The 144,179-nt window shown below is 39.8% G+C and overlaps 2 protein-coding genes and 1 long non-coding RNA gene across 4 annotated transcripts in view; 2 read left to right on the top strand and 1 right to left on the bottom strand.

The window, feature by feature from the left end:
• Positions 1-10,766, bottom strand: part of LOC136699241 (cell division control protein 42 homolog) — a 13,262-nt gene extending 2,496 nt beyond the window's left edge. The window contains exons 1-5 of one of the 2 annotated variants that reach the window (XM_066673792.1): positions 10,702-10,766; positions 9,318-9,422; positions 3,983-4,055; positions 1,069-1,178; positions 364-561 (exon numbers count right to left, since the gene is read on the bottom strand). In XM_066673792.1, coding sequence (XP_066529889.1) covers positions 364-561; positions 1,069-1,178; positions 3,983-4,055; positions 9,318-9,422 — 486 coding nt within the window. In that variant the 5' untranslated portion in view covers positions 10,702-10,766. Of the gene's footprint in view, positions 1-363; positions 562-1,068; positions 1,179-3,982; positions 4,056-9,317; positions 9,423-10,266; positions 10,559-10,701 lie in introns of those variants that run through there. The other variant, XM_066673793.1, reaches the window with a different exon arrangement.
• Positions 10,767-43,629: 32,863 nt separating this feature from the next.
• eno2 (enolase 2) lies at positions 43,630-125,174 on the top strand. Its single transcript, XM_066673668.1, has 12 exons — positions 43,630-43,706; positions 67,800-67,885; positions 68,356-68,451; positions 68,565-68,623; positions 97,566-97,635; positions 98,832-98,965; positions 100,877-101,099; positions 105,303-105,500; positions 107,075-107,276; positions 107,905-108,013; positions 108,467-108,525; positions 122,199-125,174. The coding sequence occupies exons 2-12, from the start codon at positions 67,801-67,803 to the stop codon at positions 122,266-122,268; spliced, it is 1,305 nt and encodes a 434-aa protein (XP_066529765.1). The 5' UTR covers positions 43,630-43,706; position 67,800; the 3' UTR covers positions 122,269-125,174.
• A 962-nt stretch (positions 125,175-126,136) lies between these two features.
• LOC136699141 (uncharacterized) lies at positions 126,137-127,442 on the top strand. The gene is made up of 4 exons (XR_010803617.1): positions 126,137-126,257; positions 126,370-126,541; positions 126,634-126,743; positions 127,207-127,442. It is a non-coding gene; the product is annotated as an uncharacterized lncRNA (long non-coding RNA).
• Positions 127,443-144,179: the final 16,737 nt, after the last annotated feature.

Genomic DNA, 144,179 nt, shown 5'->3' with positions numbered 1-144,179 from the left:
AACATCAGGAGTAAGTCAGTAAGAGAAAATGCCTCTTCTAGGCCAGCCCAGTAGGCAGTCTGGCAGAAATAAATAGCATTAACTTGTCTACGTTAAGTGCATATAAAAGAACACAGTCAAATGGAAAAGAGCTTAGAGAACGTGAAAATAAAAACCAGTGACTTCATTAAGGCAAGACACTTAATTCCTCCAATATTTGAGGACTGCACTGCTATTTTAAACCTGCCATGTAAAAATTTGAACTTTTTCCAGAAAATAATAATCACACAAAGTAAAACCACATAACTGCATAAGAATGCAATATCATAGGTAAAAGTACAAATGTCAAATAAAGGAGCATGTGGTTCTACTGAATGGCAGTACCTGTGTAAGGGCTGAGCATTCAACGTATTTGACAGCTCTGAGGTCTCTTGCCAGCTTTTCTCCACTCTCAGGTGAAAGTGGACGCTGTTTGTTCTTGGCGAGTTTCTCTACTGTGTTACTGTCATCTCTCAAGTCAACCTGAGTACCCACCAGCAGAAATGGAGTCCTGGGACAGTGGTGAGTGATCTCTGGTACCCACTGTAGAGGGGAAAGAGGAAGAAGAGAGAAAATAAAAAAATTAAAAGTGAGCTCAAGAATTTGAGTCAGTCAGGGAAAGAAACAATGTCATGTGATAATAGCCATATAAGATTTTTCCCCATTAATAATTAGTCATTAATAGACTTATTTCATGTGCCTCTTTCACCATGGTCACCCATCATTTGTTATTTTTCACAAGACTTTTGGCTACCCAAATATGAAATCAATTGAGACGTAAAAGATTTCAGAAGTGTGATACTGTCATTAAATTGGCCATGGTATTTTTTTTATTATTTTTTTAAATGTACAGCCTTCAAATCAGTTTAAGAATCATGTTTCTCAATGTAAAATTGTAAAGAACCTAGGGATTTCTTCATATAAAATAGGTTCAGATTTAGAGAATTTGAGGAAAGCACTATACGCAAGGGATAAGGCCCAAAAATCATACAGACTGGTTGTGATCTTCAGGCCCTCAGGTGGCACTGTATTAATAACAGACTGACTAACCTTTTCCCTGACATTCTCAAAGGACGAAGGCGAGACAACAGAGAAGCACACAAGGAAAACGTCAGTCTGAGGGTAACTGAGAGGTCGCAACCTATCGTAGTCTTCCTGGCCTAAAATGGAAAATTTCAAAACATAAAGCAAAAAATTAAACATCTACAATAATCTTCAAGCAACTTACTTTAACATATGACATAATTAATTAATCAATCAATCATTAACAAACATAAGAAATACAGGTGTGAATCCCATGGAGTCCTACATGAATGCACAAAATATTCCGGCGCAGGATTAAATTTCATATGTTATGCGTGGTGGCCAATGATTCCATAGAGTGTGGTGGAGGACAAAATACACATGTAGAAAATTGCACAAATTAATAAATAGTCTGTATAAAATTATAATTATCACACAATAATTACCCTGGGAAATAATTAACCTAAGGGAATGGTCAATGAAACTGAAACACCTGGTTTTAGACCACAATAATTTATTAGTAAGTTGTAGGGCCTTCTTTTGCAGCCAATACAGTGCCAATTCATCTTGAGAATGACATATACAAGTCCTGTACAGCGGTCAGGAGATTTTAAGCCATTCTTCTTGCAGGATTGTGGCCAGGTCACTACGTGATGCCGGTGGAGGAAAATGTTTCCTGAGTCGCTCCTCCAAAACACCCCAAAGTGGCTCAATAATATTTAGATCTGGTGACTGTGCAGGCCATGGGAGATGTTCAACTTCACTTTCATGTTCATCAAACCAATCTTTCACCTTTCTTGCTGTGTGTATTGGTGCATTGTCATCCTGATACACGGCACCGCCTTCAGGATACAATGTTTGAACCACTGGATGCACATGGTCCTCGAGAATGGTTCGGTAGTCCTTGGCAGTGACGTGCCCATTTAGCACAAGTATTGGGCTTCACTCTGGGCATGCAACAGTCTGGGTGGTATGCTTCTTTGGGGCTTCTCCACACCGTAACTCTCCCGGATGTGGGGAAAACAGTAAAGATGGACTCATCAGAGAACAAAACATGTTTCACATTATCCACAGCCCAAGATTTGCGCTCCTTGCACCATTGAAACCGACGTCTGGCATTGGCATGAGTGACCAAAGTTTTGGCTATAGCAGCCCGGCCATGTATATTGAACCTGTGGAGCTCCCGACAAACAGTTCTGGTGGAAACAGGAGAGTTCAGGTGCACATTTAATTCTGCCGTGATTTGGGCAACCGTGGTTTTATGTTTTTTGGATACAATCCGGGTTAGCACTCGAACATCCCTTTCAGACAGCTTCCTCTTGCGTCCACAGTTAATCCTGTTAGATTCGTTTTGTCCTTCTTGGTGGTATACTGACATTACCCTGGATACCGTAGCTCTTGATCCATCACAAAAACTGTGCTCTTACCCTGCTAATTGAATTTTCACACACTGCTCCTACTGGTGCAATGTGCAATTAATGAAGATTGGCCACCAGGCTGGTCCAATTTAGCCTCCCACACTAAAATGACAGGTGTTTCAGTTTCATTGTCCAACCCATATATATATATATATATACATATATATGTGTGTGTGTGTGTGTGTGTTTGGGGCACATTAGTACACGAGGGGGACTTTTCAAAATGGGTGATGACCATGGTGACCATTTTGGATCCAACTTTTGTCAATGCAACCCTCTTCTCCCACTCTTCACACACTGATAGCAACACAGCACGCTTCCAGTATCCGTAGTTTCAGGTTCTGCACATCTTGGTGGTATGGTGTGGTATATGGGGCACAAAGATAGTGGGTCCATTCTTCATCAATGGAAACCTCAAGGCCACAGGATATGCAAAATTGCTACATGATGATGCGTTTCCCTCTTTATGCACTGAAGCTGGCATGTACCCTGAGTTTTTCCAGCAAGATGTTGCACCACCACATTATGGGTGTCAGGTCAGAGCATTCCTAGATGAACAGTTTCCTGGAAAGTGGATTGGATGATGTGGGCCAGTTGAATGGCCCCCAAGGTCTCCCGATCTGACCCCCTTAGACTTTTATCTTTGGGGTCATCTGAAGGCAATTGTCTATCCTGTGAAGATACGAGATGTGCAGCACCTGAAACTATGGATACTGGAAGCCTGTGCTAGCATTCCTCCTGTGGTGTTGCTGTCAGTGTCTGAAGAGTGAGAGAAGAGGGTTGCATTGACAATACAACACAATGGCCAGCACTTTGAACACATTTTATAAGTGGTCAGAAACTTGTAACTAACCCTTGAAAAAATAAAGTTACGTTAAAACCAAGCACACCATTGTTTTTCTTGTGAAATTCCCAATATGCTTGATGTGTCACATGACCCTCTTCCCATTGAAAAAATACAAAAGTTGAATACAAAATTGCAAACTTCAAAATGGCTGCCATGGTCACTACCCATCTTGAAAAGTTCCCCCCTCCCATATACTAATGTGCCACAAACAGGAAGTTAATATCACCAACCATTCCCATTTTATTAAGGTGTATCCATAAAAATGGCCCACCAAAACAAGTATACTCTTTTAGTCAAAAGCATAATTCAACAATTAGACCATCATTTATGGCCTTCTTTAAAAAAAATATTTGTAGATGTAAAAATCAGAGACTCATCTGTTGCTGTTTGTGTTAGACATCCTCTAATACAATGTCCATTGCTGTGATGAGAATAATCCACCACACAACTAATAACGTCAATGGTTGTCCTTTTGGGGTCCTCACCATTGAAGAACAGGGTGAATTGTGGCAAAAAAAATAAATAAATAATAATTCAGTCTGTAATTGTAGACCTACAAAATCCTACTGCATGGTCAGTGGGCTGAGAGAAGGGCGAGTGAGTGTAGTAACAAGGCTGTAGGCCATATATCACCCCTTTAAGACAATGAATGAGCATTTAAGCTGATTTATTGTACCTGCTGTGTCAAAAAGCCCAAGGGTGTATGGCTCGCCTCCAATCATCACAGTGACAGCATAGTTATCAAACACCTGAGAGAAAGAGGTATGTGTGTGTAGTTCAATATCAATATATAATTGCAATATAAATTATTCCAATATGATATAATATTTATACACATTCAGTATTTCAACATATATTTTAATTACAGCATCCGTCCCTGACTGATGGTCATTACAGGGTGCTGCCGTCAGTTTATTGCATGCAATTTTAAAGTTAGTTTAAAAATATTAATATTGACAAGGCCAATGAAAAAGAAATGCTTTTTAATATGTTTTTACATTAAATGTACAGCTTCAAAATCATTTCGATGTGCCACTGATCTATAGCAGGGAGAATAGAGCCTATAACATTGCTACACTGGGCTCAGCAATAAAGAAACTGCACTCTAACTGTTGGAGGAGAGTAGGATGTGTATTTCCTAGGTAATGCGAGTCATGTGTTTGGGCTCATGTTCTATTTGTTTGGCTTAAATTACTTAAATGACAAGGCTTAAATGACACAGAGTTCTGAAAAGTATGTTCACTTGTTAACTTATGTTCCATGGTCATGACATGGAATAGTGGCAAGCCATTTAATTTTCATAATGTATAAATGCACATTAATTACATTATTTTAAAAACGGCTTAACATGTGAAAGCATCATGAATCAAGTTTAACGGTCACCTGGCTGTCTGCGGTCAAACAGTTCTCAATTAAAGGCGACATTCACAAGTGTAATCAAAATAGATATGATTTAAGTTGTTTGCATTCTCAAAACCGGTTGTGTGTTTACAAGCCCCAGTGTCTGTAATTGAGTTAAAAAACAAAACAAAAAAAAAAAACCCAAACTGTCTTGGTCTGGTTTGCTAGGAATTCTCTCTCTGTCTCTGCTCATAGCAGAGGCGTCAGTTTTTTAGACAATAGTGAGACCTCCAAACTTTAAAAAGCACAAACTGAAAAGAGGATATTGTTCTATTCCTGCTCCATAGGTGGGTAATATTGACTTATTTTTGCTGTTTCTGATCACTTAAGTGGAAATATCTCCAAACTCAGAAGATGGCTAACTTCATCGCTGAAAGTGTTACAATACTATACAACTTGAAATACACGAGTTACTGTGGTAATTCAAACAGTGGGGGGAAGAAAAATAAATAAATAAATAAAAACATATCCAGACAAGTTACACTTCAGCTACGTAAACACCCCCCCCCACACACACACACCCAAACACAACGTTCCACCTTAAAAGCTTCTGAATGTAAACAACCAGAGAGATTTGCATTTCCTCACAATTACAAACATTCCCTTGAAGTACTGGGAGAGATGTTTTGTGTGCCACGTACATATGGACAGTGTGCGTGTTCACTGCCTTTAGTATGTTTGAAGAAATGCTCAATAGTGTGTGTGCTTCTTTGTTCACTACCACAGATGGGTTAAATACAGAGAAACAATTTCTCTAAGGTTAATAATAAAGGTGTTTCTTCTTCTACTTCTTCAAATTTCTCCCTTGTCTCTACAGTCTCTTTGTGGTGCATCAATCATGGTTCCTCAAATGTATAGTTACATTTTATGTCAACATGACTTGTTCTCTTGTTTTCCACAGGGCTACTTTCTCTACACTTGGAGAGCAGTACTGACAACAAAAGTAATAACCTATATTTTTGTTGTAATAAAAGTATTTTAACCGATTTCCTGTGTCAACAAAAGCAACACTAAAACAACACTATAGCCCCTATCACACATGCGCAGCAAACCAGAAATTTTCCGGGTTTTGCCTGGAGGAGCAGTATAGGTGAACAAAAATGGCCAAATCACCTGACACTACCCAGATTTTATCCTACCATTGGCCTAGTACAAAGTCTGGGTAATGTCCGAGTGAGCCCCTGTGTGAATACAGATAGTAATGTTCCAGAGATTTCATGCTATGCCTCCTGCACATGTTGCACATTTGCCACCCCATGCATAAACCACAGTTCATAAAAGGTTTCTACAAACAGGTAGTACATTGTATGTCAGATTAAACAGCTATAAGCTTAAAATCTGCCCTGTTAAACTTGTTTACTGACTGAGTGTAGTAGGTTTACCTATAACATTTATGAAATGCACTATATAGGGCACTTATGTGGGACACAGCACTTTTTTTTCTTCCTTGTTTCCTCAGTAGTTCGTGTGTGCTGTAATGTGGTATGCAGTTCTTGCAAGAGACATTCTGCCAGCCTCCAACCGTTACATAGCACAGCTTTTATCATGACAAGCTTTCAGTAGCAACAACAAGTTCAGTTCTCCCGATTACAGGTCTGTGCTGCATGAAAATGACTATGAAATGGTCATTATAAGTCAAAATGTATTTAAATGGCGCTTTAACAGAGAAGTACAAAAAGATTAAAATTTTATAACTGTCCAATAAACATAGCAGCACTAACTGTTTCATAATGAATGGACCAATAGAAATGCAACAAAATTACTCTGAACAAAAGCATTTTAAACTGACTTCCATTGAAAGACTAGGTTTTTCCCACCCTACTCCTGTAAAGTTACTATTTTTTGATACATGTTTTTCATTGGACAACAAATGATATGAGAATCATATGTATAAAACAATAATCATGTCAGTTTTGCTCAGCACTGCTCATCATTATCAAAGCACCAGCCTTGATTATACTTTGCATTCCATGTCAGTACCATGTCTAGGTTGAATTTTATATTCTTTAAAACCTTACAATAATAAACCATTCATTATGGTGATTTCAAATATATTTAGCTATGTAAAAGGTAACAGGTTTCACAATTAAATAAAAAAATTTATTTATTAGGTGGGTTGATGTAAAATGTGCTGTTCTAGAGATAATTGCGAAGTCCTTATGGTTCAAAATATTTGGTGATGGAAATTAACACTTTAAAAAGCTATTTAATATTGAGTTAGTACATTAAATGGTTAAATAAATATTGCCATTTTTTTCACTGCATGATACCTACACTCTTTAGCATTTCCATTAGGCAAATTTGGTACCTGGTACTTTTTTAGTACCTGTTTGCTTGTGGTTCCCAGCAAGCAGAGTAAAGAATAAACAATCACATGTAAGCCTAAAACACTATAGCAACCTACTTACAACGCAGCATGGCAAAGCTACAGTTCATTTTGTCAGTTTTACTGGCTGGCCCCAAATATTCATGTATTCAGTTTCTAATTTGGAGATTCTGATATTTTTGGATAAATGTGTCTGTTGATAAAGGCAACACTCCACCACATTCAGGCTTCAGCAGTAAACACAGTGCTCTCCCCCTTCACTTGTATTCAGGCATTAGTGCAAATGAAAGAAAAAAAAAGAAGCCACGCTTTGAGCCATGGCGCAGCCTGGACAGAGGGATTTTAAAGCAGGGGTCGGAAGCAGATTTTGTTAATGACAACAATATACACCATCTCACTCTCCAAGTATTTGAATATTTGCTGAATATACTGGCTGAAGGTCTGAAGCCCAAAAAAAAAAAAAAAAAAAAAAAAGGTATATGGGACATCCCTACAGATATCCTGCACAAAAAGTTCACATTTGTTTTTTCCCCCACTTGCAACAGCAGCTTAAATAATTACATCACAGTCTTTTGAAGAAGCACAGATGTTCATTGGATTGAAGTGTTAAAGCAAGAAACCACTGAAATATGCAAGGCAGGGTGCCTCCAGGACAAGGGTTTAGAAACAGCAACAAGAAACGAAAAAAGAAAACACTGATCTGCCCAAACTCATGCTAAGCTGTGTTCAGAAAATTAATAGGTCATTTTGAAGAGCCAGCTAAATTCATGTTATGACTATTAATGTCAATCACTAACACTATCAGCAAACTTTCAAATCAAACCATTGTTTACATCCGGATGATTAAAATTTAACAGAGAATTTGCTTCTTGAAATTAAAATTTGTAGAAACTAGAATAAAAACATAAACCAGTGCTTGTGTGTTGCTACATTGATTCTGAATAACTGTTAAATTCTCAGTCTAAATAAGTGTAAAAACTTTTAATAACTAATATTAAAATGTTCCAAAAGCTAATCCAGTGTAACACAGACATTCATCTAATGAAAAAATATGTTAATCCCAATTCCACTAGTTTAATATTGTGATAACAAATGAACTAGGCCATGTTCTTTTACATAGTCATGTCAGAATATTATGACCACCTTGTTTCTACACTCACTGTCATTCTACTCACTTAAAGCTTTTTGCTTTTCCAACTAGTAAAACCCACCCAACAGCAGTAAATTAGATGCCGTTTACACATCATGTATTTGCATGTTGTTTTTGCTTTTTGGACTGAACACTGCTCTGCATCTCAGTTCTCACAGATAGGTTTTCCTTGTTGCACATTAGGCTTTAACTGGAAACATTCGTCAGCCATCGGTAAGGAACATGTAAAACCGTTCAAAACCCCTCAAGGTAAAGTTACGAGCTGCTGTTGTGAATCCAATAAAAATAAATGTGAAAGCTGCTATAACGTCAGAGATTATACAAGCGGCAAGTTTGTGCTAGATTTGATATGAGCTCTGCATTTTTTGTGGTGACTGACATGTCTCTCTGGCCAATCAGCACTCTGTAGGGTTTACACTTCACGACTGTCTCCAATGGCTTTGGAAAACACAACGGCAGCGATAACAGTAAGCATTATTTACTCATTATGCATTCACATGATATTGTTGTGAACACAACTCAGTGCAACAGTTCAGCCAGATCAATAGAGTTTTACTGTTCCTTGTTGCTCTGTCTGGCTCTTACTGGTTTCTTTTGTTGGCGAGTCGGACAGAAGCAAATTCAACCTCTCCACAACCCAAGTTATGGTTTCAAACACATTAAGGCAGCGAGCAGTTCTACAATTTAATCTCGAGGCCACATCTGTTCACTGAAACACCATTCCAGGTGATGAACTCATGAAGCTGATTAAGAGAAGGCCAAGAGTATGCAAAGCTGTCATAAAAGCAACATATGGATAAATTGTCCAAAATAGAGGAAACCCTCCCAGAGTGGAATGTCCAAACTTTTGACTAGTACAGTATAAGCAGAATAATGCATCTAAACATGATGCGCACACAGACCAAGGACCAAAAACAAGTAATTCTGTCATAATATTTAAAACAACACCATGGATTTACTTTTTGCAACAAACAACTAGATCATGCGAACAGTTAGCCCTGTCTAATTTTATAGTTCAGTTCCTGTTTGTTTGCCGCTGTATACAGTTCAGCTCCTTTTTTAGCCATACTTTCTTTTTCCATCATCTCTTCTGTTCCTTTTTTGGCTTCTCAACCCTGTATGTCACACACTTACCGTAGGTACATACTCTGAAGGGAACTTGTTGGTTGTGTAAGAGATCAATAAGCAGGTCTTCCCCACTGCTCCATCTCCCACTACCACACACTTTATGGTCTGCATCTGGAGAAAGAGAAAATGCCAGTAATATATAAAAAGAAAGCATTGTAAGAGAAATGGAACAGCAACACTGTGTGAACAAAGCTCCTGAAACAGAAATGACCAGAATGCTAAGCATGACAATCCCTGACAAGTGGACAATGGATATTGAGATCCACTTAACGTGTGCTGTGTAGTGTTTGCCCTGCCCTGTGACCAGTGAGTATATTAGACCAGCACATACCTAAGATTTCCATTGTACAATAGGGCTTTGGGTTGACTATACTGCTTGTTCAGAATTGAACGAAATAAATAAGTTTTCAGTGCTCATAATAAACTGGAGGCAATGTCCTTTCAGTTGCATTCTTCATGACTAGACATCCATATATTTCACTTCTACTTAAAAAGGCGCAATAACTTGCAATGGGGGTTGGAGAACGCTATTAGTGAAATACTGAATATATATATATATAAATTTACAGTCAACCTTATCTTTCTACGTTGTACATGAAATGGTCATTCAAACTTGCATTTCCGCATAGCTAACTGCGATTTTCATTGACTCAATCTTAAACAGATGCCCGTTGCCTATGTAGTGCACTTCGACGTTTATGAAAAACCTACACACATATTATTATACCTCATGCAGAGAACAATTTGTAATTTAGCCAAAGTATGTATGGCGCTTTATTTTATTTTCAGAATTAAAACCATACAAACCAGTTCCTGACTTACAAAGCCTTAACGTTTGTTACCCGAGTTTACTCAGTTTGTGAAATGCTAGAGGCAATAACGAAACAGTTTAATGTTCGAAGCAGAAATATATGACGGATATCTGATATCCTGAGTCTCGGTTTAGTTAGCTTACCTGAAACAGGGCATGGCAAATATCAAGTCCTCCGTTAAACACTGAACAAAAACGGCTTTCTGTGTTCAGTGTGAAGCTTTACAGGCGCCCGTCCAGAAAAGCGCGTACTTCTTAACTCATAGTTTCGTTTTTTAACTTGTTTTGAACATTACCTTCGCTAGCTTAGGGGCCCTCCATAGGTTAGCCCAGCTTTCTCTCACTGTAGTGTTTCTAAGATTCAGTTTTCGAGATTCAGCACTAGCTTTTAGCCGGTTAGCTTCAGAAAACGAGAAAATATATCAACTCTTCCAAATTAATCCCTTTCAATGTAATGACCAAGACCCTACACTGAGTAAAAACTAACTTTAAAGTATAAATTCTTTTACTTTATTCTCGGTAGAAAGGTATAAGGCCGTATGGTTGTCCAACTAAGACGATTCAATCTCAGTTACTTACCTCTCACTCTTTTAGTCTCTCTCAAGTCCGGATGCGGTCGAGGAGAGATTTTACTGAGTGGGCGTGATTCTTGAAATCTAGTGTTTTTAGACGTACCGAGTACCAAATGAAACCAGTCCACACCCCACATTTAAATCTATATTTAAACGTAAATTTTGACAATCAATAACACATTTGTGAAGTAAGAATATCTAAGTTGAGTTGAGGCTGTGTGCCACAAAGCCATCATTTGATTATAAAGTATTACAAATGAAATTATATAAAAAGTAAAATATTATATGGAATAAACAAATAAAGAAAATCGATAATGCATTTCCTGAAGGAAACACTAGTGTTTGCAGGTAAATAAAAACGTGAAATAAAGCTGAAAGCAGTGGAGCTAAAAGCAGTGGAGAGAAATAGGTACAAAGTGGTCACAGTGCATCAGTTTTTGTTTCAGTGGATGTTGGTGCGACTCAACCTTGGAGAGGTCATGCCTCATCAGAAACAAATTGCTCCAGAAAAGCCAGCAGAATAATCTAGCATGACCATAATGCCCTTAACTGTACAGGGGTTGGACAATGAAACTGAAACACCTGGTTTTAGACCACAATAATTTATTAGTATGGTCTAGTATGTATTAGTATGTATAGTATTAGTATATTAGTATAGTATTAGTATGGCCTCCTTTTGCGGCCAATACAGCATCAATTTGTCTTGGGAATGACATATACAAGTCCTGCACAGTGATCAGAGGAATCTTAAGCCATTCTTCTTGCAGGATAGTGACCAGGTCACTACGTGATGCTGGTGGAGGAAAACGTTTCCTGAGTCGCTCCTCCAAAACACCCCAAAGTGGCTCAATAATATTTAGATCTGGTGACTGTGCAGGCCATGGGAGATGTTCAACTTCACTTTCATGTTCATCAAACCAATCTTTCACCAGTCTTGTGTGTATTGGTGCATCGTCATCCTGATACATGTTACCGCCTTCAGGATACAATGTTTGAACCATTGGATGCACATGTCTTACTGGTGCAATGTGCAATTAATGAAGATTGGCCACCAGACTGGTCCAATTTTGCCATGAAACCTCCCACACTAAAATGACAGGTGTTTGTTTCATTGTCTAACAATGGACTGATGATCACGTACTTCCTGTGCAGTTTCAGTGACAGACGTTAGTAAATATGAAATTAAGAGACCAAGATAAATATTTTTAATTGTTATGTTTATCAGGCTTATGTCTAGTTGTAGATGCCTGCAAAACTTATCAGTAGTGAATAATAGGTTTAGATAATATTTTACAATTTTTATATGCCTTGGAGGTTGATAACTAGTTCAATATGCCTTTAAGACAGACAAGTAGTGAATGTTCTTGTCAGATATATATGTTTCAATGGCTGTATGCCTTAGTGGCTAATAACTAGTTTTAGATGCCTGTAAGACAAATAAGTAGTGAATGCTTTTATCAGATAAATATGCTGCCATGGCTATACAGGTGTTGGTCATACAATTAGAATATCATGAAAAAGTTGATTTATTTCAGTAGTTCCATTCAAAAAGTGGAAATTAATTATTAATGTGCTATTAATTTGCTTAGACACAGAGCTCCGTGAACAGCCAGCATCTTTACAATGACATTTTTTGTTTCGTGCCCTGCTTGTGTAAGGCGTCAATGGTCGTCTTTTGAACAACTGTCAAGTCAGCAGTCTTGCTCATGATTGTGTAGCCTACAAAACTAGACTGAGAGACCATTTAAAGGCATTTGCAGGTGTTTTGTGTTAGTTAGTTGATTAGAGTATGGCACCAGGTGTCTTCAATATGGAACCTTTTCACAATATTCTAATTTTCTGAGATACTGAATTTGGAGTTTTCATTAGTTGTCAGTTATAATCATCAAATTAAAAGAAATACGCACTTGAAATATATCAGTCTGTGTGTAATGAATGAGTATAATATATAAGTTTCACTTTTGAATGGAATTACTGATAATAAATCAACTTTTTCATGATATTCGAATTTTATGGCAAGCACCTGTATGTTTCAGAGGCTAAGATTAAGTTTAAAAAGTCACTAGAATGGCAGCTGATGAGAAAAATGCTCGATGCCTCAGCAGCTGAACAAATTTAGGTTTTTCTCCATTATTACCACGTAAACAACTGAAATTTCTTGTTCTATTGGTGTGACAAATAATGATATTAACACTATAAAGATATTTACAAATTAGAAATTGTGAGCAACACTTCATGTCCAGCCTCCTGAACAATTGGACTGAGCATAATTAAATGTTGATGTGTTTATATGTGTGTTTTGTACATTTCAAAATGGTCAATATTACTCATTATAATTTGATTATGACTTATTATTTAGGATTGTTTTTTTAAGTCACAGTCTGGGCACTCAATTAATGAGTTTTTCAAGTGTACTGTATACAAGCCTCTTCCATGTTCTAGTATATCCATATGTGGATTTTAAAATTATCTAATTGTCCTGCAAACAGTCTATACATGCTGACATAAATATACAGATGCCCCAAGCCAATTAATGGACGTGTTTGATTTAACAGCATTAAGAACTGATTTACAAAACCAGGTGTTGTATGATAGCTATAAAATATACTCAGATGTGCAAAACTTTGGAGGTGTTTTGGATATTTACATACATAATTTACAAATGTTTATGGACACCCCGTCTTATAAATGCATTGAACTAAGTTGCTAACATTGCTAACACAGATGCTCAAATGCATACAAACCATGTGTCTGGTCCCTGTGTAGAGAATTGCTGCCAAAAGAGTAGAACTTGAACATGAACTTGGCTTATGCTAAGTGTGTGATAGAGGGTTATATAGCAATGAATCTAATTTATTACAAAAATTAAATAGTTTTTAATGTGTTCTAATGAATTTTATTTATTATTACATTTGTTAGAGTCAAGTGAACATTGTGGGTTTCCTTAACAGAAGTCTACCAACAATTTTGTCCATGTCTGTTTTTCCCACCCCTTTTCATGTGCCATGGTAAACCAATTTTAATCACTTTACCTGCCAGTGGTCATGTTATGCCTGGTATGTGTAAGTTTAAGTTGATAAACTTACACATCCTCTTCAAACAGTAACATTTGGTGCAATATCTGCATTTTCTTGTTTTATTAAGCAGACTCTTAATATTTTAGGCAGTACACAGGTGGATGGTAAAAAAGATGTGAACTTAGAAACAAAGTTATGCAAGCAGGGAAAGCAGGAACACACTGTACAGGGCAATTCATTACAGTGTACATAATAATAATAATAATGTATCTAATGAGTCATCAAATGTAAAACTAATGTCAGAAAAATAATATCTAAATGTTTGGAATCACTTGTAATGTTGTTTTATATTAGAGCTTGGCTATATGACGATGCTTTATCGTATTGTGATATATTCATTATCAATATAAATGATATACATTTCTAAACATATCATGGATATCATCAGTGCTTAAAAAAGCCAACTGTCATTTCATTACAGCTCATTTTTAATATTTAAACCACTTCACTGAGTATGTGTGTAGCACTGAATAGCATTTAAGAATCTGCTGCGACAGATGCATTTTATCTTTAAATATTGTGTAAATATTTTCACCATAATGCCCAGCCCTATTATATATAGTAAACAATTTACAAATAACATCACAATATATCAAAGGGTATTTTTTAGATGTTTAGTACAAAATGAAATTATTAAATTTTGCAAAAGTTATATTGGAATTAGTTCCGTCATTCCTTGAAATTATTAGCTTTTGAAATATAATCACCACTTGAAGTCAAGGCAAGGCAAGTTTATTTAAAGAGCACCTTTCATACAAAAGCAATTCAAAGTGCTTTACAGAAGAAACAGTTAAATTAAAAGCAAGAATAAAAATCATAAATGTCCAATAAAACAATTAAATTGTTTATTTTATTCTGTAACAGACTGGTATCCAGTGTAAGGATTTTAGAATGGGGGTGAACATATACACTATAGAAAAGTATACATTAGAGATATAGAGTATACAGAGTATACAGTATACAGTGGTGTGAAAAAGTGTTTGCCCCATCATGATTTCTTATTTTTTTGCATGTTTGTCAATCTTTCAGATAATCAAACCAATTTAAATATTAGTCAAAGACAACACAAGTAAACACAAAAAGCAGTTTTTAAATTAAAGGTTTTTACTATTGAGGGAGAAAAAAATTCAAACCGATATAACCCTGTGTGAAAAAGTGTTTGCCCCTAAACCTAATAACTGGTTGGGCCACCTTTAGCAACAACTGCAAACAAGCATTTGCAGTAACTTGCAATGAGTCTTTCACAGCGTCATGGAGGAATTTTGGCCCACTCATCTTTGCAGAATTGTTGTAATTCAGCCACATTGGAGGGTTTTCAAGCATGAACCAGCTTTTTAAGGTCATGCCACAGCATCTCAATAGGATTCAGGTCAGGACTTTGACTAGGCCACTCCAAACTCTTCACTTCTTCAGCCATTCAAAGGTGGACTTGCTGGTGTGTTTTGTGTAGTGGAGTCAGTGATAATTAATTATTATTTGATTAATCCCAGCAAAGCGTTCAACACCAACCTCCTGAGCTATGAAAACAATGTGACCTTATGTATCCCTGGAGAGGAGTGAAGATGGCTTGCATTTGGCTTTTGGTCAAAGACACCGCTTCGGACATGGTGACCTCTCTGTCAGAGCTGGTGGCATTTTGAGGGGCATGTGTGATTCTCCTTTGCTGTTGATCTTACTCCTTGTGAGAGACACAACCCTGCATATCTCTCTTGGGCTTTTGCTCAGAGATACCACCTCCAAGTGTTAATTCTGAGGGAGCATGTGGCCTTCTTCTTCATCTCTAATCCTGAAGCTCTTGTCACCACTTTGAGGGTTAGAGATCTGAGGTCTCTTTCATGTTCTGGGAGTGCCATTGAGCTTTGCTGGATTTAAACTATAGCTTTTCTTAATTATAGTTTTTCTACTAGAAATAAGAATAAAACTTCTTGTTTCTGGGCTAAAACTAAACTTTCTGGGCTCTCTTAGCTGAGCTTCCGGGCTGGGAGCAGATTCACCCTTGGGTGAATCAAAATTTCTCCTTCATTTTACCCCTTCTCTTTATCTCTCTACATTTACTTTCTATATACTGGCCTAGACCCTGCTTGAAGAGCCTAAGCTCTGCAATGCTGGATGCACGTCCCCCCCAATTTTTCCAATCTCCATAGAAAACAGTCGTGTAGTGTGAAATACCCAGTCTGTTTATAATCTGCTTCATGGTGTGTGTCCCAAAAAGTGCCAAGTGTACTACTTGTAGGCAATAGTGAGTAGGGGGCCATTTCCAACACACCTATCAGTCTTTCCCCTAAGTCTGGCCGTCCCCTAATTCTGGCCACTGCCGTATATGGTGCAATTCTGCTCTCTCTCTCTCTCTTCGCCAATCACATTGGGAAAAAAATAAAACGTAAGTTCAAGCCTTAGTAGGGCATTTAAACATCAGTCTTGCAAGAAATCAAATATCTAAACAATATTTAAGTATCTCTAACAGTGTTGTAATTCTTTGCAAAACTGCACGTAGAACACAACACATTTCCATTTCGTGACAGATATTTCTCTCAGTGTAAAAGTTATCTAACCGATTAGCTTCTTTTTCTCTGAGGGGAAAATCTACCGCCACTGTAATCCTTACATGTTGTAGTGGAGGATGGATCTAGATCAAGAAATGAAAAAAACGGTAAGATTCAAACTTTATGATGACCATTAAACCAAAGATCAATCACCAGAGCCTTGGGAACTGGATTATAAAAACTCACCCAGGAGGAGGGAGGCCCCAGAAACCCCGAGCATTTTATCACACTCCATGTCGGACTGTCGGACTCTTATCTTAACGGGAAGATCACCAGATGGCCTGACCGCCACTAAGGTGTCCCCAGAACATCGGAGTTCAACCTAGCCGGAACAGCATGGACCAACAGTGGACATTAGTGAAATCATATGCCACCAGAGGCATTCTCTCTCTCTCTCTCTCTCACTCCCCAAAAGAGAATTACCTTGGACGTATGTTTTTGTTTCTTTAATCCAGTTATGCATTGTCGAATGTACTAATATCGTTATTATTGTGTAATATTGTGACAATATACTATTCTCGGGTGAATATATACTAACCATGAATCGAGTAAACATGAATCAGGGTACTATCACGAAAACCGATTTCTTTCTCAATTTAAAAGAATGGTAATTAATCTCTAATAGCTTGAATATTTGGTGTAATTGCATTAGTATACTTAGTATATTAGCATTCAAAGTATATACAAGGTATTAATTTTCAAATATATAAGGTATTAGCTTCAATATTCCATCCGGGGCCAGGAAACTTTTTCTGGGGAACTTGAGACGGTCACGTGTACTCCCCAAAGCCAGTAGCCAATCAGAGAACGGCAACCTCCCAAGTGGGCATAACGACGTCTCATAGAAAAACAGGAATCGCTCTGGAACTCTCTTCCGCTCTGCTTTTCACTCTTTTTGCTTCGCGCTTCGCACTTGTCTATTTTATTCTCTGAAGCTGACGGAGCCGACTCTCAAGAAGACTCTTAAAAGAGAGCGATCTTCATGCGAACACACAAGGGATGCCTTGGGTCAGTTAGCATTGCTTAAAACATTGGTTGAGCCAGCGAGAAGTCGAGTAGCTCCGTCAGCGGATCTCAACTTACCTTATGTTTGTTTTTCTTATTATTGCCCAGTCAAAGCCTCGTTCTGAGGCTGATCAAAGCAGGTGAGAACTTATTTTTGGCCAGAATAAGAGCCACCACTGAGATTAGTTGAAAATTAGAAATTAGCGGTAGTTATTGACTTCTGAGGACATCGCTTCTGAAAGTCTGAGGAGCAAGCCAGCTTTCCCTTCGACGTTCCCTCATCGCGGGGACTTTCCAGCCAGGCCAGCAGTTCTCCATGAAGGGAATCCCCTACTGAAGTCACACCATCCAAGGACGCCGGAAGCGGCCTACTCCCCTGGAGGGAAGCTCCTCCATAGTAAGCCTATCTTCAGCCATGACATGGGGAGGACAGAAAGCCCAGAACCGGAGAATGGAGATTAAATCTGCTGGACCCATCAGCTTGGTTATAACAGCGTCACGTAAGTGCATAAAAATCTAATTTTCAGAAGCTGATGTCTTATTAAGTCTCTTGATAAAGTTACATATTAATTAACCCCATATAGCAACACATATTAGTCATAAGTCATATAGCCTAACTGATTATTAAGCCAGAAGATGGGTTTCACCTCCGTTGATCCCGTGGTTAAGATTGAATAATTATGCTATGTGTCAAATAATTATTATTCCTTATATAATCTTATAAAGCTTAATAAAGCTTTCTTTGATTTGAAATAATACTGTGTGTGGAGTCTATTCATAAGAGTCTGAAAATCCTGAAACTCACTCCCTAGCATGAACAGTACCCCAATTTATGATAAATTCTTAATATTGTTGTTATCTAAATTCAGTAATAATAATAATAATAATAATAATAACTATTGTTATTAATATTATAAGTGATAATCACCATTTAAGCATAACTAATTCAAATACTGTTACCACACTAAAATGTGGAGTACGGATACCAATACAGGACAAACATAATCTCATTGTGAACCTCTCAGTTTTAATGTAAAAAAATTTTCTTTCAAAGTCAAGCAAGTCTTGAGACATTAATCTACACATATTTGACTCCTGAAAAATGTTGATTTGAGTGAATAAAGCACTTCTTTTTATTTACAGTTAGCTAAGATTTCCAATATTGTAATTAAAGTGGCAAGAACTTGGGGTAATTACGCTATGTTATCTTTGCTCTCTGTAGCTGATACAGATACTGTGTTTATGTGCCAATATCGGTATCGGTGCAACACAAGTTGACATCATAGATACCCAAGGCTCATATATATTATTAGAATAGGAAGAGTGGACATTGGCTTATCAAGAAAAAAATATGCCCTGTTCACCTTTTAGAAGAACATTTTGTGAGAAATAGTCTACATTATTAGGCTTTCAAAGGTCTACTTTTCATATTAGTGGTGTTAGATATACATGGTACAAAATATATCAAGCAACTAAAAAGACTCAAATCACATGCAAACATGCAAAACCGGGATGCAATTGCAAAACAGGCCTTGCATTACCTGCAACCTGCCCTAAACCATTGCCTGTCGTGCCCAGCTCATTTTATTCGCTTTGAGGATTTCCGTCATAGGCCCATCTACTTTGAATTTACCCAACTATAAACATTGTGCAGCTAAAACATGAAAATTGTCAAAAATATATCACAGGTGTAACGTGTTAATTAGCATGTTTAATTATTCATTCATTGTCTGTAACCGCTTATCTAGTTCAGGGTCGTGGTGGGTCCGGAGCCTACCTGGAATCACTGGGCACAAGGCAGGTACACACACTGGAGGGGGTGCCAGTCCTTAACAGGGCAACACACACTCACGCATTCACTCACACCTATGGACACTATTGAGTCATCAATCCACCTACCAACATGTGTCTTTGGACTGTGGGCAAAAATCGGAGCACCCAGAGGAAACCCAAATGGACACGGGGAGAATACACCTCACAGTCACCTGGAGTGGGACTTGAACACACAACTTCCAGGCCCCTGGAGCTGTGAGACTGTGACACAACCTGCTGTGCAAAAATAAATTTTCGTGCCTAGCGTTATTCGTTGGTTATAGATAAGGTGACATATGGCTTAGATTAGATGATTTAGATTAGATTCAACTTTACTGTCATTGTGCAGAGTACAAGTACAGGGCCAATGAAATGTAGTTAACATCTAACCAGAAGTGCAATATATAACATTATTTAAATAAAGTGCATTTGAGTATGACATATATACATAGTATAAACACGTTGAAGTGAAATATGAAATTTACAGGATTACATATATGTATGTATAAAGATTATATAGATATGTAGATATAAGATTATATATAGAATGTACATACAAACCGGATTCCAAAAAAGTTGGGATAATAAACAAATTGTGAATAAAAACTGAATGCAATGATTTACATTTATGCATTTGGCAGACGCTTTTATCCAAAGCGACTTACAAAAGAGGATCTAACATTCAAACTACAGCACGATTTATACAAAATAGCTTACATTGAGTGCATTATGCCAGGAAGTGCATTAAAGAAAGACTTTCAGTGCAAGAGATACTGTGGAGGTGCCAATATAATAATATACACAAATCACAGATTAAAAGTTTAAACTGAGAGAATGCATCATTTTAAGGGAAAAATGTTGTTTCAAAATTTCATGGCATCAACAAATCCCAAAAAAGTTGGGACAAGGCCATTTTTTACCACTGTGTGGCATCGCCCCTTCTTACAACACTCAACAGACGTCTGGGGACAGAGGAGACCAGTTTCTCAAGTTTAGAAATAGGAATGCTCTCTCATTCATGTCTAATACAGGCCTCTAACTGTTCAATCGTCTTGAGCTTTCTTTGTCGCACCTTTCTCTTTATGATGCGCCAAATGTTCCCTATAGGTGAAAGATCTGGACTGCAGGCTGGCCATTTCAGTACCCAGGTCCTTCTCCTACGTCGCCATGATGTTGTGATTGCTGCAGAATGTGGTCTGGCATTATCTTGTTGAAAAATGCAGGGTCTTCCCTGAAAGAGATGACGTCTAGATGGCAGCATATGTTGTTCTAGAACCTGAACATAGTTCTCTGCATTAATGATGCCTTTCCAGACATGCAAGCTGCCCATGCCACAAGCACTCATGCAACCCCATACCATCAGTGAGGCAGGCTTCTGAACAGAGCGTTGATAACAACTTGGGTTATCCTTGTCCTCTCTGGTCCGGATGACAGCCATCATAAATGATGACAGTGTTCCATAAAGAACTTCAAATCGTGACTCATCTGACCACAGAACAGTCTTCCATTTTGCCACACTCCATTTTAAAAGACCCCTGGCCCAGTGCAAATATCTGAGCTTGTGGAGCTTGCTTACAAATGGCTTCCTCTTTGCACTGTAGAGTTTCAGCTGGCAACAGTGGATGGCACGGTGGATTGTGTTCACTGACAATGCTTTTTGGAAGTATTCCTGAGCCCATTCTGTTATTTCCTTGACAATGATATTCCTGTTTGAGGTGCAGTGACGTTTAAGGGCCCGGAGATCATGAGCATCCAGTAGAGTTTTACAGCCTTGAACCTTACACACAGCAATTGTTCCAGATTCTCTGAATCTTTTGATGATGTTATGCATGGTTGAATTGGTGATCCTCTTACCATCTTGGCTTCAGCGAGACACTGACACTCTGAGAAGCTCTTTTTATACCCAATCATGTTGTCAACATGTTGTCAATTGACCTAATTAATGTTAATTGGTCTTCCAGCTGTTCGTTATATGCTCAATTTCCTTTTTCCAGCCACTTATTGCTACTTGTCCCAACTTTTTTGGGATTTGTTAACACTGTGAAATTTTGAATCAACATATTTTTCCTTTAAAATGTTACATTTACCCAGATTAAACTGAGATTGATCTGTCATCTATGTTCTATTACAAATAAAATATTGACATTTGCTATCTCCACATCATTGCATTCAGTTTATATTCACAATTTGTTTAGTGTCCCAACTTTTTGGGAATCCGGTTTGTATATTGAATATGTTATATAAGCATTAGAATCTACATATATACTTATAAGTGAGATATATAATATTGTGATTATGGAAGTATATATATATATATATATATATATATATATATATATATATATATATATATATATATATTGAAATATAAAACATTTAAACAAAGTAATATTGTGCAGATGATGCATTATGTACTGAAGGATGAATGAAATACATCATTACAGAAGGTGCAGTGAAATGATTGTGAAATTATTTATATATGTCTGATAGTGTTCATCAGGATAACAGCCTCAGGAAAAAAACTTTTACGAAGCCTGCTAGTGTGGGAATGGAGGCTCCTGTAACGTCTGCCAGATGATAAAAGGCCATGATTTGGGTGGGTGACGTCCTTGACGATATTTCTTGCCCTGCCCAGGCAGCGTTTGTGGTAGATGTCCTCGATGGTAGGTAATTCGGTGCCTATGATGCACTGTGCTGCTTTTACCACCCGCTGCAGAGCTTTGTGGTCTGCAACACAGCAACTGCCGTACCATACAGAGATGCAGTTGGTAAGTATGCTCTCGATGGTACAGCGGTAAAAGTTCAAGGACCAGGTGAAATCACTGGAAATGTGGAGACCAAGGAAACTAGACACCTGATCCACTGCAGTTCCGTTGATGTAAATGGGGGTGTGAGCTTGGTTCCTAGTCCATCTGAAGTCCATGACGAACTCCTTTGTCTTGATGCTGAAGGAAGGAGTCAGTCCCATCCATCCAGATCTTTACAGTTCTGGTTGAAGACTTGATCCTCTGCATGACTGGAGTGTATTTGGGAAGCAGGAACATAGCAGAGTTAGCGTTAGCATCAGGAGGCACATAGACTACAGCAGCAACAATACAGCTGAACTCACGGAGCAGATAGAAGGGTCTACATTTAATGATCAGGAACTCCAGATCTGCAGAGCAGTGGGTTTCCTCAACATGCACCACGCTTTGTTTATATAGATACAGTTTCCTCCACCGCAGGTCTTGCCCGTAGTCATGCTTGACCGGTCAGCTCTGAACAGCGCACATCCCTCCATTTCCACCACGCTATCCGCCATATCGTCCCTTAGCCACGTTTCCGTGAAAAACATTAAATCCAGATTTTTAATTCATCCAGCTTCCCTGGCAGCGAGCAAACATTTGCGAGAAAAATGCTAGGTAATGCCGGGCGGTGTGGGTTAACCTTAGCTTAGCACGTAAGCCACCACGCTTACCCCATCTTTGTTTACGTTGGCGTCGCGTCCTTCTAGTCGGCAAGAGTGACTCACTTGGTCCCGGTGTTCGAATCAACTCTGGTGGAAGCTGGTTGATGTCAAACTGATGCGTGAATCCGGTGTTTGTGCAGTGAATGTTAATTTCCAAAAGTGTGTCGTAGCTGTAGTTCACAAGAGATATTTGCGCAAGAAAATTGGAGATAGCTAAGTGAATGAGAACATTTACATTTAAATATATGCAGGTTTAAAATAAATGTATTTTTATCTGGTTGTTAGAAAGCTAAGTAACAAGAGGCACATCTCTCTCTGAGACACAGACCACGACACTTGATGTCCCATCCATTCATATAATAGTATGATAATCCGGCTGATCTTAATGGAGGATTACAATGTGTACAATGTTTTTGCACTGAGCGTGTAGCTCCAAAATGGCACTGTCAGGCATTTCTGCTGCCTGAGGAGTAATGACTTCATTTTGAAATGTGTAAGTTAAATACATTTGATTCGTTTTTCTGAATCCTTTTTGGAGATGGTTTATGAGAGGGCATTTAGTCCAAAATTCATACTTACCTCTCACACACACTATCAAACCCTCTCACATGCACCATTATTTGTCTAATACACATCATCAATCCTTTCATACACCATCACTTCTCTCATACACACTATCAAACCCTCTCACATGCACGATCAAACCCTCTCACATTCACCATCAAACCCCTCACACACACCCCATTGGTATGGGTTTGATAGTGAATTTGTGAAACTTATGTATGTGAGCTTGATACTCAATGTAAGAAACTTTGACCGTAAGTGTATGAGAGTTTGATACTTAATGTAAGAGACTTTGATGGCAAGTGTATGAGAGTTTGATGGTTGCATTTTCTGATTAGTCTAGAGATTTGTAATTTAAATGTTCTGTTTCTGATTCGCTTGTAGTAAAATATGCCACTCACCCACGTGCAATTAATTTCCTAACAAGTGGAAATCCCAGTTGGCCAAACTGGGCCAAGCTCATACACTTACTGTCAAAGTTTCACATATTCACTATCAAACTCATACCAATGTGAAAGGTTTGATGGTGTGTATGAGAGAATTGATGGTGTTTATGAAAGGATTGATAGTAAGTGTGAGAGAATTGTTGGTGTGTATGAAAGGACTGATGGCGTGTATGAGAGAATTGATGGTGTATATGAAAGGATTGATGGTGTGTATGAGAGAATTGATCATGTGTGTGAGGTAAGCTTGAATTTTGGCCTAAACAGTGTCTCATACTGGTTAGCTTTGACACTACACTAGTTCAGTACAATATTCTAGCAATTGAATTTGTGAGGCTAACAGTAAATATTTTGCAAATGTGCAGAGGAACAGAGCTCAGCTGACAGAGGGAAAATATAAGTTGTAGTAAAGTTTGGGTGCTCTCTGCTGCTGTCAAGCCGTGTCTGAAACTCATTCATTATCTGTAACCGCTTATCCAATTCAGGGTCGCGATGGGTCCAGAGCCTACCTGGAATCATTGGGCGCAAGGCGGGGAATACACCCTGGAGGGGGCGCCAGTCCTTCACAGGGAAACACAGACATTCACTCACACACTCACACTTTGGAGTCACCAATCGTACCAACGTGTTTTTGGACCATGGGAGGAAACTGGAGCACCCAGAGGAAACCCATGCGGACATGGGGAGAACACACCAACTCCTCAAAGACAGTTGGAGCGGGAATCGAACCCACAACCTCCAGGTCCCTGGAGCTGTATGACTGCGACACTACCTGCTGCGCCACCATGCCGCCCAACTCATTAACAGTATATAAAAAAAAAAATAAATAAAAAAAATAAACAATTGTGACTTATTAGTTGCTTAAAAAAATTATGGCAACAAAGTGACACAAAATATTAATGAGTACATTTTAATTTTCTAAATTTGAATTAAAATTTATTGAATAATTAACTAAATTTAAGCAAGAAAATTGTGTTAATAAAATTTACAGTTAAAATGTTTTGGATTTAGTAATAGCAGGAATATTCATGAATTAATATAGCTCAAAAATATTTAAATACAAATTCATTTCACAAGGAAAATTCATTAAAATTGACTAATCATCAGAGTAAACTTAATATTTGCTAAATATCTTGCATGTATTTATTTACATTTACTAAATATCTTGCAAAAACTGATTAGTATGTACTAAATATCTGGAGAAAGTAACTTACATTTACTAAATATCTGGAGAAAACCTTCGTTTTCATTTCTATTTACTAATTATGTGTCAGAACTTTATATCTATTCAATAATATTATGTGTCACTTTGTTGCCATCGTTTTTTATTTTAAATCTACCAAATATCATGTTATTGTTGTGCCATGTTTGAGTCAACAGACCAATATGCATAAAAATAATTCCAGGTAAACATTTATGCAACTCTTGCAAAATTTATTCAAAATTTAAGTATACAACTACAACAGGGATCACAGGCAGAATATTTTTTGGGGATGTGATGCAAGGTCAAAACTTGTTGGTACACTTATATCACAATGTTTTGAGGCTGCACTTTTTCTTTTTTAAAGTATTTCCATTAGTTTTTTTTTATTATTATTGTACTACAGGCACCAAATGAAATCTCAGGGTCAATTAAATCTTATCTGTTGATATTTATTGCTTCTGTATAAAAGGCCCTTGAAATTAGAAAAGCCCTCTCTGCATTGGTCAGCATATATGCCAACGGCAGCCTATCAGGAGCCCCGGCTGCAAGCAGCAGCGCCATTTTGCAACAGTATGCAGGGAACAAAGGGGCTGTGTAGACGTTTTTGATTTGGTTCCTAAAAGTTTGAACTTTCAAAAGGATTGCTCTTGCTGGTTCAGTGTGGGTTTATTTTCTTCATTTGAGTCTGTGACACAAAGTAAGCTATTATGTTCATTCTTTGAGAATAGCTTAATTCTAATTGTAGGCTAGGTCTGTAGAAATGTAGTTTCAGTATCGATTTGTATTTCCTTTAATATTCATAGGTTTGGTAATATTTTCTGATACATTTTACAACATTGAGCTGTTCCACGTTAGTATTGATGGTGTAACTTGGTGGAAATGCGCTAAATCTGTGTTCTTAATCGATTTCTTTCGTGCATAATTAGTTACTGCTCAGAGACTGTTGCTATTTTTCTGTCCACATGGGAGCGCTATAATCCCATTGTTTAAGCTGTGTAACCGTTAATGTGATGATATAGCTTGTGCTCTGTTATGATATTAATGTGTTGCGTGTATTAGCCTTGTTTATCCCACCATTTATGTGTCTATGTATGTGTATATATACTTCTACTACTAATTAATACTGTACCTGTCTGTTGTTCATTTCAGACTCAATTACTTTTCATCATTCTTCTGTACCTTTATCCACCAAGTCTACTGCTTAATATTCTCTGACTCAACTACAATGTCAAATCAGTCCATTTAATACCACAACATCCAGAATATCATCTTATGTCTCCGTGTCTTTGATGTCTTGACCGACACACAGGAGTGTTTGCTGCTAAAATCTTAGTCTCAGCGCATTCAATACTAAAGCTTCATTACAGCTTCCATTTCCCTTACTTTCTTACCATTTGCTAAAACTGGACTCAGAACTAGACTTTAGAAAACTGGATCTCATATTCATTATTCATTTGTTCAAGATAAATTTTCCAAATAAATTACATGACAAATGGCACCTCTGGTTCACACATTGAAATCACAAGCTATCTGAGTAGTCTGTGCCAGTATGAAATAAAAACAAATTAAATAAAAATTATATTCTTTGAGCAGAGAGACAGATTAACAGTTATTCAATTTGACCACATTCATATTAAACAAAACAACATTTTAGATAACAGTTAAGCAATACCCTTTCACTATACAAGGGTCAATAGCTTGTTATTGAGGCTGTTCACTTTTGAAGACAGGCCTTGAACAGTCAACCTCCAAGATGAGTTTTGCTAAAAAATGATGGTGCACCTTGAATCAAAGTTTCTAGATGACTTAAAACGTGTACCTGAGCTCCTTGGGACAGGCAAGATCCACTGCTTATGCCAACCCAGCAAGCAAAGAGCAAACTCTCGGAGACTTACTCAAATCAGAAAGAGGCTTCAAATACTCTACCACGATACTGGTTCTGTCTTGAGTTGGCAGATTTTCATTGTTTGTACAGGAAGGTCTGTTGACAGTTTCCTGAAAGCGCAAGAACATACACACACACATATATATATATATATATATATATATTCACATCACTGCCGAGACAATGCAGACTCCGTGTGCCAGCATGGGGCAGAGTGGTTTTGTTCTGGCGTGCATGATTCGGCCAAAGTGTGGGCCGATTTTGCTAGCTGTGATGGAGCCGCCCAGAAAGAGGAGGACTTCTCCTGTCTGGGAACATTTCAAATTGTTAGCGAAGAACAAGGTAAATCATAATATTACATTTGAGTTTCAGAAAGTCATCATTATGATCTCCTCCATAGCCTATATAGTCTTTCCTGTGTTTTATTGTCGTAAAGAAGGTAAAGTGCTTGCTGTGTCATAAGAAGCTCTCTTACAGCAACAACATATCTTCCATGATGAGGCATTACAGAGCAATACATGAGCATGCCCAGTCGGCTGCCAGTGGTCCAGACACCAGTCAAAGTAATAGATAATCTTTCTTTATTTATATCATATGGTGTCACATTTAATTATTTATATCATATGATTGGCCTCTTTAAAAGGTCCCCATTACATTTTATTACAAATTTCAGGAAGAAAATGGTGGATGATGCCATAATTAATATGGTCATCAAAGACTCCCAACCCTTTTCCATTGTGGAAGATGTGGGCATTAAGGAGCTCATTCGCATACTGGATCCGACATGCATCCCACCAACCAGACATATGAGAGTATGGGAGGCATATGGATTAAGTGTTTCATTGCTACTTGAACATGAAATTAATAGTAGGCTAACTATTAATATTTGTGTTTACAGACTCAATGGTGACAAGCAGTATGAGAAGGCCAAGGAAAAACTGCAACAAGATGTGTCTCTCAGCCTCACATCAGACATGTGGACTTCCCTCAACATGGAAATAACTTGCCATGACCTGTCATTTCACTGATGGAGAGGACCAGCTTGGGACAATTTTGCTTGGGGTAGAGCATTTTCCTAGCACCCATAATGCTAAGAACTTGGCACTGGCTCATACACGGTTCATGGAGGAGTAGGGCATACAGGACAAAACAAAATGTCTAGTGACAGATGCAGCCACCATGATTTTGTGTATAAACAAATTCAATGTTAGACATGCTCAATGTATTGCTCATTCTTTAAATTTAATAGTCAAAAAGTGCTTTGTTGTTTTGTTTTTAAATAAGAATCAATAAGATATTTTGTCCTTTTCCCCATACTGCTCTGTTGCAGTTTACTGTCCTTCACGCCCAGTTCCATAAGCACTTTTGAACTCCCAGTTCCATAAACACTTTTGCATTCAGTATCAGTATATATAATTTATTTATTTATTTATTATTATTTCAACATCACAACACAACTAATAATATATCCATGTAAACACAACTTTAATTTTTATTGAAAAAGAGTGGTAAAAGTTTATTTTATACACAGTCATACCAGAATGCTCAGGATTAAGTTAGTCATATATCCCTTTGCACAAAAGGTGTCACTATTGAGAACGGTTCAGTGAGGCTTTGGGTAATGAACATTTTGGTAAACCTTTGGGCTGGAAAACCCCATTGGTTCATGAAGCCTCATTTTGCCATCACTAAACAAGACACAGGTAGGCATAAACAGAACAGAGAAGAACTAAATTACAAACAGGAATTGACAGACTTGAGAAAAGGGAAGGAAGCTGACAAACCAAACAAACACACGGAGGAAAAATGTCCAACAAGGGAACTTAAATACACACCACACACAAGGAACACCTGGGACAGATAACAAAGGGGCAGGACCACAGAGGAGGCACAACGAGAGGGTGGAGCTAAGGCTGAGATAAGGTGGGAGACAGGAACAAAAAAATAACAGAGCCATGTGCTACATGAGCACATGGTGGGGAAAAAACAGTCATAGTACATTACAGGACAGGGCCAGGGCGTGACAATTATATATAAATATTAAATATATAAACAATATAATATTACATTTTTAAAATCAAGAAAAATTCCAATCATTTCTATACAATTTTATGACCTGTGTTTTCTCACTCTCTACAGTCTGGCTTAAAATATTTGTACAGTATTTGTCTAGTACATCAAGTTGTTTATATTTTATGTACATAATGTATTTGAAATGTGGCATCAAGACATCATATTTTGTTTACAGTTATACCTGATCAATTTAATTAGGATTCAGCTTGCACCTGCAAATTGTCCTGTCATGTCTGTTTTCCCGACCATGTGCTCTTGCACATGGCTCTGTTTGTTACTGTTCATGTCTCTGCCCTAGTCCCACCTTTGTTCCTCCTCATCATCAGTGTCTCATTTGTAATCCTGCCCTCTCATTATCTGTCCCAGGTGTTCCTTGTCTGTGGTGTGCATTTAAGCTCCCTCTGTGTGTGCGTTGGATATTTCTCATTCCCTCTTCTGCTGCTGGTCTGTTTGTCTTGTTGGTTCTTCAGTCTCATCCCTATCAAGTTGGTTTGCATCTGTTTCCCTTTTCCTTGGTATGTCTGCCTGTTTCCTTCTTTTCCTTTGCTGCATGTGCTCAGTTTGTCTATTTTTCTCTCTGGTCTGTTAGTGTTTTCTTTCCTGTGCTTTGTGTACTTGTGGATTCTGTCTCTAGTCTAGCTCTCTAGTCTGTTTGTCCTGTTTGCCTTCTTTAGCTCTTTGTCTAAGTATCCTGTTGTGTGATCCAAGTCTGTCTGTCCTTGTTTTGTTATCTTTAGTATAAATAAAAGTGTTTTGTATTATAACGAGTGCGTCTGCCTCCATCAGTCTGCTCTGCAATCCTGACACCTACAGAACTGCATTTCCCTACATTTAAGGGCGCCTCAAACAAACCACAATTTTAGATAAATATTCTTTCTCTAATAATAATTAAAAAGATCTTACCTTTGGGAAGTCTGAGAACATTCAGAACCCAATAATGCTGGTTTCCATGAGTTGCAAAATGCGTTGGGCAGAGGTGAATAAGGGTTAAAATGAAGGACCTCCCAATGAGTAAAATCTACTACATTTGCTGTATCTTTGGCGTTACTGATAAAATATGAATAAATTATATTCATCATATCACCATATTCATTCATCATATCTAGCAGCTAATTTTATTCAGCAAAATGTGTAAATTGCAATTAATACTTTATTCTAATGTGTTTTTAGCTCAAATTTAGCTCAACTTGATTTCAAGCTAGTCTAAAAAACAAGTTGTTTTTTTATTATGTTTAAGGTACTAATAGATTTTACTAAATATTAATTGACCCCAGTCCCACTTTTTACAGTAGACAGTGTCTTTGCTAAATAAATAACTAAACATCATTTACAAATAAACGGTTCATTTGGTCTCACTGATGGGGTGGTATGGGAGCAAAAGGACCATTATCTTTGACAGTGTGTAGGGGATGTTTCACCTGTGATTCATCTCATGAATCAGAAGAAAAACAGTGTCACGTTAGATTAATAGCAAAATAGAAGAAAAGCTAATTAAAATATCAGAAAGCTGTAAAAAAACAGTGTGTAGTCAACACCTATATCTACAAGGGTCAGAGATCTAAAGAAAACTTCAAAAATTTTCATAATGTGTTTTTTCACTATACTTCAGCACCTCTGAAGTTCAAGTTTAAGAAGTTTATTGTCATTTCAGCAGTATACAGTGTTTACAGTACACAGTGAAATGAAATAGCGTTCCTCCAGGACCAAGGTGCTACATAAGACAATACACAACATTAAAGTGCAACTAGTGCAAAGCTAGTGCAAACATAAAACAGTTAAGGTAAACAAGATCCAGCGTGTTCGCTCCTCTCGTAGCAAAGTTCACATACTGGTGGAATTTAGGGAACACTTTCTTGAGATTAGCATGATTAAAATCTCCAGCAACAATACAGAAACAGTCCAAACATCCGGGTGTGTGTTTTGGAAGTCACTTATGGCCTCATATAATTCCCACAGCGCTTGTTTTGTGTTTGCATCGGGAGGGATATAGATTGCGATTAAGTAAACAACGGAGAATTCTCGAGGTAAATAAAAAGGTCTACATCTCACAGCCACAAACTCGACTAACGGTGAACAATAAGCAGAGACCAGCACAGAGTTCTTACATCATTCAGCGTTGATATAGACACATAATCCACCACCGCGAGTCTTACCGCATAGCGCTGGGTCTCTGTCGGCTCGAAATGCGGCTAGCCCATCTAGCTGAATGGCGGCGTCGGGAATACTGTCGCTGAGACATGTCTCCGTAAAAACAAAAACACAGCAGTCTCTGTATTCTTGCCATGAAGTTCGCTGAAGTTTGATATAATCCAGTTTATTATCCAGCGAGTAGACATTGGAGAGAAAGAGAGAAGGGATAGCCTGCCGGCTCGGGTTAGCTCTTAGCCTAGCATGGATCCCCCCTTGCTTGCCGCGCTTCTGTCTCCTCTCACACCGCTTGCGTCGTCTCCTTCCCCGGCAACCGGCATCAGGAAACGTCGAGGCTTCAGGGCTAGGCCTCCGAAGCAGTGTCTGGCGGTGATATATACGTACTGCAGGTGTTCGTGCATCCATATATTATAAGTAAAATGAAAAAAACGTTTTTTAAACAAACAAAAGCCCGCTTGGTTCCGGAGCGGCCGCTGCACGCTTGTTGATGCGCGCGCCGCCAGCTCACAATAGGTCATGTAGGTGTAATACAAACCAGATTCCAAAAAAGTTGGGACACTAAACAAATTGTGAGTAAAAACTGAATGCAATGATGTGGAGATGGCAAATGTCAATATTTTATTCGTAATAGAACATAGATGACAGATCAAAGGTTTAATCTGAGTAAATGTAACATTATAAAGGAAAAATATGTTGTTTCAAAATTTCACAGTGTCAACAAATCCCAAAAAAGTTGGGACAAGTAGCAATAAGTGGCTGGAAAAGCCTGCATTACTGATGGTATGGGGTTGCATGAGTGCTTGTGGCATGGGCAGCTTGCATGTCTGGAAAGGCACCATTAATGCAGAGAACTATGTTCAGGTTCTAGAACAACATATGCTCCCATCTAGACGTCATCTCTTTCAGGGAAGACCCTGCATTTTTCAACAAGATAATGCCAGACCATATTCTGCAGCAATCACAACATCATGGCTACGTAGGAGAAGGATCCGGGTACTGAAATGGCCAGCCTGCAGTCCAGATCTTTCACCTATAGGGAACATTTGGTGCATCATAAAGAGGAAGGTTCGACAAAGAAGGCCCAAGACGATTGAAGAGTTAGAGGCCTGTATTAGACATGAATGGGAGAGCATACCCTATTTCTAAACTTGAGAAACTCTGTCCCCAGACGTCTGTTGAGTGTTGTAAGAAGGGGGGATGCCACACAGTGGTAAAAAATGGCCTTGTCCCAACTTTTTTGGGATTTGTTGATGCCATGAAATTTTGAAACAACATATTTTTGTCTTAAAATGATACATTCTCTCAGTTTAAACTTTTGATCTGTGATTTGTCTTCTGAATATGATATTAGATGTTGGCACCTCCACATCATTGCATTCAGGTTTTATTCACAATTTGTTTAGTGTCCCAATTTTTTTGGAATCCGGTTTGTATTTATAGGAGTTCAAGTGCAGTTCTTGTACTTATACTACTTAGTTAATATATATTTTATGCTAAGCATATTTTATTTACAGAGAGTGCTAAATTAAATTCTGATTCCTGGGCCTTCAGTTTACAGCCCACAAAGCTTATTTTACATTATACAAGGTACTAAGCTATACTTACATCATACTTGGTGGGTAATTACAGGAAAATACTGGGTACCTAGCTACCCTTTAATTTACAGCCTGCACTGCCTGTATTAGAGGGTACTTAAGGGTTAGATACAGGAAAGTACCGGGTGCTAAACTGTACAAACATAACATTTAAGGGTATGTCTAGAGAGTGCACATTTACTTTACTTTCTGGGTTTGTTACATGTAACAATTTTGTGCATGTATTTGTTATCTTGTTTTGTTTCCTGGTTCTTTCTTTTTCTCTCTCTCTTCTTCTCATGGGTAGATTGGACTGTCACTTCATGGACCTTGCAACCCTTCCAGCTCCAGCCAATCCCAACCAGCCACATCTGCTTACTGCTCCTAAAAGGGTGGGGCTTAAGGGTTTTAAGCTGCACCAGGAAATCAGAAAGGCAGCCATCTTTGGGCTCACTTGTTTTGTTTGGAAATTGTTTGACTCTGTCTGGTTGTATGGTCTTGTGTGCTGGTGTGTGTCTTAGAAAACTAGTTTAATAATGTCTACCTTATGTTAGTGTTGTTTTGCCTTTGAAGTATTTATATTTTTGTGTTTGAAACTGTGTCCTAGTCCTGTCAGGTTGTCTGTTTGTTTCTGTCTCCCTAGGAGGGTGAGAACAAGTTAGATGTGCGCGCACTTACATGGTGCACACGTAGGCTCTGTATTGTATAGACACACCAGAGTAGAGGGCAGGTACCACCCCTTGTATTTTCTTTATAGAATATAGTTAGAGTATCTTGACATAGCTTAGGTGTTAGTCATGTTTTGTTATTTTCTTTTCTTTGGTACTGTCCATCTTCCTCCCTCCTAAGGTTTGTCCACCTGTCGTGTGTTATTGTGGTATGGTCATTTATATTAAAGTAAGGTTTATAGTCCTGAACCACTTGGTCTCTAGCTTTTTGGCTGGCTTTTCTTTTCACCTACACATATTGTTACGTTTCCCTTACTATTACCACCCTAGACCCTGGAGCCCAATAGTAGGGGCGTAACAATTGGGGTTTGCTGGCTTTTGTTGTTGGACATGGCATCGTTTGATGTGGCTGCTTTTGTTGCTTCACCTAGCTTGGAAGTGCTTGAGAAATGCCGTAAGGATGAATTACTAGAAATAGCTGCACATTACAACATTTCTGTATCTAAACAGATGTTAGTAAAGGACATAAGGGGTAAACTCATTGTGGCATTAAGGGAGTTAGAGGTGTTTGAAAGCTTTCAAGCACAGGTTCCCACAAGTACTGGGGTGGGGGAAGTTGAGAGGGTGGTAACTCCTGTTATTGAGTCTGAGGAGCAAGAACAACTAGAGGAAGAAGTAAGGGCGACATTACCTCGTTTTGACCCTTATTCTCCATCTACTGCCGGGTCTTATGCTGAAGCACGAGCTAAAGTGCGAATCGCTCGTCTCCAATTAGAGGCTCAGGAAAAGGCCGAGGCACGTCAAGCTGAACGGGATTTACGTTTGGCTATCCGGAAGATGGAGTTAGAAGTTGACCGGGAGGTCCGTCTAAGGGAGTTGGAGATAGGAGCAATAAAGATTGCTCCTCCTTCCACTATCCAGCCGGACATTGCACCGTGTCCTCCTCCCACTCTGGTGTCTTCTCCAGCTGTTGTTTCAGTGGATTCTGCTTCTGCTCCTCCCGTTTCTTCTGTCAACCCTCCAACATTTGATGTGAGTAAACACATTGCCTTAGTACCGCCTTTTAGGGAAACAGGGGTGGATACATATTTTGGGGTTTTTGAGCGTATAGCTACAGCTTTAAATTGGCCAAAAGATGTGTGGTCCCTTTTGTTACAGTGCAAGTTATTAGGCAAGGCTCAGGAGGTATGTTCATCTCTGCCATTACAGGACAGCTTGAAGTATGATGTTGTTAAAGCATCCATTTTACGTGCATATGAACTTGTGCCTGAAGCATACAGACAGAAATTTCGCCTACACAAAAAGAGCTCATTACAAACTTTTGTGGAGTTTGCTAGGGAAAAAGAGACTCTGCTGGATAAGTGGTGCTCGGCTAGCAAAGTCACAGATTTTGCATCCTTGCGTGAGCTGATTCTGTTGGAGGAGTTTAAGAACTGCTTACATGAACGTGTGGTTATTTATCTTAATGAACGTAAAGTTACATCATTGTCAGAAGCAGCAGTATTAGCAGATGAGTATGTTTTGACCCACAAAACAATCTATAAGACCGCTAAGACCGACTTTCCAGTAGTAACTGACCGACGGCCTAAGCAGGTCCAATCTGGTCGAACCTCAGATGAGTGTTTTTACTGTCATAAGCCTGGTCATTTAATAGCCATATGCCCTAACCTAAAACGTAAGCAAGAAAAGCAAACATCCTACATTAATCAGAATCACAGTGTGGCATTGGTACATAAACATTCTTCGGTTAATCCTGAAATTGCCACTACCATTCCAGATCCTAGTTATCAGCCTTTTATAACTCAGGGGTATATTTCGTTTGCTGGGTCTGAGGAAAGTCAGTCACCCATAACTATTCTTCGTGATACGGGTGCCTCACAGTCATTTGTATTAGCAGGAGTGTTGCCTTTCAATGAACAGTCATTTTGTGGTTCATATGTGTTCTGTCGGGGCATTGCTATGCAGTGTATTAAGGTTCCTTTGCACCATGTTTATTTGACTTCCGGTCTCGCCACTGGCAAATACAGAGTGGGTGTCTGTCCTTCTTTACCCGTGGAAGGGGTTACATTTATCATGGGTAACGACATAGCGGGAGGTAGTATTCTTCCAGTATTAGAGGTCATAGATAAGCCGTCTGACAGTAATGTGTTGGCACTTTCTGGGGTATTAGAAGATCATCCTATGGTTTTCCCTGCTTGTGCTGTGACACGTGCTAGAGCAAAATTGTTAGAGGACGTGGTTGACCTAGCTGATTCATTTTTAGCCCAGGATGACTCGTCTTGCTATACGGCTTCCCATTGTTCAATGGAACCATCTACAGCCTTTGTGCATAATGAAAAGACTGGGGATCAGGGGATGGGTAATTTGAACATTAGTCGTGACCAGCTTGTAACATCCCAAAAGGCTGACCCTAGTTTGAGGAAATGTTTTGCTGCCTTGTCTACAGAAACACGAGATAAACAAGTGTTATTTTTTTAGATCATAATGTATTAATGAGGAAATGGTTACCTCGTACAAATTCTGAGGCCGCTTGTGTTTATCAAGTTGTGATACCCAATGTTTTCCGACAGCATGTGCTTCAATTGGCACATGATCACCCTTGGTCCGGTCATTTAGGCATTACCAAAACGTATGCTCGTATACTTAAACATTTTTTCTGGCCCAGACTGAGAAAGGATGTAGCAGACTTTTGCCATTCTTGCCATGTTTGTCAGTGCTCAGGGAAACCTAATCAGGTTATTCCTCCTGCTCCTCTTTGTCCCATTCCAGTGATTGGGGAACCATTTGAAAGAATATTACTTGATTGTGTAGGTCCCTTACCAAAAACCAGGTCTGGAAATCAATACTTGTTGACAATAATGTGCGCTGCAACACGTTTTCCTGAAGCTATCCCTTTACGGAGAATAACTGCCCCAATTATCATTAAAGCTTTGATAAAGTATTTTACTACTTTCGGTCTGCCGAGGAGTGTACAGACTGACCAAGGTACTAATTTTCTCTCCAAACTGTTTTCACAAGTTATGGCCACTCTGAATATTGCTCACCAGGTTTCAAGTCCATATCATCCTGAGTCACAAGGTGCTTTAGAAAGGTTTCACCAGTCCTTAAAGTCAATGCTTTGTAAATATTGCTTGGATACAGGGAAAGACTGGGATGAAGGGCTACCCCTTGTGCTCTTTGCTGTGCGTGAGGCTGTTCAGGACTCATTAGGATTTAGCCCTGCTCAACTTGTATTTGCTCACTCTGTGCGTGGTCCTTTGAAGGTTCTTAAAGAAACATTTCTAAATGAAAATAGTCAGTCACAGAATATATTGGATTATGTAAGTACCTTTCGAGAGCGCCTGCATAAAGCTTGTGCTCTTGCTCGTGAGAATTTTAGTGGTTCTCAGGAACGGATGAAACGTTCCTATGACAGACGTGCAGTTTCCAGACAGTTCCAACCAGGGGATAAAGTAATGGTGTTACTTCCTGTCCCTGGTCCATCACTTTCAGCCAAGTTTGCTGGCCCATATACGGTTGAAGAAAGACTTAGTACTACAGATTATGTTATTCAAACCCCTGATCGAAAACGTAGGAAACGTGTCTGTCATGTCAATATGTTGAAAGCTTATCGTTCTCGTGTTAGTCCTGCTACTGAGGGTAAGATACCTATTGACACCCTTGTTTCTGTTGGTACAGTAGTTGGTAGCCCTGAAAATGATAATGTACATGGGTTAATATTACAAGACTCTCCACAGATATTGTGTCGACTTGCCAATTCTGAAATGCTACAGAGCTTGGCCTCCATATTAGGCCACTTACCAGATTTGCAAAGAATAGATCTTGAGAAACTAATCTGTGGATTTCCTTCCATCTTTGCTGATGTTCCTTCCCAGACAAATGTATTAAAACACGATATCCAGGTTACTACCACCACACCAATTAAACAACATGCTTATCGTCTTAATTCTGTGAAGAGAGCTGCCATGAAGAAGGAGGTTGACTATTTGTTAGAGCATGATTTGGCAAAACCAAGTTGTAGTCCTTGGAGTTCTCCTTGTCTTCTCGTTCCTAAGCCTGATGGGTCATACCGATTGTGCACTGATTATAGGCGTGTGAATTCTGTCACAATCTCTGATTCTTATCCTTTACCCCGGATAGATGACTGTATTGATAATGTTGGTTCTGCTAAATTTGTTAGTAAACTGGATTTGCTAAAAGGATATTGGCAAGTTCCTCTGACTGATCGTGCTTCAGACATCTCTGCGTTTGTAACGCCAGATGCTTTTGTACAGTACACAGTGATGCCATTTGGCCTTAAGAATGCACCAGCTACATTTCAAAGATTAGTGAACACTGTGCTATCTGATGTACCAAATTGTTCTGCTTATTTAGATGATCTTATCATTTATACTTTGGACTGGCCCACTCATGTGAAGATCCTATCATCCGTGTTTGATCGCCTACAGCGTGCTTCCCTGACACTCAATTTAGCAAAGTGTGAATTTGCTCAGGCCACCGTAACCTATCTTGGTAAGGTAGTTGGTCAAGGTCATGTGCGTCCTGTTGATGCACTAGTTTCAGCTATATTAATGTATCCTACTCCTTCTTCTAGGCGGGAACTACGCAGGTTCCTTGGTATGACTGGTTATTATCGTACTTTCTGTAAAAACTTTTCAACCATAGTTGAACCACTGACTTCCTTGCTCAGTCCCTCTCAATCTTTTACATGGGATTCTGGTTGTCAACATGCATTTGACAATGTAAAAGCTCTTCTCTGTAATACCCCTGTTTTGGCTGCTCCTAATTTCCTAAAGCCATTCAAACTAGATGTGGATGCTAGTGCTGTGGGAGCTGGAGCTGTACTGCTACAGGAGGATGATTCGGGCATAGATCATCCTGTATGTTACTTCTCTCGCAAATTTAACAAACATCAACTAAATTATTCTACCATTGAGAAAGAGACTTTAGCTCTACTGTTGTCTTTACAACATTTTGAAGTTTATGTTGGTTCTAGTTCATTGCCTATTACAGTTTATACTGACCATAATACTCTGACATTTTTGTCACGTATGTATAATCACAACCAGCGTTTGATGAGGTGGTCTCTGATACTACAGGAATACAATCTAGTTATAAAACATAAGAAGGGTTCAGAAAATGTTTTAGCTGATGCATTATCTCGTATCTAATTTGTAAGCAATCTTTGTTAGCATACATTCAGGTAATGTCTTTCCTCCTATTACAAACATATTACATATGTTTGTTCTTTGGGGTGGGCGTGTTACATGTAACAATTTTGTGCATGTATTTATCTTGTTTTGTTTCCTGGTTCTTTCTTTTTCTCTCTCTCTTCTTCTCATGGGTAGATTGGACTGTCACTTCATGGACCTTGCAACCCTTCCAGCTCCAGCCAATCCCAACCAGCCACATCTGCTTACTGCTCCTAAAAGGGTGGGGCTTAAGGGTTTTAAGCTGCACCAGGAAATCAGAAAGGCAGCCATCTTTGGGCTCACTTGTTTTGTTTGGAAATTGTTTGACTCTGTCTGGTTGTATGGTCTTGTGTGCTGGTGTGTGTCTTAGAAAACTAGTTTAATAATGTCTACCTTATGTTAGTGTTGTTTTGCCTTTGAAGTATTTATATTTTTGTGTTTGAAACTGTGTCCTAGTCCTGTCAGGTTGTCTGTTTGTTTCTGTCTCCCTAGGAGGGTGAGAACAAGTTAGATGTGCGCGCACTTACATGGTGCACACGTAGGCTCTGTATTGTATAGACACACCAGAGTAGAGGGCAGGTACCACCCCTTGTATTTTCTTTATAGAATATAGTTAGAGTATCTTGACATAGCTTAGGTGTTAGTCATGTTTTGTTATTTTCTTTTCTTTGGTACTGTCCATCTTCCTCCCTCCTAAGGTTTGTCCACCTGTCGTGTGTTATTGTGGTATGGTCGTTTATATTAAAGTAAGGTTTATAGTCCTGAACCACTTGGTCTCTAGCTTTTTGGCTGGCTTTTCTTTTCACCTACACATATTGTTACGTTTCCCTTACTATTACCACCCTAGACCCTGGAGCCCAATAGTAGGGGCGTAACAGGGTTATTCAAAGAATGTTAAATGGTAAAAGGAATGATATATGCCGAGGACCTCTTGTGTGACCCAAAAGTACATCTGCTCAGATGAGGAACCTGGAAAGTGTGGAAGACAACACCAATGCATATTACCTGCCATACCCATGTGAGCAGAAGAAAAACATCCATTCCATCATTAGTCAGCTATATACATATAATGACTAAATACATATTGGCTACACAATGTAAAATACCTCAAAAAATTGCATGTCCTGAAACTAATGAGTATAAAAAGCACCACAAAAATCTGCTAGTGCCTGTAATGAAAGTAGCTGACCATATCCTTCCCTGTATGCAATAATTGTAAAAAATGTGTAAATAATTTTAAAGGATCTATAATTACGTTAAGAACTACAATGAATTCAAAATAGTAGCTGCATTCCTTATTTATAAATGACATTAATAGCTTCTTGCATAAACTATCATACTTTTCAATTCAATATTATAATCTATAGTTATGCTTAGAAGTACACTGTATGTGGAACATATTTATGTGCCTTATTTGTAAAGTGACTGACTGCATTTCATTGGCTTGTACCTGTACTCTGTAGAATGACAATAAAGTTGAATCTAATCTAATGTAATCTAATTTACTGCTAGGTGTCAGTAACTGAACCACTGCCTACCCCAGTGCATTCCTAAATTACCCATACCTGGTTACCACTTAATGCTATCACATTCTCCCATGTGATGTATGTGGGGGATATTCAAGATATCCAAACAGTTCTTTGTAGTTCACTTGAATGAAAAAAAAAAGGAAACAGGGACATCTGTTTGCAGGTTGTTCACCCTGATCACTTTAAAAAAGGACATCTATGATTGTAGGGAAACACTGTTTTCTCTGGTTTGTTTACATTCAGAAACCCCGCGTCTTTTAAGGTGGAACTGCTGGTAACATTTTACAATAAGGGTACATTAATTAACAAAATTTATGACAGTAATAAATATTACTAAATGGTTAAGTAATGTGTTAACTAATTATTAATTGACAGTAGTAAATATGTTATTAAGCCTTACAAAATTTTTCAGTAATATCTCAGTTAAACATTAATTAAACCTACTTACAACTACATATGTTTTATTAAATGTTTAATTAATGTCTCATTGAATCATTAACTGATGATATAAATATAAAGAAACCTTGTATTACATAAGGTTATACAACAGATAGCTCCGGTCGCTGATTGGTTAAGAAGCATATTTTGAGATAACAGCAAGTATTTCACTTATCAATCTGCTGAACGGCATTGCTAAGTCTACGCTGCAGCTGTCTTTATCACATTTTCACAGCTAAATTCACTTTACTTATGTTTTACACAAATACACTGTCTTTAGTTTACTTCAAGAATGCTAATACCGATAAAATCACCTACCAATTATCTCAATCAATGTTATTAACACGTTTAACTCTAAAATTTAACTTGAAATAAATGGAGACTGATGGCAGTGACTGGTGTTCACAAATTCAACATAAATACAAAATAAAACATTAATCAAATGATTCCCAGACAGCAAACATATATCGGTCCACTGACATTAAAAGGCTGGCACACCACTGACTGTAGACCACTGCTGGTCCACCATCGGACCACTCAGATTACTGTCCTGTGTACAGGATATAACAAATTTTTAATCTCCTCAAACAGATTTTAAATTCACAGAGACTTTTATTCTGGAAAACACACTAATACAAATCTTACCAACAACTATGAGAGATATAATAATGAGTATGCTTGATACAAAATGATTATGCTAAAAATTTTGACACTTTGTTGGATTAAAATTATTTACTAGTCTTATTTATAAAGGATAACAAAAGAACCTAATGATGGAAAAAAAATTAAATTGGGCTGTGAATGAAAAAGTGCTAAAATGTGGGATTTAAAAAAAAAAATCTGTTTAATTACCAGCGGCCTGCCCAGAAAACGCTGTGCAAAACCCTAGTGAACCTCCAACTTCATGCGGACATTTGAGATAGGTGCAGCTCGACCTAGCTCACCGAGCTAGATGGGCAGAAGCAAGTTTATTTGGAGTAATTTATTCAGCAGATTAGGGGTCTGTGTAGTTTACTCGGCAGATGATATCCAATCTGGACGGTAAGTGCAGTGCAGTAGAGTTTGTTACTGTGACGTAGCTGTTGAGGAACTATAATTTCGCAGAAGGATTAACTAATCTCATAAACATTTTGACACCATTTTCACAGCTCATTTATACATTTTCGTTTATAAATTTCACTATTTATTTGCCGAAAGGTTGTATAAAAGCAATAGAACATAGATCATGAAATAACAGCAAGGCTGAGATGGACTACAGCGCCGCATCACAGCTGTGCTGTTATTTCATGGTATTACATCCAGTGTTGTATTAATTGCTTATATTAAAGTATATTAACTAAACATACTGACAGTAAAAACATTACTAAATGGATAAATTCTATAAAAATGTCTCACTGAAACATTTAAGAAAACTTGATTTTAACTGTTTTTAAAATGTTAAGTAGGTAGGCTCTGGACCCACCGTGACCCTGAACTGGATAAGCGGTTACAAATAATGGATGGATGGATGGATAAAATGTTAAGTAAAGTCTCAGTTAATCTTCTAATTAAAACATCACCCACTGCATATATTTTGATGTTTCCATCATTAGTCTAATAAACACATTAACAAGCCATTCCTGAGTTAAAGTGGGTGTATTAGAGCAGGAAACCCTAAGATGCACTGGGCAGGTGTCCATTTACTGCTCCATCCTCCTGAGGCTGTGCTTATCTGGGCTCAGGCTCTGTGGATTTCATGTAGATGCATGCTTTTTTGTTTTTGTTCGTTTATTTTGAATTATACTTAATACTACAGAAATATACCAAACTTACTGCAAACTGCCTGTCACTTGCCCTGGTCCTGTCATGTCTGTTTTCCCTGCCATGTGCTCTCTTAGCACATGGCTCTGTTTGTTATTGTCCATGTCTCGCCTTTGTTCCGCCTCCTTGTCCGTCCTCCTCGTTATCTGTTTCAGGTGTGTCTTGTCTGTGTTATGTATTAATGTCCCCTTGTCTCACTTACTTTTGTCGGTCATTCGTTCCAATTCACAGTCTTGTTGTTTCCTTCCCTAAGTGTTTTGTTGCTTTATGTCGCTCAGTCCAGTCTGTTTGTCTCCATCATGTCGTGTTCTCGTTTCACTTCCTAGTTATGTTGTTTTGCGTTTCAATCCCTAGGTCATGTTTTCTAGACAGCCTTCTAGTCTGTCTGTCTCTACTATTACTCATTTCATTTTCCATTGTCTTGTTGCTCCCAAGTCTGTCTATCTCTGTTGATCCATTTTTAGTTTGGTTCTCTGTTTAGTCCACTGTTTAATACTCTGTTTATGACTCTGTTTAGTTCTCTGGTCTTTATGTACCATTAACACTGTTTAGCAACCAATGTTTATGTTTAGTCTGTTTAGTACTCTGTGTTTAGGTTTCTTCTGTTTAACTCTGTGTCCTAGTTTAGTTCACTTTAACTCCTTTTTGTCCAAGTCTCTGTTAGCTCTCTGTTTTGTTATTCTTTTTGTAAATTAAAGTTCACTGTGTTTTAGCGTGTGTGTCGGCCTCCGTCAGTCCGTCCCACGATTCCAGACATTTCCCTTAATAAACATTACCTAGACATTATATAAATATATTTAGGACTACATATAATTAAATAATGCTTAAAAAAAAGAAGCAAAAATTGGGAACACAGATGGACAAGGGACTGCAGACTGTCAAAAACAACAAACAAGAACTAACCAACCAATAAACAACTCTAAATTACCTAACCCACAAACATAAAACAAAAGACAATTACTTAACAATCTCTCTAACTAACCATAAAATGCACTTATTAAACACTTATAATGCAAACAGCGACCCACCTCTTGTGAGATATATACACAGTGAGCTTTTCTACAAAATATTACAGAAGAGGATCCACCAAAAATAATAAAAACAATTTCAGTGACAACTTCAGAAACACAGATTCAGGGTCGCTTTAATGCATAAAATGCTATTTAAATGTGTGCAATGGAGTAGGATGACCTATATTTCAAGACAAAGCTTTGTTGCACCACAGGCAGTGTATGATTATTTTTCGACTCTCTGCTAATGCACTAGTGAGTTGTGGTCCCAATGGGAGCTTTCTTGTTTTCCTCCATCTATTTTTACTGCAGATTACCAGCACCCTATTTTTTCCATCTCTGTACTTCGTCCTGAATTTCTCACTCCCTCTCATTAATCAGTCTTCTTGATCTGCTCCTCCTCCCCCGCATCTTCTTTTCTTCCTCTCTCCGCATCTTCCTCTGACTCATCTATTCATCCCCTCCCCATTCTGTCACATGTTTTAACACCCTCCCCTTCCCAACAATATCTCTCTCTGTATTTTTTTCTTTTCCTTGACTGTTCCCTCCTCAGCATTTACCAGCTTACCTATACCAAGGCTACACCCGCACAGACAGCAGGTAAACAAACACTCTCTCTCTAGCTTCGTCTTTTCTTTTTTTGCAGTGGCTATTGTGTGCAGGGTGATTAGTGAATTGGTGTGGGTGTAAATGATGCTACAATGTACAAACTGTAAAGGTACTGAATTTGTCCATTGTCTAGGATACTGCAATTTCTTTTATAGTTCTCTTTTTTTATTGATTTCTCTGAATTTGTTTTGTGTTGTGGCAGGATATATTGTAACACTGCAGCTATTTTTAACAATGTTGTAATGCATGCCATTTTTGCATGAGTGAGTGTGTGTATGTGTGAGACAGAGAGAGATGTGGGTGGGTGGGGGGTTGGGGGATTGGAGTGAGTAACCTAAAAATCTGTAAGAATCGACAACAGTGGGAGGAATATTATTCAAAGCATTCAAATGGAGGTTGTTATGATATGTTGAAAGGAGAGGTGGATCATTTTAGTGCTCAGAGAGAATGAGTGACTGCATGAGAATATGTCCACTCTGCTCATTTTCTGTAAAAATAACCCACTTGACCCCCCCCCCCCCCCCCGCGCACACACACAGACCCCATTCAAATGTCTTTTATCATCAAAAAGGGAAGCTAAATAATTTAAGCTTTAGCTCTCAACATTGTAACTCTCTGCAACCCCCCAACACACACACACACACACCTCAACCCAGCCTACTCGCAACAGACTCCTCCCTCCGTCTTCTCTCCTCTCCTCTTGCTGTATTTTTGCTGACAGCTTGGTGCTGCAGTGTCCCACAGGCACAGCGGTAAACGTGTACCATCTCCATTACGTAACTCATGACCACATATATTTAGCCATAAGGAAGCTGAAATGAACAAACCAAGCTAGCCACATTGTTGGCAAACAATTTGTTTCTCAGAAGATAGATGTATTTTCCCCTCCATTTCAGTAATATGATGGAAAACATTGTTGCTGACTTTAAAGCATGCTTTCCAGTTTCAAGGACAGACGTCTTTGCTGTAGCATGATGCCACCTTCTGTGTCCTCTTCAAATCTGGCTATCTGTAACTTTGGGTTTAGTCAGACCAGAAGCATGCCCATGGGCAATATTTCAGTTTCCTTCTCTTCACTGTTCTAGAAGACGAGCCATTGGACCTGGGACTTACCAAAAACACAAGAAGGGAAAAATAACAGTATTGAAGGATTTTTACATTGCACATAACGTAAGATATTTTGACACAGATACAATGCAGGAAAAATGTAAAGTAAACAGAAATCAGAATGCACTTTAATGTGATGGTTTTCTGACTGAAATGGGACATTTGGCCATGAAAAAAAAAAACATAATAGTAATTGAAAATTAGGCTTTGCTATTTAGCAATTAACATCTGATTAAATCAGGGATTCTCAGGCTTGCACACAGGTATCACACCCACAAATAAACACCCTTGATCTCTTTATTTAGTGTATAGTGTAGCTGTTTCATTCTTTATAGTGCAGCCATTGCAGCATAATTGTTGCTGCACTTTTTAAGATGTAACCTGAATATTGGAATAGGAAACCAATCTATGATAAAACTGGTCATTTGATGAACCGTCACTCAGACAATCATGTGGCACTACACAGTATATATATATAATCTAATGTTGTTAAACTGGTGTTTGCTTCTACAAATCACAAATTAAATTAAGACTGAAAAAAAAGAATGTGGTGCACATGAGGATGTGTATATATATATATATATATATATATATATATATATATAGCTGAGGGGGGAGGTTGGGCATAGTCCTAATCCCAAATTCAAATTTGCTAGTACAAACCATGCCCGTAAAAGCTGAAATGGGGAAGTGACCTCAGAAAATTTTGAGAAGAAATTCAGGGTGGCTTATGGATGCTTATGAAGCCGAAGAGTGACGGTAGGGGAATAACATTAGGTGGAGTAAATTGAATGTCCTTTATCGATTATGATGATGAGAAATTCTAGAGCGAAGGGATGGCGTGAATGGTAATTAGAGTCCTCAAAGTAAGTGCTGCAGCAAAGGGGTAGTGGTTGTGGGAAGTGGATGGTTAGCTGCCATGAAAGTCATCAAATACCACAGAGGGGCAGCATTAATGAACTGAGATGTGCTTAGTTGGCAGGTATGCTGTGACTGTTTGTGTAGTACCAACAGAGGGCTGGTCCAAAGCTTTGCTTGAGGAAAGAGCCTAAGCTGGAACTTAGGGGCTGTGAGCAGTGTGTCTGCAAAGGGGAAAGGTAAGGTTCAAGGCTCACAGCAGCTGGAGAAGGGTGCGGTGTGGTCGCTAGGGGAGAGATATGGACGAAGGTCCCCAGTAGAAAGTTAGAAGTTGGGAGGTTGTGGCTGCCAAGAGAAGAGGATGGAATGAAGGTCCACAACAATACCTCAGCAAAGAGTGAGGGCTGTAAAAGTTGAGATTAGGAGCAGCATAGACACAAAGGAGAGAGGTTGGGCCGAAGGTCTGTGGTAGGAGAAAGGAAAAGCTGCAAAGCCTATGGCTAGGAGCAGCATAGCTGCTAAGCGGAGTAGCAGGAACAAAGATCCACAGAGAGTATGAGCTGTACAGGAGATGCAGGGCACTGCTTATTTGTAAAGGGGAGGGAAACGGGTCCACAGCAGCTTCTGAGAAGTGAGCCCACACTGCAAAGTTGGAGGCAGTAGGCAGTGCGGCAGCAAAGGGTCAGGAGGTCCACAGCATGAGAGGGGATTGCAGTAAAAGATGAGGAACAGTGCAGTGAGAAGGCAAAGGGGGAGGGTCAGCCTATCCAGAGAGTGGATAGGCTGTAAAATAAAAGGCAATGTGTGGGACAGCCACAAAGGTAAGTGGATTAGGCTGAAGGTCCAGGGTAGTACCTGAAAAGAGTTGGAAAATCAGAGACTGGGAGTAGTGCAGCAGCAAAGTGAGGTGGGAGGGATGAAGATCCACCACAGCATCTAAAATAAGTATGAGCTGGAAGCCAGAGGTTGGGAACAGAACAGCAGCAGAGTGGAGGGATTAGGATGAAGGTCCATAGCAGTACCTAAAAAGAAAACATGAGCTGGAAGCAAGAGGGAGGGAGCAATGCAGCAGCAGTGCGGAGGGGTAAGGATGAGGGTCCTCTGCAACACCTGAAAAGAAAAAATGAGAGTTGTAAAGTTAGAGGCTGGGTGTGGCAAACAGAGGAGTTGAGTTCATGAGGGGAGGAGTGAGATGACAGCAAAGACAATAAGACATTAAGGCTAATGCCTTCCAGTACAGACACAACCAGGAAGATGAGGAATGTTGAGCAGGAGGCATTGAGCAGAGATAGAGGAAGTTGTGATGTCTTCTCACCGCTAAGCAGGGGGCTCAGTACACTGGCAGTGGAGGCGAGAGATGAGGAGAGGGTTCCTCTCTTTAGCTGAATGAGCAAAGTGGATGACGTAGTTTCTGAGAGCTTTCCTGGAACACCGTTGCTGTTCAGCCAGGCAGGAGGATATGGGAGGCTCAAGGCTGCACGCCGGTGGCGGATGTAGCTGTGGGAACAATAGAGAATCAGCCATGCCAACGGCTGATCATGTTCTTCAAACACGAGGCTGTCCTATAGCTGTTTCTGCCAGAGTAAGAGTAAATGAGAGCCTTGAGGCAGGGTTTCACACTGGACACTGGTCATAAGGGGAGGAGAAACAGGAGAATCCGGGTCTGCGATGTAGAGCTTGTAGTAGTCGGAGCAGTGTGGAAGCACAGGCATGACAACAGCAGATTTGCGTTCCCCAAACACAAGGCAGTCCCGTAGCTGTTTAGCCGGAGATGGAGGTAGGAGAGGCTTAAAGCCATGCACTGGCATCAGAGGCAGATGTGGGGGTTCGTTCAGGTAGGAGAGAGCAGATTCAGAGCAGAAAATATTGGAATGCACTGCACAGTTTAGAGCAGTTGGAGCAGGAAGTATGTATGACATTGGCCCAAATACGATGCAGTCCCATAGCTGTTTAGCCAGAAAAGGGGGAGTAGGAGTCTCGGGCTGCACACAAAAGATGTAGACTGAGGTGGGGGGGTTCAGTCTGGATGTCAGTTGCAGCAGGAAAAAGAGAAGCAGAAACTGAGGCTGCGTGGGAGACAGAGGGCTTGATGATGGACAAACACAGCTCCAAATATGAGTCAGAACATCAGCAGAAACTAATACAGAGCATAGGAGTGAGCTCATATTTTTGCTAATCATGATAACAATGATTGCTAATCATTTTTCCCTAGACAAGTAGATTAGTATAGCTTAGCTGGCTAGCTAAAAGATAAGTCAGTTTGCCATATTGGATTGTCTGACTTTGGTTTTTAGGGTAGTACATAACAATAACTTATAATAATATTTCTGTTTTAGCTACAGAGAACATACTTTTTCATAAATCAGTGTCAGAAACTGCTTTAATAACATGCCTTAACTTCATGTGAGCAATGACAGTGAGACCTGGAGCGGCGTGATTGGGAACAAAGGCCCCACTGATCTGAACCCAAGTGGTGTTCAGTCATAGGATTTCTGTGCCCATCACAATTTATCCATTACGAACACCATGTTAGAGCATAAGGGTATCCACAAGTACACTGGCATCAGGATACCCTAGGCTGCATTTTGATGATCGACTTTATAGTTGTATCATCGGACCTGTGGCCATATGTTCTGGACACTCGGGTGAAGAGAGGTGCTGAGCTGTCAACTGATCACCACCTAGTGTTGAGTTGGATAAGATGGCAGGGGAGGATGCCAGACAGACTTGGCAGGCCTAAACATGTGTTGAGTGTTTGCTGGGAACGTTTGGCAGAGGAACCTGTCAGAAAGATCTTCAACTCCCACATCTGGCAGAGCTTTGACTGCATCCTGGGGTAGACTGTGACATTGAGTCAGAATGGTCCGGCCCTCCATTGTTGAGGCGGCTGAACGGAGCTGTGGCTGCAAGGTTGTCGGTGCTCCATCAGGGCTGCCCATTGTCACTGGTTCTGTTCATAATTTTTATGGACAGAATTTCTCAGCATAGCCAAGTGGCGGGAGGTGTCCTCAGTGTCCTCACCAGTGTTCGGGGGTCTCAGGATTCCATGTCTGCTTTTTGAGGATGATGTGGTCTTATTGGCTTCATCAAGCCGGGACCTCCAGTTTGCAGCCGAGTGTGAAGCAGTAGGGATGAGTCCATGGTGCTCAGTCGGAAAAGGGTGGAGTGCTCTCTCCAGGTTGGAAGTGAGCTCCTACCTCAAGTGGAGGAGTTTAAATACCTCAGGGTCTTGTTCTCGAGTGAGGGAAAGATGGAGCAGGAGATTGACAGGCGGATCTGTGCAGCGTCAGCAGTAATGCGGGCTCTGTACTGGTCCATTGTGGTGAAGAGAGAGCTGAGCAGGAAAGCAAAGACTTGGAGAGGAGCCGCTGCTCCTCCAAATTGAGAGGAGCCAGTTGAGGTGGTTCAGGCATCTGGTCCGGATGCCTCCTGGACGCCTTCCTGGTGAGGTGTTCCGGGCATGTCCAACAGGGAGGAGGCTCTGGGAGTGTCTACATATCTCATGTAGGGGGGGTCTACATGAGACTACATGTCTCGACTGGCCTGGGAATGCCTCGGTATTCCCCTGGAGGAGCTGGAAGCGGTGGGTTGGGAGAAGGAGATCTGGGATTCTTTATTCAGACTGCTTTACCCGCAACCCAGATAAACAGTGGATAATGGATGGATGGATGGATCATGTGGATGGATTCTCAGTGCTGTGATCACAGCAGTGATGCCAGAGTTTGACAACAATGTGTCCCCTTACTGTTCATTCTATTAGACAAACCAACCTCGTTGGTCGACTTTGTATGTGATTTGTGGGTTGTAAGAGATACCCTGGCATGTTTGGCTGCCCCTTCTCCCCGGTGAAATTGTTTTTATGTATTTGGTTTTCTACTTTTTATTAATTTATTTTTTTTTGTCTTTGGGGTCTTGGTCAGACTTATAACTATAATCAGCACCCCAACAATATTCCCTCGCTTTGGGCATTGTGATGCTGTAAATCTTCCCATTTGATGGCAGGTTCAACTGATCACATAAACAGCCGGAACCTATGTTACGTATCTACAACATCTCTATATTCCCCGAGCACTGATCATAATCTTAAATGTGCTCTGTTCAAAATTTGTACCTTAAATAATAAGGCAAGGTTTGTCACAGATATTATCCTGGATGGTGAATACCACAGTAGTCTTCAAGTTTACAAAAGAGAGTGTTTTCAAACTCTTTTCTTTGGTCATGGTGTATTTTGGATGGGAAACCAAAACACACAATAAAGTCAACAAAGAGTTTTCTGGCTGCGGTCTTCCCAGATTTGTCTTTTGTTGAATATGCTTGTGTGTAATTAGTAAAATGGTCCAATACCATGAGTATCGCAAGTACCACTGCTCCTTTCCCTTACACTTGTGCGGAAATCTCAATACTCTGGATAGATGTTCTAATAATCCTGTCTGTTTTTTTTTCCTTTTCATGCAGCAACACACTTGAGTAATTCATTCATTCATTATCTGTAACCCCTTATCCAGTGGTCGTGGTGGGTTCAGGGCCTACCTGGAATCATTGGGCACAAGGCAGGAATACACCCTGGAGGGGGTGCCAGTCCTACACACACTCACACATTCACTCACACCTACGGACACTTTTGAGTCACCAATCCACCTACCAACATGTGTTTTTGGACTGTGGGAGGAAACCGGAGCACCCAGAGGAAACCCACGCAAACACACTAACTCCTCACAGTCACCCGGAACGGGAATTGCACCCACAACCTCCAGGTCCCTGGAGCTGTGTGACTGCGACACTACCTGCTGCACCACTATGCCACCCCACTTGAGTAGGCCAGAAGAAGTGTTCTCTTACAAGAGACAGCCTCTGCTCCTAGATGTCACATCTCCTCTTGTAAGTTTGTCCATTGGACTGGATGAGATGGTGGCAACTTATCAGCATTTCCACTGCCTCCTTTCTTCTTTTGATTTTGCTTCGATTCAAACTTGGGTTTTGCTAACAGTTCCTAGAGAGGTTTGGCTATCCTGGACACGTCCACTATATAGGATCTGTAATAGCTGAGGAAACCCATCAGTTTTCTCACATATCTCACAGTAGCTGGTGTATCTTGCCTTAGTGCTTGAACTGCTTTCACTTCCTTTGGGTTCATCCTGTGTCCCTCTGCAGAGATTACGCAAACAACATAACAGATATTGAAGAAGTCATTTGTTTTTTTTTTTTACCTCAATTTTATACCACATTGTCTTTGTCATTTCAAAATCTGTCTAACATTAAACCTAACCCTAACCCTGGATGTGTCATTCAAAGATAGGACTAAATACCAGGATCTCATCCAAGTATGGGCACAAACTTAATCTCTGAGATCTCCAAGGCATCCTTCCATGAATCTCTGAAAAACTGATGGTGCAAAATGGAATTCCCTCCCAGATTTTCCAGGATCTCCTACACAATTGGATGACAATCAGGAAGGGTTTTTCTGTTCAGCATTCTGTAGTACACGCATAAACGGAGACTCATCTTTCTTCCTGACACACAACAGCAGTGTGAAGAACAAGGTTTATGAATCCAACCTCTGTGAAATAGGTCATGTATGTGTGTTTTTGTAACCCAGCTTCAGTATAGCCAGCTTAGTTCATGTTATTTAAATAGGCACTGGCCCTTTAAGAGTTTACGGCCATTTCTGACTATATATTAACGTTTCTGACTATAGCAGCTGATTTACGTCGAAACGTCTGATTCTATTGAAATACATAGACAGGAGAGCACAAGTTTCAGATAAGTTTCAGATATTTGAGAGGAGTGTTCTGAGAGAGAGTGCAGCCAGCTTGGCTACCTTTTAGCTAATTCTGTTCACTGATACTTCTGCTAGACACGAGGCGTGCCCAGGCTGCTGTAAGCAAGCCCACTTCTGGATTTAACCAGCGCTGGAGAGAGAGAGAGAGAGCATCATATCTGTCCATAAACTCACTTGGATCACTTAAGTACATTTTTTTTTTTAATTTTTGGGTACTCACATTGATCTCACTTCAAAACAGGGCAAATTTTTTTGGGGTACCCAAAGGAAATTTTTTTTTTTTTTAGTAATAAACGTGCACTGATTATTTCAATTTTTTCCCTGCATGTGTGTTCTGGTACTGGACATTTTAAAGTGAAGACAAACAAGACTAAAATAAGCATTTTATGGAGTGCAGTTTTTTTTTGTTTATTTGCATTTTTTTGTTTGCATATTGATATTATTAGAATGATTGCAAATTGTTGAAAGCTTTGGTATTCACAAAGTAAAAGATACGCTCTAGTCCAGTAAGTTTGGTGGATACAGATAATATACTGCAGCCAGACCCTGGGGGGGGGAAGAGTGTAATGGAACTTTGTGAACAGTATGGGTTTGTTCCACAATGTACTGTCATACCACTGGCGGATGCTGGTCTTTCAAAAAGGGGAAGCTCAGTTTCGGCCTACATCATAAAATGTGTCGGTTTATTTATACGTAAATTCTACCCTCCGTTCCTTTTCAAGAAAATGATCTGTGACCCTGTCGTACCAACAAGGCGTCTTTTCTAGGGACTTGACTAGTGTCCTCTTAATGGCCAGCAGAGCTAGGCTGCTTAAACGGCCTTGGACCATGTGAAGTGTGTCCGCCTGTGGTGCTTTGTGACGGTGGAGGGGCTCAGCATCACCCGCTGGACAGAAACTGCGATAGAAGTCAGAAAGAGTGATAGAAGTCAGTCTCCAAACACAAGCAGCTACAAAAAACCCACCAGAAATAGAAGCTCGATTTGTCGCTAGTCGTTTTTAACAAAGAAAATGCCGCTAAGAGGATTAACGCAGAACAGAATGAAAATGTAATGCTCCCTCGGATCGTTACACCAAAGAGTCGCTGATTCGCTCATTTCGCTGTCAATCAAAAAGGGATTCAGCCTCAGACAGATCATCTAATCATCATGCAGAAGCTGAGCGTCCGGGCCAGCCGAGGCCAGCCCACTGCCCAATAGAACCCCAGAGACGCTGAGCGTCCGATGGGCGGGACAAAGCCCAGCATTTATCCAATCACTCCTCTCGTTTCCCTGCACTTCGCTGCTTCTCCATTGAACTATGTGGACGCTCAGCGTCCGCACTGTTTAAATCACTGTTAATCTGCGCGAATGATTGAGAGGAAAGCCGCGTCTTTACCAGTGATAAGAGGCTGATTCTGAACAAAAGTTAATCGCGTTGTAGTGCATATTTATTCAACGACATGTACACACAACAGTATATATTTGATCACTTGTTTTTTGACATTTTAGGGGAAGCTGAGCTTCCCTTGCAGTTTTAGAGCAATCGCCACTGTGTCATACTCAAAGGTACTATGGCAGGGGTCAGTCTAGAAAAAGTACAAGAGGTGTTTGATGTGTTGGATAATGTACTTCAGGTTCAGCTCATTGATACACAGTGTCGTGCTGTTTTATGTCAGTTTCAAGAATATAGAGCTACAGTTCTTTTAGACTGAGTATCCTGATGGTAGTGGTTCTTGCTGGGAGGTCAAGAGTACTGTCCAGATATATTAGAGACAACTTCCAGCAATGAGAAGCTAGTTCCTTTAGCTTGTGTCATAGATGATATGGCAGTCAAATTTAAAGAGAGAATGGATGAATTAGCCAGTATCTACAATGTCAATCCCATTACCTTAAGCCAGAAAACCATGAGTTATATGTGCGGGAAGGGGAACAAAAGATTAACCCATTAACCTCCACTCCTGCCCCTTATCCTAAACAAAATCCACAGTCTAATGCAATAGGGGCTGCTCCTACGGGTGTATCTAATGCTGATTCTTCTTTTACAATTCCCATAACAGCAGATGCTCACTGTGTTCTTGTGGAACATATTGTCAATATGACTCCCAGTCATATGCTGCCACTACTAGAATGCTTCCATCTTTCTCTGGTAATTTCCCTAAACCCTCTAGTGAAGCAGATTTCAACACATGGCAGATTCGTGCTAAACAAGTACTGAGAGACTCCAGTATGAATGAGAGCCAGAAACGTAGCATGCTACTCAAAAGTTTACTGCCTCCTGCTTTGAATGTAGCTCGGCAAATTGGTCTGCAGGCTGCTCCACTTGTCTGTCTCCAGGAACTGGACAATGCTAATGGTAATGTCACAGGTGGTGAAGAATTGTACATCAAAACAGTGGTGAAAAAGTTAGTTATTATTGCGCCGTCTTCAAACCTTGTTACAGGAAGTTGTTGAAAGGAATGGACCAGGAATGATGCCCAGCTATTAAAGCAATTTCTCAGAGGCTGCTGGGATGAACACTTAATAGCTACTCTCCACTTAAAAGAATTATTAGACCATCCCTGAAAGAATGTTCCCAATTTTGTGACATGTGTCAGAGCTATTACTCCAACTTAGAACCCATGAGAAAGAAATTAATTAAAAGAAATGAGAAGAAAAAGATATTTGGGAGGAGTACCAGCCAGTGTTCATACTAAAACCCACATGACTTTTGATGAATCAAAGTTCTTCAGCAGCAATACACTGGCTCTTGATGCTTCTACAAGAGAGAAACTAGAGAAGAGAATTAAGCGACTGGAGGCTGAGGTTAAAAGGAATTCATCTGCCCAGAACTTTCAGCATGCCAAAAATGATAAAGCCATTCGAAAAATGTCACAAATACGAAAAACACTTCGACGATCTACGCTTTTCCTAGTGACAAGAACACAAGAGTGGGAAAGTTTTGCTACAATTGTGTTGATGATTCTCATCTGTTGTCTCAATGTTCTAATACAGCTAATACTGTTCTAGTGCAAATAAAATTGTGTGAGAGACATAGTACACAGAAGCAACAGCACACATCTGAACAAATCCTGCCATTAAACATGTAAGTGTCCCACAGCAGGAGCTCAAAGTCAAATCAGTTCCTCTTTATTGAGTAATTGTATGTATTCCCCATCACCAAATGCATCTCCTCAAATTCCTAAGGGGATTACTTGTGAGGGTGTTGCTTGGTTAGATGGAGTAAAGTGCTCCTGTTTCTTAGATTCAAGTTCACAAGTCACAATAGTATACCAGTCATTTTATTCACATGTACTTCACCGTACTGTTTTCGATTAATTGCATCCTCAACATTGAAGGTGCATCTGGACAAAGGGTTATTTTTTAGGGTATATAGAGCTGTTAATTTTCCACAGGATGCATGTAGCACAGGTCAATACTTCCCCACTCTGATATTATATATATATATATATCAGACTGGGGAAGCATATATATAATATAAATTCTATAAAATTCTATAAATTGTTGTTGGGTCTTTTGTGACTTCTTGGATGAGTCATCACTGTGCTCTTTAGGAAATTTTAGAAGGTTTTGTGGATAATGGCTCACACCGTACTTTGCTGGAGTCCCAACATTTTTAGAAATGGCTTTATAATCTTTTATAGATCACAATTACTTTATTTCTCATTTGTTCCTGAATTTCTTTGCATCTTGATATGATGTCTAGCTTTCGAGGACATTTTGGTCTAATTCACTTTGTCAGGCAAGAATTATTTAAGATATTTCTTGATTGAGAACAGGTGTGACAGTAATCAGGCCTGGGTTTGGCTAGAGAAATTGAACTCAGGTGTGATAAACCACAGTTATGTTTACCTAAACACTTTTTCACACAAGGCCATGTAGGTTTGGATTTTGTTTCTCACTTAATAATAAGCATTTTGTGTTTTTGCACACTCACATTGATCTCACTTAAAAACAGGGCCAGAGACAAACAGAGTCATGGTTTATCCAGTGATGACATGTTCTTTCTGTTAAAGTTTAACAGTATTTTTCTAGTAATTTGATGTAAGGCCCTGGTGAGCCTGTGAACAGTGTAGTATAGTAGCCATTGCACATCATGCAAGATATGTTATGCTTTTTGTTTCTTTTTTTTTAAATTATTTGAATGTTTATGTAAAAGATATGTTGTTTGGTAGTACTTTACTGCAACCCTGCTATGTTCCATTGACAACATCACCTGACAAGAACCTGTGATGACAGATCCTGGTGTCAGTTGTCATAACACACTCTAGTAATATCACATTGTCATGTCCACAGTAACTATCATGACAGATGCTAGTGTTGTCATGAGAGTTTGTTACAGGCTTAAATTAGTCATTGCGCTAACATGACTGTATTACTCATAAACTGTGATTACATCTTTTACAATATGTGACATCTGCCATGGCTTATTTCTAGCATTGTTATAGTAATAGTATGTAGCAATTTTCAAGCAAATTGTCATTTATTGTTTAATCATTCCATTAGTGAAAGTGACAGTATAAGTTTGAAACTTGTAAGAATTCACACTGAGAGCTAATCAGACAAAATTTCTCCATGTAGTCGCCTCTTAAAATTAGCCAGTGAATATAATAGCTTCCCATTTGAAGATAACATTGTTTGCAAAAATATATTTATTATTAAAATACAAAAAATTTAACTCAAAATGTGTTCAGTGATAGATGATAGCAAAAATGCTATAGATGATAGCAGAAATGTTGTGGTTGCTGGTAGGAAGTGGGTGAGCTGGGCCCTTTGTGAAGCTCTAATGTATTTGTGTATATTATCCTGTGTAAAATTTTAATTAATTATTCTGATATTTCTGAAATTTGAGCTGAAAAATAAAATTGCCAAATTTGACGAAGTCTCTTTTCACCATTCTGTCATTATTCTGCTTTTAAATATGATCCTTGCTGTAGATAAAGCAGGGTTTATTTACCATATTTTACAGCAGTAATACGTTATTAAAAGGTGATTCAAATAATATAAAATTTCTGTTTATTTATTGTTAGAATTTCAGTGTTGTTTCAACATTAATTCAGGGTGCAAAAGTAATATAGAATCAACATTAGACAGTAATGTTGATTCAATGAAGTTAACGCTGACACTTCTACATTGATTTAACATCAATTTAATGACTGATTGCTATCTGGGATTACATTCATTTAATGTCGCTCTGTCTCTTACCAGAAAAAACAATGCATGTTAATTTCCATTTAAAGATTAAAATGCTAAGTTTGTGTCAGAATTGAACACAAACCACTGAAAAATGCATTCAGCTCAATTGTACTGAATTCCACTGTGTGACGCTGTGAATGTGCCAAAGCAAAATGCAAAGCAGGGATTGAATTTCAGCTGAGAAGATATGGCAGATTTGTGCCAAAAAGAATTGCACAAAAAAAATGTATCTCAAACGTAAAACATACAACTTGCAAACAAAATATCCAGTTTGACATTTGTACTCCATGACTTTTGTGCATGAGCACTGAGTTCAGTGCGTGCTCTCTTAGTTTTGTGCGCCTGATCCCTGAGTTTTGGGAGCAGTTTTGTCACAAACCTCTTGCGTGGGCGGGTTTTCTCAGGGATGCCTTGCCATTGACTAATCAGTTCTTGAGTGACGTCTCAGTGCCCTGAGCGTTGTTTTTGATTTTGAGTGCAGCAAGCATGTGTATTTCGGCTTTGGGATTCCGCATTTGCAGAATATAACGCATATGAACACTTATGTTGCTGAATAGCTCTGATATTGAATTAATTTCCTCTTTCATAATATTTAAACAGATTGTTCTTTTTGCTTGAACTGTATACTATTATTAAATTTGTATTCATTAAAGGAGCAGGAACACTCTTGTATGTGATGCTTCTCTTTTCTCTGAGACCTCCTGTAAAAAAATGCACATATGGCATTTGTTAAAAATAGATTAACTGTAACCTTTAAAATAAAATTTGGGCATTTAAATCATCTAACAACGACTATGGAAAAGGGAAGATCCATTACATTAGTACAAAACAGGTTTCTGAACAGAAGCTCAAGCACTCATAAATAATATTTTACAAATAAACAGAAATGAATGCTCATTTATTCTGTTTCATCCTGAGTAAACAGACATCAGAGAGCATTTACCTTAGATCAGTATCTGGTAACGAGAGACAAACAGGTTTATTTTCACTGTAAAATGTTTAATATTTTGTAACTCAATATCTACACTGATTGTCGGAGTTTGCAGGTATTTGCAAATACAGAGACATGACTATATGTGGGAGCACAAATACAAAGTTAAAGAGAGCAAAACAAACCAACTGTCACGCCTTGGCCATGTCATCTGTCTGTTTTTCCCACCATGTGCTCTAGCACATGGCTCTGTTTGTTATTGTTCCTGTTTCTGCCCTAACTCCACCCTCTCGTTGTGCCTTCTTTGTAGTCCTGCCCTCTCGTTATCTTTCCCAGGTGTCCCTTATCTGTGGTGTGTATTTAAGTTCCCCTGTCTTAGTCTGTGGTGTCTTTTTCTAGTCAGTTAGTATTTCCTCCTCGTCCGTCTGTCAGTCCTCTGTCCAAGTCTTACTCTAATATCCTGTCTTTGTTTTGTGAACTTTTGTATAAATAAAAGTCTACTGTGTTATAGCATGTGCGGCCGCACCATCCTGACACCAGCACACAAGAATGAGTCTAATCAAATGAAAATTCAAATCAAACTCGAACAAATCACAAAAAAAACGGTTGCCTTAAAAATGAGAATGGTACTTTATTCTGCAGATTGTCTTGCCAATAGGAGAGCTGCAAACACACATCAGCTTACTCTGTCCATATCAATGAAAATTTCCTGGTTATACAGTTTCTCAAAGTCTGTTTGTTTCCCATGTTGTATGTGTAGTTTGTGAAGTCTGTCTTTTCCATCAACTTGATTATTCATCATTCACATAAGGTTACTATGGATCCTGTACCTTGGAGTACATTTCAAAAGGTTGTAAACATGCATTTTCTCTGGAAACCTGCATTATTTAAAAAAAAAAAAAAGAAAGAAATATAAATATTGAAATTAAAAAACATTAAACCAAACAGAAACAGAAGATGGCTAAAGGATCCTCTGCACAACATAAGGACTAAATTGTGGTAAAGGTTTTTTCAAGGAAGTCAAGGAAATTGACTAGATGGATGGAACCCTGACACGTCATTCACAAGACCCTTTCAGATGTTTTCATTTTGTTTCATTTCCTGTTTAGTTATTGGTTTAAAAATTAGGATGGGAACTGTGGTGGGAATTGTTAAATATGTTGATTAACCTTTTCACTGCTCCTGAAGACTGGATGCACAATGTGTTTTTAAGTCAAATTTTAATATTTATGGTGTGTAACAATTTTATTGGCAAAATGTGTGCTCTTATCCAGGGACAACCTGTGAGGAATGCCCCACTGTGGAATGACTTCTCAAAAACACTTTACCAGTGTGAGTAGGGGAGGAGACGATTCCTACTCAACTGCAGAGCTGAAGGCTGAGAGCTCTGCTGGCTACATTAGCAATCTTGCATTTGAAAGATGCTATTTATTTATTTATTTATTGCAGTTAGAAGAATTTTAGAATAACATTTGTTTCCCTGAACTTTCAATCTTTCAAAAGCCAGGTCTGCTTAAGATGTCCAAACAATTAAGTAATTCATTTCTCAAATAACCTGTATTTTACTGCTAGCTTTAGGCATTTTTTAGGCATGAATTCTATTTTATCTGGGTGAATAGAATGGCATTTTGCTGTTATCACATGTCCCAGGTAAGTTACAGATTTTTGTGCCAACTGTAATGTACTTAACTGCAGTAATGTACTCTCTGTAGTCCAATGTTATTCCCATAAAAATATATTTGGAGAGTCTATATAGCCTTGTGCTATTATTGCCCATGTATACCTTTTACCTCCTACATAATAAAACAAAACAGTACTAACTTTGAGGTTCTATTTCATACTGAACAATACATTTGTTAAATCATTCAAACAGAAATACATAAAATTTGGAGGAATTTCAGATACAAGTTTAGCAGGATTTGGAACAATTGGAGCTGCAGGGTATTCAGCTGTCACACCTGCTACTCCTATGAATACAGCATTGCCTAATACTGCTTCTCAAAACTTCATATCCCAGAATGCACCAGACTGCCACATGACACTACACCGGTCTGATTCACCAGAGTTCTAATCATGCACATCTGTTTGTACTCCTATATAAACTCCATGCAGTACCTAATCCCTTGCCGAGCATTGCTGTGGTTTATCCTTGAATGCATAGTGTTCTCGGTAATCTGTCGGTTCTGATATCTCGTTGCCTACCTTTGCTTGTCTTAACGGTTTCTGTTTCTTGCCTCTTCCTTTTGGTATTGTTCTTCTCCAGTTTTGGGCTCTGCCTGTTTTGTGACTTTGGTCTCACCTGTACTGGGTCAACGTCTTTTATTACATCAATATATTTATTTTGGGCTCACATTTTTCAGAATATTATCAATGAAAGATGCTAAGTCATTGATTTGTGTCACGCCATTGTAATAACACTGTTCATGATTAGACCGAATAACATAAGATTTCTCTGAAACTGGATGTTGTTTCTGACTGTATACTTTGTACACATTGTATGTATAATTGTTCATACATAGAATCCGAATAATTTTGGGAGGAAAATTAGGTACAGGGGGTCCTCGACGTTGGTCTGTTCCTATGTCACGTCGTAAACCGATTTTCGGTGCAAGTCGGAGCATACGTACATACAAGGCTGTCTCATCCACGTTGAACACTTTGTTCAGCATAGTAACCCCCCTCCCTAATTATCCCAAGCCACGTAACGGTGTATTCTTCCGCTGCGCACACCAAACACGAAGTTCTTGTTACGACGTTTACAACGCAAAACCACTTAGGTCGAAACAAGGCTTTATACAGTAAATGGGAGATGTGTCGTAACCACGAAACATCGTAACTCGGGACTGACGTAATCCGAGGACCGCCTGTACTTTGCATTTCCCATTCAGCCTTCGGAAGAGCTTCATAAAATGGATCGGAAAAACTGCTGCTCTGTTAAATCCCAAGGATATACTTTGACATATTTTTAACTGGAAACAATCATATGTCTGGGTTTATTACAGAAAGTCCTGGATTTGTACACTGTATGTTCAAATCAAAAGCTCTTATTACATTACGTCCTAGTAAGTTCACAGGGCAATGTGGAGAAATAATAAACTGGTTTTTACTCTATTTCCCAATTTCACCTTCACATGCTTGCAGAAAAACCTCTGTAAGGGGTAAATCTGAAATGCTCTGTCACGGGGGCGTGAGGAGTAGACTTACGGGAGGCGGACACACTCACTACAACACAGACCATTTAATAAAGCGAAAACACAACAAACGAACTTGAAGTTAAACACGAAATAGCATGACTAATAAACATAGGAAAGAGCAGGAAACAGGGCAAGCTAGAGAAACAAACACTATAAAACACAAACGAACTAGAGGGTCATGAAAGGAGTAAGAGAGCGAACGAGGAACGAGAAACCAGAAACGAGAAACAAGAAACAAACACTATAATAACGGCACGACTGGGATAGGAAACAAACAATACCAATGACAATAACAACAAAACCTAACAACAACAAAATGACCGATAACAGGAAGTGAGGGAAGAGGGCTTAAATAAACGAATTTAACACGAAACACCTGATACTGATAACGAAGGTAAAGAAGACGGAACAGAGACGGGACAAAGGTGGAGCTAGAGAGAAACGAGGGCGGAGATAGGAACAATGATAGACAGAAAGAGCCACATAGAAGGAGAAAATAAACAAGAAAGTGCCAGTGTGTGACAGACGCCCCCCCCCCCCCCCCCCAAGACGCGCAACTCCCGGAGCGCGAAAAACTAGACTCTCCAGGAGCTGGCGCAGGAGGGGCCAGAAGAAACAAAAACAGGAAACCAAAAGATTCAAGACAAGATAGGAAATGGAACAGGTGACACGGGACTGGACTTAAATGGATACTGGACAGAACTGGAAAGAAGAGACGGGAAACGAGAGAAGACAGTGTGCTGCAATTTAGACTGGAAACTGAACGGGGACTGAGACAGAACAGGAGCAGAGATAGGAGACTGGACTTGGGACAAGACGGGAGCAGAAACAGGGTACTGAAACATAGACTGGACAGGGGGTCTAACTGGACACGAGACTGGACAGAACTAACAGGGGACTGGACTTGAGGCAAGGGAACTGGGACCATAACCTTAACAGAGACGGGACAAAGGTGGAGCTAGAGAGAAACGAGGGCGGAGATAGGAACAATGATAGACAGAAAGAGGAGAAAATAAACAAGAAAGTGCCAGGGTGTGACATGCTCACAGTTAAAATTGTATCATTACTAAGAGATACTGGTACTATACCATCTTTTAATACTGAGCTGGTTACTCCTGAGTCTAATAAAAAGAGAACAGATTTCCCAGCAATTTCTAAATTTAGAATGGGTTCCTCACTGGGGTTCAAAATCATGTTTACAAACTGCCTATATCTCCCTCCATACAGGGGTGTTTAATTCATTAAAGCGATAGGGCCACACAGAGCCAAAATGTTTTCTTTCATTGTACTACAGTAAAAGCTCATGGCTCTGTTTTAACCAAGCTCTGCTAGACGGTTTGTCCTGCCTCTAAGTATCACAGTACAATCAGTGTTAGGTTTTGTTCCATACAGTCCTGCTTTTTTTTGGGCAATATCAAGATGGTGGAAAATTTCCCCTGGCTCCTCTTATAAACTCTCATGTTAAGTCTCTTTTTTTCAAGCTGCAGAGCCTTCAGAACATTCCCAGGGGGTTCCGGTAGGGCTCACCCCAATATACTTTCACTATATACAAGATGTGGCGTGTTCCAAATGGCCCCTTACTCTATTCCCTACATTGCTCATTATGTGGTGAAATATAAAGTGAATGGGGCACTGATTAATTTAGGGCACAACCCTAAAACCCTGGAGCAGCTTGATTTCCGTAAACTTCACAATACTCTTTATTCTGGAACATATAATAAAATATCTGAAGACCGAGTGAAAAATGTATAGAATTATATGAGTACTGATAAACCTGGTCTCTCTTCAAAATGTGTGAGGGTGACACAATGGCAATTTTTATGTTTATGATAACAGCTGACTGTTGATTCACTGTAAAGGCAAAGTAACTTTATTAATGAACATGTTTATAATGAACTGGATAAAGCTCTCCACAAATACAGTACAGTATGTAGAAAAAGAAAAAGCTTTATGAATCTAGTGGTTACTGGTAGTATTTCAAGATGAGGTGACCTCAGAATAAAACACTTTTAAAGTTAGATGACACTGTCAAGTTCGATGCATGTACAGTGCAATGTGTCTGATGTCTAATTCTTAATTTATCCACTGAACAAGCTGCCATTGCAACCATGGTCTCCGTGAGAGATTTGGCAGGGGTTCCTCGTAGGATCTGTTTCAATAAAACTGAACTCAGGTTGTTGCTGCTCTCTTTATATATATAGAAACACATATGATGCAATATGTCTATAATTACATCTTTATTGTAAATCCACAAATGCTGTTCCAAATGCATCATTTTAAATGCAATATTTACTGATTTATCTACATAGGAATCAGCTAGCTAATATTTTGGATATGGGGTTGGCATTGACTTAGTAAATATGTCTCCCTCGAATAACAAACTTAGTCCCTTTTTTGGAAGCAAACTTGCTGGCATCTTGGTAGAACCTCCAAATGTTGAAGGAGAAATTCAAACTCGAACAAATCAGCAAAAACCAATAGCCTTAGGAATGAGAATGGTACTTTATTCTGAAGATTCTCTTGCCAGTGGGAGATCCTCAAACACACAACGGCTCACTCTCACCGTATCAACAACACTTTCCCATTTTTATAGTTTTACAAAGTCAGTCTGTTTCCTGTGTCGAACATGTAGTTTGCCTTCTACAGCAAAATGATTATTGATCATTCTTTTGAGTCAATCCAGGGTATTATCTCCGGAAAACCTATAACTAACAATTTCCACCACAGCTTATACTCACTCACTTCTCACTTCTGAAAGCTTGCAGTTACGTCAGTTGTTGCTCATTCTCATTTAAAAGAACAGATGCTGAAACCAGTTGTTTGAAAATGGGTTGTTTGTTTGATTTTTATGGTATTTTGACCAAAGCATGCCACAGGGGTTCTAAGACCCCAGGGAACTGTGTTAAATTGTGGAACACATTACATAATAAATCTCCTTTGTAGAACTTAATAAGTAATTCTAATAATTGGATCAAATTAAAGCTTGTGACCTGTGTCAGTTATTTAGGTGCATAAAATAATATAACATGTATGTTTAAATATATGTTTTTGGACTGTGGGCTGAAACCGGAGCGGACACGGGGAGAACACACCAACTGCTCACACAAAGTCCCCTAGAGCGGGGCTCATAGTATAATATTATATAATAAAATACAATTTAGGGCGGCGCGGTGGTGCAACAGGTAGTGTCGCTGTCACACAGCCCCAGGGACCTGGTGTTGTGGGTTTGACCCTGAACTGGATAAACAGTTACAGACAATGAATTGATGAATGAATTATATAATACAGAGCATAGACCACAGAACTCTACATGTTGGTATGATATTAAATATTATAGTAAATTGTATATTCTTTGATGTTAGACCAGATATCACTCACAATATGCAAATGATGTGGCCTGCTTGTTGCCAAAATGCAAGTCATTTGCTTTTTGATTAGATCTAGAACTAAATGTACTGTCTAAAGCTCTGTACCCAGCGCCTTGAAAAGTTAAAATGGTCAGTGTGCGTTGCGATGTGGTTAAAATTTCTCCCATCACAGTCTTAAAAGAAAAGATAGGACAAATAATATCTGTGTCAAAAGAGATTGCAGTATAGTGGGTGAACCTGAAAGGGCATGATGACAAACACCCCATGTCAGACATACTGAATATTTTCAATGATACATTACAGAGTTTAGCAAGAAGTTTTGCATGAGTGTTAACTCTTGAGGCAGATGAAACACAATTAGAGAAAGCTTGATTATAGCAATTCATTACCTTGATCTTTGACTCTGCCTTTGTTCTTTGCACTACCTAGTGTTGATTTAAGGATACATGAAAAGTGGTCTTTGGACACAGATAGACTAACAGAAGAGAGTTTTGTGTAACAATACCTAACCCACCTTTACTACAGTGTCCTACAAACCTTTATAAATTATTAAAAACTTGCAAAAACTATTACAGCAGCTCCAAATATAATGCTTATCTGTTAGCTTTTGCCAGTTTGATCCCCGGTGAAACCTCAACTAAGACCCAGGAGTCCAAAAATGTTGGTCTCGGGTAGTTTAGTATATATCTTCAGAAAGGCATTTTATTTATTACAATAAACTATCATTTTACCTAATTCTTATCTTAATCAGTCCCTAGAGAAATATTAGGGACACTCCAGAAGGCACTTTGGTATATAAATACAGTACCTTTTAGCATTTTACATGTGGGATGGTCCTGTAAAATCAGCCAAAATTTAAACGAATTAAAAATGTGTGCACTCTTTGTAAACCCAGTATAAACTATTCATGTTTAGAATGCTTAACAATCTGTGATATAAATATTGGATATTCCTTACTACATTAATGCTCTGAGAAATTCAGGACTTGGGAAATTAATGCAGTGCATTTATAATTCTAGTTAATTGGTATGTTTGGTGTGGAAATAATTGAGAACCATCTGAGACTTTTTTTTCATTTCAGTGAGCTTTTTTACAGTTGTGCAAATGCAGTACAATTATAACTCTGACTCTGAATCTGATCTTGGACATGGACATACAAACCGGATTCCAAAAAAGTTGGGACACTAAACAAATTTGTGAATAAAAACTGAATGCAATGATGTGGAGGTGCCAACATCTAATATTTTATTCAGAATAGAACACAAATCACAGATCAAAAGTTTAAACTGAGAGAATGTATCATTTTAAGGGAAAAATGTTGTCAAAATTTCATGGCATCAACAAATCCCAAAAAAGTTGGGACAAGGCCATTTTTTTACCACTGTGTGGCATCCCCACTTCTTCTTACAACACTCAACAGACGTCTGGGGTCAGAGGAGACCAGTTTCTCAAGTTTAGAAATAGGAATGCTCTCCCATTCATGTCTAATACAGGCCTCAAACCGTTCAATCGTCTTGGGCCTTCTTTGTCACACCTTCCTCTTTATGATGCGCCAAATGTTCTCTATAGGTGAAAGATCTTGACTGCAGGCTGGCCATTTCAGTACCCGGATCCTTCTCCTACGTAGCCATGATGTTGTGATTGCTGCAGAATGTGGTCTGGCATTATCTTGTTGAAAAATGCAGGGTCTTCCCTGAAAGAGATGACGTCTAGAAGGGAGCATATGTTGTTCTAGAACCTGAACATAGTTCTCTGCATTAATGGTGCCTTTCCAGACATGCAAGCTGCCCATGCCACAAGCACTCATGCAACCCCTTACCATCAGTGATGCAGGCTTCTGAACGGAGTGTTGATAACAACTTATCCTTGTTATCCTTGTCCTCTCTGGTCCGGATGACATGTGTCACGCACTCGTCCTGTCATGCCTGTTTTCCCCCACCATGTGCTCTATCAGCACATGGCTCTGTCTGTTATTGTCCATGTCTCCGCCCTTGTCCCACCTTTGTTCTGCCTCCTTGTCCTTAAGCCTCATTATCTGTTTCAGGTGTGTCTCGTCTGTTCATGTATTTAAGTTCCCTTTTGTCACTTCCTTGTATCGGTCATTCGTTTTGTTTCTTTCCCACTCCAAGTCAAGTCGTTTTGTTTCCTAGTCATGTCGTTTTGTATCATTCTCATTCCAAGTCATGTCGTTTCGTTTCTCTCCCCAAGCCATGTAGTTTCTTTCCTCTAAGTCTTGATGTTTCGCCTCCAGTGTTTCCGTGTCTTGTTCCTTAGTTCGGTCTGTCTGTCTCTGCCGTTTTCCTCGTTTCATTTCCTATGTCTTGTTGTTTCCATAGTTGCCTGTCTTTGTTTTGTTATATCTTTTGTTTAATTAAAAGTACTGTGTTTTAGCGTGTCCGTATGTCTCCGTCAGTCCGCCCTCTGCGAATCGTGACAGAATACTCGGCCCCAGCATGCAGACAGCGGGTTCTGATGCCATGATTCATATCCGCATACAAAGCGTTCTCTAGATACCTGTAGATCCTGAATCCCTGTTACCAACCTTCTGCTTGTCTTTCGGTTCTCGTCTTTGTCTTGCCCCCTTGGATTTGTTTACTCTCCAGTTCGTGGACTCTGCCTGTTTTTTTGACTACTCTTGTGGATTATCTCTTAGGTACTGTTTGTTTCCGGTATTCGACCCATGCTTGTTTTTGTCATCCCCTTTTGGATTGTTGTTAATAAACTCCTTTTACTGATTACTGCAAGTGTCTGCCTTCTGTCCAGTCGTGACAACATGGCGTCCCAGTGTTCCATAAAGAACTTCAAATCGTGACTCATCTGACAACAGAACAGTTTTCCATTTTGCCACACTTTAAAAAACCCTGTTTTAAAAAAAAACCCTGGCCCAGTGCAAACATCTGAGCTCTTTTTTGCACTGTAGAGTTTCAGCTGGCAACGGCGGATGGCACGGTGGATTGTGTTCACTGACAATGCTTTCTGGAAGTATTCCTGAGCCCATTCTGTTATTTCCTTGACAGTGGCATTCCTGTTTGAGGTGCAGTGACGTTTAAGGGCCTGGAGATCACGAGCATCCAGTAGAGTTTTACGGCCTTGACCCTTATGCACAGAAATTGTTCCAGATTCTCTGAATCTTTTGATGTTATGCATGGTTGATGATGATAACTTAAAAGTCTTTGCTATTTTACGCTGGGTAACACCATTTTGGTATTGCTGCACTATCTTTCTGTGCAACAATGGTAGAATTGGTGATCTTCTTCCCTCTCTGAGAAGCTCTTTTTATACCCAATCATGTTGTCAATTGACCTAATTAGTGTTAGTTGGTCTTCCAGCTGTTCGTTATATGCTCAATTTCCTTTTTCCAGCCACTTATTGCTACTTGTCCCAACTTTTTTGGGATTTGTTGACACAAGTTGAAATATTGAACCAACATAATTTTCCTTTAAAATGTTACATTTACTCAGATTAAACTTTTGATCTGTCATCTATGTTCTATTATGAAATAAAATATTGACATTTGCCATCTCCACATCATTACATTCAGTTTTTATTCACAATTTGTTTAGTGTCCCAACTTTTTTGGAATCCGGTTTGTATATTATTGATATTTCATTATAATTCAACCATAATATAGTGGACAAAACTAATTTTTTCACTATTTTCTACCTACCTTGTAGGATGTCAATTGTAAGCATCTTTGCCAGGGAGATCCTGGACTCTAGGGGAAACCCCACAGTGGAGGTGGACCTGAGAACTGAAAAAGGTGACTGTCCCCCTGTGTATTGCTTTAAAGAAAATGCATTACTATTAAAACATTTGTCTATTTCCAAACGTATATAAGGAAACAAAAAATTAACCTTTTATCCAATCAAAGTTTTTTTTAAATAATTGTTTGTGGTCTTTACTAAACAACCTTGAAGAGATTTTGTATTTAATGTAGAATTAATATATTAATAGAATTAATGATAATAAAACAGGCTCATTAGGAATGCAATTGACAGTTGCCCATCATTGGGTGATTGCAAGTTCAGTCCCTGGTGGTGCTTTATCCACTGTTCTCACTCTCCTTGAGTGGGATAAATTCCTACCAATCCCTCTATAGGTTGTACCAATTATATTGCAACAGATGACTCCAAGTGCAAAAACAAATGTAAAGAATCATGTCAGACATGACTCTTATTGAATAATAGCTATTTACCATCTTTTAGTATATTTGTCTGTTGCTGTCTTCAGGTTTGTTCAGGGCTGCTGTACCCAGTGGAGCATCTACAGGGATATATGAGGCTCTAGAACTCCGAGATGGAGACAAGAGTCGCTTCAAAGGCAAAGGTAAGTGATCAGGCCTTGCTCAGCAATGTTTAATGAAGAAAAGTTTAACCAATCTAACATGAAAACTGCTTTATATATTAATACATACCTGTTCTATTTTTAATCTTTCCTAGGTGTACTTAAAGCTGTTGGTCACATCAACGACACTATAGGACCTGCCCTCATTGCATCTGTAAGTACCTTAGGGATAAGGCAACTCAGTAACCTTGAAAATCATTACCAATGTCAGCAGAAAGAGAGCAATTTGTGGCATATATACCCTTTATGTGTGCTTGTGAGTGTTGCCTCTGAGAGCCTCATGCCATTTCAAAATCAGTGAAAGAATATTTATAATCTTGTAGTGAAATATGGTCCAGATGCAAAAATTACTTTTTGTATATTTCACAAGGCTGGGGAAGAGTACCCACAGTTCCTTGGATCAGCCTAGCCTTTTTTGATCAAAGGTGATTTAGGACCTAGAAAAGGCATCCCACAACAAAGGTAACACAGAGCTCCCCCTTCACACCTTAAGATAATCCAACCAGCAGGAGGGAGCCAATAATTCTGAAGACTAAACCCTTTGCTGTTTAAAGCATATCAGAATAACCTCTGTTTTTCTGATCAAATCAATCCTTGGACTTGATTTTTCTTCCTATGTGTAACATAACAGAACGTATACTCCAACCAAACACCTGGACTAAGTAAAAGGTTAAAAAGTAATGTGTGAGAAATCTTTAAAAAGAATGCTTATTTTAAGAATATAACTTCAGGAACAATGGCGCAGCAGGTAGTGTCGCAGTCACACAGCTCCAGAGACTTGGAGGTTGTGGGTTCGATTCCCGCTCCAGGTGACTCTCTGTGAGGAGTTTGGTGTGTTCTCCCCATGTCCGTGTGGATTTCCTCCCACAGTCCAAAAACACACATTGGTAGGTGGATTGGTGACTCAAAAGTGTGAGTGTGTGAGTGAATGTGTGTGTGTTGCCCTGTGAAGGACTGGCGCCCCCTCCTGGGTGTATTCCTGCCTTGCGCTCAATGATTCCAGGTAGGCTCTGGGCCCACGGCGACCCTGAACTGGATAAGCAGTTATAGATAATGAATGAATGGATTAATGAACTTCAGGAACAATGTGGACAACTGCGCCCCCGTGTGGAACAAGAGCGCCCTCAAGTGGCTGCCCTGCCACACAACCTCAGACAAAAGAACAGAAAAAGACCCTTGTTTTGTTTATTCTAGTAATATTCTTGTATATTTGTGTGTATTCACAATAAAAATAAAACAAATAATTATTAATTAATTATTAGTTAATATCTTGGGGACCCAAGAGTCAAATCAAATCAAATCAAATTTATTTATATAGCGCTTTTCACAACTGATGTTGTCACAAAGCAGCTTCACAGAATTCCAGTAAGACAAAAATTTGACATGAAATGTAAAAACAAATGTAAAACCCTCAAGTGAGCAAGCCAGGGGCGACAGTGGCAAGGAAAAACTCCCCCAGCTAAGGAAGAAACCTTGGGAGGAACCAAGGCTCACAAGGGGTGACCCATCCTCCTCTGGTCAATCTACTGGTGATGATAGTAAGTAGTCCATGAGAACTTCAGTGTAGGGACAGCTTCAAAGCACTTCAAGGCACAGGTGGTTGCTGGAGCGTGGGCAGCTGGTCTGAAGCGTGGAGGAGAGTCTCGACAGTCATCCATCAGCGTCCAGACAGACAGGTGGGCAGTTGTTTACTCGGAAAGATGTAAAGGGATGGAATTAGTTTTGAACTGTTTTGTGTTTGTAAAGTAGAAAATATGAAAATTTCCAGAGTGTGGCTAATGACTCCGGCAGATCTGACTATGACAGCTTTAACTAAAAGGAGAGAACCAGGAGGACACACAGACAGAAACACTGGCATCCCTCCGCTCCACCGTCAACAAACCTGAGTGATCGCGAGAAGCGGCGGGACGACAGCACCAGCGTCTCAGTTTACTATAATTCCCTGTGTCCATGGACCCCCCGGATCTGCCGCCTTTATCTATGGGGGAGCATTAGCTACCAAAGATAAACTAAACAAATGAGTTTTTAGCCTAGATTTGAAGATTGCGACTGTGTCTGAGTCCCGAACATTTTCTGGAAGATCATTCCAGAGTCTGGGGGCTTTATAAGAAAAGGCTCTTCCCCCAGCTGAGGCCTTCTGAATTCTGGGAACAATTAAAAATCCAGTATTCTGTGATCTGAGTGAACGTGGAGGCTCATAATAGGAAATTGTATCTTGAAGATATTCAGGAGCAAGCCCATGTAGAGCTTTATATGTTAATAACAAAATTTTGTAGTCAATGCGGAATTTAACAGGCAGCCAATGAAGTGATGATAAAACTGGGCTGATATGTTCAAATTTTCTAGTTTTAGTGAGGACCCTAGCTGCAGCATTTTGAACTAGTTGAAGTTTTCTTAAATTGCTGCTGGTGCATCCTGACAGTAGTGCGTTACAGTAGTCAAGCCTTGAAGTAATAAAGGCATGTACTAATGTTTCTGCGTCCTGAAGGGATAAGGCATTTCTAATCTTAGCAATATTGCGAAGATGTAAAAAAGCTGTCCTAGTGATACTACCTATGTGTTGATCAAATGATAAATCCGGGTCAATTATGACACCGAGACTTTTTGCTGCTGAACCAGGTTTAACTGGAAAGTCAGCTAGATTTAAAATTAAATCTGATCATTTATTTCTTGCCACTTTTGGACCCAAAAGCAGGACCTCTGTTTTGTTGCTGTTTAGAAGGAGGAAGTTACGCAACATCCAGCCTTTCACGTCTTTTACACAGTCCTCTATTTTCTTTAATCTGTGTTTGTCATCGGGCTTGGCTGAAATATACAATTGTGTGTCGTCTGCGTAACAGTGAAAGTTAATGTCATGGTTTCTTATAACTGTGCCTAGCGATAACATGTATAATGTAAATAATAATGGTCCTAAAATAGAGCCCTATGGAATTCCAAATCTTACTTTAGAATAATTTGAATTTGGATTGTTTACTTTTACGAATTGATAACGTTTCGTTAAGTAAGATTTGAACCATAATAGGGCTGTCCCTGTGATTCCAACCATGTTTTCTAACCTTTCTATGAGAATATTGTGGTCTATTGTATCGAAGGCTGCGCTTAGGTCAAGAAGCACCAACAGGGATACGTGGCCTTGATCAGAGGCAAGAAGAAGATCATTTGTTATCTTGACTAGAGCTGTCTCTGTACTATGATGTTGCCTGAATCCAGATTGGAATTTTTCATATATATGATTCTTATGTAGATATGAACTAAGTTGTTGGGCCACAGCTCTTTCTAAGATCGCTGAATTCTTTCAGAAATTCTAAGTAAGGCCCTGGTGGTCTGTAAATGTTGCATAATAAAAATGCGTCCTTTTTTGTGACCGGATTTGTAATAATAGTGGAGAGAACCTCAAAAGAAGAGAAGGTGTCACATTGTTTAAGACTAATTTCTAGGGTATTTTGGTAAATTACACATACTCCACCTCCTTTGCCTGATATTCTTGGGCTATGTGCATAATTATAGCCTAGGGGGGTGGCTTCATTTAGTGCTAAATATTCATTTGGTCTAACCCACGTTTCTGTGAGACAGAAAACATTGAATTTATGATCACTTATAATATCATTTAAGATGAGTGCTTTTGAGTTTAGTGATCATATGTTGAGTAACCCAAATTTTAGTTCTGAGGTGTTGCTGCTAGGTGTTGTGTATGATTTAATATTGATTAGGTTGCTGAAACAGGCTGATTTTGTTTGTTGGGGTTTGTTGGGAACGTTTGGCAGAGGAACCAGTCAGAAAGATCTTCAACTCCCACATCTGGCAGAGATTCGACTGCATCTCGTGGGAGGCCGTTGACATTGAGTCCGAATGGGCCATGTTCCAGACCTCCATTGTAGAGGCAGATGATCGGAACTGTGACTGCAAGGTTGTCGGTGCCTGTCGTGGTGGCAATCCCTGCACTTGGTGGTGGACACCCCGGGTGAGGGAGGCTGTCAAGCTGAAGAAAGAGTCCTATCGAGCCTGGTTGGCTCAGGGGACTCCGGAGGCAACTGACAGGTACCGAGGAGCCAAGCGGCTTGCGGCTTCGGCTGTCGCTGAGGCAAAAACTCGGGTGTGGGAGGAGTTTGGTGAGAACATGGAAAATGCCTTTTCGTCTTCGAGAAGTTTCTGGCAAACCATCAGGCGACTCAGGAGGGGAAAGCGGTTTTCCACCAACACTGTATATGCTGGGGGTGAGGAGCTGTTGACCTCAACTGGGGACGTTATTAGGCGGTGGAAGGAATACTTCGAGGATCTTCACAATCCCACCAGTACGTCTTCCGCAGAGGAAGTAGAGTTTGGGGACCCAGAGGGGGGGCTATCACTAGGGCTGAGGTGGCCGAGGTGGTAGGAAAACTCCTTGGCAGTAGGGCCCCAGGACTGCCAGTGCCTCTGGACTGGCAGACAGGGGTGGTAGTTCCCCTTTTTAAGAAGGGGGATCGGAGGGTGTGTTCCAACTATTGGGGGACCACACTACTCAGCCTCCCCGGTAAGGTCTATGCGGGGGTGACTGATAGTTGAACCTCGGATCCAGGAGGAACACCCCGGTCATGGAACACAGGACCAGCTCTTTACCCTCGCTAGGATCCTGGAGGGTGCCTGGGAGTTTGCTCAACCAGTCTACATGTGTTTTGTGGATCAGGAGAAGGCATTTAACCGTGTCCCTCGGGATATTCTTTGGCCACAATGCAAAACGATATGTTTGGCATAAAAGCAACACAGCTCATCACCCTGAACACACCATCTCCACTGTCAAACATAGTGGTGGAAGCATCATGGTTTGGGCCTGCTTTTCGTCAGCAGGGACAGGGAAGATGGTTAAAACTGATGGGAAGATGGATGGGGCCAAATACAGGACCATTCTGGAAGAAAACCTGTTGGAGTCTGCAAGAGGCCTGAGACTGGGATAGAGATTTATCTTCCAACAAGACAATAATCCAAAACATAAAGCCAAATCTACAATGGAATGGTTCACAAATAAATGTTTCCAGATGTTCGAATGGCCAAGTCAAAGTCCAGACCTGAATCCAACCGAGAATCTGTGGAAAGAGCTGAAGACTGAGCTAGAGCTGTTTTGCAAGGAAGAATGGGCAAGAATTTCAGTCTCTCGATGTGCAAAACTGATAGAGACATACCCCAAGCGACTTGCAGCTGTAATTGGAGCAAAAGGTGGCGCTACAAAGGCAAGGGGGCCGAATAATATTGCACGCCCCACTTTTTAGTTTTTTATTTGCTAAAAAATTTTGACACATCCAATAAATTTCATTTCACTTCACGATTGTGTCCCACTTGTTGATTCTTCACAAAAAATTAAAATTTTATATCTTTATGTTTGAAGTCTGAAATGTGGAATTTTTTTGGGGGGGAGTTCTGTGTTGAACTGAGCTCAAATCCCAGGAATAAGCTGGCCTCTTTGAGGAGGCGGAGCAAAATGAGAGTAACCTTTCCCCCGGGTGTCCTCCTTTGTGTTTAAAAGTGTGCTATTGCAAGTCAAGCTTTTTCTTCTCTGCTTCTTCTCTCTTGAGGGCTGAAGTGTTACTGTAGGTGGTATTTATATTTTGCTTCTCCTAGCAGTTGAAGCGTTCTATTGCAACATTTGTTACTCTGTTGTGCCACATAATGTTCTGAAGTGCCACTGCAGGTGGTATTTTATTTCTTTAGCTCTTATTTGTGCTTGAAGCTATTGCAGTGCTGTTACGAGTGAAAGTGGTTTTAATTAGCATTTCTCTTGATCCTCTTTGTGTTTAAAGTGTCATCGCACGTGAAAATCGGGTCTCCTCTGGTGTTTGATATTTGCTAAGACAATTTAATTTCCCTTCAGTGTCCTCTGGTGGCTAAAATTTGCTATTGCGATTGAAAATTCTTTTCAACTCTTGTGTTTGAAATTTGCTATTGCAATTTATATTTCTCTCAGGTGTCTTCTAGTGCCTAAGCCTGCAATTGCAAGTTGATTTGTTCTCTTTAGCTTTAGTGCATCTGAGTAACTGACCAATGAACCCAATTTGAGTTACGCTCAGTTTAATACAACTGCAAAATAATTTATATACTATTTATATAGACTTAGGTAACAGTCAATTCATAGCATTAATCGCTAGGGTGTACTGGTTGTAATTTACCTGTGTCCACATTTATAGTTGACCTACTTCCTTGTGCTTAATCCCGGGTACTATATCAAATACAAAGAGCAGTGGCGGATTACACCATAGAATTTTGTACTTTGGCAGCTGAGAATGGGTGGAATGATGATGCCTGCTTTCCACCAGGGCCTGAACGAATAGCTCAAAGATGAAATAATCCGCAGAGACCCTGTTGACTCTTTTGATGATTTGACTGACTCTGCATTGACAATCACATCCAAGAAAGACAAAGGGTAAGAAAATCAGAGATCAGTTGAAGCTCTGGTGTGGGTCTGCTTACAACTTACCCCACTCCTGTGCCAGACAAGCAGGGAGACACTGGACCCCAACAAATGCAGCTAGGTCATACTCACCCTTCCAGAGGCAAGCATGATGCTCCGCATGAGGACTCCTGATGGACCCTGTCTGTCCTCCCCGAGCTCAATGGGTGTTCCTCAGCACCACCCTTGCATGGGAATTATTTGAGACACGTCTCCAGGCCTTTGTGGATTCAGGCGCGGCAGGCAACTTTATTGATGCTGGATTGGCCAAGAAGTTAGCTCTGCCGCTGGTCCCACTGGAGGAACCCCCTTCCTGGTTGATTTTTGGAGCCAGGTGTGGTAACCCATCATACCCGCCCAATCACATTACGGGACGGCCTTCACACAGAAAGATTGTGTTGTTCATTATTCGAGCCCCTGACTTGCAACTGTTTTTGGGCTACCCTTGGCTTCAGAGGCACAATCCCTATATAGACTGGCTTACTCGATCGATTCTCTCTTGGCATCAGGCTTGTCTGACCTCCTATTTGCAGCCACCCAAACCACGACTGGAAACAGGGCTGCTTCTCTGACTGCATTGACCAAAAACACATTGTTCAATTCCACTGGTCTGAGCAAGCCCAACAAGAATTTGTTGACCTAAAACAGCAGTTAACCACAGCTCCTGTTCTTCAACTCCTCAATCCCGAGCTTCCATTCATTATTGAGGTAGACGCTTCAGAGGTGGGTGTAGGTGCAGTTTTTTCACAACAAGCAGAAGACAAGAAGCTTCATCCCTGTGCTTACTTCTCTCGGTGTCTATCCTCTGCTGAAAGGAACTGTGACGTGGGGGACCTGGTGTTATTGGCTATAAAACTCACTGTGGAAGCAGTGGGAGCACTGGTTGGAGGGAGCTAACCACCCCTTCCTGGTATTAACTGATCACAAACCTTGGCTTATATACAGCGACTATACCTCAGCTACTATATACAAATGACTAAATTCACGCCAGGCCAGATGGAGGTTATTCTTTGCCTGGTTTGACTTTAACCTGTCATACCGGCCGGGGTCTAAAAATGTCAAGCCAGATGCTCTCACCTGTCAGGGAGAATTCTCACCTCCCACTGTTCCACCCTCTACCACAATGCCCAAGGCCTACATCATGGTGCCCATTTGGTGGGGCACTGAGACAGCGAAGGAAAGAGCCAAATTCTTCTGACTTAGCTAATGCGCATTCATGGATTGCCCAGGGACATCGTGTCAGACCATGGGGCTCAATTCATCAGCCGGTTTTGGGGGCTTTTTGCCGTTTGTTAGGAACTGGCACTAGCTTATCGTAAGGCCTCCATCCCTAGTCCAATGGCCAAACTGAAAGGGTTAACCAGGACCTGAAGCATACGCTCCGCTGTCTTGCCTCTTCCTGTCTGTCCTCTTGGTGGGAACACCTATAATGGGCAGAGTTTGCTCACAACACCCTGTGGCATACCTCTTTAGGCATGTCACCATTTGAATGTTGGTTATGTTTGGTTATGTTCCACCCCTGTTTCCTGACCAAGAGGTTGATGTAGAGGTCCGGTTCACAAAATAAACTGTGAGATCCTGCTGTTTAGCCTGGCAAAGATCATGCAGGTCTCTCCTGTCAGCGGAGGCTGTTTAAAAACAAAAGATGCGACCAGCACTAATGTATCAGTGGGCAGCGGTTCTGTCTCTCGGCCAAGGACCTATCTCTGTGTTTTTATCCTCCTTCAACATGTCCCACTTTAAGCCCTTATTGTTTTTGGTGGGCCCTTCTGATCTGCCGGGACCATGCATAGTAGTTGGTGCACCAGCATACACTGTCCAGCATCTTCTGGACATCTGGCGGCTTTGAGGTGGAGTCCAGTACTTGGTGGACTTGCAGGGTTATGGACTGGGGTTATCATGGCCTTAAGTCATGTAATGTCCCATCATCCTCACCCAACGTGCGGAAACCAGTACCCAAGTTGAGACTGTTGGGAACCGTGTCTTTTTGAGAACTTTTAATATATATTCATAAGAACAAAAGTAACACGAACTCAGATAATCCAATCAGCGGTAGGGAGCCAAGTAGTCTGAAGACTATCCAACCCCTTTGTTTTTTAAAGCTTATCAGAATGGCTTCGGTCTTTCTGATCAAATCAAACCATGGATTTCTTCTTTTAAAGTTTTTCTTCCTATGTGTAACATAACAGAATGTACGCTCCAACCAAACACTGGGACTTAATGTAAAAGTTTAAAATGGAACACATGAGAAAGCTTTCAAAAGAATGCTTATTTTAAGAATAAAACTTCAGGAACAATGTGGAGCATCTACGCCCCCGCATTGACCAAAAGCGCCCTCAAGTGGATGCCCTGAAGCACAACGCCATGTGACCTCAGTCAAAGAAATCCTTCTTTTGTTTGTTCTGTTAATACTCCTGTATATTTGTGTGTATTGTCAAGTTCCTTTAACAGTAAAAATAGATTGATTTCTTGTTTAATCATGGCTGTATCATCTTACAAACTTTTTTTGTATTCATTAGTCCCTTATGTAATCCAGCCTAGAATTGTAAGAATTAATGTATTTTATATCTATGTGTTTACTGATGATACTCAGCCACCATGTGACATGTTGACAAAAAACAAAACTTGTTTAATTCACAGTTGTTATCTTTTTGAATAAATTGATCGAACTTTAATTCTGAAGCCACGGGAATAGATAAAAGTCCTCGCTACACTCTACTAAACAAAGAAACCCCTCTTTACATAATTTTCATTTATGTATATTTACCCTGTATTTATCTGTTTCTTTAACCAGGACTGTATACCCTGGTAGCTTCCCATGTTTTTATGATTTCTTTTCAGAATGTGTAACACTGCCTTGTTTGCTTGAATGTTTATATATAATAAAATGATATACCAAGCTACTAAAAACATTATATCCACAAATTTTCAGTATGAGCAAACTGGTGAATCAGTGACTTTATTCAATCTGACTGAATCCTATGGAGTCAAAAAAGGATCAAAAAGATACAGTTGTAATGGAACTGCGTTTGAGCAACTACATACACGTGAAATTCAAATCCACAAATGTATTGGAAGGCTAAAACAACAATAATTTAAATTCACAAATATAGAAAAATTATTTGAAATGTATAGAAATTATTTTTAAATGTGTAGAAAAGATTTGCATATCAATTGTTGTAAATGAGTACCTTTCAATTGGCTTTGTAATGGTTGCCCCTGGTGAGGTTCAAACTTGCAATTCCTGGATGCTATGTCTCCTGGAGCTCCGTCTCCGGGAGCAGAGACGTCACGGAGAGAGCTATCTCCCCAGCTCATGTTGTGACGTTTGGTCCAGTTTGGTGAATATCAAGGCCTGCTGTAGCACCTCAAATGCTGAAGCCATGAGGGGCAATCCTTGCCCATGATTTTATTGAGACCCCTGTAGTCCATACACGGACAGAAGCCACCATTCTTCTGCCCTACAAAGAAGAAGCCAGTGCCTGCCCAGGAGGTTGATGGCCTTTTAAACCCTAAGGCCAGGGCTTCCTGTATGTAGTCTTCCATTTATTTTCTTTCTGGTCCAGACAAAGAAAAAAGTATACTTCGCGCTGGGCTTGCACCTGGGAGTAGTACAATGGCCATATCAAATGAGTGGTGTGGTTCCAGGAGCTAGGCTTTCTCTATACTGAAGACCTTACAAAGGTCCCAGTATGGGACGTCAGGGTCCTTCGGGACTCTTAAGCAGGTGTAGTGACACATGGGACCCCAAATCAGAATGGATAGAGAGAGTCAATCTAAGCAGGGGTTGTAGTATTTGCAGCCATGGAAAGCCCAACACCAACTGCAAGTTGGGTGCAGTGATCAGATATGGTAAAAATTCTTCATCTTCAGGATGTCAATTATCTGTTATATTGTGTCTTTAGTGAGCCTTTCAGATTTTTGAGACACTTTGAAAATAAAGAGGTAATATCCGCGGAAGGAAGCTAAACGTGTAGTTTTTCCACGGTATGGAAGTTGTGTTTGTATTTTGCCATCTAGCGTTGACAGAATGCAACTAGTGCAGCATTTAAGGTGAAAGAGAAAATCCCAATGAATCGATTGCTTATACTTTGTATCCCAGATGCGTACTCTGAATTTTTTAAGTTGTATTTTGGCATCTGAATTTGGCCTATCGAATTTGAACAACTTTGAAATATATTATTTGAATTTGAACTAAGCTTGAATATTTTTATCTGAATTTATTAACCTTGTATAATAACAGTGAAAACATGTTCTTGAAAATTCAAGAGTTCAATTGGGACTATAAAAAGACAACACAAACAAGAAACACCTGAGACAGATACGAGGGAGCAGGAACACAAATAAGGCACAAGAGGGAGGAGCAAAAGCGGAGACCAGGAAGACAGGAACAAAACAAAGAGCCATTTGCTTATAAAAACATGACAGACAAAGGAAACTATAATACACAGACAGCAGGAAAACACTAGACAGGGCTATACATGACAGAAGCCCCCTACTAAACGCGCAACTCCCAGGGCGCATAGACATAGACCCCCCAAGGAGTTGGTGAAGGAGAGGAGCCTGTAAAACAAGACAAACGACACAGCTCAGACAAGGGACTGAAAAGGTGACGGGACTAGGCAGGGGAACAGGAACATTTACAAGCACAGACACGAACATGGTGACAGGGACCAGGACAGAGACAAGGGCAGACACAGGGACATGAACAGAAACAGGGACCAAAACTGGAACAGACACAGGGACAAAAGCAAACATAGCGGAGTGCTCAGGACTGGCATACGTCTGTTGCAAAGTCTGAGAGGCCAGCCTGGGCACAGTTATAGGAGTCAGCCCCGAAGTCCTTGGGACTGACTTAGGGCCACAAACAGAAGCGGCCGGGGCCACAGTCATGGGAGCAGTGGATGTCGCCGCCTTCACTGGAACAGGACCGGCAGGTTTCGCCACAGTCATGGGAACAGGAGCGGCAGGGTTCGCCGCCATCTCTGAAACAGGAGCAGCGGATGCCGCTTTCACAGGAACAGAAGCAGTGGGCTTCACTGCCTTCACGGGAACAGGAGCAGCAGGGTTCGCCGCCTTCACGGGAACAGGAGAGACCTGGGTCACTGCCTTCACAGGAACAGGAGCAGCTGGGGGACGCCACCTTCGCAGGAACAGGAGCAGCGGGGGACGTCGCCTTCACGGGAACAGGAGCAGCTGGGGGACGCCACCTTCGCAGGAACAGGAGCAGCGGGGGACGTCGCCTTCACGGGAACAGGAGTGACGGGGGACTGTGCCTACGCAGGAACAGGAGTGGCGGGGGATGCCGCCTTTGCAGGAACAGGAGCGGCAGGGGATGCCGCCATTGCAGGAACAGGGGGCCCTGCGGAGATGCCCTCGGAAGCAGGGGGCCCTGCGGAGACGCCCTCGGAAGCAGGGGGCCCTGCGGAGACGCCCTCGGAAGCAGGGGGCCCTGCGGAGACGCCCTCGGAAGCAGGGGGCCCTGAATCCTCTGGATCACCTGGGGGCGCTGGATCCTCTGGAGTGACCGGGGGCTCTGGATCTGCCAGAGGTTCTGGATATTCGGGCTTGGTAAATGGGAGCTCCTCATCAAACAGATTCACTAAAATATTTAACTTAAAAATTAAGTCTGAGAGGTCTCCATTGCTGCTGGCTCTAAACTCAGGCAAAATCTGCTTAATAGACCCAACCAGTTCAGTTAATTTTGCCCTTAGATATCCGGCATATGTCTGCATTATAGTCCAAATTACCCGAATACACGGCTGGCTTTGAAGGAACAGGACAGGAGACAGGAGCGAGACTGGAAGCTGGAGCAGGTCTCTTGGACTTCTTTTTGGTCTTTTTCTTAACTCTGGAACCATCCAACAGAGAGTCCCTGCCCTGATCACCAGCAGTAGTTAGTTTGATTTGTCCCACAGACAATCCAAGAACTCCTGCTACCTCTTTGATTTGTGTGGGTCATTCTGTCACGAGGTGGGTGTAGAGGAGGTCAAGGAGCAGAGGCTAAACACTAAACACTGGGGTTAAACACTAAACAAGAACAGATAAAATGGGGCAAGACACTAAACCATAAGTTGAAAATTAAACAAGAAGGCTAAACAAGAAACACCTGGGACAGATAACGAGGGGGCAGGAACACAAAGGAGGCACAGGAAGGAGGAGCAAAGGCAGAGACCAGGAAAACCAGAACAAAACAAAGAGCCATGTGCTTATAAATACATGACACACAAAGGAAACAATGATACACAGACAGCAGGAAAACACTAGACAGGGCTATACATGACACTCACAATCTCATTGGTCCAACTAAAGCTGTCCTATTGGTCCATCAGTTGGCTGTGAAAACAGGGTCAGAAATCCTCGACTGCAAAAGAGATTCATACAAGCAGCAGAGAAGGTGAACCACATTGAAAAACTCCCACTGTCACATTTGGAACCTCAAAAATGTTTTCTCTGGCACATTTTAAGCCACTTGAAGGGTACTGATTCACATGTTCACAACATTTGATTTACAAATGCAAATCTTTTCTACACATTTCTATATATTACAAATATTTTTTTCGCATTTGTGAATTAAAATTATTATTATTATTTTAAATTTCAGCATTCCAAAACATTTGAGGATTTGAATTTTGTATGTAGTTGCTCAAATGCAGTTATAAATTCTGTTACATCTGTGACTATTGTTCAAAATCTTTTTGACCCTTTTTTGACTCTATAGAATCCTTTTGTCTTGATTCCCGCCAAATCCAAAGGGTGGGTTAAGCACCACCCTAGACCCTTTGGGTCCCATCACCAGCAGCTGCCAAACGCTCTGGTATGTTCTTCTCCCCTGGTATGGGGCCAAGAAACCACTGAAAATTTCCACACAGAGAGTGAATCTTCAGTTCAGTTAAGTTCAACTGGAGTCAATTCTAATTCAGTCAGAGTGAGAGTCTGAGTCAGTCAGTGGAGTCCAGTCAGTGAGTAGGATTTCGGAGAAACCACTAAGAAAAGAATAAATCAACTTCAGGAATCATCTTCGACAGAAGAGAGTACAACTCACTCCACTCTAGCAAAGATGCTCAACTCCACAAACAAAATAAAAAATAAATAAATAAATAAAAACTCTCTTAAAAGCTGACTCCAATTTAAGCATTGGACCTTCTGCAGAAAGTAATAGTACTTTTAAGTTAAATGTGATTTGTTTTTTGTTTTTATTCAGTTTTCTTTATTGCTCAACAAAAGCTTCCACTTTAGAACTAATCAAAGGCTTGTAAACTTGACTTGGCCATGCAAGTTAGCTCACGACTCCCAGATAGGAAAAAAACAGTCTGGCCGTTTCTGGGCCAATTACAACTCGCATAGACTTTTTTTCATCAGCCAGGCATCGGTTTGGATCTAGGCCAGCTTCCTGTCCAAATGCTTGGTTCACATCTGGGCAGAATGCCGCACGTCGCAGTATATGACACATCAGCCCACATCTGGCCCAGAAAGTTTTTTTTTTATTTTTTTGGTCCGATTCTGGTCCAAATGCTCGGCTCACATTGGGACTAAATGCCACACTCCAAAATCTTCATCATATTGGCTTTTGTCCAGCCCAGACTGCATTTGAATGCAGGTCAGAGTCTTGCCCAAGTTTTTTGATTTAAGGTCAGTTACACCAGATCTAACCAATTCATTTTTTTCAGTGGTCAAGCTGTGCACTAAAATTACCCCCAATTAAAAGTGTACTTTTCTTGGCTTCAGAGATGTAAAACATTTTTATTCTGTAACACATTTACGTAAAAATATTTTACTTTTCACTGTGTTGCCAACAAAAGCATGAATAACTATATCACAAAAAAATATATTTATTACATTTAATTAAGAACATAGGAATATAAACAGTGTGAACTGAATGAGTTGGAGTAGCAGAACTCATCTAACATAAGCACCTGACATGATGCTCTAGCTCTTGGGGCAGAATGCAATTAAATCCTTCTCACAGCAATGTTCCAACATAGTGTAAAGCCTTCCCAGAAGAGCAGAGGCTGTTTCTGCTGAGAAGGGAGGCAAATTCCCAATTTCCCTTGATTTCTGAAGAGCCGCTGGATGACAGTACTCTACAAACCTTTTAATGTTTGTACAAATTAAGTAACTGAATAAACATTAATCGAATTAAATATTTTATGCAGTTCATTCCTAGCAAGCTAAGAACACTCGGGCTGTAATACCTGTTCAGTTATACCAAGCCTGAGACTCATCAGCCAGGCATCGGTTTGAATTTAGGCCAGATTCCCGCCCAAATGCTTGGCTCACATCTGTGCCAAGTGCTGCGTGCCACACTCGCATCGGCCTGCATCTGGCCCACACAGCGTTTCAGTTGTGGTCCAACACTTGATGTGCAGGTCTGAGTCTGGCCCAGGTCATTTTATTTATAGTCAGTAAAGGTATACTGGATCTGAGCAATTCATGATTTTCAACTGTTAATAATTGCACCTAATTAAAAGTGTATTGTTCTTAGCTTCAAAATGTAAAACATCTTTAATTTGTAATCCATTTACATGAAATTATATTACTTTTAGACCTGTGTTGTCAACATCATATGAAATATTAAAAAAATGCATTACATTTATTTTAGAACATAGTGTCCTCCATAATTATTGGCACCCTTGGTGTTTTTGGTTTCTAATAAATTATTTTAAAAAAATAATAATATTATGGGACAACAATGAAAAAAACGAGAAAAATCTAAGCTTTAATCCAAGTGCCTTCTCACACATTAAGAAATAAATCTTTTGAATGAAATCATATGTGCCACAATTATTGGCACCCCTGGTGTTAGTACTTTGTACAACCTCCTTTTGCCAAGAAGACAGCACTTAATTTTCTTTTTCAGCACTTAACCTCTCTAAATCGTCCAGAGTCCTGGGTCTTCTCCTATGCACTCTTCTCTTCAGCTCACCCCACAGGTTTTCTATTGGGCTGAGGTCTGGGGACTAAAATGGCCATTTTTGGGTAGATTTGGCCACATGTTTAGGATCATTATCTTGCTGAAAAACCCAGTGACAACCCATCTTCAACTTTTGGGCAGAGACCAGATTCTGATTCAAAATGTCCTGATATTTCAAAGAGTTCATGTTCCCATGTATCCTTACAAGGTTCCCAGGTCCTTTGGAGGAGAAACAGGCCCACAGCATCACCGATCCTCCTCCATACTTAACAATGGGCATGAGGTGTTTTTCTGCATACTCATCCTTGGTGTTACACCAGACCCACTTAGAGTGTTTGTTGCCAAAAAGCTCTATCTTGGTCTCATCTGACCAAAGCACATGGTCCCAGTTAAAATCCCAGTACCGCTTGGCAAACTCCACCCGATTATGCATATAACTCAGAAAAGGCTTTCTCCGTGCATGCCTCCCAAACAGCTTGTAGGCATGTAGATAGTGCCTGATGGTTGTTTGGGACACATCTCATCCCAAGATGCTACCATTTGTTTAAATTCTCTTACAGTGAGCTTTGGAGAACTTTTTACTTCTCTTACCATCCTTCTCACTGTGTGTGGTGGCAAGATACACTTGGGTCCTCTTCCAGGCTTGTTTGTCACAGTTCAAGAGGTTTTTAACTTTTTGAAAATCTTTATTCATTATATAGTGGAATGCATTGAGAACCAAATAATATAATGAATAGAATAATAAATGAAAAATGTAAATTATAATCCCATGGATGTCTGGATTTAGAATCATACTAAAAATGAAAGTGGAAAATCAAATTAAAGGCTGATCCAACTTCAGTGGAAATTCCTCAAGACAACTTAAAATGAGGCTAAGTGGTGTGTGTGGCTTCCATGTGCCTGTATGACGTCTCTACAATGCCTGGGCATGCTCCTGATGATGCGGCGGATGTTCTCCTGAGGGATCTCCTCTCAGACCTGGATTAAAGCATCAGTCAAATCCTGGACAGTTGTGATGCAACGTGGCATTGGTGGATGTAAGAAGACATGATGACAGGATTCAGGTCTGAGGAATGGACAGGCCAGTTTATTGCATCAATGCCTTCATCATGCAAGAACTGCTGACACACTTCAGTCACATAAAGCCGAGCATTGTCATGCATCACAAGGAACCCAGGGCCCACTGCACCAGCATATGGTCTCACAATGTGTCTGAGGATCTCATCCCAGTACCTAATGGCAGTCAGGGTCCCTCTGGCTAGCACATGGAGGGCTGTGCGGCCCTCCAAAGAAATGCCTCCCCATTACTGACCCACTGCCAAACCAGTCATGCTGGAGGATGACCAGTCGCAGGCAGCAGGACGTTCTCCACGTCATCTCCAGACTCTGTCACATCTGTCACATGTGCTCAGTGTGAACCTGCTCTCATCCATGAAGAACACAGGGCGCCAATGTTAAAATCGCCATGCATGGTGTTGGACTATAAGCACAAGCCCCACTTGTGGATGTTGGACCTTCATACCACCCTCATGGAGTCTTTTTCTGACAGTTTGTGCAGAAACATTGATATTAGTGGCCTGCTGGAGGCTATTTTGCAGTGCTCTGACACTGCTCTTCCTATTCCTCCTTGCACAAAGGAGAGGAGGTAGCGGTCCTGCTGCTGGGTTCTTGCTCTCCTATGGCCCCCTCCATGTCTCCTGGTGTACTGGCCTGTCTCTTGGTATCTCCTCCATGCTCTGGACACTGCTGACAGACACAGAAAACCTTCTTGCCCCAGCTCGCATAGGCATCCTCGACCTGAGCAACTTCTGTGGGTTGTAGACACCGCTTGATGCTACCTCTAGGGGTGAGAGAACTGACAAAATGCAAACATGACCAAAACCTCAGCCAGAAAGAAGGAGAACAGACAAATAGTCTGTTGTCACCACCTGCAGAGCCACTCCTTTATAGGTGTTGTCTTGCTAATGGACTCTCATTTCTACTTGTTGTCTGTTCTGTTTGCACAACAGCACAACAACACAGAAGTGTGATTGGCTTGGAGTTACATTGTGTTGTTTAAGTGTTCCCTTTATTTTTTTGAGCAGTGTATATTAAAACCCTTCAAATAAACATTTCTAAACAGATGCAGATGAAATTAGAATATAAAGCTATATTGTGATTTATTCATTTTTAATCAGCCCAAACCACGGGTGGCAACATTGTTTACCAAGTATAAATTGGCCAAGCCACGGGTGCCAGCATTTCGTTTGCTGAGTATAAGGGAACCGAGGGAGCCGCGGGTGCCGGTGTTGTGCCGAATTCAGTACCCCCGCCGCGAGATGCATCCCCGGCATATTTAGTCCTAAGGGAGGTACATATCTCTGCAGGCCAGAGGCCCGCAAGTGGGCGGAAACCAGCAAGTGAGAGGGGCGTACGCAGCAAGTGGGTAGAAACCAGCAAGTGGGTGATCTAGATGTTTTGTGGGAAGGTGAATGTAGGAAATGCAGCCTTTGTGATTTGAAAAAGGGCATAGTTTATCTCCAACAGAACTAGGTACCCTCTACTAGTTGTAGTTTAAAATATTACGTTTCAGTGAAATCGAAATGCATAGCACTCCTGATATTTTTTAATTATATATTTTTGGTAATCTGATTATGGGGTGAACTGCAAACTTATGAAATCCATTAGGTCTCTCATCTACAATCATTATTTTAATTTGATTACAGAATTATAGTACTGTATTATTTGTTTTGTACTCAGCACAGTATTTGGGTTATAATCAGTTTATTATGGCCCACTTATGGCCCACTATTCAAATAAATATTTTAAGCAGCTCCTTTCCATTAATGGACATGGGAGAAATAGTGCTAATAATTTGCAAATAATCATAATATTCAGCAAACCTACCATGAGTACTTGAGTACATTGGCCAAAGTCATAGTGGGTGTATATGACAATAGAGTCAGTGCCTGTAGCTACAAGTTAGGTGAACTTAATAAGATGGAAATTCACTGTAATGTAGTTATTGTTTAATGAATTCCAAGATAGTGGTGCAACCTTTCAGGAAATTTGGCTCAATTAAGAATATAAACAAACATTCAGAGAATGTACTTCATTTAGTTCCTTTGCATGGTTTTAAATGATTCTTTATTGAAGTATGTCCTTGTTGTAGAGTATTATGTATTACTCTTTGTGTTCAGATGATCACATATGCTTTGATTTGGCATCAGAACCAGGTCCTGGAACATCCTACTCACAAAATTAGTTGAATCAAGTTTTTTTTTGAAGAGGTAGAATAGGAGCAGAATTAGATAACACTGGCTTAGACTGTCAGAAAGCCTCCCTTTATTATTACCTGAATTGTGCATGTGAATTTGTAGAAGGACTATCATTCATTCATTCATTGTCTGAAACTGCTTATCTAATTCAACTCCTCACAGACCGTCACATGGAGTGTGGCTCAAACCCACAACCTGGAGCTGTGTGACTGCAACGCTACCTGCCGCACTACCGTGCCGGCCGAAGGGCTATCAATTTATTTTAATATAGTTCATTTATTGCTGTGCTGATGAACCCATATTTACTGTCATGTCTTTTGTTAGGAAGTGAGTAGTAGCCTATATGTAAGCAAACATTATCATTCTCAGTACATGTGGTCTCGGTTAAATGGTTATTCTCTTTATTTATTGCAAGAATTTCACATATTAAGTCAACCACAAACAAGTCTTTAAATCACATAATGCTGAAAATGTACTCCATATAATGTACTCAATGTTTACAAGGTACAATATTAACACTGAAAACAAAACAGTTATTACATGGTCACCAGGCATAGAGCTGTACTACAAAATACACAATAATCTAACACAATATCCCAAATAACTCACTGACATTCTCTTAAACTTCCAAAAAATGCTCAATTTGAGCTGCATTAGTTATGGAAATTTGTTAGAAGAAAGAAAATAACTAGGATACCTATTTTGTGCAGGGCATTTTACGCAAAGCAGGACATCACAGTTAACCAGACAGCCTAGGTTTCTAAAAGTATCAAACTATACACATTGTCTGAACTGTGGTGTACAATGTGCCCTGCAGTCTAGTATCTGTGCCTTACGAATTGAGGTGAGGGCCCTACAGTCCAGTTTACATGCCTTAAAAATTCTGGGGTGAGGGGCATGGCGTAACGACAAACATCGCATTGACCCTGAGACCCTGCTCATCAATACAAGTTTTAGAAACAGCTCCATATCAGCCCTGTTTTTAAAAAACAAATAAAAAGGGTTCTTTAGCCTCTGGGTCATCTCCAGAGCCTTTACGACAACTACATATCTCGAAGCCAGCGACGTGCTTGAGTCGTGCTTAAAATGTTCTTCCACACTCACTTGGAGCTGTACGGCCCACTTGGAGTTGTACCACCCACTTGGAGCTGTACGGCCCAATTGGAGCTGTACCACCCACTTGGAGCTGTACGGCCCATTTGGAGCTGTACCACCCACTTGGAGCTGTACGGCCCATTTAGAGCTGTACCTCCCACTTGGAGCTGCCTCCGGCCTGCAGAGATACCCTTCTCAGGGAGGTTAATCGGCGTTTTATGACAAAATGGGCAAAGTGAAGTTATGCTAATAACATAATTTTGGGAGTAGAGCCACGCCCGAACTCCTCCTGTCAGCCCTATATATACCCTGCAAATTCACGTCATTTCCGCGACAGACAAACTCGCCTCATTTAGTTCAGGAGACGGATCTTGACTCGACTGCTTCACGACATCAGCTTGCTCCTCCGCGCTGAGTCATTCCTGCTGATCCCCATATTCAGAGCCGTGTTCGGCCTTTATCAAGCCCACTGAGCCTCCTGTTTTAAACTCGCTCCTGCTAAACAGCTATGGGACTGGCCGGTATCTGAAGTAACGTACGGCCGTTGTCACGCCTGCAACCGCTTCAACTGTTCTATGCTCTGCTGTCTTACCCACTCCGGATCGGTGCTCTGTTCTCCTGCTTCTCCTCCCGCTGCATTCGGCCTCCCAGGTGACCCCCCGCATATCCCTCCGACGCTGGCGAAAGGCTTCGAGCCTCCCCTTATCTTCATCTTCGGCTACGCTGCTACGGGAACGCGAATCTACCGTCGTCACGGCTGCGGCTCCACATCTACGAGCTCTACAGCGCCTTGAGACTCCCATTTCCTCCTCTCCGGCAGAACAGCCTCGGCGTTCCAGCAATGTGCTCCGAAACAATGGCGTCGCTCACTCAGCTAAAGAGAGAGAAACCCGTCTGCCGGTGTAAGGATCCCCTGCGCAGCAATGCAATGACATCACAACCGTCTATCTCCGACGCCCCCTGCTGGAGTATCCTTCGTCTTCCCGTTACCCTTTCTGGTCGTGTCTAAGCTGGAGACATTAGCCTCAATGTCTTATAGTCTTTGCTGTCTCACAGGTCGGTGCCTTAGAGGGCTGTTTTGATAATAATATAATTATCTGTGCTGAATTGGATAATGGCTTAGAATCTGCATTATTTATGCACATCTCCCATGCAGTAGTTTACCTACACTGCTTGCCACACTGGTCCTATCTGAAATGTTGAAAAAAAAAAAAAAAGCAAAGCAGGCAGCATGTTTAAGCCTCCATTCCAAACTGGCTCCTCTTTCCATCTGAACACTACCTTGATTGACAGCATCGCACCCATTTAGACAGCCCTCCGAGTTCATTTCTGGACGCTCATCCCAACCTCTTTAATTTGCGGCCACGCCATACCCCGCCTCTAACATTACAATTCTCATTTTTCTATTTAGGTGCTGCTGCAGACCCTCATCCTGACTCCTCTGCTGATGTGCTTCTCCCAACCTCCGGCTTCCAGTTTATACTCTCTTTTCAGATGCTGCTGTGGACTATCGTACCAGACCCTCCTCTGTGCTGCCTTGCGGCTCACACTCTACAGCTTCTAACTCCTGCTCTGTTTTCAGGTGCTTCGGTGGACCTTCATCCCCCACTTCTTACTGCTGCACTACTCAGAGTCCCTGACTTTCCAGCTCATCGTCTTCCCGGGTGCCGTTACAGGCCATGTCCTAATCCTCTGCTTTGCATCTGTCCCGCACCCCGCCTCTTCCTTTACAGCACACCCTCTCTCCTGATGTGGACCTTCATCCTAATCCCCTTCCTCTCGTGGTTTCGCTGCATCCTGCCTCTTCCTTTACAGCCCTCCTCTCTCATGCCACAGACCTTCGTCCCAACCCCATTGCTTTGTGGCCGCACCGTTCCAGCCTATGCTCTCTCCCTAGGTTACCTTGGACCGACACTTGATGCCACCTAGGGCACCTGTTATTTCAACACCCTCTAGGCATCTTCGTTATCTCGTAGTCAACTTTCTACATTGCCACCTTGCTTGAGCACCTCGGCACTTTTTGGATTTTCCTCTTCCAGAGTTTTCTCCCGTGTGAGAAAATGCCTTCTTTCTATCTCGCTTTCCTGCGGTGCTAACCTTTTTGGGCTTCTTAACTGGCCTCATCTGTCATCCCTCTAGATCACCATTCCGTTCTCGATTCTCTCTATGCCATTGGAAAGGCACCACCAGGGCACACCTGCAAACAAAGAATATCTCGCTTTATTAACACTGCCCCTCTGTAGTACTTGACTTCAAGGCTGCTACTAATCCACTTTCCACCCATTATTGCCAGCCTCAGACCCCTCACTATTACCCAATCACCATCAATTACACTGAAGTAGAAATTGGACTTAGCAACACTCTGTCCAGTGCATGGCGGCCTAGATAAATGTCACTATTATTGTTACACAGTAGCAAAATGACATTTAGCTGGTGATACGTTAAAATTCTATTATTAGTTGATCAATTTGATTTCTGCCAATGCGATGATCTTATCCATCTTAAGACCAACTCTGACTCTATATCACTTTTCGCAATCATCACCCCTTTACCACTGCGGCATCTGAATACTCGAATTACCAGTCACACTAGAATTTCCGTTATCATAATCAACAAAGGACATTCAACTTACTCATGCTATTTCTCTACCGTCTCACATGACACTCAGTCATACACCAGTTTATTAAAGGTAGTTCATTCAAAGACTCACTAACCTCTTCATTTCACCTAAACACAATCAGGACACCAATCAAACCCTTGACCAGAGTACCTGAACCTATCTATTCTGTAGCACTTAATGACCAGTATTCCTGTAAATTTTTGGGGGTCCGGCTTCATACGCATTCATAAGCCGCCCTAAACTCTTCCCCAAAAGACTTCTGAGTTTGCCTCCCCGTTTCAGCCTCTGCGGGCGTGGTCCGTACTAGCAAAGTGAAGTTATGCTAATAACATAATTTTGGGAGTAGGACCACGCCCGAACTCCTCCTCTCAGCCCTATATATACCCTGCAAATTCACGTCATTTCCGCGACAGAAAAACTCGCCTCATTTAGTTCAGGAGACGGATCTTGACTCGACTGCTTCACGACGTCAGCTTGCTCCTCCGCGCTGAGTCATTCCTGCTGATCCCATATTCGGAGCCGTGTTCGGCCTTTATCAAGCCCACTGAGCCTCCTGTTTTAAACTCACTCCCACCTCCACCCCATCTCCACCCTTTTTTCATATTACTTTATCCAACGGGGGGTCCGGCTTCATACGCATTCATAAGCTGCCCTAAACTCTTCCCCAAAAGACTTCTGATTCCCCCCCACCATTTCAGCCTCTGCGGGCGTGATCCGTACTAGCAAAATATCAAATCAAATCAAATCAAATTTATTTATATAGCGCTTTTCACAACTGATGTTGTCACAAAGCAGCTTCACAGAATTCCAGTAAGACAAAGATTTGACATGAAATGTAAAAACAAATGTAAAACCCTCAAGTGAGCAAGCCAGGGGCGACAGTGGCAAGGAAAAACTCCCCCAGCTGAGGAAGAAACCTTGGGAGGAACCAAGGCTCACAAGGGGTGACCCATCCTCCTCTGGTCAATCTACTGGTGATAATAGTTAGTAGTCCGTGAGAACTTCAGTGTAGGGACAGCTTCAAGGCACTTGGGGGTTGCTGGAGCGTGGGCAGCTGGTCTGAAGCGTGGAGGAGGATCTCGACAGTCATCCATCAGTGTCCAGACAGACAGGTGGGCAGTTGTTTACTCGGAAAGATGTAAAGGGATGGAATTAGTTTTGAACTGTTTTGTGTTTGTAAAGTAGAAAATATGAAAATTTCCAGAGTGTGGCTAATGACTCCGGCAGATCTGACTATGACAGCTTTAACTAAAAGGAGAGAACCAGGAGGACACACAGACACGGGAGCATCCTGAAACACTGGCATCCCTCCGCTCCACCGTCAACAAACCTGAGTGATCGCGAGAAGCGGCGGGACGAAAGCACCAGCCTCTCAGTTTACTATAATTCCCTGTGTCCATGGACCCCTCGAATCTGCCACCTTTATCTATGGGGGAGCATTAGCTACCAAAAGATAAACTAAACAAATGAGTTTTTAGCCTAGATTTGAAGATTGCGACTGTGTCTGAGTCCCGAACATTTTCTGGAAGATCATTCCAGAGTTTGGGGGCTTTATAAGAAAAGGCTCTTCCCCCAGCTGAGGCCTTCTGAATTCTGGGAACAATTAAAAATCCAGTATTCTGTGATCTGAGTGAACGTGGAGGCTCATAATAGGAAATTGTATCTTGAAGATATTCAGGAGCAAGCCCATGTAGAGCTTTATATGTTAATAACAAAATTTTGTAGTCAATGCGGAATTTAACAGGCAGCCAATGAAGTGATGATAAAACTGGGCTGATATGTTCAAATTTTCTAGGTTTAGTGGGGACCCTAGCTGCAGCATTTTGAACTAGTTGAAGTTTTCTTAAATTGCTGCTGGTGCATCCTGACAGTAGTGCGTTACAGTAGTCAAGCCTTGAAGTAATAAAGGCATGTACTAATGTTTCTGCGTCCTGAAGGGATAAGGCATTTCTAATCTTAGCAATATTGCGAAGATGTAAAAAAGCTGTCCTAGTGATACTACCTATGTGTTGATCAAATGATAAATCCGGGTCAATTATGACACCGAGACTTTTTGCTGCTGAACCAGGTTTAACTGGAAAATCAGCGAGATTTAAAATTAAATCTGATCATTTATTTCTTGCCACTTTTGGATCCAAAAGCAGGACCTCTGTTTTGTTGCTGTTTAGAAGGAGGAAGTTACGCAACATCCAGCCTTTCACGTCTTTTACACAGTCCTCTATTTTCTTTAATCTGTGTTTGTCATCGGGCTTGGCTGAAATATACAATTGTGTGTCGTCTGCGTAACAGTGAATGTTAATGTCATGGTTTCTTATAACTGTGCCTAGCGGTAACATGCATAATGTAAATAATAATGGTCCTAAAATAGAGCCTTGTGGAATTCCAAATCTTACTTTAGAATAATTTGAATTTAGATTGTTTACTTTTACGAATTGATAACGTACCGTTAAGTAAGATTTGAACCATAATAGGGCTGTCCCTGTGATTCCAACCATGTTTTCTAATCTTTCTATGAGAATATTGTGGTCTATTGTATCGAAGGCTGCGCTTAGGTCAAGAAGCACCAACAGGGATACGTGGCCTTGATCAGAGGCAAGAAGAAGATCATTTGTTATCTTGACTAGAGCTGTCTCTGTACTATGATGTTGCCTGAATCCAGATTGGAATTTTTCATATGTATGATTCTTATGTAGATAAGAACTAAGTTGTTGGGCCACAGCTCTTTCTAAGATCTTGGACAGAAATGGCAAATTAGAAATAGGCCTGTAATTAGACAGTGTACTAGCATCAAGATTTGGTTTCTTGATTATAGGTTTAATAACTGCTAGTTTAAAAGCTTTGGGTACATGGCCCAGACTAAGGGATGAGTTTACTATAGTTAAAAGAGGATCAATAATAGCTGGTAGTACTTCTTTGAGCAACTTTGTGGGAATTGCATCAAGTGTGCAAGTTGTACAGTTTGCGGAGGTGATAATCTTCTCTAGTTCTAATTGTGGGAGTGGGTAAAAGGTTTCAAGTCTTTTTTTTTACAGTTACATTATGTTTTATATCATTTACATCGGGTGGCAACCAGGATGGATTTGATCCTGTGGCTTGAGTTTGTTGTCTAATATTCTCAATTTTATTATTAAAAAAGTCCATAAAATCTTTACTGGTGAGAGTTGCTGGAATTAGTTGTTCAGAACCTGCTTGATTTTTTGTAATTCTAGAAAACACACTAAACAGTGCTCTCGGATTATTTTTATTATTGGAGATCAGCGAGGCCAGATATGCTGAGCGAGCTTTAGTGAGGGCATTTCTATACTCTATAAGGCTGTCCTTCCAGGCAGAATGGAACACTTCAAGCTTGGTTGATCGCCATTTCCGCTCTAGTTTTCGTAATGTTTGTTTTAAAGTACGGGTCTTATCATTATACCATGGTGCGAGCTTTTTCTGTCTTATACTTTTATGTTTAAGTGGTGCTACCTTTTCTAAGGTAGATCGACAGGTATTTTCTAGGTAATCAGTTAGTACATCTAGGTCCATTGGATCTGATGGAGTTGGAACTGGGGTCGATAGTTCTGGTAGGTTTTCTATAAATTGTAGGGTGGTAGATAGTTTTATTATACGCTTTGTAGAATAGCGAGGGTTCTTACATATATTATGGCTAAAACGTAGCTCATATGAAATTAAGTAATGATCGGAGATTGCTGAGGATTGCGGTAAGATATTAATTTTGTCAATGTTAAGACCTAGTGTCAGAACTAAGTCTAAAGTGTGGCTGCAGTAGTGTGTAGGCCCTGTTACATTTTGAGTAATATCAATAGACTCTAAGATTGAGGTAAATTCCTTTTTAGTGGGTCACTTTCCTTCTTAAAATGGATCTTGAAATCTCCTACAATTATAACTTTATGATTGCGCACCACTAGGTTTGTAGCAAAATCGCTGAATTCTTTCAGAAATTCTAAGTAAGGCCCTGGTGGTCTGTAAATGTTGCATAATAAAAATGCGTCCTTTTTTGTGACCGGATTTGTAATAATAGTGGAGAGAACCTCAAAAGAAGAGAAGGTGTCACATTGTTTAAGACTAATTTCTAGGGTATTTTGGTAAATTACACATACTCCACCTCCTTTGCCTGATATTCTTGGGCTATGTGCATAATTATAGCGTAGGGGGGTGGCTTCATTTAGTGCTAAATATTAATTTGGTCTAACCCATGTTTCCGTGAGACAGAAAACATTGAATTTTTTGAGTCTAGTGATCTTATGTTGAGTAACCCAAATTTTAGTTCTGAGGTGTTGCTGCTAGGTGTTGTGTATGATTTAATATTGATTAGGTTGCTGAAACAGGCTGATTTTGTTTTTTCTACTTTTACATTTAGTTCGGGGGAAAGAAACAGTCTCAATACAGTTGAACCTGGGTGACGCCTCAAGCCAGTTCGCAGACGGTCGGTTTAGCCTGTCTGTCTGCGGCCTGGTCCCGGCTCTGGATTGTCAGCAGCTATCTACACTACTCTGCTGACTAACTGAAAGACTATGTGCTATGCTGCAAGAAAGTAAGGCAGCACCCTCCCGCATGGGGTGGATACCATCCCTACCTATAAGACCAGGCTTGCCCTCAAAACGTAACCAACTGTCTATAAAGCCCACTTGATTTTTGGAACACCACTTGGACATCCAGCAGTTTAATGCCCAAAGTCTGCTGTAAGCTTCGTCGCCATGCCGCATTGGTATGGGGCCAGAGCAGATTACGGCATCGGACATCATCTGGGCCAGTTTAATCACCTCTGTAATATTACCCTTAGTTACCTCAGACTGCCGCAGACGAATATCATTGGCTCCTACATGAATGACTACCCTCAAATATCTCCTATTAGCTAACAGTCTAAGGTTGATTCTAATATCCGGTGCTCTGGCTCCCGATAAACAGCTAACTGTTACTGCCGGCACCCCTAAAGGAGTAGCTAATTTCACGTGTCAAACAATAGAGTCTCCTATAACCAGAGCACTCTTAACAGGCTCCTCAGCGGGTACTTCGCTGAGCAGGGCAAACCTGTTTGACACGCGAATCGGAGGAGCGTGGTGTCCCGGTGGGCTAGCTTTGGCCTCAGCATTAGCATCAGCCTTAGCTTTCCGGCTATGACGCCGAGACGTCACCCATTCACCCCGCTGTGACGGCTCTAACGCCGGAGTCGTGGGGGTGCTAACTCTCCCTAAGGCACCCGGAGTTGCTAACACTGAATCTCGCTGTTTATCCCTTAACAATAATAAGCTCCGGATGCGCACTTCTAGCTGGTCCACTTTATCCACCAGAGAGCTAACTAGCTGACACTTAGTACAAACACAACCACTATCTTTATCGCTAGAGGTGGTAAAGGGGGTTAAACTAAACATGCCACACTCTGAGCAGGCAAAACAGCCAGTAGTAGCCATGGAATTGCAGGTACTTACCGCTTTTAGTTGATTTTAATAACTTACACCAAGAACGTTACTCCAGGGTCCGGTGGCAGTTTTAGTGCCTCTGTAATGAATATTCCTGCGGAGACAATCTAAAAGATAGATCTATGGATGGTTAGTAGGTTATAAAAACAGATATAAATATAGAAATAACAGTGGAAACGAGTAAACAGGAAAACCCGAGCGATCAAAACAGCTTCTAAACGGGTACAGGAACAGCCAAACCATGCACAAATATCATGTGCATTTCCATCAAAATAAAAATAAAATCGCCTTTTCCGCAGTAGAAACACTCTAGATGTTGAGATGTAAAAAAGAAAAGGTTGCTTGTAAATAATAAAATGATATAATCTACATGCACCACTGCTTTTTCTGAAGTCAGCTTCGACTTATTCTAAAACAAACGTGTACGTTCATTTTCTGACCACAATGAAACTCCTACATATCCTGTCGCAATTTTTATGGAATATTTAAGCACTGGAAATTAATAGGAATATAGGACAAAAGCAGCGTATTGTAAATAAAATGACCACTTCATTACTGTACTTGCTAAAATGTTATATCCATGAAAATGTACACATGCTGCCACTGCCTGAACATAACTGCAATATTAAAAGTTGAATTAGAAAGAAATGTACCCAATTTTAATTCTGGCTACATTTCAGTTTTTGCCATGAAACTTATACAGGTATTTTATATTGATCCTATAGGTGTACTGACAAAAACAAACCATATTTGTGTGTACAGAAAGAGAGTTACAGGGGGATGCTTTTTAAGGCAGTCCATCTGTTAAAAGTTATTATATATATAATAACTTATTTTGGGAGACATTCATATATTTCTGAACCATAACCATATTTTTAAAGTAGAATTTAATATTTTAGATGGCATTTTATGTAATATAAATAATTTTATGTAATAAAAAGGACTGTTTTATGTTCCTCTACCTCATTGAATTGACAGTTCAAAAAGTTTTTAAACATTTTTATGTTTTCCTTCATCAATTATCTCTTACAATATTTAGCATTCATTGCACAAATAAAGTTGTATGTGTAAGTCTGGACAGGCTTGGCACATTCAGGCAATTAAAAAAAGAGAGAAAGAATGAATTAGTAAACAGAGATTATTTAGCTTATCAAACAAAAATCACGATATTTTCAGCTAATTCTAATCCATAGCTGCTCTGTCTTTCATGAACAACAAATTCATGAAAAATAAAAATCAATATCATCATTGTGGCTTGTGCAAAAATTTAACATAAGAATTATGTACTTTTATATTATGAAATATATCACACCAGAAGTGAATACTGTTATTTTTCAATACATCTGTCTGCTGGGTTTCTTCCATGGTACAGGAGATCAGTGTGGTTGAGCAGGAGAAGCTGGACAATATGATGATTGAGATGGATGGTACAGAGAACAAATGTGAGTCAAAGTAAATGTACATTTTGCTCTTATGACAAATATTATATATCTTAAATGTTAAATATTATATTATCTTAAATATTATATATCTTGTGTTTTTATGCAGTTCAAGTTGTAACACAATTTTTTACATATAAGAAAACACAATGTCAAACACACTACATGACCCAAGTTGAGCTAATTTTAGCTATTTCAGTTAACACAAATGTATAACCTGCATAAAATCAACCATACAGACATGTAATCTATGCCTTTCCATATGGCATCACAGAATACAATTTTTCCATCAAGTAAGTTTGTCAAATTTCTGCCCACACTGAGTTGCTCAGATCCACTATATGTGCTCTTATTGCAAATTGGAAAATGATCATTAACAATTAAGACAAGCTAATTTACAGACTAGGAGCAGTGTGTGCGGAAGCATTTAATGAAAAAAAAAAAAACTTCTAGAATAACGATCAGCACACAGTTGCTTTCATGTATTGGGGTTTCATGGCAGAGAAGCCACACACAGTCATTAGATAACCATACACAATGTCAAGTACCAGCTGAAATACACCTATGGAGTACTAATAGGCTCTGGATTAATGTAAACCCCTTTTTTAAAGTTATTAACCAATATTCATCACTTGGCAGTCTGATGATTCAATATCTCTGTCTGTATGCATAGAGATAACTGTCAAGTTTGGTTACAAGCTGTTTTTTGAAGGTTGTATTTATTCTCTTAATTCTAGTGAAGGGCAGTCTCCACATACTTCTGGCAATGTAATGTATTTACAGTATATTAGATAAGATTTTTTTTGTAAGCATTTTATTCCAAGCACAAAATCTGAATAGTTCAAATGCATTCTACTCATGCTGTTATGTGTACATGTTAAGTGCAAATGTATCTTTAAAGCAACATTTGTGGTTGTGTTTTTTTGCTACTCAATATGAAGTTTTTGCACAGTTTCACCTGTATTCTATTATTCTAAGCCTGTGAGAACATAACAGCAAATCTCATTTTCAGAACCAAAAATGTTTTATTTTTAATATTTTCTTTTATATTGTTTAAATGATTTGAGCATCATTGCTTATTTGTTATTATTCATGTTTTGCACAATATCCAAACTTTTTTGGTGGTGTTAAAAATAGTCAACTACATTAATTCTCAGTGTACTCGTCACAATAACAACAGCAATTTTCTATCTTTACAGCTCAGTTTGGGGCCAATGCAATCCTAGGGGTGTCACTGGCCATCTGTAAAGCTGGTGCAGCAGAAAAAGATATCCCTCTCTACCGTCATATTGCCCATCTGGCTGGAAACACAGAAATAGTTTTGCCAGTCCCTGTAAGTGAAAAATCACTTTATTTTTCTTATAATTTACATATTTGTATATATGTGGGGCAGCACAGTGGCGCAGCAGGTAGTGTCGCAATCACACAGCTCCAGGTACCTGGAGGTTGTGGGTTCGATTCCCGCTCCGGGTGACTGTCTGTGAGGAGTTGGTGTGTTCTCCCCATGTCCGCGTGGGTTTCCTCCGGGTGCTCCGGTTTCCCCCCACAGTCCAAAAACACACGTTGGTAGGTGGATTGGCGGTTCTAAAGTGTCCGTAGGTGTGAGTGAATGTGTATGTGCGTGTTGCCCTGTGAAGGACTGGTGCCCCCTTCAGGGTGTATACCCGCCTTGCGCCCAATGATTCCAGGTAGGCTCTGGACCCACCGTGACCCTGAACTGGATAAGCGGTTACAGATAATGAATGAATGAATGAATGTATATATGTGCATGAACATCATTATGCGTTTACTCAAGTTGATTAGGAGTTTTTATGCCATCTCTTGAGGTCTGCCAAAAAAAAAAAAAGATAAAATGTTCTCCCCGTGCCCTTGTGGGTTTCCTCTGAGTGCTCCAGTTTCTTCCCATGGTCAAAAGACACACGATGGTAGGTGGATTCGCTACTCAAGAGTCAAAAAGGGAGTCAAATCAAATGTCTCAATTCACCAAAACAACACTTTAATGACTCCTCTATTCAGTAGAACTGCCATCCCCTGCCCCTCACACTTAATATGTTTAAATTAATAATTTAAACATATTAAACCTTTATCTGATTTCTAAAACCTTCATCTGCCTTTTGATAGACTTATGATGAAAAGTTTACAGACAAAACCACAATCAGCCTACCTACCAACAATAGGTAGTTAAATGTAAAAACAATTATTAGAAATAATGAGGCACACTTGGAAAAAAAAATTCCATAAGTATTTGCACTGTGTAAAGACACCAGTCTTATACCATTTCTTCATGTCAAACTCTATTAGATGCAACTGCTGAAAACATGACCAGTTCCTCAGACAGAATCTTCAGGCACTTCAGGACATTCTTACATCATTCAAAGCTATTGAGAAGGGCACCAATTCCACCATTGTGAAGCACATCATATTACATTATAAAAACCACTGAGTTTACATTACAACCAACAAATGCTTTTACAATCTGCAATGTTAGTTATGACAACAAAATTCCTCAAAAATATTCCACAGTGTAAACCAGCCATTAGAGGGTTACTGAACCTCTTAAAACCTTTTTGATCAAGCAAACAATACATTTCAAACTTCAGTTATATTGTTTCTCAGAATAAATTAACCAAGCATTCATTGTGGGGGCAGCCATGGTTTTATGATAAAATAGTTGAGCTTGAGACCCGAGGGTCACTGGCTCAGTTCCCAGGATTGGCAGGACAAAAAATCATCCACAGATGGAGTGCCTCTAAATGTCTTACCCTCAAATGGCTCCCCAGATGCTATTGCTTGCAGCCTGCTGCTTCAGTTGTGTGTGGGCTCACTGCCCCTACAGTGTGTGGCTAAAATATTGCTCAGTAGTGTGTGTTTATTACCAGAGAAGAGTTAAATGCAGAGAATCACTTTCATTAAGGAGGTTAATAAAGTAACTCCACCAACTACTTACAAATCCAAATCATTTTTAGTGCATCCAAAGTAGAAACATAACAGTACATCAGTCCTGTTACTGTGATATCACAATGATGGCTCCAATTCAATATGCTGAGCTAATTTACCTGCATATTTAAATGAGGCACAGGACATCAGAAGACTCTCAATATATTGTTAAAACAGTGTTTGGTTTGGTAGAGTTGAGTGTAGTATAACTGAAAAAAAAATATTGTATATGTTGCATGTAGTGTAAAAACTTTTTATATAGTTTTCAAGCTTCTGCATCACTTCAGTTTTTCTTGCTTTCCCCAAGGCCTTTAATGTGATAAATGGAGGTTCCCATGCTGGAAATAAGCTGGCCATGCAGGAGTTCATGGTACTTCCTGTAGGTGCAGAGTCATTTCGTGATGCTCTTCGTGTGGGGGCAGAGCTTTATCAGACCCTGAGGGATGTGATCAAGGAAAAGTATGGCCAGGACGCAACCAACGTGGGTGATGAGGGAGGTTTTGCCCCAAATATCCTAGAGAACAAGGAAGGTATGTGTTTATTGCATTTGAGATTTGGTTAATATGAAGTTGTGGGCACCTAATGGTTAGAGAAGGGGCTTAGAACTGAAAGGTTGTCGTTTCAATTCCCACAAGTGACAGGAAAATTGGTGCCAGCTGGAGTGAAGGAACAGCACTGTCCTCCTCCCTCAATCCATGGCTGAGGTGCGCTGGAGCAAGATACACTCTGGGCACTGGGGATGGCTGTGTGTTCACAGCCCTTAGTGTGCTACACTCTAAAAACTAAAGGATACTAGAGGCACCTTTTGGAGTTCCTCAGCTTGCCACACTGGTGGAACCCCTTAAGGAGCCTTGAAAAGGGTGGTTCTCTGAGGAACTTAAGACAATTTACAAGGTTCTTTGAGGAACATGATCTGAAACCTTAATAGGTTCTTGAGGGAACCATTTTAAGCTCTTAGGTTCTTCAAAGAATTTTAGCTTATTTTATTAATTTTACTTTATTATTAATATTAAGCCTCAAATACTGCTAATCACAACACAAAATTAAGCAAACAACTGAAGTAATTCAATGACATTATTAAACTTGTATGTGTTACTTTTTAATAATTCATTTTTTTAAATACTTGAATAAAAAAGCAATAAACAAATAAATGAAATAAATGTACTGTAAATAAATTGATGAATAAAGTTAAACAAATAAAATAATTACAGGCTGGGCCTACATTCATGGACTTAAGTATTTCTCCCAGAACATTTTTGCAATTACAAATGTTTTGTTACACAAAAAACCTAAATTGATATAAATTCACACAAAACTCCAAAAATTAATTGGACATAATTATTGGCACATTTTCACAATTGTGGGTAAATAACTTTGTTTCAAGCATGTGATGCTCATACAAACTCACCTGTGGCAGGTAACATGTGTGGGAGAGAATGAAAAATTGTGGAACAATATCAACAACCTCAAGGCTACTAGTCCATCTCCAGAAATCTTGATGTTCCTTTGTCCACAGTACGCAACATAATCAAGAAGTTTTCAACCCATGACACTGTGGCTAATCTCCCTGGACATGGACGGAAGACATAAATTGATAAAAGTTTGAAATGCAGGATAGTCTGTATGGTGGATAAGCAGCACCAATCAAATTCCAAAGAAATTCAAGCCCTGCAGGCTCAGACACAGAGACATAAAAAAGCTAGACTGCAGTTTGTTAAAATGTATGTGAGTAAGCCAAAATCCTTCTGAAAAGACGTCTTGTGTACAGATGAGACCTTTTGGTAAAGCACATCATTCTACTGTTTACTGAAAACAGAATGAGGCCTACAAAGAAAGAACACAGTACCTACAGTCAAATATGGTGGCGGTTCAAAAATGTTTTGGGGTAGTTTTGCTGCCTCTGGCACTGGGTCTTCCAGCAGGTTAATGACCCCAAACATACATTCAAAAAGGACCCAGAAATGGATGGAAACAAAGTGCTGGATTTAAGAGTTAATCTTAAGAGATTTAAGAGGTTATAAGAGTTCTGAAGTGGCCAGCAATGAGTCCAGATCTAAATCCCATTGAACACCTGTGGAGAGATCTTAAAACTGCTGTTGGGAGAAGACACCCTTCAAATATGAGAGACCTGAAGCAGTTTGCAAAAGAAGACTGGTTAAAGAAGTCCAGTTAAAAGGTGTTAGAAACTTATTGATGGTTACAGTAAGCGATTGATTTCAGTTATTTGTTCCAAAGGGTATGCAACCAAATATTAAATTGAGGGTGCCAATAATTTTGCATGAAATATGAATTTGTTTTTTTTTCTCTGTTTTTGTATTCCAATACACACAAAGGAAATAAACATGTGTATAACAAAACAAGTGTAATTGCTAAAATTTTATGGGAGAAATACTTAATTTTTAGGAAAAGATTTCAGGGTGTCAATACTTTCAGCCATGATTGCATATATTTTACACTTTTAAAGAAAGTTGGGACACTTACAATAATTTGTTATATTGTATTTACTTTTATTTATCAGATAAACATACAAAGAAAAAAAATTTAGTATTAAGGTTCAAAATACCATGAAAAGCTTCAGGGAGTCAGGGGAAATCTCAGTGTGTAAAGATCAAGGGTGGAACCCACTGTTGAAGGTGTGACTGTTGGAGGAGCTGTCATGCTAACATGATGGACATAGCCACATGGGCTCTGGAGTACAAATAATTGTCACTGAACACAGTCCACTGCTGCATCAAGAAATGTAGTCTGAAACTATATTAAACAAAGAGGAAAACATATAATAATTTTATGTAGGAACACTAGTGAGTTCTTTGGCCAAAAGTTGGACAATAAAAATGTGTTCTGGGGTCAGACGAGCCCCGTTTCAGCTTGATTTTGGGAAAAAGAGATGTCAGATTCCACATGCCAAATATCAAAGGCATCCAGATGGTTAACAATGACAAGTGCAAAAACAGCATCTGTGATGGCATGGGGCTGCATCAGTGCTCACAGAAGAGGTGATCTGCAGATATGTGAAGGTACCACTGATGAATAGGCCTATTTTGATATCTTGGAGAGATATCTGTTGCCATCAAGATGTCATCTTTTCCCAGGAACTCCATGTTTATATTAGCAGGACGATGACAGGCCCCATTCTGCATGAGTTACAACAGCGTGGCTTTGTAGACACAACATGCATGTGTTAGACTGACTTGCCTTTGTCCAGATCTGTCTCCTACTGAAAATAAATGGAACATCATAAAGTGAAGAATCAGACAACAGTGACTGTTGAGCAACTCACGTCTTGTATGCAGCAAGAATAGGCAAAGATTTTGCTTGTAAAACTGCAACAATCCAAAATCTCTCATTACAAATGGTTAAAAATTTGTGATATGACTGTGTGGTAAACATGCCTCTGTCCAAATATTTTTTGAGTGTGTTGTAAGCATTAATTTATACATTTATGTTTATATTTTACAACCATGAGTAAATTTGTTACTGAAAACACAGAAAATCTTTTCTCTGTCCCTTTGTCTGTTAAGTAAAAGTTCAAATGAATTAACAAATTACAATTCAGTTTTTGAAGTGTCCCAACTTTCTGGAAAATGAGTAAATGAGCTAAGTCATGCCTTATGCTAAATACACACCAATGACAAATAAGTACAAATATATAAATATCTGTCAACTTACACTATTTAAATACACATTCTTGGGTATTTCTTAATTCTTTTTTTATTATATCCAGACAGTGTTTTCGTAACATTACTAACCTTTAAATAGAAATCGTTAGACAAGCATGATTTACATTACTGTGTGCCGCTGTTAATTTCTGTTATCCCTGGATCAGACTACACAATATTTTTGTCTTTCACGGCATTCACTATGTCAGATTAGCGCTATAATCTCGTGCTGTGTCTTGGTCAGGAGACTGGCAACACTACACCTTTGACACAGACCATTCTTCGTTCATGTTTTCTCTTCTGTGCTTACCACCGCACGCCAGAGAGCACTCTGTCCTCCTATTGGTCATCGCTCAAATTCGGTTTCAACACTGGAAAAATGTCGGATATGACAAAATTGGGCTAATTTTGTGTAGTCTGATCCCGGCATTACCGAGCAACCGCTGCTCAACAAGGCTGGCACAAAGAGATATTTCTACTGTTCAGCTCGGAAATGAGCACAGCTACAGACAAGTTATTTAAAACCATTTTATTTAATTGACTACTACATTTAATTGCTTTATTTCATCTCTAACACTTGGTGAATTATGTTAAATATTTTGTGTATTTTGTGTATTTGTTATGCTATACAAGAAACACTGTTAATGATTTCCATTGTATTTGTTTCAGTAGCTTTTTAATCTGTTTATTGTTTCAGATGTAAAGGTATATAAACAAACCAAAAATGTTATTCAAACAAACCTTTAAATATTATTATTGTTCTTGTTGTAATTATTATCAGTGTTATTATTAATAATAATATGACCTATATTCATAATATGTCCTGGGAAGAGACATAATGGAATGGTTTGCCAGTTCTCTGCCCCTCTCCTGATCATGGACAGATAGGGAAAATGCATATATATTATTATTTTTACTTCTTGCATAGCCATGTTTTACTATATAATTTAATGTAATAATGAAACAAATAATATAGCATTTCATTTTATGCATTTGTAATAATTTTTTAATGAAACCGAAATGCAAATTCAAGTGCAATTATGCTATTCATGATTCTTTTTTACCCTCCACCAGCCCTTGAACTGATAAAAACTGCCATAGAAAAGGCTGGTTTTACAGATAAGGTTGTGATCGGGATGGATGTGGCTGCTTCAGAGTTCTACCAAGAGGGAAAGTATGATCTGGACTTTAAATCACCACCAGATCCTTCAAGACGTATCACTTGTGATGAGCTATTAGAGATCTACCAGGGCTTTGTCAATGATTACCCAGGTAATTATTAATAAATGCATTATCAAAAATGGATGTGTTACTGAATGTATGGCAATATTATTTCTAAGGCTGTACCTGGTGTGTGTTATTCATATTACTGAAACAGCCCCAAATAACAATACTGTTAAACACATGTACCACCAATCTAAGAAAAGGTTTTATTAAATATTTCATATAAAACCTTGCAGAACAGTCTTACTCCCACTTGTGAAGATAGCACCAGCACCAGCATATGGTCTCACAATGTGTCTGAGGATCTCATCCCAGTACCTAATGGCAGTCAGGGTACTTAAAGCTAGCACATGGAGGGCTGTGCGGCCCTCCAAAGAAATGGCTCCCTACATTATTACAGACCTACTGCCAAACCGATCATGTTGCAGGCAGCAAAACCTTCTTCATAGCATCTCCAGACTGTCACATTTGCTCAGTGTGAGTATGCCCTCATCCATGAAGAGCACAGCACTCCAATGGTGAATCTGCCAATCTTGGTGTTATCTGGCAAATGCCAATCACCCTGCACAGTGTTGGGCTGTAAGCACAAGCACCACTGGATGTCAAGCCCTCATACCATGTTGCAAGCCACCCTTGCTACAGCTTGCATTGATGTGCCATCCTGGTTGAGCTGCACTACCTGAGCAACTTCTGTGGGTTGTAGACACCGCCTCATGTTTCCTCTAGGGGTGTGAGCACTGACAAAATGCAAAAGTGACCAAAACATTAGCCAGAAATAGAACAGAGAAATGGTCTGTATTCACCACCTGCAGAACCACTCCTTGTTAGGGGTTGTCTTGCTAATTGCCTCTCATATATATATATATATATATAGATATATATATATATATATATATAGATATATATATATATATTGTTCCCAGCTTTCAAGCTTTGCAGACTGAACATGTTCAGTACTGTTGGGCCAGACGCAATTCAAGTATCATTTCTAGATTTCATGTCTAGTTGGACAGAGAAAACTGGAAAAAAAAAATAGGTGAGGTGAATTGAAAGGTTTAATATTAAGGTTCTTCTATAAGAAATATAAACTATAAAAATATTAGGATATTTAATTGCATCCTTTAATTAAAAGATTCATGGACTTTCAAGGGCACCTGCCAAGCTGAATAACCATCATTGCCCATCCCTCAGATGGCACAGCATAAAAACCATCAATCTTCTAAATTCAGTATAATTGCATGGTGACAGCACCATTAATGCTATACAATGACTTAGGTTAGCTTTAAGATGATACACTGTATTTTCTCTTATGGCCCATGCACTTTCCAACAAGTCGATGTAAATCCACATTCTGCATTGTTCATAAAATATATTTTTGCTGTTGCAAAAAGAAAAGGTAACATTGCAAATTAGTAAAAGCTATAGTTAAAAAAATAAGATTTGGAAGATTGAGAATGGTATTAATGAAGAAAAAACCCTATAAAACTCACAGTAAGACATTAGGTAACATAATCATTTGTCGTTTTCAAAGTTATTTACAAGATAATGCTTTTTCGTTTTTGCATTTTAGCCATGTTAATTTAGATTTTATCACAATATTGACATTAAACTCTTCTCTACAGTGGTGTCTATTGAAGACCCATTTGATCAGGATGACTGGCCAGCCTGGACCCAGATGTGTGGTTCAATGGGAATTCAGATTGTAGGTGACGATCTAACAGTGACAAACCCAAAGAGGATAGAGAAAGCTGCAGAGGAGCGCACATGCAACTGCTTGCTTCTCAAAGTCAACCAAATCGGCACTGTCACAGAGGCCATCCAAGCGTGAGTGACAGCTGCCAGTCATATGATCTTAGTTAGATAATACATTCACTCAGCTTCATCCTACCCTTGTGCACATTATAGGTTCATCACAAGTTCACTCCTATTACATTATATGTTAATCTATTTTCTATTTCTTCACTGTGAGGACATGATGCCTTTCAGCTACAAAAGTACTAATAAGATCAGATACTGATTTTGGATTATTAGGTTTTGATGCTACAACTTGCACAATCTGGTACTGGGGGTCTTATATTCTTTTAACCGATGCTTTGCATTGAGTATTGTGACTTAATGCTCATGCACTTCTGCTTCAGAGCATTTAATTTTATTTACAATGCTTTTCTATTGAGGTGTTACAGTTAAACTGAATCAGCGAAAAGTAAAATAATTTAAGGAAAATTTAAATAAAAAAATGAAAACACATTGTGTTATGGTATTCATATTTGGCATAACTTCTGTAATATAACTGACTCAGCTTTTTATTATTTCTCTGTATTGTATTTTGATTTTTGTATTTGATATTGTCATTTTTCTATTTTTGAGATTCATACTTTCAGTTAATTTATATTGCTCTGCCAATCCTCATTTTGTGTCATTGTATTATACCCCAACTCCTTATTCCTTTCAGATGCAAGTTGGCTCAGGCAAATGGTTGGGGTGTGATGGTCAGTCATCGCTCTGGAGAGACAGAGGACACATTTATTGCAGATCTTGTAGTGGGGCTCTGCACTGGACAGGTAACACATCTCCCTTCAATTAATCATACATTTTCTGAGATAAATCTTGCTAGGTGGAGAAATGTGTTCTCATATAGAAGGATATAATGAGCAATTAAATATTTATACACTATACAACTTAAAGGCCACATGGTATTTTCAAATGCTGTAAAAGTAACATTGTTGTTTTGAAAAAGCAATGATACACAGTCAGTTGAATAATTTTGCAAGGCCTCATTCAAAAGAAATTTTAATATAAAATTACTGTTTACTACTTAACTACGACCCTGAAATGGACAAGCGCAAAAGAAGATGATAATGAGGATGATGTTTACCTCTTAAATTTGTCATACAATATTTGTGGCCTGTGAAAATGTTATGGTACATTGGTTTAGCCTGTTTGTTGTATGTGTATCAATCTGTTTGTATTCAGAAAACTCTACCTGACACTGGTTATCTTTTTTTCCGGCCCAGATAAAAACTGGAGCTCCTTGTAGATCTGAGCGTCTGGCCAAATATAACCAGCTGATGAGGTGAGAGCTCAGATATATTTTAAATTGTAATTAATATCTTAATATGTACTTATATTAAAAAACTCTGTTAGGATTCTCTCTGTACGAGTGTGATCACTTTGCCCTTATCTGTTTCTAATAGTATTGTGCAGTTGAGCTGGCTTGACATTAAATGTTTAAAGTAGTGTCACTGTCACAGAGCCCCAGGGATCTGGGTTGGGGGTTCAAGACCCACTCCACGTGACTTTCTGTGAGGAGTTTGGCGTGTCCGTGTGGGTTTCCTCTGGGTGCTCCGGTTTCCTCCCACAGTCCAAAAACACACATTGGTAGGTGGATTGGCGACTCAAAAGTGTCCATAGGTGTGTGTGAATGTGTGTCGCACTGCGAAGGACTGGTGCACTCTCCAGGGTGTATTCCCACCTTGCGCCCAGTGATTCCAGGTAGGCTCTGGACCCACAACAGCCCTGAACTGGATAAGTGTTTACAGATAATGAATGAATGAACAAACTTAAAGCTGCTTGAAACCTAAATCTGGAAGGTAGTGTCACAGTCACACAGCTCCAGTGACCTGGAAGTTAAGGGTTCAAGCCCCGCTTCGGGTGACTGTGAGGAGTTTCTGTGTCTGGAGACACTGTTCTCCCTGTGTCTGCATGGGTTTCCTCTCACAGTCCAAATACATGCGTTGGTAGGTGGATTTGTGATTCAAAAGTGTCCATAGATGTGAATGTGTGATTGTATGTCACCCTGTGAAGGACCAGCATCCCCTCCAGGGTGTGTTCCTGCCTTGCAACCAGTGATCCCGGGTAGGCTCTGAACCCACTGCGCCCCTGAACTGGATAAGCAGTTACAGACAATGAATGAAGAGTGAATGAAACCTAAATCTAAGTTTTATTGTTAGCCTACAGTGTAAATTGTACAAATGATTTTTATGAATATGTTCCCAAAGTCTAATATATATCTGCTGAGTTTCACCAGTATTGCACTCAATATGGTAGGTCCTAAAATATGTAAAGCGTACTTAAAGGTAGCGTTGACAATTCTGGGAAAGTTTTGTTCTGACTGAATTGTTTACGTTTAAAAGCTCTGTGTTTTTTAATTAGGAAAAGTAAGTTTGAGGATAAAAATGACTGTTGTATGTATGTGGCTGAAATTTGTAGGTTTTAATTCATTGTTTGAATTACCACAGAAACTCAATTGTAACTAGAGTTTTTTGTAATATTTTGGTTTGTGTTTACTTTACATTAACAGTCTCCTAAATCTGGTGTCAGTTCCAGCTTAACTAATACGAAACAGCAAAAATAAATAAATATTACAATATAATGCAGCAGGAACAGAGCAATATACACATCTCAGTTCATGCTGTTCATGCTGTCAAGAAGTTGTGAACATCAACAACTGATGTTAAAGCTACAGGGCTGTAATCACTGTGTGTTTATGTGCTCTGAATAATCTGGTTATTGCAGAAAATCAGATTTTCTCAGTAGTCCAATCACCGCATTTACATGCACTCAAGTAGTCTTTGCAAATGTGGAGCTTTTTTTTTTTGTAATTTAGAATAGTACACAACGTGGCCCTTCTTGCTGTCTTCTCTGTATTGCTGCAAAGACGAAGATGAACAATTTTTTAGGACACTAAATGTGTTGCACATTTGCTCCTGCATTACGGACAAAGAATTGTGCCTGCTGGATGCGTGTTCGTAGCAAGGATTAGTGGGTAATACTTAAGGAATTTTCAGCCACAGAATGGCGAGAGAACTTCTAAATGTCTCAAAGATCTTTGTGACCTGATGAATGAAGTCATGAGTCCAGACGAGACGACTGTGTCCTGCTGTACCATTGCAAATGTGAGTGGCAATAGTATTATACAAACCTGGTAGCTGCTGTGAATACAGGCTGATCGCAAATTTTGGCCTGTCTCACCACCCAGCACACTCCGTATAATGGGGCTTTATACTCATCCATATTTCTGCTGAAGAGTCCTTTGTTGTATGCTGCTGTACAAGCTTTCAGATTGTTGTGGATAGATTTCGCCATCCACATCTTCTGGTTGGGAAATGTCTTGATGGGGATTCTGGGAACCTTGTCACTAACCAGCCACCCAATGAAGCTCACTATAGCATCTGTAATCAAACTGTCATCAGCGGAGATGGCCCGGAACATGTCCCAGTCTGCATCATTCAGAGCGTTCTGCAGGGCGCCCACCAATTGGTCTGTCCAGCGCAGCACCTCCTTGAGCTGAGCTTCCTGTTTTAGCCTTTGTTTATATCTCGGCATGAGGAAAATTGTAGCATGGTTCGACTTCCCAAACGGTGGATGAGATTGAGCTCTGTAACTGTCCTTTAATGTGGTGTAACAATGGTCTAGTGTCCTGTCGCCTCTTGTTGGGCAGGTGATATGTTGAGAAAAGTCAGGTGTTGCAGGTCTGAGGTTGGCATTGTTGAAATCACCAACAACAAGAAACATCCTGATGGTGTATTTGGAACAGTGTGAGAGCGTCATGAACCTCACAATGTGCGGTGTCCATGTTGGCCTGATGGGGGACAGTATACCATGGTGGTTATGACTGAGGAAAAGTCCAGAGGATGGTAAGAAGAAAACAATTTAGAGCGACACACTGTGAACATTTTTGTGAACATTGTGAACATGGTTGTCTTCTACACATTGGTGTTTATGTCTTTCTGATATTTGAATTAGTTTTTCGTCTATTTTGCTATGAATCTGATTTGACACTGTTTTTCTCAATACCTGTGGCTCACACATTGTCCATTCATGAGATAGGTGTGAAACACGGGTGAGAAATCCCCTCCCCACTGTCTAAGATGATGGCCTATTAGCCTCCACCCTACAACTATCAGTTTGAATGTGTAAGTAGTTTGCTTGTGTTATGAAATGGCCATTTGCACATTTCAGCAGCAATGACACATATTTACAATTATTTCAGTCATACACAACACAATAGCCTGCACACACACACACACAATGGTCCCACATCAATAGAGCAGTAGTTTGCTCTATTTCCATTTGCACGTTTCAGCAGCAGCAACACATATTTAGAAGTATTTCAGTAATTTGCACCTGACATACAAAAGTGTACAAACACATGCTACGGGAGCATAATACATTGATGTCATATCAATAGATATTTAGTTTTCACATGTTATGAAATGGCTATTTGGACATTTCAGCAGCAATGACACATATTTATAGGTATTTCATAATTTTACTATAAGATGTTATTTCTCTCTATCAGCTGGACTCTTCTGTTCTTCTGCACAATTACAAAACATTTACCTTCAGCTTCAGGAATTCCATCCCTGGAATACTACTGAACTACCTAGCAACTAGTCAGCACCGAACATGCAGCTGAAAAAAAAGTCAAACATTTGGCTTTTTCATCATAGTCCTTGTTGGATCAATATGTTGCACGAAATGTTGCAGTTCTTCCTCACGGTCCTCGCTGCTATCCTCCGAGGACCTGCATTCTTCTTCACTCTCCAGGGCAAAGCTCTCCTGGATCTGCTGCAAGGCATCAGCAGCTGAAAAGTGTGACTGTGCTTTACTGAAGCTCCCTGCTCAGTGTAAAAAACACAGCATGTGCTTCAGTTTATAAGATTAAAATGAGCATTTTCTCACTTAGTAATTCTCCAATAAGAGTTGCCGGATTAGCATACTATTATCATATGAATACGAAGGGGTGGGCCATCAAGGGTCTGAGTCTCAGAGAGAGATGTGCCTCTTGTTACGTATCCTTCTATAACAACAAGCTAAAAAAGAGAGCTTGTTCCTCTCTTGTTTTTTGAGCACAGTTTAAAATTGGTGTGTGATTGTGCGTTGGTCACAAATTGTTTAGTGTCGTATTGATTGTTTTGACTACAATCAATACGACACTGCTCTTCTTCTCTGTACCACTGCATGTATTAAGTATGATAGAGACAAACATGTTTCTATTAATTCTGGAGTCAGTGCTCCCACCGGCAATATAAATCAGAATTTGTGCCAACACTCTTATTCAACTCAGCAAGTTTTTGTATTTTTGACCCTAAAATATGACCCTATGATTATGATAATGAATGCTTATTTTGTTGCATTTTTTACCCTTATAGTTCAGTGACGAGGCTTGTACTGTTAATATGCTCCAGTATTAACACCAGGATATTTTTTCTTATGCTGCTGGGAAGCCTCATCACTGAACTATAAGGGTCAAAAATGCAACAAAATAAGCATTCATTATCATAATCATAGTAAAATGTACAATTAATCATGATATTGACTCATATGAACTAGCACTACCATACACCCCTTGCACAATACAGTAAAGTACGTCCAGTGGAAAACTAATACAGCTGCGCTGTGCTAAGGAGCAGCATGTGAAGTTGTTTCTTTCCACAGCAATAAGGCTTTACAACGAGTCTCCTTACTGCAGGAACTACTTACTGCAGGAGCCTGTCCCAGGCTACGCCTCACCACCCTGTCCATGAACATCAGGAATAGGAGTGGAGCCAAGGCACAGCTCTGACCGAGTCCAATGCCCACATTGAACAAGCTTGACTTACTTGCCAATCTAAAGGCAAGGTTCCAGAGGTCCATACAATATTGTATAGGTGTGTCATCCAAGACAGCCCCACAGTATCGAGTGCCTTCAGTAAATCTTTGTGAATCTCATACACTCCTGGTGCTTTGCCATTGCAAAGCTTTTTCACCACCTCAGTGACTTCAGCCAAGGAAATGGAATCTGACACCTCAGACACTTCTGGCCCTACTTCCTGTCCAGTCACTTCCTGAAAGTCATTCTCCATGGCCTATCCAAACTCCTCCCATGCTCTGGATTTTGCTTCTGCAACTGCCACAGTTGCAGCCTTTTTCAGCCAAGCTCAAAAAACCTTCTTCTTCCATTTGACAGCTTCCCTCAAGCTTCCCACACCCCTGGTGTCCACCACCGGGTTCTTGGGTTGCCACCATAACAGGTACTGACAAGATTTTGACCACAGCTATATGCAGCCGCTTACATAATGGAAGTCTGGAACAGGGTCCTTTCACCCTACCTCCTCTGAAACGTGAGAAATTCTTTCAGAGGTGAGAGTTGAAATCCATTCGTACAGAGTCCTCTGCCAGCTTTTCCCAGCACGCCCTCACTATACATTTGGGCATACCAGGTCTGTCTGGCAGCTTTCCCTGCCATCGGATGCAACTCACCACTCGATGGTGATCAGTTGACAGCTTAGCCCCTCTCTTTACCCGAGTGTCCAAAACATATGGCCTCTGATCAGAAGAACACAACCACAAGGTTGATCATTTATCTTTGGCCCAAGGTGCTCTTGTACCAAGTACACTTAAGAGCCACATTGTGTTTGAACATGGTGTTTGTTAGGGACAAACCATGACTAGCATAGAAGTCCAATAACATCACACCGCTCAGGTTCAGATCAGGCAGGCCGTTCCTTCTAATCACTCTTCTCCAGGTTTCCCAGTCATTGCCAACATGAGCACTGAAGTCTGCCAGCAAAACAATAGAGTTAGTGCATGGAATCCTCTTTAGAACTCCACTTACTACCTACAAGAAGGCCAAATACTGCATTGAGGTGACCCTCTCATTTACCAGGACAAACTTCAACTGTACAGCTGCCAGCCAGGGACCTATGATTATCCCCACACCCGCCCTGCGCCTCTCACCCTGTATAATTCCTGAGTAGGAGAGAGACCAATCACTATCAAGGAGCCCACAATGTGTGTAGAGGTGAGCCCAACTATATCTAGTTGATATTTCTTAACCTCTTACACCAGCTCTGGCTCTTTCCCCCTCAATGAGGTTATGTTCCATGTGCCAAGAACCAGTTTCTCCTGCCAAGCTCCATGATGCCAGGGGCACCTTTACCCCCGCTCTGTGCCCAATAGGCATTGCACCACACCCCTACTTGCGTACTTGATCTTGCATGTGGTGTGCCAACATAATCCTGCCACGCTGCCTTTTCTGGCTGAGTCTGGTCGGGTCACGTGGGCTGTCCGGCCACCAGGTGCTCGCTGTCGAACACTACCTCCAGGCCGGGCTCCATAGGTAGATCCTGGTAACCCTCTCCCAGGCAGGGTAAACTTAGTTTGACGTGTTGTATTCATAGTTGTGCTTCTTGGATTGTGTTTGTCTGGATCTTCACTCCAGACCTTTTTGCCATGGGAGACCCTACTGGGGGCAAACAGCTCCCGACGACATAGCCCTGTAAGTCATTAGACCATGCAAGCCCTTCTGCCTCAACAAGGCCCTGATCCAGGAAGTGCAGCCAAACCAATGTTCCAAAACTAAAACTCAAAGTAGACTTAAATAAACTAGCCTTAGAACTTCCAAAGTGCATACAACAAAAAATAAAAACAGAGATATATAACTAGACCAAATCAAAACACAGTGGCAAAAAAATTGAGTGAGTCCAAAAATGACTTGCTGATTTTCTGGTGCAGCTTAAGAACTTTAAGGCGCTCACTTTGAGGACCAGTACGCAGTTGTAGCTGGCTGGGATTGGCCAGAGCTGGAAATGTTATCAGTTCAATGGAAAATTACAGTTCACACTACCTATATAGAGTGATAGAGACAAAGAGGACCAGAAGATGAAACAAGATGCCAAATACATGCACAAATTGTGTTACATGTAACACCTGGCAAGGAGCATCCAGGGGCCAGGCAGAAAAACAAACAAGCAACAAATGCGGGACAGAGTATGTGATGCAGATTAGTGATAATATGTAAAACCAGCTATGACACCAGTAGGGAAGAGTAACCTAAAATGGGAGATTAACCAAAAGCTTGTGTGAAAAGGTAGGTGTTCCTTCGAGATTTAAAGATTGAGAGTGTGTTTGAGACCCGAACAGTAACAGAGATTAGGGGCTGTATGAAAATAATCTCTTTCTCCTACATTGTTTTGTCCTTATGAGGGTAGACCAGCATCCGGTGAACAAAGTGTACATGAGGGATAATAGGGTATGAGAAGTTCAGTGAGATACTGCAGACCTAAACCATTTAGAGATTTATAGACCAAGAGGGGTATTTTATAGTTAATATCAAATTGTATAGGTAGCCAGTGTAGGGATGAGAGAACTGTGTTTATATGGTCAACAATTTTAGCTCTAGTGAGCACTCTGGCTGCTGCATTTCGAACTAACTGAAGCCTGTTTAGCACTTTGCAGGAGCTCCCTGCCAGGAGTGCATTGCAGTAACCTATTTTTCTAGGAAGTTATAAATGCATGTACTAGTATTTCTGCATCTTTTAAGGACATTAATTTAATTTTGTCAATTTTTTGGCAATATTGTGTAAGTGGAAGAAAGCGGTTTTGACTCTATTGGATATATGGGTGTCAAATGTGATAGCTGAATCAAAAAGCTACCCCTATGTTTTTAATGAAGGTACTGGGTATTAGTGTTGAGTTATTAAAACTAATAAAAGCATTTCCAAGTGACTGTTTGAGTATCTGTATTTAGTAATAAGATCTCAATTTTATCAGAATTTAACATGAGAAAATTTGCAAAATCCAGTCTTTAATTTCCATCAGATAGGAGCTGTTTCAGTGCTGAGATCTGGTCTAAATCCAGACTGAAAGACTTTATGAATGTCATTGTTTTGTAGAGAACACCACAATTGCTGTGAAACAACTTTTTCAAAGATTTTAGCTATAAAATAAATGTTTGGTATTGCCCTGGAGTTTGGGGCCCGATTGGGTTTTTTAATAATTAGTTTGATTACTGCTAATATCAGATATTTAGGTACATATCCAGTATTAATGGATGAGTGTATTATTGCAATCAAAAGCCTAAAGACTTTAGGTAAGATTTGTTTAAACAACAGCGTTGGTACAGGATCCATTATACATTAAGTTGATTTAGATGTGCTAATAATATTTATAAAGTCATATTCATTGACAGGGTTGTAGTAGTCCAGGTGCACTTTATCATTAAAAAAAATCATTACATTATTACAGAAATCAGGGGACAATTGGGGTGATTTCGTTTTTTTTTGTTTTTTTTTTAACAATTAGCTTTGACAAGGAATCTAGGGTAGGTGTCTTTGTTGTATTCTATAAGAGAAGCGATTTTGGCTTTTTATTTTGGCTTTACATAAGGAATGTTTGTATTTTGAGAGGCTGTGCTGCCGTACTATTTGGAAAATAATAGTTTTGTGTGTCTCCAGTTACCATGGTTATGAGTTTTTACCCTTTTTAAAGTATGCGCGTATTCATTGTACCATGGAGCCAGCTTTTTCTCTCTAAATTATTTGGTTTTGACTAATGCAACACTACAGAGACCATGAAATGAAAGTGGAAAAGAAGATGAATGAATGAATAATGCAACACTATCTAGGGTTGTACACATAAAACACTAAGTTGAGGTTGTTATAGTGCACTTTCTAGAATAACATGGCAGTGGACAAATTTTGTATAGTGCAGCTTCATATATGAATAGATGGTGATCAGTCTAATGTAGCAAGCGATTGGACAGATTCTCAATCTCAATGTCCTGTGTTTGCATCAATAAGTGGGCCTGGTAACATTCTGAGTGAACCCTAGAGCCTCCAAAATAGATTCAAACCCATTTTTGTATAGGATCATGAACTTTCTCAATGCGAATATTGGCATCACCAACAATTAAAGGAACACTAGGCAACATTTGGGTTTTTTGCTCCCGTGGCTCCCCCTTTTTATAACACTACTGAAATCAGTGGGGATTGTGAGGGGTGGATGTGGTTTCCTAACCTCCTCCAAATTTTTCAAATGCCTATTTTACACATGGGGGTGCGAAGATGTCCCAGAGAGTTTGTTCACACATGCAGCACACAGTGGGATATTTTTTGCATTAAACAAACACTCTTGCAGTGGGAAATGAGACATGTGCTTTAGACATGGAGCAGCGCCTGTGCAGTGCATGCAGGAAAAACTCCGGAACATTTCCCACACTGTTGTCAAAACTTCACCCAGGGTTTTTTACTAGGGCGCAAAGAGGATAGGTCCTGAATGAATGTTGCAGGTGGTCGTGTTCACACGCATCACAGCTGTAATTTTATTACTGTATCATTAAAATATTGTCTATTATTTTATTATTTTATTTTATATTTTATAATTTTACTTAGCCTTTTCTGAAGTGATAACTACATTTTTATAGGGACCTGAAAGATGATAGGTTGTGAAAACCATGAAATTGTGCTGCCTTTTTGATGGTAACTTTAAAACTAAGCACTTCAAAGGATTTTGCATCATAACCAGAATTATTAGTTGTGTGTATAATAGGTCCATAAATTATGGCTACAGGCCAACAGGACCAGGGGTGTGTGGGCAACTGTAATAGCTGAAGCCAGGGGGAGTGGACTGAAAATGTGTGCTTTAGATGCTAGAGATTGTATATATAAAAGGCCTAATTTGTTTGTATTAATTGCTTAAATTTTAAATTTTAAAAGGTCTAGGTTTGTAAAATTGATTTTTGGGCATCTATATTAACAAGCTTTGTGGAGAACAGACATTAGGACATTAGGAGACATTAGGAGCTAAAAAATGATTTACCTGCTCAATGTCCAGTCTACCTACCTGACTGAAATCCCATTAGCGGACGAAAAAACGCAGACCTATCTTGAAAACCACTGAGACCAAGAAGTGTACACAAGATTCCGTATTGGACACGACAGATTAACTCATATGTGTCCAGTAAAGGGAGAAGCAGCTCTTTGTTTTTGCAACAAGCTAAACTCAGCTTACGATAAAACATTTAATGTTGGAATGTATTGATTTTACCTATGAGAGGCAACAGATCCTAACTACAAAGTCCATAACAGAATTATTCAATGTGAAAGCATCTGCTGTCATGCCCTGGCCCTGTCCTGTACTGTCCTGTGTGTTTTCCCCACCATGTCCTTATGTAGCACATGGCTCTGTTTGTTGTTGTTCTTGTCTCTGCCCTAATTCCGCCTTAGCTCCACCCTCTTGTTGTGCCTCCTTTGTGGTCCTGCCCCCTCGTTATCTGTCCCAGGTGTTCCTTGTCTGTGGTGTGTATTTAGGCTCCCTTGGTTCGCTGTTTGGTTGTTGGACATTTTCCTTTTATGTACTTGTCTGGTCTGTCTGTGTCTTTTGTTGTTGCTTTAGTCTGCTTGTATCTCTCTAGTCTACTAGTACCTTGCAAGTTTGTGCCTTTCTAGTCTAGTCTGTTAGTTTTTCCCTTTCTGCGCTCATTTGGTGTGTTTCTCTCTCTCTGGTCTGTTACTGTTTCCCTTGGTATACCTTTCTAGTCTGTTAGTTATTTCCTCTCTATTCTGTTAGTATTTCCCTCTCTCTCTAGTCTGTTAAGTATCTCTGTCTCAACAACTCTGCCTAAGGATCATCTGTCTATATCTAAGTAACCCTATCCTGGTCTGTCTGTATCAGTCTCCTGCCTATCCCTGGTATTCTTTTGATGAAATAAAGTCTGTTGTGTTGCATTTGCGTCCGCCCAGCCATGACATCTGCACTCCTAAAATTCCTGTCAGTAACAAAGCAATACATATGATGAACTTAAATAGATGGCAGCCTCAACATATCTAAAATAAAACTGTATTAGTAAGTCATTTACATCTTACTGCCTTTCTTGCCATGAATGTGACCCTATGGGCAGATATGGCATTCATAATAAACGCTGCTTCACAGCGATTACCAACAGCGAGCATTAGTGCTCCTTCAGGACCTTGCTGTGGCTGAGATTTTGTTTGTCCCCACATGGAAAACAAAGGTGCCAAAATCATCAGGACACATGCTCCCAGCAACATTAGAAAAATTATCCCATATTTAATACTGGAGCATATTTACAAACCTCATCACTGAACTCATAAATACAAAAACATAATAATTGTCCATTAATTGTAATCGTGGTAAAATTATACAATTAATCATGATTTTGATTTGCACTAATATCACACAGATAATAGAGAAGGTAATAGAGAATTATTAGAGAAGGTACATAAACGTCTAAATGACTTACAGCAACATACAGCAAACAACTTAACCTAAGTGTGTGACCTGCCAGCTGCAAATGATGTCTGAGTGCATTTGGCTGATTTTTGAGTGTTTTATCATATTTTTACTTCTGTTTTCAATTTAAACTTTGTAGAATGCTTCGCATAACACCCAAGTTTATTATTATACAAAAAAATGCAATATATCAAAATGTTTTCCTTGAGGCTTTACAAAACACAGAGCCAGTTGATGTTCACTGTTGATGGATGATGAAATTTTTAGATTAGGCTGCATGGTATGGTTATGGTGATACATGTACAGTTAAGGTAAAAATATTTTACAGGTTTTCTACTCTACTTTCTAGTTTTTTTGGCAATAAGTAAATCACTTGTAAGTCTGTCATATGTATCTGTGTATTTCATATTGCCTCATCTTCCTGTAATGGGACTGAAAGTCTAAACAAATCCAAAAATGTGGTTTTACATTGCACACAAACTGAAACTTTGTCCAAGGTACCTTTTGACACATTATATTTTGGTTCAGACCAAACTGAGAAATCAGAAAGTCCGGACAAAACAAGATGTGTGAAATCACCCTTAGACATTTTTGAGGGTTGTGTTTGACATGCCTGTTATGTACAGCCAAAATTGAAGTTTGCTGTTACCTAACAAATGCATAGGGCATGAGAGCATTTTGGTCTTGGTTTTTTTGGTGAACCCCCAGCAACAATAGCACAACTCATAGTATACAACCCAAAACCCACATCACATATACAACAGCATACACCCCAAATATGCACAACCACGCATATAATCCCTGTAGAGTCCCAAACATGACATTATATTGTGTCTTCAGTGAGCCTTTCAGATTTTTGAGACACTTTGAAAATAAAGAGATAATATCCGTGGAAGGAAGCTAAACGTGTAGTTTTTCCACGGTATGGAAGTTGTGTTCGTATTTTGCCATCTGGCGGTGACACAATGCAACTAGTGCACAATTTAAGGTGAAAGAGAAAATACTAATGAATTGATTGCTTATCCTTAGTATCCCGGATGTGTACTCTGAATTTTTTCACTTTTTTTTCACTGTATTTTGGAATCTGAATTTCATTTGTCGAATTTGAGCAACTTCGAAATATATTGTTTGTATTGTTTTAAGCTTGAATTTTTTCTATCAAAATCTTGAATAATAACAGTGAAAAGTTCAATTCAAGAGCAATTATATTCAGATGCATAACTGCAAAGCAAAATATTCAGAGGTGGAAATCTGAAGACTTAAATTAAAAAATTTCAGTGCTACAAATTCAAAGGTGGTAATATTTCAAAGTCTGATGAAACAGATTTGCGTCCATAGTTTCTCCTCATCCTAGAACCAACTCTGAAATGGCTGTCAGGTGTAGGAAAATATAAAATATAAGAATAAAATGTTTTTGTTTTATTTTATGAAATATAAAATTTGATGCCTGCAGTATACAAAAAAAAGTTGGTATACAGTATGTGACTTGAGGATACTAATTTTTGCATTACAAATAGAATTTTTGCCCATTCTTACATGTTACAAGACTTAAGCTGATCAACAATCCATAGTTGCTGTTGTCTAATTCTGTTAAAATTGCTAAAAGTGCTAAAGTACATTCAACTTTTAGGCTCCGTGATGAATGCTGCTGTCTGTTTTGTCTAAAATTTTAGTTAAATTAGTCAAAATATCTAGAAATATCAGAACATTAAAAAAGCAGTAAAATTTAGAAAGTTGGATTTGGTAATTCAGTTTTTTTTTTAACTTTTATTCTATACCCTAGGGTTAGGGTTTAAAACATGCTCCAAAAAAGTTGGGACAGTTATATACCATAGGAGGCAGATCTGGCTTGCAGGCAGGCCTTCTATATCACCTAAGCCATATTGTTGTAGCACATACAGAATGAGGCCTGTCATTGTCTTGCTGATGATATGGACTTCCCAGGAAAAAGACGTTGTCTTCATGGAAGCATATGCCTCTCTAAAAATCCAGTGTCGGTCTCCATATCAATGGAAATGATCACATACGAAAGTCGTCTATGCCGTGATCACTGATGCACCCTCATAACATAAGAGATGAAAGCTTTTGCACTTGTCGCTGATAACAATTTGGATAGTCCAATTCATCATTAGCATGGAAAACACTATGTTCATTTTTATGAAAACAAGCTGAAACACAGACTCCTCTGAACACAAAACTTGACATGTTTTTGCTTTTGAAGACTCTGCCTTTTGGTGAATGCTCTTTTTACATCTTTCATATTATTGTGCTTATAGTGTATTGCTTCAAAACTGTGACATGAATTTTCTATAAACTATTTTCACTCTTATATTTCCCCTTATTTTTTGGAATGTGTTGCAGAGATCAGTTTTAAAATTTGTATTTAAAAGACACAAACAATATGATTAGTAAAAACTTTGGAAATCATATTTCTATTAATGTTTTGGTCATATAAACCTCATAAAACTTTTCAACTCATAAAACTCATAACTCATAAAAAACTCATAAAAGTTTTCAAAATAATTGAAAATGACAAATTATTGTTTATATTGCACTTTACACAATGTCCCAGCTTTTCTTGAAAAAGGGGTTTGTAGCTGGCACAGGCTTTAACTAAGGGGTAAGACTAAATTATAATGAAATTTTTAAATGATTAAAAAGACATTTTTTTGCTTATTCCTGTATTATATGTTGCCTTTGCCTCATTATTTGCCCCTCTCTGCCCTACAGGATTGAGGAAGAGTTGGGAGATCAAGCTCGATTTGCTGGCCATAACTTCAGAAATCCCAGCGCCCTGTGAGACCATCATAGGCTGCACAAAGTCCACACAACTACTGACATACAACCGCTATCAGACAATGTGCATTGATTGAGAGAAGATACAGTCCTGATGAAGAAAAAGACTTGAATGATGCAATGCGTGATAACATCTGACATCAGGACTATTTGCACTGAACACATACTAACACTATGGATGCTAGAAAAAAAAGTACATATCTGATGGCCATGCACAGATCAGACAGAGAGATAAAATGCACGCAACTGGACTGACTACAAGCAATAGCCTCTTTTAAATTGTAGGAGCAGATTTGAGCCGGAAGAGTAACATTTCCAGTTACATTTCTACAAGGATGGTATTATGCATTTATATATAAATTCAAAGATTTTCAGTCCGTCATTCAATAATTATGAAACAATCAGTCTAACAACGCTTGCTAATGTTCTGCTGACTAGGTGCACTTAAGGTGGACAGTTTTCCAGTTTTAGCAAAAAGTGTCTGGTTTTTAAGCCACCTTACCTCCTACAAGGTTCAAGACACTTGTTGGTCCTCCCTTCAATTTTAACTTGTTATTAGTAGCATATGTGAATGAAAGATTTTTTTTGTATTTCGTTCATTTAACAGGGTGGCCATATAGATTCTTATGGTTCCTGTAAATTAACAGCAGTACACATTCTAAATAATTTTTATCTACTTTTTGTCTTGAGATGTATGCCAATGAGATGTAGACATCAGTAGCAAAGAACAGAATACTATCAAATAGCAAGCTAATATAGTTAAACAGGAGCAAACCTGCACAGCATGGACACATTATCTCTAGTATAGATTTTCAAGACTTTTGTCACTGCTGAAAATGCTGCTGAAGTTGTACAAGTGTATTATGCCATGAAGTAACATCAGAAGTATAGGTAAAAATTTCATTTGAATAATAGAAGACTAGTGTGAAAAAGGGACAAACTATGTGTTCTGAGCAACTAATAGATTGCAGTCTTTTGTTGTACATAATAATTTTACATTTTGTGTGTAGTAATATAATACTCCCATTCCTGAAATGATGTACTCTTTTTCAGGGTGGTCTTCTTTATTCATATTATTTAAGTGGATACGCTAGGTAAGAGGAGTTGTTCTCACCATATAACGGATTTTATTCTAGCTAATGCAAGATGCAAATAAACAAGTTTTGATGATAATCACTCAAAAGTGAAGGCGCAACCCTGTGAAACCTGTGTTGGAGTATAGTTGTTAGTATAGTACAGAATTGGCCATTGCTCAAATACTGTCCAGTGCTTTCTTTGAGGTATTCTTGTGGTCTTGATTTAGCAGAAATGCAGATAGAAAAATAAACCATATTAAAATAAACTAGGAATGGAATGATATGACCCTGGATACTATTTTGCTGTATGGTGGAAAAGAGGCCAATGATATAGCCAGGACAGAGTTTATACACAAGACATGACAAATAGCTAGCAGCATGCACATGTAATACACATGCATGAACAATTTGACTAGACTTGAGGTATTAAGAGCAATGAAGCAGAACCAAATAGATTTAATATAACCTGTGCAGCAGAATATTCAAGTTTTTTCAGGATTTTATATTGAGGATCGTGAATGGTTTGAAGAGGCAGTTTGCTGTTAACCACAATTTGAATCTTGTCAACGGAGTATAGGGTACGTATTTTATTTCATGTAATTTGTTTCATTTCAGTTTTGGACACATATTGTAAAGTAAAACATCAGTGACGTAGCCAGAAATTAGTCTTTGGATGGGCTTTGACAAAGGTAGGTGGGCAGTTTTTCTTCCACTAAAAGCATAAGTGCAAGCCTTCTAAAATGGGCCCTATAGCCATGATGCTCTATATGCCCAAGGCCTTGATGGGCTCTAGTGTTGGCTGTTCAATGACTTTAGTCCCTCCATCACTCATGGCTCATGACGTTGGCACAAGTTCACGGAGAATGCAGTGAGGCAGCTCTGTTCCTGCAGCTGCTGCTTACTTCGGAAACATCATATTATACAAAGCTTTCAGTCTTCTCCTTTACACACTTCATAACGAGTTGTTAAAACCATGAAGGTGTGCAATTGGTCCCGGAAGTATTAGAGAACCAATCAACTTAAGCACACACACGCAAGCTTTTCGCAGTTCTATGGCAATGTTGCATGCTCCTTAAGCTCCCCTTACATTGGCTTGAACCCAAACTCAAAATTTGACTTATGGAAGTGTGCAAGCCAGAATAGAGCATTTATGAGCATGCTTAAAATCACAAGCAGGGTATTAGCTATTGGGTAGGCCCAGGCCCACTGAAGCCCATCCATGGCCCCACACCTGGTAAGAAGAGAAAATCCTGAAAAAATGCAAAAAATTAAGTAAATGCATCAGAGATAAAGACTCACACTAACTGGACTATCATGTCTGGGAACAGGACTGTCAGGCATGCTTACACTGACATACACACACACACACACACACATGGGCGTGTGCGCGCACACACACACACACACACAAACAAACATAAACTAACATCTGTGTGGCAGTTTCACACTGTAACTCCCTGACACACATGACTGCACTTCTCATTCCTTTACTCCCACTTTCTTCTGCATTCCCTAATCCTTTCCTTTTCTTGTATATTTGATGTTACCTCCCTGTTGGTCCCCCTGCCATGGCTATGAATGCAGACATATGGGGTATTTCACATAGCTTCAAGTCAAATGTGTCCAACAGGAAAAGAGATCTTAGGTCTGGGCTTAACTTATCCAGCTATGTCATAAATTCTGCTTTTTGGGGAACAGCCATTTGGCTTGTTCCTTTATGCTTGAATCCTTTCTCCATCTTTTCTCTATCTGTGGAATTGCTGTGATGAAAGAAAGAAAAAGAGAGTGGAAAAAATGTTTGTCATAAAATATTTTCATTGATTAAAATTATCACTTCCAATGTGTGTTGTTTGTTATTGGAAAACTGAAAAGAAAGTGTATTTTAACTGGGCGCAAGGCAGTAGTGATGTGTCGGTCGCGAACGAACCGGTTCAAAGAGCCGGCTCTTGTAAGTGAACGATGAGAGCCGGTTCCCGTCTAAGACCGAGCCATTTTTTCTAAGGCTTGTCATATTATGGAATCAGATTTGTGCCAAAAAGAATCGCACAAAAAATTCATCTCAAACGTAAAACTTGTAATTTTCAAACAAAATATCCAGCTCTGACCTTTGTGCTCCATGGTTTTAGTGCGTGAGCTCTGAGTTCTGCGCGTGCTCTCTGAGTTTTGTGCGCCAGCTGCACGAGTTTTGTGCGCATGCTCTGAGTTTTGTGTGCCAGATCCCTGAGTTTTGCGAGCAGTTTGAGAAGGGTCTGGGCGCAGATCTCACGCCTGAGGCTACCTCTCCTGTGGTACCTATCTGAGGCGCCAGAGAAGAGGTGGCGCCGTTTCAAATATCGCCATCTAGTGTCATAGGGTGGTTTTGCCAGTAGACCCAGAATTGAAACGCCGTTTGTGTGGGAGCGTGTTTGTATGTGACAAAATTTTGGACGGACAGGTCTGGAGTTTTTTTGACGGTACGTTACGAGATGTCTTTGTTTAATTAACGAGGATATTGGGTCGCTGGGATAACTTTTTTTCCAAATTAATGAACTCACGTTAGCTCTGCATATATATATATGTGTGTGTGTGTGTGTGTGTGTGTGTTAAATACATTTTTTGACTTATAAAAATAATAAAGTATTTTTGTTTTGACATGAAGTAGATTAACCAGACGGCTAAATGTGTTTGGTTCTTAGTTATGTAGCATACTGTATGATCTTTATATATATCGATTATTTATTTATACATTCATCTATCTATCGTTGTGTCTGTATGTCTATGTCTGTTGTTATATGTGCGTATACTGTCCAGGTACAAGGCAAATGCATACACAGATCAACCAAAAACAATGTATACAAGAAAACAACAGATGGACTCAAGTCTGTAATGTTATAACTACAAGGTGCTCCTGTGGACAGTGGAGCTGAGAGAATATACAGTGAGTGTAGAAACAAGGAATTGGTCACAATATCATGGTTGATCCGTGTATAACTGTCTACAAAACTTCCATTAATGCAATTATTAATGTATGTTTTTTCATTTTTACTTAGATGCACTCTTCAGTCTGGCTTTGTGGTTCAGCCCCATCTTTAAACAGATACACAACATGCTGCAAAATGTTTCATTGTCCTTTGTGCCCTGTGAAGTTGTTTAAGCCTACCGACTTGGCAAGAGTTAAGAAGCACATTGAACTTCATTGGAAAAATGCAATACCGTTTAAAGGTATTGTAACCTTGCTATTTTTATTTTTGGTAGGACAAAGTTCATGTTGATTCATGTGTTTTATTTTTAATTTATTTTCACATTTTTCACAGAATATCGAATTCACAGAAGTCATCAGAATTGCAGATCAGAAGAACACTGTCACTGCCCTCTGTGCTCAAAAACTATTTTGAGGAGAGATAATATGGAAAGCCATCTTCAGGCATGTCAGGTTACTTCCTCTGTGGTGCACACACCTTCACCTACAGAAGTACCTTGCATATCTGCTATATTCACTTCAAATTCCTCAAAGGACGCACCACCTCATTTAAAGTCAACCACACCCCAAGCACCTACTTTAACAGTTGGTGCTTCTAAGATTTCATCATCTGCTCCTGTACTTTCCTCTACATCATCCATTCCTCTGTTACTTCCTTCTCCGAAAAAGGCTCAAACGACATCACCCCAAAGAATAAAGTGCCCTCACTGCACTACAATTGTACATGGGAAGAATTTGCCTGGTCACGTTTCCAGAAAACATTCAGAAGCAAAACCAGATATAACCAGCACATCACATTTGAAACGTGTTTGTGTGGAAAAAATAATTTAATGTCACAAGCTTCATTTTACTGTCTGTTCATATTTATGTCCAATAGTGTATAAATAAAACTTTATATTTCTCATAGACTGAAGCCATCATAGAGAGGACGTTTGAGGTGATAAAATGCAACAGAGCAAGTCTGAAGAGTACATCGTTCGTTTTAGAAGTCATGACTCCAGAGGTAATAAATTATATTTAAAAATTTTGTTTATTAACATTGCATTATCCTGTCTAATCAATAATTTATCTCACTTTAAGATCACCATCCTTCTGTTGAGAAAAACAATGTTTTTTCATGTGTAGCCTTTGAATGACTCAAACTGATTGCTTTTTTTCATTCTCTAGTTTGTCGAATTTTAAAAAACTGCTTGTTTTTATTATTATTATTATTATTATTTTGTTTGCATTTTGCTGTTACATAGTATTGCTGTTTTTTGCATAGTGGCAGTTTGTTTTATTAGTAAAAACCTGTTCTTGCATGTCACTTATTTTCTCTGTACAGATTTCTTTTAAATTCTGTAGGATTTATTCATTTATAACTACTTTCTTTTATTACATTTGTCTCTGTTCATATTTGTGTTTTATTCCATATGTTTTATAAATAATTAAAGCAAGAATGCTGTCATTAAATGCAAGATTTCTCTGTTCAGAATATTCTTTGTATTTATTCTGTAGTTTGTTTTTATTTGTTTTTAGTTTGTTTGATTTAAATTTGTTTTAAACTGTAAAATTGAATGTGTGTTTTTCTTAATTGTTGTTTATTCACATTTTGCATTGTTTTTATTATTATTTAATTATTATAATAATTATATACATATTAATAATAATATACAAATAAATACTTTGTTTCCAGTGTAATTTAGTTAACAAATAATTTTGAAAATGTGCTTTTATAAGGTGTCATTAAAATACAAACTAGCATTTTATTAAAGGAAATGCAATAAGAAGGATGGCTAAAAATATGATTGAGAAAATGTCGAGACACATTGTTAGAGATCACAACAATTAGTCTTTATTTTTAGTCACTGACTCCTTCATATTAGAACATAAACATATCGCTTATATCCCAATCAAATTTAGTGGAGATTCTGAGACTAACCTCAATATTGACATGGCAAATATTTCACTAACCAACCATATACTATAATTCCAGGAATATGTTTGACTTAAATTTTGTGTACATCATAATATGTTACAGAATCGTATAAAATGCAAAAAGACGGCAAAAACATTGAGTTTATTTACAACTATTTCCACTTGCCAGAGATTCGCACACTGCGTATTCTGCCATGTTCACTTTATCAATCATGTGACTTTCAGAAACAGTGATGTCATTTCCCGGACTCAGTGATGAGATAGGTCTCGGAGGAGAGGAGGACTGACAAATGAGATTCACGGCCTGACCCTGTTGAATTTGCTCGCAAAACTCGGGGATCAGGCGCACAAAACTCAGAGAGCTCGCGCACAAAACTCGTGCAGCTGGCGCACAAAACTCAGAGAGCACGCGCAGAACTCAGAGCTCACGCACTAAAACCATGGAGCACAAAGGTCAGAGCTGGATATTTTGTTTGAAAATTATAAGTTTTACGTTTGAGATTAACTTTTTTTTGTGAGATTTTTTCTGGCACAAATCTGATTCCATAGTCATTCAACCAATCAGAGAACAACAAGCAAAGGTACCAATCAGCGAAGGGTTATACCACCAAGCAGGAAGGGGAGGGGTGGGTGGCAAACAGGAGGAAAGAGAAGAGGGAGAGCCGAAGGGAGAAAAATGTCCGAAAGGAAAAGAAGCAGTATTTTCAAAAACTGGGCAGATAAGGACAGAGAGAAGAAACCGGATCAACCCCTCCAAGCTTAGACACTTGGTTTTCCTGAATGCCAATCTGCCTTCCTAAAAATAGTTGAAGAAAATGTTAAATCAGTTAAATGTTTGTTGACAGTTGTGGTTGTTTTAATCACTACCGTTGAATGCTGCTGTTTTGCACTTTGCAGAGTATTTCTTTATTTTATTATCCAGAAATGGATGATTATTTGATTTAATAAGCTATTTTGTAATACCTACCTTTTGGGTTCCATTGGCTATACTTCAGAATTTACAAGTGATATTTATTAAGGTGTTTAAATAAAAATCCAGTTATTTATACAATTGAATGTGTGAGTGCAATCAGTGAGTTATTACAAGACAGCCATAAAAACAGACGGCCATTGCAACGCTATTTATTATTTTTAATATTGAACAATAATATTTTGTCCATATAGTCATGTAAAATGTAGGTAATATTGTTCTGTACCAGTGGAAATAAGTGGTAAAACAAAGAGCCATTTAGGAGCCGAAAGAGCCGGCTCTTTATGAAGAGCCGAGCCAAAAGAGCCGGCTCCCCAAAAAGAGCCGAAATTCCTATCACTACAAGGCAGTGTAGTGGAAATAATTAAGCACCACATTGCGGCGGCATAAACACTACATAGCGGAGTCAATAATAATGAATTATTATTTGATTAATAATTCATTATTTAATTTATTTTATTGAGCTCTATGTTTGGGAGCCATTCAATAATATGTAGTGTCTTTACCTGTCCAATTTTAGCTTGGACATGTAGGTCATCATGTTGGATGACTTTACATATTATACAGCAGAATTAGCTAAAATTAATTATTATTAATGAATTATGCTCATTGACCTGCTGTAGGTTCTTGGCTCCGAAATTGAATCTGAACTAAAAGTAATAATTCTGTACAAGAAAAGTTGTTGTTAACTTTGCCATATTGTGAAGACAGGTGATTGAAAAGAATCTCCGCAGACACGGTTAAAGGTGTAAATACATTTTTATTTACAGAAACAGTGCCTTACGGGTTCTTATGGATCCCATGAGAGAGGTGTCCGGTTCAGCGTGCTCTGCTCTCTTTCATCTCTATTTTCTGGGTAGGACCCCAATCTATATGGTTTTTCTCCTTTCCAAATATGGTGAATATATATGTTGGTCTACATTTGCATGTCTAAGGGACTAAGGGAGGGGTAAAATTTATAGTCTCCTACCCTCACTGACAGCTTGTCCTAAACATTTCTCCCTTTGGAGCACAGACACAGAGCATGCGTCTAAACATATAAAACAGTGAACATTTCTTAATACTGCGCTTAAGGCCGTATGTTTAAATATACCTCATAATTTCCTACCTTGCGAGACTGTTAAAGTCTCATAAAATTAAGCAACCCATACATGTTAATGTCATAACAAATAAGTGATACATCCCTACACACAATTTTAACATTACTTGTGTTATGATATAGCAAAATTTCATGTGTGAGGGCAAAAATCCTTCAAACATTTTAGACAGGAAAAATGATCCCTCTGCCTAGGTGATCACATACTGTACTCCAGTCCAATTAAATTTACTCTATATGTGTAGGGAGTTGACTTAAGTAAATGTGTATAGAAATCTCAGAAAATAAAATCAAACCAATGTCCAAATTCAGGCTGGTCGACCCATCGGTCCTTCCAATGGACCTGTCCCTACCTGACACTCCCCTTGGCCCAACATCGAGAAAAAATAAAAACATCTGAGATTTCAATACACTTACACAGATTACATTTCATCAGTCTATAAGTCCTCATAATAAACAGTTGTTAAAGTTCTTAATATCACCCGTATAATGGTTTATCAATATCAAAGATTACTAATAATAAACAATTCAATAGAAACATATGACATAATGTTGTCTCTTCAGCAATTTCGTCTTCTGATGTGATGTTGATGACATATTGAGCTTCAGCAAGTTTTCACCATTCTGTTTCAAAGTCCTGTTTTATTGTCCTCTTTTGAGTTTCCTGTAGCACTTCAGGAATCTCGAACAACCATCCTCCCTTACAGTGATTTTCCCCCCTTTCTAGTCTGGAGAAAGAAACAACAGCCAGTATCTTTTACAAAAATGACAGATGCAAAAAAAACATCGAATACAACCTAATAATAGTAATACTAATACATTAATACGTGTTATAAGCTACAGTTTATACTGCATCCTACAATCTTTATAATTGATTACTAAATAATAAACCTAACAAAATAATAAAATAATGTCATAACTGAATAGTAAATGTATTATAGTGGATATTCAAAATGGATATCTTTCCACCAGGTTGTTTTCCAAAATTTCCTCCATTTCTGAGTTGGTCCTACTTAATAATGGCATCTGTACTTGATCTCCAGGCATTAGAACTCCAACCCATTTCAAAATCATAGATTTTGCACAAGTTAACAACAGTGTACAAAAACAAAACATTATACACACTGCTAAAAGAGCTGCTCCAAAAACTTGAGCCAACATTGCTCCTAGTGGTCCTAATTTCTCCAATAACCAAGCATTCACAGACCATCTAGCTCCTTTTGATGGACCAAAAGCCTCCCTTATATGCTTCAATGCTTCTATAACACTAGTCATATTATCAGAATTATCCATAATCAAGGTATAACAGGCATCCTCTGTTAGATTCAAAACCACACATAAACCTCCTTGCTTCGCTAAAATGTAATCCAGAGCCATGTCATGTTTTAACAATGTTAATCTGTGATTTTTTGTGTATTTGACAAATACTGAAACCCTCTTATTGTCTCATTAGCAACCATTGTAAAGTGTACGTAATACGATCTGCTAAAAATGTCACACCATACCATGGGAATAATCCTATACCCCATTTTTCTCCTATACTGATTCTCCAATGGTAGGCTTCCAAACTATGAAACTGAGCCATTTCCCTTTTCTTTCTTCTCCCAGAAATACCTTCAGAATTCCCTTCATCAGTTGCTTCACCTTTTTGGAGAGTATAAACCTCATATAACCTGTTGCCATATAACAACAGCCTGTCCACCCATATAGTAGAAATATATATGCTTTATCTCCACAAACCCACCAAATATCCTTAAGATTTCCTATAGTCACATTTACAGGCAAAATGTCACACTGCACCATTAATGTTCTACTCTATTTGCTATCTGGTGTATGAAAATTCACTTTAAAAAAAGCATCTTTAGGTTTAGGTTCCTTAAAATTCATCATATAAAGAGCACAATCAGATATTCCCATAAATAGCTCTTTTAGTATATGTAAAAACTTAAATAGGACTCGGGTCCTTTATCATAACTATCACTGTACGAGTTATGTACCCTTCACTCCACACATTTTGAAATGGCACAAATTTAAGCTCTGGCTTCAAATAAGTACAAGTATATTCCCCTTGATCTTCCCATGTAACATTACATAAAAGAATTGAAAAATCATCTCTAACTTTGAACCACCTAAAGGCATTAAACAAAAGATACTTTCTCTGGTCACGGGGCAAATGATCAACTTCAGGTCCTGTTAACACCACATCCTCACCCCGACTATTTTTCCACTTAGGAGAACTATTACTTCCTGTATTCAATCTTCCACATTTACAGGGTGATGACGTTGCTGAAATTATCAGAGGCACTAGTGTAGTTAGATGTGATCCATTTACCCCCTCACTTTTGACACTGGAAAAGTAAAATTTTCTAAAATTTCATTCTCTTTAGTTCTCATGTCGTTTAGGTCTATCATTTTTTCGAACTGGTCTTGGACTCTTTTCTTGATCCAAGTCTCTGAACTGTTTTGAAATGGAATTACTGCATTCTGGAATGGGACCTGCTGTTTCTGGGACATATTGAAATTCAATTTCTCCAAACTTTTTGTCTTGTTTACAATCTGCTGTGTAATTTCTGGCATTGTCAGAAATGTGCACAGAGTCATCAGCATCATCCAAACCAGGGACAATCTCTTCTTCAGGAGATTTACTCTGGTTTGTTTCTTGCATGTTATTTTCAACCTGTTCTCCCTCATGTTCTTTTGGTTCTCCTGAACCTGCAACCTCTCCTCCTTTTGAGAAAGGCTTCTCTTCACTTGTGCTTTAACACAGTGAGATAAATGATACCACGTTGGAGACCCCTTAACTTGGACCGCCGTTCCAGTACTGCGAAAACAATTTCAAAAGGTCCTTCTCTGCGTTCGTTATACCATTTTCTTCTAAACACCTTTACAAACACCTTGTCTCCAGACTGCTCTGTATTCTTCCTTTGCTCATCCAGCCTCTCCTGCTCCTCCTCTTTTCTTTGCCTTTCTGAAACGTATGTGGATATTCTTTTATGTAAATTACCTAATTATGAAACATATGCCCGCATGTCATCTTCTAAAAGGGCTAAACTTGGACCTTTCCTACTTCCTACTTCCTCCACAAACATGGCATTGGCATTCGTCTGCCTGTCATCAACTCATGAGAAGTCGTGTAAATCATGCAGCTCTCTTGAGCAACACACCATTAATGCTAATGGAAGTGCTGCTATCCAGTTTAAACCCATGTGCTGACAGACTTTAACAATCCGATTTTTCAAGACACCATTCATTTTTTAACAAATCCATTGACTTTGCGGATGGTACACAGCACCCAGACGCTGTTTAATTCCCAATTTTTGCAAAATGAATTTCACTGTTTTATCCACAAACTCTTTCCCATTATATGAGGATATTCGATCTGGAGTCCCCACATGCTGAGTACTTCTCTATACAAAAACTTGGCAACAGTTTGTGCATCTTTACGCTTAGTTTATGGCATGTTTCCTCATGTGGTGCACAAAGAAGAATATCATCCATGTATTGAATGACAGTGCTTTTTAACTTCTGATCTACCCCTGCTAGATCATCTTTCAGTACTTTACTGAAAATGTGAGGACTATGTTTATATCCCTGTGGTAATCTCTTATACTCTCTTATAGAATTGTCCCTTGTATGTGAACCCAAATAAACCCTGATTTTCTATACTTAGTGTAACACTAAAAAATGCACCACATAAATCTAATACTGTGAAATACTTTGCATCCGGAGGAATTTGGGCTAACAAAACATGTGGATCTGGCACTTCTGCTGGGACATCTGCTACTACTTCATTTACTGCTCTCAAATCATGTACTAAACGATGAGTTATCTGGCTTCTTCACAGGCAACAAAGGTGTATTACTCTGCGGGTTCTGTTATCTTCAGAACATCTGCTTTCACAAGACCTTCAATTTGTGGTTTGATCCCTTTGATTGCTTCTTCATTCAAAGGATACTGAGGCTTCCATGGAGGTTTTGTTCCTGGTCAGAGTTCAACTTTCACTGGTTGAGCTGACTTCACAAATCCAATGTCAGTGCTATGTTGTGACCATAAACATTTTGGAACATATCGCAGCAATTCCTCTTTCAGAGAGTTTGAATCCAACTTCTCATTGCAAAGTGATTCATGTGTCATCCTGACAACTTGTGGCTGTCCTTGTTCTTGAGCATTAATCATAATCTTAATAAATCGCTGGTCTTCACTCCTCCAGATGGAAAGATTCTCTTTTAGCAGTTTAAAGACAGCTTCTTCTGCTTTTGCCATCATTTCACCTATTTGTTTATGCTCACAATCCTCAGACATCAGCAAAGTCACATGTGGTACCCTTTTTCCCATATCAAACTCTTTATGCAAGAAATCATTTTTGATCTTCATAGCAGCTCCTTGTGGTCCCAAAATTATGCAACATGAGCGTAATTCAACTTGCTTTGGTTGATGACTCAACCATTGTTCTGCATCTGATTGTTCAGCATCCTTAAATTTCAGTGTACAATGAAATGGATACTCTGGAACCTTTGCATCAGGCATGTTTGCTACAAACTTCTCCTACATCTTGGCTGGTTCCAAGAATTCTTTGCTAAGATATCCAATCCAAAATACTGAAGAAGCTTCAGTCTCCGTTTTCATCATCAATTGATCAATCATTTCACTCGGCACCTCCACCAGGCAGCCGTCTGATGTACATTTTATTGTACAGTTCAGTCTGCACAAAGCATCTCTTCCCAAAAGTGCAATAGGCGTATGTTCTGATACTAGTATGGGTATTGTAGTCTTCAGATGTTTGTAGCAGAGCTCAATCGGTTCTGTGAGAGAAATCAGCTGTTTTACTCCCTCAAACCCGATTGTCCGAATCATCTGACCAGACCTGGGGAGGTGTATAGCATCATCAGGCCGAATACAGGTGAAAGCAGCTCCACTTGATGGGCTATATGATCCGTATAGACACTCTTTGCCATGCTTCCGAGACCCACTACTTCTGCCAGTTTACTTCTCACTTGTAATAGTCCCTTCTGTAATTTGGCTCGCAAAATTGACTGCTCCATCTGATTTAAGTCTTAATCATTTCCTGTGACATTTCTCCATACCTGAGGGACTCTTGACACATGGAGTGGGTGAGATGGGGCAAGATGGCGCCGGTGTGTGTGGCTGGCCGTCTGTTACTCTCACTTTGCCTTGTGTTGTAAGTGTTGCTAAGCTTTGGCACTTCACATATTAAGTCTCTAGTGGTGTATGATCGCCAATTTCTACTGAATCTTAGATATAATACCTGTGATGTAGGTGTTTTTAATCATAGTGGACAGAATCCTCTGCCCCCGCACCTATCGGGTATTCCGAATCCGAAAATTTCCTGGAGCCCATCGGCATCTCCCTGGTACCTGTCATCGGCCTGGATGAGGGATCCCGTCCCCGCCGCCCCTGCTTTTCCCGGCTCCGCGAGCGTGGGGTGAATCCTCGCAACCTGAGGACGCCGCTTCATGCACCTAATTTGACTAAAGCACAGGCCTCAGCTCCTGCCAGGATCGGCCTTGTGAAGGCCAGATCACTGGCAAATAAAACTTTTATCCTGAGGGACTTCTTCTCTTCTCAAAGCCTGGATTTTCTTTTTGTGACAGAGACTTGGATTGGTGCTGGTGAGTACAGTGCTCTCGTTGAACGTCTGCCGGCTGGCTGTGGTTATTTTAATACCCCGTGGACGTCAGGCCGGGGAGGAGGAACGGCGACTGTTTTTAAAAATAAATTTAAATGTAAACAACGCGCAGTATCACCTTCATTTTCCAGTTTTGAAGTCACTTTATTTGAGGTGGGCCGCTCTGACCCTGTGCTGTTTGCTGTCATCTATCGACCCCCTAAATACATTAAGTATTTCATAAATAAGTTTTCTGATTTTTTGGCGGGACATATGCCGAAATATGATCGCATCCTTATCGTCGGGGATTTTAACATTCACGTCTGCTGTCCAGATAAACCGCTGTTGAAGGACTTTGTAAACATCATTGACTCTTTTAATTTAGTGCAGTATGTGTCCGGGCCCACACATGAACATGAACATACCTTAGACCTTGTTCTGTCTTATGGGTTGTCTGTGTTAAATTTAGAGATCCATAATAGTGGGTTTTCTGATCACATGCCTGTTTTATTTGATGTTGCTTTATCCTGTGCTGCTGTTAAAACTTGCGCTCCTGCTTGGCTTGGTGGGAGTTTTAACTCTTTCACTGCCGGTCAGTTCACCTGCGCTTTCGACCAGCTTTGTCCTCCTCCTGATTCAGCCTCTGTTAATACAGAGGAGCTCAGCTCCTGGTTTCACTCCTCCTGCCGAACTATACTGGACTCAGTGGCTCCATTAAGAACTAAACAGCCCAAAGTTAAACCTGAGCCCTGGTTCAATGAACGAGCGCGTGCAGCAAAGCAAAAGTGTTGCAGAGCTGAACGCCGATGGAAAAAGGATAAGCTGCAGGTTTTATTTCAAATGTGAAAAGACTGCTGGCGTTCTTACCAGAGCACCATCAAAGAGGTTAAGAGAGAACACTTGTCAAATATTATTATGGCAAATTGTCATAAGCCACGTGTGTTATTTAAAACCATTGACTCTGTTCTTAAGGCCCCTCAGCCCGTCTGTTTGGAAGCATCTCCTGACATGTGTAATGACTTTCTGCACTTTTTTATTGATAAGATTGTTTCTGCAAGAGCTCTTATTACAGCTCCTGCTGTTGACCCCTCTGACTCTGCCCCTTGCTTGGTTGTGTTTGATAGGTTTGAGCCGGTGACTCTATCGCACTTGGAGGATGTGGTGGGCCATGTAAAGCCCTCAGGTTCTCCTTGTGATGTTTTGCCTCCTCACTTTCTAAAAGAGATTTTTCATACTATAGGGCAGCAGGTTCTGGCCATTATTAACAGCAGCCTGTCTTCTGGTGTTGTTCCTGTGAGTTTTAAACATGCTGTAGTACAACCCTTGCTCAAGAAACCTGGCCTCGACCATACAGTACTGGCTAATTATAGGCCTATTTCCAAGCTGCCTTTTATTTCAAAGATCTTGGAGAAAGTTGTTTATGCTCAACTGAAATTATTTTTGGATGAGCATAATATTCTGGAGGTTTTTCAGTCTGGTTTTAAAACCTTGCATAGTACAGAGTCAGCGTTGCTCAGGGTTTTCAATGATATTCTCCTGGCCAGTGATCTGGGGACCATGCAATTCTTGTCCTGCTGGATCTAACTGCTGCTTTTGACACAGTGGATCACAACATTTTAGTTTCCCGCTTGCAGCATCTAGTCGGCATTTGTGGTAGTGCGTTGGAATGGTTTAGGTCCTATCTGACGGACAGAACTTTGTGTGTGAGTTTTGCTGGCTCAGAATCCTCCTCAGCTCCCCTATCATATGGAGTTCCACAGGGCTCAATCTTAGGACCTCTCCTTTTCTCACTTTATCTGCTCCCATTGGGCTCTATCTTGAGAAAACATGGCATTGCATTCCACTGTTATGCTGACGACAGCCAGATATATGTCCCTTTGAAGAAGAAAGATGCTTTCTCGATTAAACCACTTTTGTTATGTCTCAATGACATTAAAGACTGGATGGCTTTAAATTTTTTACATTTTAACGAAAACAAAACAGAAGTGATGGTGTTTGTTCCTAGTGGTCCCTTTGAAGCCCCTCCAGTTGATTTGGGCCCCTTGACTTTGTATGTGAAGCCAACTTTCTTAAATTTGGGTTTTAAGATGGACAGTGATTTTAAATTGGACCGCCAAATAGGCACAGTAGTTAGGTCCAGCTTTTTCCACCTGAGGCAGCTGGCAAAGGTGAAGCCATTTCTCACACATGAGCACTTTCAAACAGTAATCCATGCCTTCATCACATCCTGGCTGGATTACTGCAATGCAGTGTATTTTGGAGTCAGTCAGTCCTCCCTCAGACGTCTCCAATTGGTACAAAATGCTGCTGCCCGACTTTTAACGGGCTCGTGTAAGAGGGAACACATAACCCCCATTCTGGCCTCTCTCCACTGGCTGCCTGTGCATTTTAGAGTACATTTTAAGATTCTCTTATTTGTTTTTAAATCTTTAAATGGACTCGCCCCACCTTACCTCACTGAGCTGCTACATCCCCACGTCTCTGCTCGGTGCCTTAGGTCAGCTGATCAGCTGCTCCTGGATAAGCATAAGAGGAGAGGAGATAGAGCCTTTTCAATTGCTGCACCGAAACTGTGGAATAGCCTACCATTACAGATTAGGCAGGCTTCTGCACTTCCGATTTTTAAAACTTATCTTAAAACCCATTTTTATTCCTTGGCTTTTAACCCAGCATGAGATGTTTGTTTTGTTTTATTAGTTTTGTTTTATTTAAGTTATTTATTTTTCCTTATTGGTAATTTTTATTTTATTTTGTTTTATAAACATATTTTGTACAGCACTTTCTTTTAGCTGTTGGCGTTTTAAAGTGCTCTATAAATAAAGTTGAGTTGAGTTGAGTTGAGATAGGCTGTCTGGTTTTCTTCTTCTCCCAAAGGCTCAATCAGGATATTGTCAGGATGAAAATTGGTTGGAAATGTATCTTTCAATGCTCTCCACATTCGACCTCTGATTACAGAAAACAGCTCTGGATCATTAACAGCAGTTCTTACATATCGATCTAGGCCCACTTTCTGTAGAATTTCTTCCATGGCTGGAACCCCCAGGAGATTTACTAAAAGTCTCTTTATGTCACTTATTGCAGGCTGCGTTCCCAGCAGAAGCTCTTCCAATTTTGAAATCCAAGGATGTGCTCCATCTTGCAAAGTAGGCAAATTTTCCATGATATCTGATATATCTGTATTTTGCCAAGGCTTGTATTCCAAATTCCGTCCATGGACTATCACTGGACACATATTTCAAATGTCTTCCCTTTCCTTGTATGCAATGTCTATTGCCTTTTTTAGTGTCTTCATTTTTCAGTTCCTCCTTATATATCTGGAACTCTTTCAGTTGTGTCTCCAGTGCTTTTTTGCTTTCTGAGCTATAAGCATTATCTATTATCAATAAACATTGGTCTATACTTTTTTCTACTTCTCTTAAAGCTCTCCGTCTGTCTTCTTCTCCTCTTCTGCTGGATGTTGCAGGAAAGAATCCTCTTGCAGAGAAAGGCCCCTATTTCTTCCATCCATCATCGCTGTCTTCATTCTCTGTTTCATCAGAACTTCCATCTCTTGAGTCCTCTTTCCTCCTACTCACATCTCCTCTTTTTTCTGCTTTAGCCAATATTCGTCTGATGGCTGGGTCGCATCCACCCATGGCCTCCTCCTGGTCACTCAGATCCTCATCTCCAACGGTTCTCCTTCTTATTCTCAGGTCACATCTGGTCTGCAGACGTCGAGGTCTCTTCTTGCTTTTGGAACTTGGATACAGTTTTATTGTTGTCTCTGCTTGTCCTGTTTCAATGGTGCATTCATCTTCATCTTGAATGTGATAACTTCCTCCATGACTGATCACTGGAAGCTGAGGTTAGACTTCCTCAGTTTTCACTTCCTTCTCATAAGGTGGTGGTGTCTGAACTGAGTCCATGTGAAAAAGACACATTAATTATCATGGTCTTCATGGATGAGATCTTTCGTGACATGATTGGGAGGAGCGTCCTAGCTTACATTAATGATATTTTAATCTATTCTCATTCCGACCCAGAACATATCGAACATGTGAAGGCAGTTCTCTCCAGGTTACGCAAACACCACCTTTATTTTAAGGCAGAAAAATGTGAGTTTCACAAAAATATCATAACCTTCCTGGGAAACACCCTAACTCCAGGTTATATATCTATGAACTCTGACAAGGTATCCACTATTACCTCCTGGCCTGTAAAAAAACACTAAAAAAGAGTTACAACGATTTCTTACTCGAATTTCTATTGGTGGTTTATTCATAACTTTGGATCCTTAGCTGCTCCCCTCTCAGAACTACTCAAGCAACATCCCAAACAGAAACTTACCTGGACATCTAGTGCTGACATGGCATTCGAAAACCTGAAGAAAGCATTCTCCTCTGCCCCTATTCTCCACCAACCCGATCCTGACCTACCATTCGTGCTGGAAGTGGATGCTTCTGAGGTGGGCACAGGAGCCATCCTCTCACAGTGGTCAGGTAACCCCCCTAAGTTACATCCCTGTGCTTTCTTTTCTAAGAAACTACTACCTGCGGAGATAAACTATGATGTTGGTGACCTAGAACTCCTAGCCATAAAATTGGCTTTGGAGCAATGGAGACATTGGCTAGAGGGAGCCAAACATCCATTCGTTGTTTACACAGACCATAAGAATCTGGAATATCTGAAAGTGGCAAAGAGGTTGAAACCCCGACAAGCCAGGTGGGCCCTATTTTTTGTACGCTTTAACTTCTCAGTGTCTTTTCGTCCAGGCTCTAAGAATCTGAAGGCTGATGCCCTCTCCCGCATTTATGACAAGGGAGTTCCCAACACTGAACCAGCTCCCATCCTACCAGCCAGGTGTTTCTTAGCCCCTATTAGATGGGATTTTCAAGAGGAGATCGAGGAGGCTCTACGAGAGGACCCCAGCCCCCAGACTGTCCTCAAGGTAAAAAATATCTTCCTGCCACACTACGGGGCCATGTGATACAATGGGCACATACAGCTTTGGGCACAGGTCACCCAGGGGTTACTCAGACCACACAACTAATCACTAGAAAATTCTGGTGGAAATCCATGAGAGATGATATTTGGGACTACGTTTTAGCTTGCCCTGTTTGTGCCCAATCTCGTACCCCCCGATCCCTCCCGGTAGGAGAGCTTCACCCGTTACCTATTCCTAGTCGACCCTGGACACATCTCGCCATGGACTTCATCACAGATCTGCCCGAGTCTGAAGGTAATACCACTATCATGGTAGTCACAGACCGTTTCTCAAAAATGTGCTGTCTAATCCCTTTCCCTCATCTACCCACAGCTACAGAAACAGCTGAGGCCATATTTTCCTTAGTCTTCAGAATTTTTGGTCTGCCTGAGGAAATACTATCAGACCGAGGCTCACAGTTTACATCTCGGGTCTGGAAACAGTTTTGTAAGAAATTAGGAATAACAATCTGTTTGTCCTCAGGACATCACCCACAATCTAATGGAGAAGTCGAGTGTGTTAATCAAGAAGTAAGCCGCTTTCTCCGCCAATATTGCACTTCCCAAAGTGACTGGTGTAAATACCTCCCATGGGCAGAATATGCTAGGAACTCACTCACTCACACTGTAACTAACCTTACTCCTTTCCAGTGTGTATATGGTTACCAACCAGCCCTGTTCCTATGGGATAACACAACCACGGACATCCCAGCACTGGACGAGTGGTTTCACAATAGTGGCAAGACATGGGAAAAGGCCCATGTTCACCTAAGACGAGCATTCTGAACTCGGCAGGACTATGCCAACCGTCGCCGTAATCCCACCCTGGTATTCCACCCCGGTCAGCGGGTCTGGCTATTCACTCACCACATGAATCTCAGACTTCCGTGTAAGAAACTCAGTCCCCGGTACATTGGCCCTTTCAAGGTACTTCGAGTCAACCCTGTGTCCTACCGGCTACAACTACCACCCCAATATAAAATGAATCCTATCTTCCATGTCTCCTTATTGAAACCTGTTTTCTACAGTCCTTTTTCTGCAGCTGGAACCGGTCTCCACCCTCCTCCACTCTTGGAGGTTGAAGGTCAACCTGTATACATAGTTCGGACATTACTAGACTCCCGCAGACGGAGTGGACACCTCGAATACCTAGTAGACTGGGAGGGCTATGGCCCAGAGGAGCAATGCTGGGTACCTGCTGGGGATATCCTGGACCCTGCACTCATCAACGACTTTCATGAAGACCACCCAGACCGTCCAGCTCCTAGAAGGCGAGGTAGACCAAGGGGAGGGCATTCCAGGGCGTCAGGAGCCGCCCATCGGGAGGAGGGTACTGTTACGAACCACTCACACTCCAACTCTTGCTCTATCATGATTGCTCTATCATGAGATTAACTCACTTGTCAATTTGTCTTCTCTGCTTCCTGGTGTTTCGACCTCTGTTTTCCCCCTCAGGACCCGTCTCTCGCCTAGCCCCTCAGATAATCTCTGGACTCTGTCTCCCCGGTGTGACCCATGCTTTCCTTGACTACGCTTACTGGAATAAACCCGCCTGGACCGTTCATGTCTCTACGACTCACTTAATTCCAACCTTAAATAAAACTCCTGCAATTGGATCCTTGAGTTTCTCTGGACGTTTTTATATATGTATATATAATAATATATATAAATATATATATAATATATATGTATATATAATAATTGCCACTAAATATTTGCAAACCCATTACACCTACAGCCAAGCTTAAATCAGAAACCCCTTTCCAAATAATATTTTTTCTTCCTAAACCTTATTGATAACTCTTAATGGAATTATAATCAAAGCATTATCTTAAAAAAGGACAACCTGTTGCCAAGCTTTCTTTGAAAAAGTCTATGTCATGTACTGTAGCACAAATATAGGACTAAATGCAAATAGATAAACAAATCAATTAATTTCTAATTATTACTTTTTCATAATGAGACCTACTAATGATTAAACCTAAATGTATTAATGCAGGTGTTTGTGAAATAAGTTTGTGGATAAAATTGTTGTAATTTTAACATGGGGCGGCACGGTGGTGCAGCAGGTAGTGTCGCAGTCACACAGCTCCGGGGGCCTGGAGGTTGTGGGTTCGATTCCCGCTCTGGGTGACTGTCTGTGAGGAGTTCGTGTATTCTCCCCATGTCCGCGTGGGTTTCCTCCGGGTGTTCCGGTTTCCTCCCACAGTCCAAAAACACACGTTGGTAGGTGGATTTTTGGCGACCCAAAAGTGTCCATAGGTGTGAGTGAATGTGTGTGTGTCTGTGTTGCCCTGTGAAGGACTGGCGCCCCCTCCAGGGTGTATTCCCGCCTTGCACCCAATGATTCCAGGTAGGCTCTGGACCCACCGTGACCCTGAATTGGATAAGTGGTTACAGATAATGAATGAATAATTTTAACATATAAAAACATTGCAATGGTATGTATGAAACCACAGAATGCACCACTGTCAAACACTTACATATTCACATATTGGCAGTACTTTTACATTTATCAGCTGGCACCTAATTACTTGTTTATATAAAGTAACAGTACTTCACAGAGATCTAAACACCTCACACTATAAGATTCAACCCCTTTTTCTGAGCAACAATTGTTAATTTACTAAACACAAATGAACAACATTAAAGCTCAACATCCAACCAAACAACACCATTCCAACACACTCTATTAATTCAATCCCCTCCAAATTTCATCTTGTGGCAGTTCTCTCAATATAAGGCCATCCCCCAGTTCCACTGGCCAAAAACCATTACCCCATACAATGTGCCTCAGTGTTATCAAACTATTGTATTCAAAGAGAACCCAAACAAATTATTGATCCACCAATTCACTTTCACCCACTATGTTAAATTTATCCTATATTTCCCTTTTATTTTTGGTTATTATATTTTTATCTCAGCTGTGCTCACATACAACTCCATACATACACAACACAAGCACCACACCCATTGGAAAACTTCCATCTTAGGAGCTCCAAACACCTGCACAGCACTTTACATCAATAGTTTTATACATTTATATTTTTAATTTGCCCAAATAACTATTATTTTCTATTTAAACCAAATCAACGTGGCTTTTATCAGTACATCACAAATCAAAGTCCTGCCATCTCTCTCTTTTTCAAGAGTGAAACTTAGGCCTTACACACTTGTCAGAGGAGACCCCCCAATCAAAGTGTAAAATCTCAAAGCTTCAGCGAAATTGAGAGGAACTTTGACCCGTGATCTCTTTTTTCTCACGATAACAGCCAACATATGGACACACACATGTCATCCAACAACCCC

The sequence above is a fragment of the Hoplias malabaricus genome, chromosome 6, assembly GCF_029633855.1.
Source record: "Hoplias malabaricus isolate fHopMal1 chromosome 6, fHopMal1.hap1, whole genome shotgun sequence".
Taxonomy (NCBI): domain Eukaryota; kingdom Metazoa; phylum Chordata; class Actinopteri; order Characiformes; family Erythrinidae; genus Hoplias; species Hoplias malabaricus.
Note: the sequence above shows the minus strand (reverse complement) of the source record. Positions and strands in the feature narration are given on the sequence as shown.

Bases quoted from the DNA above. Each gene is read 5' to 3' on its own strand.
- eno2 (XM_066673668.1), top strand. From the start codon at position 67,801: ATGTCAATTGTAAGCATCTTTGCCAGGGAGATCCTGGACTCTAGGGGA. The intron at 68,452-68,564 runs GTAAGTGATCAG...AATCTTTCCTAG, and splicing joins GAGTCGCTTCAAAGGCAAAG to GTGTACTTAAAGCTGTTGGT. The intron at 98,966-100,876 runs GTAAGTGAAAAA...GCTTTCCCCAAG, and splicing joins AAATAGTTTTGCCAGTCCCT to GCCTTTAATGTGATAAATGG.